Source organism: Myxocyprinus asiaticus, chromosome 9 (genome assembly GCF_019703515.2).
Source record: "Myxocyprinus asiaticus isolate MX2 ecotype Aquarium Trade chromosome 9, UBuf_Myxa_2, whole genome shotgun sequence".
Lineage (NCBI taxonomy): Eukaryota > Metazoa > Chordata > Actinopteri > Cypriniformes > Catostomidae > Myxocyprinus > Myxocyprinus asiaticus.
In genome coordinates this window covers 27,325,384-27,469,562 of record NC_059352.1, presented here as the reverse complement: position 1 = coordinate 27,469,562, position 144,179 = coordinate 27,325,384, and the positions used below count along the sequence as shown (strand labels likewise).

The following is a 144,179-nucleotide window of genomic DNA, read 5'->3' as shown; positions in this document are numbered from 1 at the left end:
AGGCTATCTGGCATATCCTGCCCCGGCGCAGCTCAAGATCCCACACCCTGTCACTCATCGCCAAGGGCATCCCCCTGCGGTGACTGCACCGGCTCCGCCACAGCCCGCCCCTTCAGCCCGGCCCCGGCGTGGAGCCCACCTCAGAAAGCAGACGCCACCCGTCTCGCGGCCACCAAGAACCCGTGAAAGGCTTCAAAGCGCCCTTGAGACGGGCAACACAGGGATGACGAAACCCGCTGCTCTGGAGCTGGTAAGCAGACTTCTCCATGCCCCGGTCGAAGGCCGGGAGGAGAATCTTTTTGTTACCTTTGCATTTAATTGCGCTGCATGCCCAAGTGGCTGCAGTACTCAAGAGTTCAGCAAGAGCGGTTTCCTTGTTCCCTGGGTCACGTATCCGGTGTGCATGGCCGTCATCACGACCACCGTCCACCACTCTATTTGGCAGGTTTGGTGCTCCAGCGGCAGTCTCCCACCCCTGAGCGCCCAGCTGTGGCACAAATCCGCCCCCGATGTGACAGTCTCCACGGGTCACGAGGACAGGCCTCTTCCTCCCCAGTCCCAGGCTTTTCCGGGGGTGGTCACAAGGAGCCAGGTAAGTGCTTCGATGTCCCTAGACTCAGCACGGCCACAACATGGTGTGGCACCTCGAGCTCCGCCCCGCCGCGAGGTCCCACCTGCCGGTATGTCCGACAACGTTGTCCCTTTGGTCCCCCTTGTGCGGAACTTGGACGCGAGGCTTGCACTTTCCAATCCGTCGCGATGGCTGGGCCGGACTGTCCGACTCGGCTATGCGATTCAGTTCGCCAGGTGTCCAGCCAGGTTCAGCGGTATCCACTTCACCTTGGTGAAGGATGAAAATGCTGCTACCTTGCGCGTGGAGATTTCTACCCTCCTACGGAAGGGCGCGATAGAACCTGTCCCTCTGGCCGAGATGAAGAAGGGGTTTTACAGCCCCTACTTCATCGTACCGAAAAAAGGCGGTGGGTTGCGGCCAATCTTGGACCTGCGAGTACTGAACCGGGCTTTACGCAGACTCCCGTTCAAGATGCTGATGCAAAAACGCATTCTGGTGATCGTCCGGCATCAAGATTGGTTCGCGGCGGTAGAACTGAAGAACGCGTACTTCCACGTCTCGATCCTTCCTCAACACAGACCCTTCCTGTGGTTTGCATTTGAGGGTCAGGCATATCAGTACAAGGTCCTCCCTTTCGGCCTGTCCCTGTCTCCTTGCATCTTCACGAAGGTCGCAGAGGCAGCCCTTGCCCCGTTAAGGGAGGTGGGCATTTGCATTCTCAACTATCTCGACAGCTGGCTAATCTTAGCTCACTCTCGGGACATGTTGTGTGCACACAGGGACTTGGTGCTCTCACACCTCAGTCTGCTTGTCCCCAAAGGGCCGTTCGACACTCAAAACTATGTTGGGGCAGGTTACGTGTCGACCTGGTGTGCTGGCTATGAGGCACACAGTGGTCTGCCCACCACACACCGCCAGTTCATGTAACACAGTTCAGCCAGTTGTGGCGTTTGTATAGGGACCCCTAGTGTCACTACATCGACACAACGTCGAGTGAGTGACAGATAGGGAACGTCATGGTTACTTGTGTAACCTCCGTTCCCTGATGGAGGGAATGAGACATTCCTGCCACAATGCTGAACTACCCGCTGAAATGGCCGGACCTTGTCTCGGCTCCTCAGCATAAAACCTGAATGAGTGGTTGCATACCAGCTCCTTTTATACCCGTATGTGCGGGGGAGTGGCATGCAAATACCACTCACCAATTTTCATTGGCCTTTTATCAAAGACCAGAGGTGTCTCAGGCTCCCAAGAGTGACCCCTAGTGTCACTACATCGACACAACGTCTCGTTCCCTCCATCAGGGAACAGAGGTTACACAAGTAACCATGACGTTATGCCAACCCATCAGGAGTTTGTTCAAAGATATTTTTTTTACCTGGGATTTTCATCAAAATCTTCTGAACCATGCCATCTTCCAGCCTTTCATATAGAAGACATTTATATATGCAAGATAGTCTTGTAAGATTGTTTCATGACCCTCTTCTGATTTTCTTCAGTTTGTGTGAGGGAGTTGCCTGTGGCTTTGTATATATAAATCAGCTGTGTTTTACAAAGGCTTCGCTCTTCAAAGTCTAGAGAGCATTGAGTTGCTTTTTCCCTCATTTTCCTCCTCTTTTCTGTAAGATGCAACCTTCAGATGCATGCATCAAAGTCTGTCTGTTCCACTGTTAATTTGCTATTCAATCCATGGTAGTGCTTGCTAGGGTTAGCACCCTTGTATACAGACAGGTCACTAAATACAGAGCCTTAGGTGATGCTTTCACAGAAATAAGCTTTTTATAGTATGACAATAATGTTACACACTTAAATCTTATGAAAAGCTAGCTTGGCTCTGGTTCGCTTCTAGAAGTCTCTTCTGGGATCTAGATTTGCGGATGATCTCATTTGCATATTGATGTTTCAGATTAATTAGTTTGATCTAGTTGTTTTCCTGCGATTTGTAAAGAATTACATTTTAACCTCCTTTCCTTGCAGGGCAGTCTCGTAAGGGAAATGTCATTGTAGCAACTTTGATCACACAGCATTCCTGCACAAGGATTTTGTTTGAATGATGCAAAACGCTGCAGTGGTTTGAACCACAATATGTTTTATAATATTTATATTATAAGTAGGACTGTCAATCAAAAAAAAATTATAATCAAATTAAAGACATGATATGTTGATTAATTAAAAGTGATGTGAGCGATTTTAGCCGTTTTACTTCCAAGAGACTAAGCCATTGGATTAGCCACGCCCCCTCTTTCCAAAACCCCACACTCCAATCCCAGCAATCCCCCGGTGGATAAAGGTGCTCGCGGTGCACCAATGCCCGCAGAGCGCCGCCACCTGGCGCGGGTGCCCAAAGCCCCCATCCAAGGCCTGTAGGTTTACGTGGTCTCTGACGGCCAAGGCCTACGGTACCGCTGGACAAGCCGCCTCCACCCTGCACGCCATGGCTCTCCTGCAAGTCCACCAAGGTGCTAAAGGAACTGCACGAGGGTAGTTCCACCCCAGGATTGGCAAATTAGCTTTATTGAGACCGACATCATGCAGAAACGGTTGTTAAAAACAACAGCAGCAAAATAGCTCCCTCAACTGACATCTGTTATGAACAACATGGCTTAAAAATGCCAATAAGTCTCAATAATTCACTGCAACTACAACACTATTGGCACTTTTCCACTGCACGTTACTGTTTGACTCGACTCTGCTCGCTTCACTTTTCTGAGCTTGCTTTACCACTGCAGCCTCAACGTGGGTGGGATTATAGGTTGATCGTCATTGTTACACTGCCTCTACTGCCATAGAGCTACTAACGTGAGGAACGTCTACACCTCGTTTATTGACCACAGCGTTGTTTTGCGCACAGCCATTTCTTTTTACAATTCCAAAGTCGCGTGAACAAATGATACTGCTATCGCTGTTGCTAACTTTAAAACTAGCGGGTTGATGTCCCGTGTCGCAAATCCAGTGACGCTGGTAGTGATGATTCTCTCTGACCAATCAGTGATCTGCAGGGTTTTGAAGTCATATTTAGTATCGGCTCGGCTCGCTTGGAACCTCAACCGAGGTGGTACTAAAAAAATTACCAGGTGCTATCCACAGTGGAAAACCCCCAAAAAGCGAGCAGAGTCGAGTCGAGTCGAGCCGTACCGTGCAGTGGAAAAGCCCCATATGAGAATGTGCAAAATGATTGACAGGTCGAAAGTGTCATAGTCCGGGGTTCACAGACACATTTTTGTTTGCTGTTTAAAGAGTCTAGAGTTATCACAGAGACTTATTTCAGTAATATCTCTCAGGGAGTATGACATTTTTTTTGCATACCTTTCCATGAAAAAAAGAAAATTAAAAAATGTAAATCGCATACAGTACCTTAAATAAATAAAATTAAAAGGATTAGTTCACCCAAAAATGAAAATTTGCTGATAATGTACTCACCCTCAGGCCATCCAAGATGTATCTGAGTTTCTTTCTTCATCAAAACAGAATTTAAGACTTTTAGGATTTCATTTCAGGCCTCCTCCTCTAAACAATGCAAGTGAATGTACTCCATTTTTTGACGGTCCAAAATGCATATTTAGGGTGCATCAAAATAATTCACACGACTCCAGTCGACAAATAAAGTTCTTCTGAATGCAAATGTTCGCTTCAGTACATCTACAATATAAATGTGTATCTATATTGTGTGTATTGTATACTGTACAGTGTATGTTATTATTTGTATATTGTTGTGTGTAATTATGTGTATATTAGACTTTAAATTGTGCTGTGTTAATTTGATGTTATTGTAATTTGGTATATGTCTCATCACTGTCACGACTGCTATGTTGATTGGAATTGCACCCAAGAATTTCACACACCATTGCACTTGTGTATATGGCTGTGTGACAATAAAAGTGATTTGATTTGATTTGATTTGATTTCTCTGTGAGGTGCGCTCATGAGAGGAATGATGTAAACTCGTTGGTAAGGTCAAGCGTCACATGGAGGAGGAGTCAGGAAGCATGTCATTGTTTACAAGAGATACTTGTGCCGTTCACAAACCAAAACAGTCCAAAACAGTTTCAAAACAATATAAAATAAAAAATAAAATAAAAATAATTTCCAAATAATAATAATAAAAACATTGTACACAATGACACGCTTCCTGACTCCCTGTGACCTTACCAACAAGTTTTTTTTTCATGTTTGTGTACTTGTTTGGATGTCTAATCCAATGTTATATCTTATACAGTTGTGCTCAAAAGTTTGCATACCCTTGGAGAATTGGTAATATATGTACCATTTTTAAAAACATGATTGAGCAGGCAAAACACATTTCTATTATTTCTTATGGGATTCATATTCAACTGTAGGTTGTAACAGAATGGCACAATCATACAAAAAGGAAATGACCCCTGTTCAAAAGTCTGCATACCCTTAGTTCTTAATACTGTGTATTGCCCCCTTTAGCATCAATGACATAATGCAGTCTTTTGTAATAGTTGTCTATGAGGCCCCAAATTCTTGCAGGTGGTATAGCTGCCCATTAGTCTTGGCAAAATGCCTCCAGGTCATGCAAAGTCTTTGGTCGTCTTGCATGAACCGCATGTTTGAGATCTCCCCAGAGTGGCTCGATATTAAGTAGAGGAGACTGTGATGACCACTCCAGAACCTTCACCTTTTTCTGCTGTAACCACTGGAGGGTCAACTTGGCCTTGGGCTTAGGGTCATTGTCGTGCTGGAATGTCCAAGAGCGTCCCGTGCGCAGCTTTCATGCAGAAGAATGCAAAACATCAGTGAGCCACCACCATGCTTCACAGTGGGGATGGTATTCTTTTCACTATAGGCCTTGTTGATCCCTCTCCAAACATAGTGCTTATGGTTGTGACCATAAAGCTCTATTTTGGTCTCGTCACTCCAAATTACAGTGTGCCAGAAGCTGTGAGGCGTGTCAAGGTGTTGTCGGGCATATTGTAACTGGGCTTTTTTGTGGCATTGGCGCAGTAAAGGCTTCTTTCTGGCAATTCGACCATGCAGCTCATTTTTGTTCATGTGTCGTCGTATTGTGCTCCTTGAAACAACCACACCGTCTTTTCCAGAGCAGCCTGTATTTCTCCTGAGGTTACCTGTGGGTTTTTCTTTGTATCCCAAACAATTCTTCTGGCAGTTGTGGCTGAAATCTTTCTTGGTCTACTTGACCTTGGCTTGGTATCAAGAGATCCCCAAATTTTCCACTTCTTAATAAGTGATTAAACAGAACTGACTGGCATTTTCAAGGCTTTGGATATCTTTTTATATCCTTTTCCATCTTTATAAAGTTCCATTACCTTGTTACGCAGGTCTTTTGACAGTCCTTTATGCTTCCCATGGCTCAGTATCTAGCCTGCTCAGTGCATCCACGTGAGAGCTAACAAACTCATTGACTATTTATACACAGACACCTTTAATTGCCATTTAAACCTGTGTGTGTCACCTTGTGTGTCTGTAACAAGGCCAAACATTCAAGGGTATGTAAACTTTTGATCAGGGCCATTTGGGTGATTTCTGTTATCATTACTATTTAAAAAGGAGCCAAACAATTATGTGATAATAAATGGCTTCATATGATCACTATCCTTAAATAAAAGACAGTTTTTTTGCACGATCAGTCATATTTTCAAAATCAATGCCAAAATATCACAATTTCTGCCAGGGTATGCAAACTTTTGAGCACAACTGTATGTCCAGAACAAAATATGCCATCCAGCAGAAAAAGCATGCTAAACAAATCATGGGACATATATGTTATGGACTATTGATGTTTTAAAATGTTTTATATCACCGCAATGGGGAGGATCTTAGCTTTCTAATGACACATAGTTTGAGCTTCTAGTCCACTCAGAGGCTAAGATATTCAATGAAACATCAAGGGTGGTGCATGAACTGAAAATTTAATTGAATGTCTATGGACGAGCACATTTGCGAGGACTAAAATGCATTAGACCGCCACTTGCATTTCAGATTGGCATTTTGTGACGTAAGGTGATAGAGGAGAAAATGTTTTGTACTTGCTGCCATTTAGGGGAATAAAATAAGACTATTTGAAGGGAGACGGGGTGAACAGAACAAGAATTGCATGTTTACAAATTTAGGACAACAACAACATCAACAAAAAATATTTAAAAAGTGTGTAAAACTTTATAATAACTACAGAGTTATAAAGTATTTGTAAAGCATTCGTTTATAGTTAATTGAACATCTGTAAATGAGTGTTCCTACAATATTAATACATTAATAAGCTACGTAGTTAATAAGAACTTGTTAATCATACCTTACTGATGTATTTTAGTTGATGCAAACCAGTAGTAAAGAAGTGTTTATGAGAACATTAAGAAAGCATAAATTCATAGTTAATAAATATATCAAATATGTAATGAATTAGATACATATTTCTGCTTAATGTGTTTTTAATGTATTTTTTATTTTAAATAATTTTTAAATAATTTATATCCCCTTTTCTCCCCAATTTGGAATGCCCAATTCCCACTACTTAGTAGGTCCTCATGGTGGCGTGGTTACTCACATCAATCCAGGTGGCGGAGGACAAGCCTCAGTTGCCTCTGCTTCTGAGACCGTCACTTTGCGTATCTTATCATGTGGCTCATTGTGCATGACACCGTGGAGACTCCCAGCATGTGGAGGCTCATGCTACTTTCCGCAATCCACGCACAACTTACCACGCACCCCCATTGAGAGCGAGAACCACTAATCGTGACCACGAGGAGGTTACCCCATGTGACTCTACCCTCCCTAGCAACCGGGCCAATTTATTTGCTTAGGAGACCTGGCTGGAGTCACTCAGCACACCCTGGATTCGAACTCGCGACTCCAGGGGTGGTAGTCAGCATCAATACTCACTGAACTACCCAGGCCCCAATTAATGTGTTTATTAACGTTTTAGGAACACTTACTATTAAATCAATTAACGCTTAATAAAGGTCATAATAAAGCACTGACTAATTGCTAGCTAAGCATTCTGCATGACCTAATCTAAAGTGAGAGCTATATGTGCCTAATTAAACATTTATTAACATGGTTCAACAGAAAGTATGGCCAGGTGGCCCGGGGCCAGTGTGAGAGTTTCAACCATTTGGGCCAGAACTACATTGTCCCCATGTGTTGTACATGTGTCCTAGTGTGATTATTTAATCACAACAGCCTGCGATTTCATTAAAGTAATAAATCATTTGCTGCAGTGAATATACTGCAAATGAATAACAAACTATCTGTTCATAGCTTATCATAGTATTAATAATGTAGGAACATTAATTTATAAATGATCAATTGACTATTAACTAATGCTTTACAAATACTTTATAAACGTGTACTTCTTATAAAGTGTTACCAAAAAGTGCTTTTTCTTGTGCTTGCTGCCATCTAGTGGAATGAAATTAGACTTTTCAAAGTGAGGTAGAGTGAACAGAACCAGAGGTTGTGCGCATACACACTTCGCAAGAAGCATTGCGAAGCATTTCTGAACTAACAGGTCGATTTCCCGAGTAAATATGTAGGGAAAAGAGCAGCTAGGAGATTCAGAAAAAAAAACAAATCCTTTTGTGTTCCACTACAGAAAATCATCCAGATTCTGAAAAATATGAGGGTAAGCAAATGATGACAGAATTTTTATTTTAACCTTAAAAAGTGTTGAATATGGCACCAAAGTGACATTTTGTTTACACAGGATAAAACTGTAGGTCGCTACAGTGATGTTTCCTAATGAGAGTAATGAGTGTTGTTCTTTGAGTCTCTCAAAATCATATGATAAAAAATAAAAAAATAAAATTCCTGTTAGCGTGTTCGATTGTGATCAATTCTGTCTGACATATTCACAGTCCTGTGACAGAGAATCTGCCCTCTCTAAATCACGTGTACCCCTCCACATCCAGGTTAAAAAAGAGCTGGTGGCCAAGAGATCACTGCTAGCAGCATGTCATGAGAAGCACCTGATGCTTACTGTGCTTTGTGACTGCTGTCTTGAATCCAGCATTGTGTCTGTCCTATCCAGGTGTTGTTGAGATCCACGAATAATATAAAAAGACCACCTGGCCTCTGCACCTCTGGACCTACTACCTTCCCTACACAACTCAACAGCAACTTGTCTGGCATGACAAGTACACCACGTCCATTTTTGTTTTCACTCCCCATTCACTTTCTCACCTTCACATACACTTTACCCCATTCACAATACCAAATGAAGGTATTTAGTTAAAAGCAGTTAGCTACACTGTTAACATTTCATAGAGCAGTGAAATACTGTCTTGGCCTCTTTTACATCCGAATCTATATCAAAGGGGTGACCAGACGTCTCCGTTTTCCGGGGACAGTCCCGGTTTTTGACAGTCTGTCCCCGACTGGAGCTGTCCCCGGAAATGTCCTCGTTTTTTACTGCTCGTTAAAAACAGTACACTAAGTGAAAATACATGGCAAGAAAGCCGCTATTGAAGCCTACTGGCAACAAGGTTTATTGTGTGCTGTTTATTTTTACCAACAGAGGGGGCTGCTCGCTATAGCAGCTTTAAGTCATTCATCTTCCTTTACTGATTTCTTGTTCGTGCCAGTTTTGCCATTAAGAACTGGACCAGTGAGCAGAATCATCATCATTGTTATCAGCTTCGAGGTGAGGCACATACTAGCTATGTTATAAAGAAGTTATATTGTTATGTATTATATAAAACTAATGCATTTAAAATAAGAATACAACATTAATAACATGGAAAAATAAATTAAATATATAATAAAGTATCTGCAAAGAACAACAATAAATGTAAGTCAGCACATTACAGCATAGATTACATTGCGTTTGCTGGGAAACAAGTGACCGAAAAGAAGCATCATAATGCATAACAGTTGATCAAAATAAAAGGTATAATTAAGAAAAACAGGTCCATAGGATATACCATATGTGATAATTGATAGAAACAGTTAGGTGAAATAATGTAATAATAATAATTATTATTATTATACAATACTGAATATCTTTGTGTCATGACTACAAAGTGGAAAAATCCCCAACAATATGAGGCATCTATGGGGGGGCAATTAGCCCTTCAGAAATGAATTTCAGGCCCAGATATAATACATAGTGCAAGTGTTTAATATGATTTCAGTTGTAATGCTGAGGGAAATGGTCATCAAGTAAGATAATTTCTTTTTAAATTCCTCTGCCAGTTTGCCAGCAAGCAAGTTAGCAGCCTACCAAAAGGTTAAGGAAAAGAGGAGAAGAGACAGAATTTTAGAAGAGAGTACAAAGAGTGATGTAAAGAGTGTGATCAAGGTCAGGCTTCCCTGTGCTGTGGAGTCAGCTGCAACAGTTCCAATATTCAAACATTTTATATATGTTTTTTTAGTTCACTTTTATGCCACAGTGTCATCTACTGTATATAGTGTAGAAAAGAATAAAGTCATATGTGACAGAAGACAATTAAAAATGATCAACTTTACATCTGTGTCAGAATTTCATTGAGACATATTCAACAGAGTATAATATACTATAGTTCATTCACCATGGACAAAATACATAACATCTGAATTGTCCCCTTTTTTTAATTAATAGATATGTAACGTGCGATTTCAATGACATATTTACTACTGAACTAGAAATGTGTCCCAATTTTTCATTTCAGAAATCTGGTCACCTTAATCAGACTGTGTCTACAACTCTGCACAGTAAGATCTCTAAAGAGCTGTTCTGTGTGCTTTTTCAGCACAAGCGACTAGACATAGACATACAAGACCACCTCATCACCGTTTTGGGTGATCCGATCACATGTGGTAAACCCTAAATACAGGTCTAAACCGGGTCTAAAATGTTTTGTGATTAGATCAAGTGATTTTTTTCCCCCAGACCACTTGAGCGCAAGTCACGCCCTTATTGAAAACTACCAGCAGGCTTATTTTACCGTTGGTCGGCATTGGATCCATTCACGATCTTTCTGGAGTCTGAACCATTCACAGGTGAATGCGTGATTGAGATGACCAATTAAAACGTTCCTGAGTGTTTTGTCAGGACTGCTGGGCGTGGTTTGCGCTAAAGTGGTTTGGGGGGAAAAATCACGCGATCGGATCACAGAAACGACATACGAATGTGGTCAGAAACACGTGTCCACATTGCATTTGAGGTGTAAACGCGTCCCGGCAACAGTGAAGCGCCACCCCTCACCTGTCAATCAGCTGCTGCGCTAAAACCAGAGTTTAAACTTTGCTGTTTAGGAGCGGCTTTAAAAGGAAATACCCATCCAATCGGAAAATGTAAAAAAGCAGATTCATACACAATCACGAGAGCTTCACGGATCTTCTTTAATGTGGCTGATACCAACACAGATGACAAGCACAAACTCCTTTAATACGGGTAATCATCTAAAATAACGGATAATTCTGCTTGACATGTTGCGTTTTTGCTTAGATTAAATTTAAACTGCATCTGGGAGAAACACATTGCCATTTTTATCTCACTTTCTTGATCTTTTCTGAATTTGCTGTGCTTTAATATCATGCAGTAACACACTGACATAGTGACTGATGTATGCCCTCATGAAACAGAGACTCTCCCCTCCAAATCCGAACACAAGTGGTCACAGGAGACACATTTAAATGACCTGGTGTAAACAGCCATGTGTCTCACCTGACCACATGTGATCAGATCACCCGCAATGCTTCTTAATACCAGGTGGAAACGGGGCCAATATGCTGAATGCAGGAGAAATGGGCAGGAGTAAAGTTTGACAAGGGCCAAATTGTTATGGCCGGACGACTGGGTCAGAGCATCTATGAAATGGCAAGGCTTGTGGGGTGCTCTCGTTCAGCAGTTGTGAGTACCTACCGACAGTGGTCCAAGGAGGGACAAACCACAAATTGGTGACAAAGTGTTGGGCTCCCAAGGCTCATTAATAAGCAAGGGCAACGAAGGCTATCCCATTTGGTCCAAACCGTCAGAAGGTCTATTATGGCACAAGTCAAAGAAAATTTTAATGATGGTTACGGGAGGAATGTGTCACAACACCTGCTTCGTATGGGGCTGCATAGCCGCAGACCAGTCAGAGTGCCTATGATGACCCCTGTCCACCGTCAAAAGCGCCTACAATGGGCACTCGAGCATCAGAACTAGACCTTGGAGCAGTGGAAGAAGGTCGCCTGGTTCAATAAGTCCTGTTTTCTTTTACATCATGGGGATGGCCATGTACATGTGTGCCGTTTACCTGGGGAAGAGATGGCACCAGGATGCACTGTGGGAAGCCAGTGGAGTGTGATGCTCTGGGCAATGTTCTGCATGGAAACCCTGGGTCTGGCCATTCATGTGGACATCAATTTGACATGTGCCACCTACCAAAACATTGTTGCAGACCAGGTACACCCCTTCATTCCCTGATGGCAGTGGCCTCTATCAGCAGGATAATGCTCCCTCCCACACTGCACACATTGTTTGGGAATGGTTTGAGGAACATGACAAAGAGTTCAAGGTTTTGACTTGGCCTCGAAATTCCCCAGATCACAATCTGATTGAGCATCTGTGGGATGTGCTTGACCAACAAGTCCGATCCACGGCGGTTCCACCTCGCAGCTTACAGAACTTGAAGGATGTGCTGCTAATGTCTTCGAGCCAGATACCACAGGACACCTTCAGGGGTCTTGTAGAGTCCAAGACTCAGTGGGTCGGTGGCACACAGGGGACCAACAACATATTAGGCAGGTGGTCATAATGTTTTGGCTCATCGGTGTATAACTTATGATTATTTATAATAATTTTATTATTTTTAAGTATGTTTGCAGGGCCAAGACAAATTAAAATTTTAGGCTATTCCATAGTGGACCATAGTGGGCACCCACTTATCATGGGGCATTCCAATTGACAACGCCCCTGAAATTTCTTATATATTTACAATGCTCCTTTCCCAAACAAATCTGTTTACTCCATACCATTTCTAGTGCTGTTGTTTTTCCTTTTAAATATTTTACACCTGATAAAGTGACTAAATCTCAAATACTTCTTGTTTGTATTGTTGAACAAAATGTTTTTTTTTTGTTGTTGTTTTTTTTTTTTACAGTTGTGACGAGGAGGAGGGCGGGGCCGAGCCGTGACTACGCACCCCCGGCCCCCAGTCATGCTAATCAGCCAAGGAGAGGGATAAATGCGGCCAAATGCAGCAGTTCGGGAGAGAGAGAGCCACACGCAGCTGCCGTGTGTGCATTTGTGTTTGTGTCTTTTTGTTTAAATTAAATATTATTTTGACTGTTCAGCCAGTTCCTGCCTCCTCCTTGCCCATTTTAAACCTTATTACACTGGTCCCGAAACCCTGGATAAGGAGGAAGGTACACTGCCATAAACAGAGAGATACTCAGGGTCCATTTTTCCCTGCAGGCTAGGCTAAACCCTGAGGTTTATTATTCATTTATTGTTAAGACCCTATGCACTAAATAACTTTTGGCGGGAAATGTTCATTTGTATATTTTATATACATTTATGCAGTACAGATATATTACTATGATTATTATTATTGTTATTATTATTATTATTAAAACAGCAACAGTAAGCAATTTTAAATTATACACAAATATCAATATTTCAACAACAACAAAAAAACTATTACAAAAAGTATATTTATTTGAAACAACAAATTAATAGCAAAGAGATTCCTGTTGTTAGAACAGCTGTGCTGCGTCGTCATGGTAACATTCAGGTGAAGATAAAGTGAAAGTGACGTATGTCTTTCATTACTCCCTTCATCAAGGGTGTTCCAAACAGCCATGCATGAGACGCAAGTGCCCTGCTCCCTTCAGAGTTCCCACTTCAGTGGCTCAGCCCTTTGGAGGGATCAGGGCATAGGGATGCACACTTCTGTTTGGAATTCGTTCATTATTCTAAGAATCTTTGTTTGTGTTCAGCAGAAGAAAGAAAATCATACACATCTGGAATGGCATGGGTAAGTAAATGATGAAAGAATTTTCATTTTTGGGTGAATTATCCCTTTAAATTTATAAAGAAGTTCACAGCAAGAAAAGTTACAGAGGTTAATTACATTTCTGGCTGTTTTTTTATTTTTTTATTTGTTACTAAAATAAATCAGTAAATTAACACAGAGCATTGAGATCATAATGGTCTTTTATCACACTTGTACATCATCATGAATGTTTCATAAAATAGTTCTCCATTTCAAAAAATAATATGGCATGATTAACCTCAGAACGTACACATTTTTATGTGAGATCAGTTAGTGAGCATAGACAGATGCAGAAGCCACTTTACAGAGTAATTGGTCTCAATTGTTTTTTTCCACAGATCCATTAATTTTCATTATAGCACTTTTAATTTGATAAATCCTTATGTAGCTGCACATAATGCTCAGTAACAATTAAAATAAACCCCAGCTCCAACCTCCTTCATGCTGAACAGCAGTCAGGTGTGCTGGTAGAATGTGAGTAAGCACAAGGAAACATGTTCCTACAAGAAATCTCATCTGGACACGAATTGCCTTGACCTTTCAGTTGAAAGGGTGCACTGTTAATTCTAATATGTAACTATGACAACCCCTGCCTCTGCTAGCAACTCTGACGCACTGGCCAAATCGATTGTGCGTTGTTTGTAAATGTGCCCTGGCTTAACCTCTGGGTTCGTCAATTTATTCTCAATCACACTGCCTTACACACACAGAGAGACAGGCAAGTCATCACTTAGCAGTGGTTTGCTTTTCTGCTCATCACAGACATTATCTCAGGGATGTTCACTGCAGCAATCAAAGACTCAACATGTGATTGGTTCTTTCTTATTATTCTGAGTTGTTTTAACTTACCAGCACAAGTGTATTACGTTTTGAAAAATGTTGGCAATCAATACTTTGAACAGGGGAAACCACTCTGGAGTAGAAACTTCAGTCACAAAACTCAATTGTGTTTCAAGCTGTTTTCACACTTGTTTCAACTGCTTGGTCCAACCCCAACCCCAATTTAACTATCAAATGTAGAAAAAAATTAGATTACTTAAAACAATCAATAAAGTAAACTTTTTTACCATTTAAGTCAGAGAAACTTAAACAGTGAGCACATAGAATGTCAAGTTTGATGGTAAAGGTAGAACTTACAGGATTTGAGCATGCTCAATTTGATCACTGATGCTCAGTCCTAAAGAGGCGCAAGGAGGTCCTTTTGAAAAACTGACTACACACCAAACAAACAAACTGAACTTTGACGCCAAATGGAGTCGAGTTATCACCAAAAGCTCTTGTGTGAAAGCACCCTTAATCTCATTTGACACTTTGAGACTTTTTTTCCTGAATCTGAATGCACACCAATGATAGTGAGTAACACGATAATATAATTAGAGTGTTTTATAGTGAAGTCTTGGCTGAGCCCCCTTCAGTGACACAGCTTTAAAGATCCAAATCGCTTCATGCCTTGAGGGTCACGCTGTCAACTTTTCAGAAGAGACATGCTTAAATACTCATGACACCTTTTATCTCCCAGACTAGAGTGCATCTCTATGTTCTAAAAGGCTAGCTTCAGATACATTACATCGGCTTCATAAAAACACATCAGATCTTGTCAAGTCTTGTTAATTATTTAGTTGATGAGTGAAATTACGTCATCTTGGATCACGTTTGGTCCTTATATCTATCCATCTTTTTCACTATTTTTTCTGTCACCTTGATCTCTGCATCATATGAGCAAAGATGTGTCACTTCTGTCATTTACAATCATGTTAGGAGTTGTATTTAGATTACACATTAAGGTGTTTCTCACATGTAGATGGTTCATCTGATGGGGTTTATTGGGTATCCACTGTTCAATAAACTTGTCAGCCATAAGCCCCCGAACCCTTCAACCTGTTCATGTTTAACAGTTTCTCTTGGGGTAATCCTGATTTCCGTGTTGTGCTGGTTACTCGTATATCATGCTGTCCAAGCGTGTTTGGCCTGCTTTTTGTCTTCAAGGTATATCATTCAGAAGATACGTGATCAAAGACATAGAAGATGTAGAGAGTGGTTACACCTTGAAAGTGGTTACACCTTGAAAGTATCTCTGTGAAAGTGTGTGGTAGTGGGGGCGTGGTTGAGCGCCGGTTTGCAAATGGAGAGCAAGATCAGGAGATGAGAATGTTAAGGATCATCACCTGTCAATGATTGTCTTTAACAGCTGTATGTCATTGCAGTAAGATATGGAGACAGATTTAAGGGCAAGTCAGTCAGCAGTGAGGGAGAGAGAGCTTCACACACCCCGAGACAATGCTGTTCGAATGAACGTTGTGTTTGAGTGTTTGCTGCTGAAAAGCATGTTTGAGTGTTTAACGCTGGAAAGCGTAGTTTTGAGTTTTGTAAAATAAATAACACCTTTAAGTTGGATTCATCATCTCCCGCTTCCTCATTTCCAAGAGAGTTAAGAACATTTCACACTAGTGCCAAAAACCGGGAGCAGGAGGTAAGATCACCACCATGGATGCCTCACCTCTGGGGGATGTATTCAAGACCCTCGCCAGCATCCACCAGTCACAGCATCAGGCCCTCCTCGATCTGCAAACTGAACAGGAGCAGAGGTTCATTGCGCTGCTCCAGGCCTAAGCGGAGGACCAGCAGGTGCTCTGGAGCTTGCTGCCCCAGGTTGGGCTGCCGCTACGACCCCGGACCCCACGACTGCCCCGCCCCATGTTCCACTCATCAAGATGGGCCCCCAAGATGATCCGGAGGCCTTCCTGGAGCTCTTTTAGCAGACGGTGGGGGCCTGTGGATGGCCGAGCACCCAGTGGCTTCCTCCGCCACTGCCGGACTCACCATGATTGAGGCGGGTCACTATGCCACCACGAGGACTTAGAGCACATTGGGAATTGGGCATTCCAAATTGTGGAGAAAAGGGGAGAAAATAAAAATAATAAAATTCTGGGGACAAAAATATAGTGTCAAGGCGGCGGTTAGTCCCCGCCTCACCCATCCGCTAATCTTGGGTATAAATTGGATGGCCTTTACCACTTTATTGAGGGAAATTTGTGTGGATGGGTCCTGTAACAAAGAGTCTCGGTGTGTGGTTTGTGATGCATTGGCTGGGAGGCGGAGCCAGGGCCATCTACGTCAACTCCATGGCAGGATGACTTAAGGGAGGGGGAAGCCGAGGCTTCCCCAGCCCTTAGAGGATTCCCTGCAGGGGATTTCCCTTTGGAGCAGATGCGAGATGAAACCCTTAGGCACACCTTCAACAAAGTGAAAGTAATTGATGGTCAATATCTTCAGCCAGACATTGCACTCGCATATCCGTACTTTTCTATTATAAATGATCGGTTGTATCGAGTGATGCAGGATGCTCAGACAAAATAAGATACAACCCAGTTGTTGATACCAAAGAGCTATCGGGAAATGCTATTCCAGATGGTTCTTCATAATCCGATGGCGGGTTACTTAGGGCAGAAAAAGACACTGAACCGCCTAATGGCCCGTTTCTATTGGCCGGGTATTCACGGGGATGTTCGCAGATGGTGTGCAGCATGCCATGAATGTCAGCTGGTAAATCCGCCGGCCACCCCAAGAGCACCTTTGTGCCCGCTTCCTTTGATCGAGGTCCCCTTCGAAAGAATTGGTATGGACCTCGTCAGGCCATTAGAGCAGACGGCATGTGGACATCACTTTGTGTTGGTTCTAGTGGACTACGCAATGCGATATCTGGAAGCAGTGTCTCTACGCAACATTTCAGCACGTAGTGTTGCGGGGGCACTCTTCAGAATCATCTCCGGAGTGGGGATTCCAAAAGAAATCCTCACTGATCAAGGCACAACTTTCATGTCACGTACACTACGCGAGCTGTATGAATTATTAGGTATTTAATCGATTCGGACAAGTGTGTACCACCCTCAAATGGACAGCTAGGTCGAATGGTTTAATCAAACCCTGAAAAACATGATTCGTAAGTTTGTGCACGAAGATGCCTGGAATTGGGATAAGTGGCTTTAACCCCTGTTATTCGCAGTTTGAGAGGTCCCGCAAGCCTCCACAGGATTCTCCCCATTTGAATTATTGTATGGATGTAAGCCTTGCGGTGTCTTAGACATCGTGAGGGAAAATTGGGAGGAGGGACCTTCAAACAGTAAAACCAAAATTCAACACGTTTTTGACCTGAGAGCAAAACTCCACACATTGGGGCAGCTATCACAGGAGAATTTGCTACAGGCTCAAGAACGTCAGTCCCAGCTGTATAACAGGGGAGCTTGGCTACTGGAATTTGCACAGGGATATAAAGTCCTTGTTTTACTACCCACATCAAGCTATAAATTACTTGCAAAGTGGCAAGGGCCCTTTGAGGTCACATGGTGAGTCGGGGAAGTCAATTATGAGGTTAAATGATTGGATAGGGGCAGAGCACTGCAAATTTACCACCTCAACCTCTTAAAACCATAGAGGGAGGCAGTCCCCGTGTCCTTGGTGATGATGGTTCCAGAGAGGGAGGAGCTCAGGCTGGAGTTGAACTTATAAGCCAATCGAGGCACCTCGTCACTTGCGATGACCACCTCCCACCGTCGCAAGTCATGGATGTGGCCTGGTTGCAAAGAGAATTCTCCGACATGTTTTCACCCCTTCCCAGTCATACGAACCTCATAGAACACCATATCAAAACAACCCCAGGGGTAGTGGTATGCAGTCGTCCCTAACGGTTACCCGAGCACAAAAATAAGTGGTTCTGGAAGAATTAAAGGCCATGCTCGATATGGGGGAAATAGAAGAATCCCACAGTGACCCTTCTGTTTGGTTTGTTTGGGACCCCAGCTATTTTTCAGCACCTTATGGACCGAGTCCTCAGAGCACACTCTGCATATGACACTGCCTATCTGGATGACATTATTATATACAGTAATGATTGGCAGCGGCATATGCAGCATCTGAGGACAGTTCTGAGGTCGCTGCGACGGGCAGGACTCACAGCAATCCCCAAGAAGTGTGCAATTGGATGGGTGGAGGTACGGTATCTGGGGTTCCACTTGGGTCATGGGCAGGTGCATCCTGAAATTAATAAGACAGCAGTGATTGCGACCTGTCTGAGACCCAAGACCAAAAAGGAGGTGAGACAGTTCCTGGGGCTGGCTGGCTATTATATTAGGTTTGTACCTAATATTTAGGTGTCTGTCAGACAAAGCGAGAGTGAGACAGAGACCCAAGAGCAGAGGAACAGTTCAAAGGATTTATTTACAGTAAATAATAAACTTCAGCAAAGTAATGGGGAATTCTCAGATGAGCGCTCCCTCAGGTGATCACACGCGCCATGACAGTAAGGAGCAGAGCAGCGAGGAAACCTCCGCTGAAGCGCAGCTGACGCGCAGCAAACTGGAAGGCAACCACACTCCCGACATGCGAGCAGATATGAGGAATCCTCCGTTGAAGATTTGTGAGCGCAGAGAACATGCACACTGCAAACTGGAAGGCAACCACACACCCGACATGCAGGCAGAGATGGGAAACCAAACAGATACACAAGACAGGACCAACTAGGCAGAGAATGAAGTAAGTTACTTCACACCAGACACACTTTAACACTAAACACATTCACTAAACCACATTCAACAATCCAGCCAAGAACATGACACACATGAGGTTATTAAAATAGGCAGGAACAGACAAGGGACAGGTGCTGCTCACCAGCTGAAAGTTGGCATGATCAGCGTTCCCAGGGTACCAATGGAAACGCTGATTCCGTGTGCCAGCAGCACCTAAAACACAAGGGAAAACGTAAACACGATTTGACCAAAACAAACAGAACATGGAGCATAAGTGTCCGGATCCTGACACAGATCGAAACCGAACCATACAGGAAGTCAGAATCCAGACACCATGCTCCAGACATGACACAAGACTGACCGAAGAGTGCATAGTGGTAACTCACAACCGCACCCGTGTGCTCACACAAAGTACGTACACAAAACACAAGACATGGGATGATGATGTCACGGTCCCATCAGACAAAAACCCAACCTGACAAGGTGACAGGACCATGACACCTAATTATTCGGATATCACCAGCCCACTGAATGATGAAAGGGAGCCCCGGACCTGGTCCAGTAGTCGGAGCCATGCCAACAGGCTTTTATGCAGGTGAAAGCTGCGCTTTGTAGCGGGCCGTTGTTTCATGCTCTGGATTTTGCTCTCCCTTTTGTTTTACAGGCCGATGCATTGGACAGGGTGTTGGGAGCTGTGTTGTCCCAGGTGTATCAGCTGTTGGTATCTGGCTGTCCAGCCGTAGAAGTTCGAGGTGGTCCACAGGCCGGGGGCGCAGATGGCTGTTGCAGACTTCCTCTCCATAAATGGGGGGGAGTACTGGGCAGGCCGGATGGCTCCCTGGCCTGAGTCGGGCAGTGGGGGTATGTGGTAGTGGGGGCGTGGTTGAGCGCCGGTGTGTAAATGAAGAGCAAGATCAGGAGATGAGAATGGTAAGGATTATCACCTGTCAATGATTGGTTCTAACAGCTGTTTGTCATTGCAGTGAGAGTTGGAGATGGATTTAAGGGCAAGTCAGAAGCCAGAGAGGGAGAGAGAGCTTCACACACCCTGAGACAGTGCTGTTCGTATTAACATTGTGTTTGATTGTTTGCCACTGAAAAGCGTGTTTGAATGTTTACCGCTGGAAAGCGTAGTTTTGAGTTTTGTAAAATAAATAACATCTTTGAGTTGGATTCATTGTCTCCCGCTTCCTCCTTTCCAAGAGAGCTAAGAACCTTTCACAAAGCGATTTTTTACATTGCATAAACCATTGAATCAAGAGCAAACAGAGGGAAGGTCCAGAAATCATTAACAATTAAAGGAATAGTTTACCCAAAAATTAAAACTCTGTCATAATTTATTCACCCTCATCACCTTCCAAACCTGTACTTTCTTATGCTGAACACAAAAGGAGATACTTTGAAAGGGTCATGAATGCTGTTTTTTTTTCACTGATAATGTAAGTAAAGTTTGTTTTGCATAATTTAGTAATATATGATAGTTTTCCACCCTGTCTCTGGCCCTCTGACTGAAACACTCCTTAAACTTCAACGTATATGCCCAATGTTATGATAACATTTTCAGCCCCTCAAATACAGCCATATTTGAAACTCAATTGGAAGAGAATGAACAAAGCTCCACAACATTATAAAACTAAATTTCAGGATTTAAACAATACAGCATCGGAGGGTGGGCTTCTGCTATCGGAAGAGGATGAATCTGCTGAGCTCCCGCCCACGGGCGGTAGAGCACAGAATGAGGCGGACGCTGAGATGGCAGCCGTGCTTGCCCGGGCAGCTGCGAACATCGGGCTGAAGTGTAACCCTCCACCCTGCCCTGAGCGTTCGTGGCTGGATGATTGGTTTCTGGGCTCGGAGCATGACTCACGGCCGTGCCCCACCCTGGTGCCTTTCTTCCCGGAAGTGCATGAGGAGTTAACGAAGTCGTGGAAGGCACCTTTTTCTGCCCGTACATGCTTTGCGGGCTCGTCCACTCTGACTACCCTCGACGGCGCAGCGGCTAAGGGATATGTCGAGCTCCCCCAGGTAGAGTGCTCCGTAGTGGGGCATTTATGCCCGCAGGGCACAACCACCTGGCGCGACCGACCATGGCTCCCTTCCAAGGCCTGTAAGTTATCTTCCTCATTAATGACGAAGGCTTACAAGGCCATGGGTCAAGCCACTTCCACCCTGCATGCCATGGCCATCCTGCAGGTCCACCAGGCCAAGGCGCTGAAAGATCTGCACGAGGGTAGAACCGACCCAGGGCTGATGTAGGAACTGCGTACTGCAACCGACCTCGCCTTACGGGCGACGAAAATCACGGCGCATGCCCAGGGCCAGACGATGTCCACTCTTGTGGTCCAAGAGTGGCACCTGTGGCTCAACCTTGTGGAGATGCGTGACACCGAGAAAGTCCGCTTTCTCGATGCACCCATCTCCCAAGGGGGGCTTTATGGCGACACCTTTGAGGATTTCGGCCATCAGTTCTCGATGGTGAGGAAGCTGGCTGAGGCGATTAAGCACATCTTGCCATGGCGCGACTCGGCCGCCTTCAGGTCTCCGAAGTCCCATGCCCTGTCTGCTTCTCGCCAGAGCCATGGCTGTGGCGGATGCATCGCAGGTGACCAAGGTGTTACAGGAGTTGCTGAAATGTGACAGTACTGGGGGGCGAGGTGAGTTGTGCCTTGAGAGTGCGCACAGCCTCTGTACATGCTTGAGTCCACACCCAGGGCTCGTCTTTCCGGAGCAGCTGTCGCAGAGGGGCCGTAGTGGCTGAAAACTGGGGTAGAAACTTTAAGTGGTAGCCTGTCATCCCTAAAAATGAAGCCACCTGAGCTGGTGAAGTTGGTTCGGGTACAGACTGAACAGCCGCCACGTTAGATTGGAGTGGAAAGTGCCCTTTGCCGACAACTTGAACCCCACGTATTCAATAACTGGCACAGTGAAAAGGCATTTGTTGCTGTTGTGGGTTAGTTTGTTTTTGGCTAGTGCATCGAAAACCTTGCTGAGGTGCTCATTATAGATTTGCATGGTTGCCCCATGCACTACAACATCATCGAGATAAATGACTATGCCTGGTATGCCTGCTAGCACCGATGTCTGCATGTGTGACACCCCTGGCCAAAACTAGTTGTTTTGAGTCTGCTAGTGTAGAGCCAGCTCAAGATATTTAAGAAGTAAGGCCAACCGGTTGTTTTGACAGTGAACTGAAGGAGCGCGTAGCAGTGATCTACCCCGGACAGCAGCAACTGCTTTTCATCAAGGACTAGCCGAAAGTCAGGTTTACTATCATTGGAGTAACAGGTAAGTTCTACCTATCTATCAATCAACCACTGTGCTAAAACAGAGTTTTAAACTTACATGCAACTTTAAAGAAAATAACCGATTGAAAAGTTTGAAAACATTCATATATATACATGCTCAAGAACTAGACGGAACTTCTTCAGTGTGTCTGATAACAACAATATATTATGATATGATATTAAAACAGGTACTCCACTAAATGAGAATTCTGCTCGAAATGTAACTTTTGTGAATTTTGAGCTTTCTTTTTGTTATTATACATTTTAGTGCTTTATTATCATGCACGGGGGTGGTAGAGAGAGAGAGAGAGAGAGAGAGAGAGAGAGAGAGAGAGAGAGAGAGCGAGAGCGAGAGAGTGAAGTCACATAGGTTTAAATAGGTTTAAATGTTTTTTGGGGGTTACTTAATCTGTCAAAGAGATGGACAGCATTCTGAGTTTTTTTAAATGAGTAAACGACAAATAATTTTTGGTTAATGCAACACCTGGATGAGTGGTTCCGTGGTTTTGATATTTTGTATCAATACATTGTTGTCTCAAGTCATCGGTCCTCAAGTCAAAGTCAAGTCATTTTCTGCATTGAATCAAGCAAGTCACAAATCCTAAAATTTGTGACTCTGGTGAGTTATGTAACTAAAGTTCCCCACCTCTGCTATGCACTGCCATTACACTGATAAGACGGGCTGTAATATTCATTAAAACATTTTATTTCGTGTTACAAATAAGAAAAAAAATAATGTGGGTTTGGAAAAACATGAGGGTAAATTATTACAGAATTTTAAAGTTCGGGTGAACTATTCCTTTAAGATGAACACTAAACCACAGTGAGGAAGCACGGAATTGTAGATTTTAACTAAACATATTGCAAGTGTATTGGTCTCTTATGTAATAAGAGCTCCAGGGAAAGTCAATGGTCCTATTCTCTTCATAAGTGAAATGCACCAATACTAGAATACTTTCAATAATCAAGAGCCAATACTCTGTCGTAGTCTTGAAGTGTTTTGGAGAAAATGAAGACCACAAGAAGACTTTGGTAAAATCAGTCAGACCATGACTCATTATGAGTTATGAGAGTTATAAAGTCAAAGTATGCAAGAAGCAGCCAATAGGAGCTATCCAAGGTTAAAAGCAGGAAAACAGAGAAGTGAAGCAATGGAATCTGGCATACCACATCTCTGTTATTTGTGAACTCTACACGCTCACAGACTGTTTATCCTGTGAATGTGGAGAGGATCCAGATAGAGGAATGACAATAATTTATGACTGTAGTCCTAAGCGGAACTTTTCATAGAGCATTTATAGACTAGTCTGTTATGCAGTATAATTTATCTGCCAGGAAGTTACGGTGAATGTATAATCACTAATCACTTTTATAGTGTTGTGTACAACCATTGCAGAGACTTTTATTCGAGTTTTTCCCATGCTGGTCTATTATTGTAATTGTAAAAACAAAACAAACTGTGATTGGTTATTTACTTGTCAGTCAGATTAGTTTTTCCTGTCTAAATGTGTGGTTCATTGCCAGAAGAAGCTGTAAACTGCACTTTAGTTAATGGCCCGGCTTTGCAAGTGTACTGCAATAACTCTGATTTTAATACAAAGTGAGGTCAAGGAACCTTTGAGTTCAACTGTAAAACTAGACATGCTTCCCATTTTTCCCTGTTTATTTGTCTAAGGACTGAGGACTGAGAGCACTGATTTTCTGTTGTGGATTAATCACTCACAAAACCTCTGAAAAGCCACCTGTTCTGAGAGTGTTTTTGATCATAACTGCTTTAATGTTAAACAACGTCCTGGTTACTTGCGTAACCTCCATTCCCTGATGGAGGGAACGAGACATTGTGTCGATGCAGTGACACTAGGGGTCACTCTTGGGAGCCCGAAACACCCCTGGTCTTTGATAAAAGGCCAATGAAAATTGGTGAGTGGTATTTGCATACCACTCCCCCATACATACGGGTATAAAAGGAGCTGGTATGCAACCACTCATTCAGGTTTTGTGCTGAGGAGCCGAGACAAGGTCCCGGCCATTTCAGCGGGTAGTTCAGCATTGTGGCAGAAGGGACACAACATCTCGTTCCCTCCATCAGGGAACGGAGGTTACGTAAGTAACCATGACGTTCCCTATCTGTCACTAACTCGACGTTAGTCGAGAGAGCAGGGGGGGGGCTGGGATTTTGAGTGGAAATACGTCACATGGTCTTGCCGAGCTTTGTCAGAAGTATGTCATGTGGAGAAGTCCTACCCTACAGGGGAGGAGTTTCTACGAGCATGGTGACTGGGGCAGAGGGCCTCTGCCCAAGGAAGATGCAGTTTACCAACAGGGAAATGAATTAGCAGAAGATATACGTCGCATGGGGTTACCTATGGGGAACCACCACATGCGGAGCACCTACCCCAATACAGGGCTTAGTTAGCACATGTACTGAGCCGGCAGCGAGTTTCTCCACAAACTTGTCTGCCACAGTGCTCTGAGGAAATCATCCAGGGAACAAAGTTTGTGAACACTACTGGGAGTCAACAGCGCACGTCTTCAGCTCAGGGGAGGTGAAAGGCGCTATGCGCAAGTGATACACCCAGCCAACTGTCCCGGACTTTGCTCCTTGTGCGTGCCACTACACGGGATGAAACGGATTGTAGAACCTTGCAAATGTGTTGGGTGTTGCCCAGCCTACTGCTCTGCAAATGTCTGTTAGAGAGGCGCCACTGGTCAAGGCCCAGGAGGCCGCTACACCTCTGGTAGAATGGGCTCGTAGCCCTACCGGGAGCGGCACGTCCTGGGCATGATATGCCATTGTTATGGCGTCAATGAGCCAGTGGGCGATCCTCTGCTTGGAGACAGCGCTTCCTTTCCGCTGTGCACCAAAGCAGACAAAGAGCTGCTCAGAGACTCTAAAGCTCTGCATGCGATCCAAATAGATGCTGGGTCTGCCTCCTCCTGGGGCAGCACTTGCAGGTTCACCACCTGGTCCCTAAAAGGAGTCGTAGGAACCTTGGGCACATAGCCCGGTCGGGGTCTCAGGATCATGTGAGAGAAGCCCGGACTGAACTCCAGGCACGTTTCGCTGACAGAGAACGCTTGCAGGTCTCCTACCCTCTTGATGGAAGTGAGCGCAGTCAGGAGGGCAGTCTTCAAAGAGAGTGCCTTAAGCTCAGCTGACTACAAGGGCTCAAAGGGGGCTCTCCATAGACCCTGAAGAACTACAGAGAGGTCCCATGAGGGAACGAGGCACGGTCTGAAGGGATTGGAACCTGATGATTAGGTCGTGCTTCCCTAAGGACTTACCGTCCACTGTGTCATGGTGTGCCGCTATAGCGGCTACATACACCTTCAAGGTGGAGGGGGACAGCCGCCCTTCCAACCTCTCCTGCAGGAAGGAAAGCACCGATCCAACTGCGCATCTCTTGGGGTCTTCGAGTCGGGAAGAACACCACTTAGCGAACAGACGCCACTTCAAGGCATACAGGTGCCTCGTAGAGGGGGCCCTAGCCTGAGTGATCGTGTCTACCACCGTGGGTGGTAGGCCGCTTAAGTCTTCCGCGTCCCGTCCAGGGGCCAGACATGGAGATTCCAGAGGTCTGGTCGCGGGTGCCAGATGGTGCCCCGTCCCTGGGAAAGAAGGTCCTTCCTCAGGGGAATTCGCCAAGGGGGGGGGGTGCTGTTGCAAGCAGCGTGAGGTCCGAGAACCATGTCTGGTTGGCCAGTAGGATGCTACCAGGACGACGTGCTCCTCATCCTCCCTGAACTTGCACAAGGTCTGTGCAAGTAGGCTCACTGGGGAAAACACATATTTGCGAAGTCCAGGGGGCCAGCAGTGTGCCAGCGCGTCTATACCGAAAGGTGCCTCGGTCAGGGTGTACCAGAGCGGGCAGTGGGAGGATTCTTGGGAGGCGAACAGGTCTACCTGTGCCTGCCCGAATTGACTCCAAATCAGCTGGACCACCTGAGGGTGGAGTCTCCACTCTCCCCAGAGGGTAACCTGCTGTGACAGCACATCCGCTGCAGTGTTGAGGTCGCCCGGGATGTGAGTGGCTCGCAGCGACTTGAGGTGCTGCTGACTCCAGAGGAGGAGACGGCGGGCGAGTTGTGACATACAAACGGGAGCACAGACCTCCTTGACGGTTGACATATGCTACCATTGCTGTTTTGTTGCCGGCGGACTCAACTGGAAGCCCGATCAGGGCAGACGAGTGTGCTGGGGAATGGGAGGTCCGTGGGGGATACCCGGCGGAGGTGGTCCCATTGGGGTCCCCAAACCGCCCCCAGTGCTAGCCGTGCTGGCCTCATACCCGTGGGTAGAAGGACCGAGGCGGGGAGCCTCTGGGGTGGCTTGCTTTCTTACAAAGGCAAGCCGCGACCGCATCGTTGCCATGGACATGTTCTCGCAATAAGTACATGACCCTTCCACGAATGCTGTCTCCGTGTGGGCAGCGCCCAGACATGAAAGACAGTGATCGTGGCCGTCAGAAGGCGAGAGATAACAACCGCAAACAGGAATAACACACAAATGGAAGGCATCTTTAAAAAGACGCGTCTTTAAAAAGAAGTTCCGTGTATGCTGCTCTTTTAGAGAAATATAGTCTTTTAGAGAAATATACTCTTTTATTTCTGCCGAAGCGCCCAGGGGCGTTCCCTGCAGTGCACCAGTGCAGAGGGGGAGAAGCCGCTGAAATGCACCATCAGATCCAGCAAAGGTGAATGAACAGCTGTGGGAATTCAGCTCAGTGAGCATTGACCGTTCAGCTCCGAAGAGAAAATCTGAATGAATTGTTGCATACCAGCTCCTTTAATAGCCGTATGTCCAGGGGAGTGGTATGCAATTACCACTCACCAATTTTCATTGGCCTTTTATCAAAGACCAGAGGTGTTTCGGGCTCCCAAGAGTGACCCCTAGTGTCACTACATCGACACAATGTCGAGTGAGTGACAGATAGGGAACCTTTGTTTTCTCTTTTCCCAACATTTCATGGAAGGGTGAACAGGCTAAGACAATAAAACCTAGAATTATATTTTCTAAATAAATCATTCTAAGTTCAGTCATGAAACTCTACATGGCACAAGCTGATGGTCTTTTGACATGTTATATGTTAAGCCAATCAGCTTGCTTACTCAATCTTTGTATAACATGTAAATTACCTAAGTAGTTTGCAGTGTGCTGCACAAGTTTCTCTCAAAAACCCTCCTCCTCTTCAGCACGTTTCTATGTTCTAGCAGCAGCAAGTCTTTGTACTTGCTCTGCAGCAGAGTAAGCAGGTTTAGTCCACCAAGACCAATCCCACCAACTTGCTATTAAATTGTTACACCTTAAAGGGTTCATGTCATGAGGAATCCAATTTTCCTTGATATTTTGACATATAAGAGGTCATTCTATTATAAAAACATACTGTAAATCAAAACTTAATCCCCAATGCAGAAGCATTTATTGAAAACAAGCTGCAAAAACGCCTCGTTCTCTACTTCCGCGACATCCCAACGTCACTAGGGGGCCCATTAATTCATGACAGCCTCTACAATAACAACATCAACACCTTCTTTACATCATCACACCCTTGGCCCTGCCCACTGGGGCTCAGTTCAGAAACAGAGAGAGCAGGACAGACAGGCCTGGTGTGGCCTACTGACTATTCCTGAACACCATAGGGGACCCATCTGGACTATTTTGATCATTTTTATTATTATTATAATATATATATATATATATATATATATATATATATATATATATATATATATATATATATATATACACACATAGTGCATCCGGAAAGTATTCACAGCGCTTCACTTTTTCCACATTTTCTTATGTTACAGCCTTATTCCAAAATGGATTAAATTTATTATTTTCCTCAAAATTCTACAAACAATACCCCATAATGACAACATGAAAGAAGTTTGTTTGAAATCTTTGCAAATTTATTAAAAAAAAATAAAAATAAAAAATCACATGTACATAAGTATTCACAGCCTTTGCTCAATACTCAAAAGCCTTTGAAGCACCTTTAGCACCAATTACAGCCTCAAGTCTCTTTGAGTATGATGCTACAAGCTTGGCACACCTATTTTTGGGCAGTTTCTCCCGTTCTTCTTTGCAGGACCTCTCAAGCTCCATCAGGTTGGATGGGGAGCGTCGGTGCACAGCCATTTTCAAATCTCTCCAGAGATGTTCAATTGGGTTCAAGTCTGGGCTCTGGCTGGGCCACTCAAGGACATTCACAGAGTTGTCCCGGAGCCACTCCTTTGTTATCTTGGCTGTGTGCTTAGGGTCGTTGTCCTGTTGGAAGATGAACCTTCACCCCAGTCTGAGGTCCAGAGTGCTCTGGAGCAGGTTTTCATCAAGGATGTCTCTGTACATTGCTGAATTCATCTTTCCCTCGATCCTGACTAGTCTCCCAGTTCCTGCCGCTGAAAAACATCCCCACAGCATGATGCTGCCACCACCATGCTTCACTGTAGGGATGGTATTGGCCAGGTGATGAGCGGTGCCTGGTTTTCTCCAGACTTGACACTTGCCATTCAGGCCAAAGAGTTCCATCTTTGTTTCTCATGGTCTGGGAGTCCTTCAGGTGCCTTTTGGCAAACTCCAGGCAGGCTGTCATGTGCCTTTTACTGAGGAGTGGCTTCCATCTGGCCACTCTACCATACAGGCCTGATTGGTGGAGTGCTACAGAGATGGTTGTTCTTCTGGAAGGTTCTCCTCTCTCCACAGAGAAATGCTGGAGCTCTGTCAGAGTGACCATCGGGTTCTTGGTCACCTCCCTGACTAAGGCCCTTCTCCCCCGATCGCTCAGTTTGGCCAGGCGGCCAGCTCTAGGAAGAGTCCTGGTGGTTCCAAACTTCTTCCATTTACGGATGATAGAGGCCACTGTGCTCATTGGGACCTTCAATGCTGCAGAAATTTTTCTGTACCCTTCCCCAGATCTGTGCCTCGATACAATCCTGTCTCAGAGGTCTACAGACAATTCCTTGGACTTCATGGCTTGGTTTGTGCTCTGACATGCACTGTTAACTGTGGGACCTTATATAGACAGGTGTGTGCCTTTCCAAATCATGTCCAATCAACTGAATTTACCACAGGTGGACTCCAATCAAGTTGTAGAAACATCTCAAGGTGATCAGTGGAAACAGGATGTACCTGAGCTCAAATATGAGTGTCATGGCAAAGGCTGTGAATACTTATGTACGTGATTTTTTTCGTTTTTTATTTTGAATAAATTTGCAAAGATTTCAAACAAACTTCTTTCACGTTGTCATTATGGGGTATTGTTTGTAGAATTTTGAGGAAAATAATTAATTTAATCCATTTTGGAATAAGGCTGTAACATAAAAAAATTTGGAAAAAGTGAAGCGCTGTGAATACTTTCCGGATGCACTGTATACATGCACTAGACAGACTTTTTTGACCATTGTCATTTATCTGGTACTGCTTTGAAAAGACACGGTGTCAAGTTACAGCTCTCAAAAGGAGAGCCATTCTCTTTCATTCCACTGCTCTGTGTCTTGCTGTTTCGTGCCAGTCTGCGAAACTTTTAATTGTCGGCGTATGTAAACATGCACTAGATGGATGTCTTTGACCTTTTTCATGCGTTTCCAGCAATTTGCACATAAGTGCACAATGATACTGTACAGTATGTGTGTGCGTTTCTTGTTCTTCTTGCTTTGGACTATGTATGTATTTTTTTTACAGCTCATATTAGTGTGGATTGCTTGTCATAACACGATTCAAGCTTTGCAAAGGAACTGTTACTGAAGGATAGTTAAAAGCATTATTGGACCCAATCGTAAAACCGTGAATAATAAAAAAAAAGTTTCATTCATGAATTTTTCATATGTCATGACTGTTTGAAAGTTAATGGCTGGGATGTGCTGTGCTTACAGTTAGTGAACAATTTAATATATTTGGATGCAATATGTTGGATGTGCGTTATGTTTAAACCCTGAAATTTTGTTTTATAATGTTGTGGAGCTGGTTCATTCTTTTCCGACTGAGTTTCATATATGGATGTATTTGTGGGACTGCACAATGTTAGCCAATCATAAAAGTGGGCGTTTATGTTGAAGTTTAAAGGAGGCACTTAGGACAGATCTGAGTGTTTCAGACACAGGACCAGAGACAGGGTGGAAAATTATCATGTATTTCTAAATTTTGACTGTTTTGGTGCAAAACTAAAAACTTAACTTACATTATCAGTGGACCTCAGGGAAAGTAATAAAATGATTAAAAAAAAAAAAAAAGAGTATGTCATAACCCCTTAAAATGTTTTCCAAGAGTTGTCATGACTGAACTATGTATGAGCAGTCAAGTGTTCACAGGGATGAGAGGCAAGACTAGATTGCTATGGCAATTAATTTGTCTGTTCCATGCATTCATCAATATATACAGTGGCCCCAAAAAGTATTTGGACACTTTAGCCACTTAAATGCATGTCTTTGCATTATATAACAAAATATAATTTGAAGGAAAGAAAGACAACTTTTTAAGCTATAACATTTTATCAAAAGTAGTTTGTTAGGTTTCAAATAAAAAAAATTATATATTGTTCAAACTTAAAGGTGCAATAGGTAACAATTTTCATGTAATATTCGCCCTTTTTTTGCCAATGTGTGAACGGCTTGTAACGCAACTTAAAAAATGAGCCCTTCCCGGACTTCCAAGGTTGCCTATTAAAGCCTGTAGACTGATTTTCATGCAAAGGGAGCAGGTCGCTTTTGCCGGGAAAATCCAAAGGATGTGACGTTTATGCGCACTCCCGAGAGCTTTGCCTCAGACAGTAATAGATTCTCTTCCGCTATTCAACAATGACAACAAACTGCAACACTACGTAACGTTATCTTAGAGATGGAATCCAGCAAACGTACAGCTCCCAGCACAACACCAACTCCTACACAAACTCGGAGTAAGCCAAAAAAAAAAAAAAAAACATGTATCTACTGAATCCAGTCTGGCTAAGTGGGAACGTGATCGCGGTCGAGCGAAAATTAGAGTGAACATCGGCAGGGCATTTGATTCCTGGAGGGACCTCTGACGCTGAATTTGCATTCTTCTTATTGGTCAGGTAAGCTTACATAACTGTAAAGCATGTGAAATATAGTGCCATAAGGATTGCACTGTGTAATTTTACCTAAACTACAATAACACATGAAACAAATGCTGGACAATGTTCAAGATAATGCAAAAAGACCATTCATTAGTGTAACGTAACTTGGTTATACAGAAAATATGTACATTCTATTATTATAAAACAATAGCGCATCGATATATCAAAATGACAGTTGTGATGGAATCACATCAATACTGAATTGTGTCAACATATTTATAATGTACAGCCTATTTATAAACAGCTACTGTCGGCATCCACCAAATTTAGCTAACAGCTATTGATAAAGCTGGCTAGCTAGCTAACACCGACATAGGCTATCGTATAAATGCAGTCAATGTATCATGCAAAGAAAAGTGATTACTTCAAACTACAGTCTTGCATAGTCAGACCTATATCCACACTTTGTTTTAGCCCTGTTCCAGCACTGCAGAGTCAAATATAATATACAATCTCAAAGTTTGTAGTGAAACAATCATAATTGTGTAATTTTAATTATGCTACCTCATCTGTCAGCATGATGTTGGTGAATCACATTATCTCTTTGTACGTTACGTCACTGTTTTGGTCAATGCTCGCTCGCTCGCGTCCCTATGGAATGTGTGCACAAGCACGAGCAACAGGTAGCTGGCTGCAGTTCACTTAATGGCCACAGGTGTCATTAATAACAAGGGTTTCTGAATCTTACATACTGCAGCTTTAAGACAGATAGGACATTTTTTGGAAGTCAAATTTAATGGAGCATGTCCATAGTTAATGTGTAAAATTACACCTGTAATTACTCTGCTAGGGTACTTATGTGCACTTGAGGGGACTGGACTTCATGCAACCACTAAAAATGATCTTAAGACCAGTTGGTTAAAAGAAATTGCCTAAAGAAAAGTTATTTCTTAGAAAAGCTTTAGCACGATTTGTATGCAGATGCCACTTAGTTTAATATTTTGTATATAATGCAATGAAATTCATACATTTTATATACTGTACCTGTTGCTATTGCAACGGTGCTCCTTACTTGCAGTTGTCCCTGTTTATATTCCTGATCTGAGTTCTGGCCCTGCTCCAGGGTACAACTTGTACTTGGCCTGAAACGATGGCCAAGCCATGACATCTATAAAACACTCACACCACCCAGCCAAAATAAGATGAGAACAGTAAGTTAATCCTCCCCCTCAACCCCCCCCAATGCCCCCTTTCCTGTTCATCTGTCTGTCTGTCACTCATATCTGTCTGTCTGTCACTCTCTCCTTCTTCTCATCTCTCTCACACATCTCTTTCTCTCTTGCTTCTTTGCATCTGGGCACTGAATGAAGTTGGGGACATTTCTGCGAAAGTTAAACATCCCATGCTTTGCTGCTGGATGTATTTAATGGCTAAAACTTCTCCACTGGAATCAGATTTGCATGCAGGGCTGTGACAGGTGCTGATTTAATGTCAAATAAACATCTTAAATAGTTTACATAATGTTTTTATCTGCATTTCTTAATACAGTAGCTTTTTAATTATTCTACAATTGCTAGAATTGTTTTAAACAGCTTTATGAGGATTTTTTTTCTTTTTCTTTTTTTTTTTTTTGTAAATGTCAAATACAGGAAGCCTGCTTGAATTCCTAGTCTATTTGCAGCAGACTTAATACAATTATCCCCCTGCCATGACCTATTTAAGCCAAGACTTCTGCCAGCCATTAGTGTTGTGAGAATTCACTAAGTTGCCACGTTGATGGGTTCTGAGAGGTTGTATTTTTCAAGCACACGCGTAGGTGGAGGTTCAGAGACATACTGTTTGTCATCATTTAAACAATATTTGTTTCTGTTGCTATGGTAACACGCTTCTTTTTTTTAACCTTTTATAAAATGGATTTTCTGCACCTAATAGCATCCTTGTTGCTGGATGAGAATACAGGTATGAATTAAGGCTTCAGACCACAGTCTCATAATCTAGATTTAATTAGCTTAAATGATTTGTTTTTATTGTCACTGTTGTAATTAAATGTTGAATATACCTTTGAATCCCATAGACTTTGAAATATGTCTTCTGTATTTGTGTTTGCAACCTGGTAATATTACAGGGGCATCACTCCTGGGACTCTCTGGAAGTTTAGAAATCCTGATTTATGCTTCAGGAAATTTCCAGTCCTTTATCTCCTCCCAAAGGGCAGATACTGGTCAGCAGATGGCTTCAAATATGACAACATGAGGAGATTCTTGGTGTATTCCTATCATACTTAAATTCAGAGCTTGCTTTGATATCATATGACTTATATCAACATAAAAGTAAAAATTCTGAATACAGATTGTGGGGACCTTCACTTATATAAAAAATCTTGCATGGATATATTCTGCATCAAAGCAGACTTGAAAATCTTTGACTACAATACGATAAGATCAACCTAGTCTCATAGAATGAATGTTACTATAACTTCATTTTTGCAAATGGAGTTTTACGTGCCGCTTTATACATTTTGTGGCAGTTTCCTGGTGAAATGAACACTAGAGGCGCTACAACAACTGTGCATTTTATTCACTTTCACACAAATCACGACTACAGCAGCTGATTATGACTTTATTAACACTCCAAGCTAGATGCCCTCCAAGCTAGATGAGAAACTCCGGGCTCTGGGCTTAAACAGCTCGCTGTGCAGCTGGATCCTGGACTTCCTGTCAAGCAGACGCCAGGTGGTTAGAATAGGCAGCAACATCTCCTCATCACTAACCCTCAACACTGGAGCCCCACAGGGCTGTGTTCTCAGCCCACTCTTGTATTCCTTGTACACACATGACTGTGTGGCAACACATAGCTCCAATGCCATCATTAAGTTTGCTGATGACACGACGGTGGTAGGCCTGATCACTGACAATGATGAAACAGCCTACAGAGAGGAGGTGCACACTCTGACACACTGGTGTCAGGAGCACAACCTCTCCCTCAACGTCAGTAAGACAAAGGAGCTTGTGGTGGACTTCAGAAGAAAAGACAGAGAACACAGTCCCATCGCCATCAATGGAGCACCGGTGGAGAGAGTCAGCAGCTTCAAGTTCCTGGGTGTCCACATCACTGAGGAACTCACATGGTCCATCCACACTGAAGACGTTGTGAAGAAGGCTCATCAGCACCTCTTCTTCCTGAGATGGCTGAGGAAGTTTGGAATGAACCGCCACATCCTCACACAGTTCTACACCTGCACTGTAGAGAGCATCCTGACTGGCTGCATCTCCGCCTTGTACGGCAATAGCACCGCCCACAACCGCAAAGCACTGCAAAGGGTGGTGCGAACTGCCAGACACATCATCGGAGGTGAGCTTCCCTCCCTCCAGGAAATATATACAAGGCGGTGTGTGAAAAAAGCTCGGAGGATCATCAGAGACTCCAGCCACCCGAGCCATGGGCTGTTCTCACTGCTACCATCAGGTAGGCGGTATCGCAGCATCAGGACCCGCACCAGCCGACTCCATGATAGCTTCTTCCCCCAAGCAATCAGACTTCTGAACTCTTGATCTCCCACGATCAAAATACATCAGCACTGCACTTTATTACCCTTACTCTTATATCTCACACCGGACTGTCATAAATTATATTATTATTATTATATTATGTTCTCTCTTAACAACTGACTATCAACCGACAGCCTGAATGTCAATACAGTACAATACTGTACATTCTATATATATATATATATATATATATATATATATATATATATATATATATATACTTTTTTTTATATATTTTTATTTTTAATTTTTATTGAATAATGTGTATCTATATAGTAAAAAAAAACAAAAAAAACAGCGTATTGTATACTGTATGTATGTTATTATTTGTATATTGTTGAGTGTAATTATGTGTATAACAGATGTTTAAATTGTGTTGTGTTAATTTGATGTTATTGTAAATTGGTATATGTCTCATCACTGTCATGACTGCTATGTTGATCAGAACTGCACCCAAGAATTTCACACACCATTGCACTTGTGTATATGGCTGTGTGACAATAAAGTGATTTGATTTGATTTGATTTTGTTTTGAACAACTGTGCATTTTATTCACTTTCACACAAATCACGACTACAGCAGCTGATTATGACTTTATTAACACTTATTTTTCGCTCTATTACTCACACCCTGCTATGTCATGATACTGAAAAACACTTATACTCTAATGCACCTTTGTATTATAGACCCACCTACATTTACACACTTATTCCAACATGATTAGCTTGCACGGTAGCTCAACACGGGAGTGTTGAACTTTGCACTAAGAGACCAATCCTCAAGCCCAGTTTAGGACGCTCTGAGTGAAAGTGAAGCAAAACTGCCATAGAAGCAACACAAAATGACATGGTTGCTTCAGTAAATGTCCTTTTCATGTCGAATTTGTATTTAAAACACTATTGGTTAGGTTTAGGCATTGGTTAAGGGTAAGGATATCTGATTTGTTCACCTCTCATTTATATTTTTGAACACTATTGGTTAGGTTTAGGCATTGGTTAAGGGTAAGGATGTCTGTGTTGTTAACCTCAGTTATATTTAAGGACACTATCAGTTAGGTTTATGTGTTGGTTAAGGGTAAGGATATCTATTTTCTTCACTTCTGATTTGTTGTAAGAACACTATTGGTTAAAGTTTTAGGTTAGAGAAACACGTTTTTCTAATTAAAACATCAATCTAATATTCACCTTAAAACCACTTCTGATTCCAACATCACTCGCTTTTGGCGCCCCCCACTGGACATTTCCCTGCGAAACTGCAGCAAAACGTGTAATGAGGCACATAATTATGGTTTGCAAAACTGTTGCCATTGTCACGTGCATTTCAAGAGATCAGGCTGGATAAGATTAGAAAATACTCCACTCCACTTTGATTTCTGATGAGAGGTTTCATCTAGTCCTCTCAGACTAGCAGATGTGAAACCTTCACAGTCACCCTGCATAGATAATTACTGCTGTGCTGTTGAATCATTCCAAATCATCAACCGGCATGGGAATCTTTCTTTGTTTTATGCCTTGTCTTGTGAAAATTGATTGAATAAATATTACATCAGTGCACACAGTTATCACAATGTACAGTATTTTCTGTATGTAAAAACCTCCCAATGGCAGTACCTGCAAGTCCCTACTGCTGTTGTGTTACTAGAGAATCCTGTTTCATTGGGGCTGTAGTATATACTCTGGGGGCTGTGTATAAACATGCATGTCAGAGAATCTAAGCTTGGAGAGGCAATGAGCCTCCCACTTTCCTGACCTGCCTGTTGAATTCACTCGTTCCACTATCAAATCACATGAGAGAAAGAGAGAGCGAGGGGCAAGGGAAACTACCACAGGAAACAGTCCATCTTTTTAGAGATTCATCAAATAAGAAGCTCATTTCATGCTCAAGTCATTTGAAATGCAGGGTTACGTTGCATAAGCCTACGACTGATTGCTAATTTCTTGAGGTTCTTTTTCATCTTGAGCTTCTGGACATTTCGGAGTAACTCAGGTTGACAGGTTGCATTTATTAACAACAGGACTAAGAAAGAGTGAGTGAGGAAGGAAGAGACCGCAGGAAGTGTCATTTTTCATCGCCTGTGGTAACCTCATTGGTCAGAACAGAATCCGACAAGCATGTCAGAGCAATCTCCTCAGTGCCGATATCTCTGACTTCCTTTTTACAGCTGCCCTGCTCTGCGTCTCTCCATGCATCTGGTCCCAGAGGGGATAAAGACTCGGAAACACAACAACAGTCAACAAACGCAACCCATGGCTGCTGATACCCTCCTTACACCTGTCACAAAACCATTCTGCTTCCTATGATTCTTCATCAGGAGAGAAAAAAAACATGGTTTAGGCTCCAAATCTGATTTCCTAAATAAATGCTCTGAACAATTTTAAAGCTTTTTATTCTTTTCTTTTCATTTCAAGCAAACAATACACACAAATCCTAAAGGGAAAAGTAGGTCATTGGAAGGTTATATTTAGAGCTTGACGCACACTATAATGGGCAACCGTAGATGCTGAGCTTCTGGATGAGACATCAGCTGAATGTATCAGGCAAACATACAGAGATTCGAGATTTTCAATTTGTCTGCTAGTCCCGTTAGATATTAATCTGGTCTCAAACCTTAATGCTGCCATGTCAGAGCATAGCGTGCGTGCAAGCGTGTGTAAGGGGAGAGCCGTGTGTATTGTCTTTGATGATTGAGGGACGTGTAAGGATTTGTTTTAAGTGGACCCCTGTTTCATCAGCCTCTCAGCTCTTTTTTGCTGAGGTGTTGTACTCACTTTTTAACTTTGCAAAATGTTTGCGATCTCCTCCAACTTTTTAACTGACTAATTATTGAGCATCGCACAAACAAGCCATTAAGGGATAGTTTACCCAAAATGGAAAATTCTGTCATCATTTACTTCACTTCTGTAGAACACAAAAGGAGACAACCTGGTCTCATAGAATCACATTACAATACCTAAATTTTACTTTACATTTGTTATACCTACAACAATAATTACTTTTATTCCCTTTCACACAAATCACAAGTAAAACAGCAGATTATCACTTCAAAAACATTTACCTTTTTGGCCTGTTCCTCACACAATGCTGTCTTGTTTCATCTAAACTTTTATATAATAATAGTGCATGACTCTTAAAGCTGGCGTCACACTAACCGACTATTTTTCCAGTGATTTTCAGGTGTCAGCTTTATTAACATAACGGCCAGCCAAGCAGAGGAAGGTGAAGCGCGCACTAACGTCTGCCAGTGGGAGGTCGTTAATCACTTAACCTTCGGGACTCTCTGTTGAGTTAATGGTTCCAGCAACGTAAAAAAGGATCCAACATGACAGAAAAAAAATGCTCTGTCACAGGGGCGGCTCTTGTGCTCACCTCAAGTGACCAGTGAGCTTCTTCTTTTGAAGAAGTGACCAATGAGCTTTTTCTAAAGTACTGACAAGACGTCAAGCTTATCTGAATGTCTTCATCGCACTCAGATGCATATCATCACAAATGCTGATTGTAATCCATAGTGATTCTGTCACGCATTTTTTTCCCTGCATTTTTACCTAAAAATGACTAATGAAATTAGAAAGCGGATGCACATATTCAGGGCAAGACAGTCATACCTTGAGTCAGGGGACAAAGCAGGGAAGCTGTTGGCTAGATATATAAAGCAGAGAGAATCTTTTTCTACCATTCCCTCAGTGAAATCTGCTGGTGGTGAAATATTTACCTCGGCCATTGATATTAATAATGCTTTTAAAGAATTCTATCTTGATCTTATAGTTCCATGTCTTCGTCTACTGATGATGATGTTAGAAATTTTGTGGAACCATTAGAACTCCCTAAACTGACGACTGAGCAAAAAAATTCTCCTGATTCTTAGATAACCTTGGAGGAGCTTGACGAGGTAATTAAGGCCCTGCCTACAGGCAAAGCTCTGGGGCCAGATTTTTTAGATCTTATGCTACAGAACTGGCTCCACTTTTGTTAGAAGTTTATACGGAATCATTATAGAATGGAAAGCTTCTGCCAACCATGACACAAGCCCAGATCAGTCTGATTCTTAAAAAGGACAAAGATCCAAGCGCGTGTAAAAGTTACCGTCCAATTTCCCTGATCCAGCTAGATCAGCCAAAAATTCTGGCTAACCGATTAAGTAAAGACATCTCTTATACATGTAGATCAGGTGGGGTTTATTAGGGGCCGCAGCTCTTCTGACAACATTAGGCATTTCATTTATTTCATGTGGTCAGTGGCGAATGATCAGACTCCGGTTGCTGCCATCTCACTTGATGCCGAAAAGGCGTTTGATATGGTAGAATGGGATTATCTTTTTAAGATTTTGGAAATATATGGGTTTGGAAATACTTTTATTGGATGGATTAAGTTACTTTATAGACACCATGTAGCGGCGGTACAAACAAATGGATTAATTTCAGATTATTTTACTCTGGATAGGGGCACTCGGCAGGGTTGCCCTCTTTCCCCATTATTGTTCTGTCTTGCCCTGGAACCTTTAGCAGCCGCGATAAGAAAGGAGGATGATTTTCCAGGGGTGGTGGCGGGAGGTGTGGCGCATAAGCTTTTACTTTACGCAGATGATATTTTGTTATTCTTTTCCAACCCCACTAGATCTATGCCTAGCCTCCACAGAATTATCAATTGCTTTTCTAAATTTTCAGGATACAGAGTTAATTGGTCTAAATCCGAAGCTTTAGCTCTGACTGCGTACTGCCCAGTAACGGCTTTTCAACCGGGTGCCTTTCAATGGCCCAAACAGGGCATTAAGTATTTGAGTATTTTATTCACATCAAATTTGTATGATTTAGTTTAGTTAATTTTGATCCTTTAATAAAAAGGTTTTCCAGCGATGTGGGTAGGTGGGCTTCATTACATTTATCGATGATTGGGAAGGTTAATGTTATTAAAATGAATTGTATCCAAAATTCAACTACCTACTACAATCTCTCCCTGTAGATGTCCCCCTCTCTTACTTCAAGCAATTTGATAGCATAGCGAAGTCCTTCATTTGGAATGGAAAGTGTCCCAGGTTACATTTCAACAAGTTACGCAGGCTGATTGACAAAGGTGGGCTAGGCCTCCCTAAGATTTTGTTTTATTATTATGCATTCGGTCTCAGACATCTGGCTCATTGGTCGCTTCCACCTGAGAGAGCCCCTCCCTGGTTTTGTATTGAAAAGGAAGTTCTTGACCCTATCTCACCACTGCAAAGCCCTTCTATCAAACTAATTGGAGAAGTTAAGTCACACCCCGTTATCTCACATTTACACTCGATATGGACAAAGGTGTCCAGAGTGTTTAACTCGGTTTATTTATTTAAACGTAGCCTCGAGCATATGGCTGAACCCTAAACTATGTATTAATAATTCCCCTTTCTGTTGGTCAGATTTTTGGAACTTGTGACGTCACAAGGACCAAATACATCTGCATAATGACTGCCTCCAGCAAGACATCAATGCCTATTTTTAGACATTACACCATTGACCCCGCCCACTGGTGTTCACAGTCAGTCACAGGTGAAGAGGAGAGAGGGCCAGTCATAGGAGATTAATCTACAGCAAAGTGGACTTACACAGGACACCTTCATGTGTTTATCTGGATTTAAATGTTTTTCTACACTAGATGAATGGCTTTGACTGTTATCATGCATCTTGCGCCGCTTTTAAAAGACGCAATATCAAGTTCAAACTCTATATAGGAGAGCTCCACTGTGTTTAATTCAGCTGCGCTGTTTTTGCACCCATCTGTGCTATTTCTTATTGTTGGTCTTTTGTAAACATGGTCTAGATGGACGTCTTTAATCGTTTCGATGCGTTTCTGGTGTTGTGCGCCGTGTTTTAAGAGCAGTTTAAGCGCAACTTTTAAAAATGCATCTCACTCAGCTGCAGCCACTGACTGGGAGAAACACATACCATTCTGTGTGTAAACAACAAGCACGGAAGATGTGAGATGTCGCAGACCAGCGTCTGTGCTTTGGCCTGTTGAAGCACCCAAGATCACCATGGATTGCATTACGTTTGCGTAGTTGCTGAGCTTTAGGGAACATTTTTATACATTAAGATGAAATGTGTTGGGTATACGTTAAGTGTTAACCCTGAAATGTAGTTTTATAAATTATAATGTAAAGTTTGTTCATTTTCTTTCGATTGAGTTTCAAATATGGCTGTATTTGAGGGACTGCACGAAGTTAGCCAATCAGAACAGTGGGCGTTTTCATTGAAGTCTTAAAGGGCCAGATAGATTTACACCGAGCTTTTAGACAGAGGGCCAGAGACAGGGTGGAAAATGATCATATATTATTAAATTATGACAAAAAATAAAATACTTTACTAACATTATAAGTCGACCTCAGGGAAAATAATAAAATTAGCCTTATTGGAACCATTTGGTGAAATTCTTATGCCACCAGAGTAAAGTATTTTCGTTGAGCATTCGCACATCTAATTTATTTTCAAGGTAAGAGTTCTTCCAAACATATTATTTCTATGCTGACTTCCTCATGTTTTAGGGGAAATGAATATTTGACTAAAATCAAAACATTTCACTGTTGTGCTATTGTTAACTGCACAGAATATACCTCAGCTCTTTAAACCTCAAATGATTTGAGAAACATGGTTATTTGCATGTTGTTCACTCACTCTGTAAAGAGTAGGTGCAGGTACGTTTGTAGTTTGCCACCACAGCCTAAAGCGTTGTGCATTGAGTGAATTTACCAGCAAGACAGTGTAGAGGTGTGTGGTACCATCTGGAGAAAAAAAAAGAGGGTCAGAACACTCAGATAACCTCAGGGTGAAAACACATCTCACAGCACGTCAACCGTGAATCAGGAGAAGCTATTTGATAGAAACTTCTCACAAAAATTCCTTCAAAAACATGGACTTTGACACTAATTACTCTGTGCCTCAATCTCACTGGTTTAAGTCACCTGATTACCAAGAGGGATCTTTTGGTTTGTTTGTTTGTTTGTTTGTTTTCTTCAGTCAAAAAAGAAAATTAGAGGAAGGATCACACAAATGTTAAAGGGAGAGTTCAGCCAAAAATGAAAAATTTTCATCATTGACTCACCCTCATGCCATCCCAGATGTGTATGACTTTCTTTCTTCTGCTGAGCACAAACAAAGATTTTTAGAAGAATATCTCAGCATTGTAGGTCCATAAAATGCAAGTGGATGGTGATCAACACTTTAAAGCTCCAAAAAGCACATAAAGGCAGCATAAAAGTAATGCACACGTCTCCAGTGGTTAAATCCATGTCTTCAGAAGTGATATGATAGGTTTGAGAAACAGATCAATATTTAAGTCCTTTTTTTTTTGCAATACATTCTCCTCCTCATCCAGTAGGTGGCGATATGCACAAAGAATGCAAATTGCCAAAAACAAAAGAAGAAGAATGGGAAAGTAAAAGTGGGGATTGATTGTAAACAATGACTTAAATATTGATATTTTTCTCACCCACACTTATCATAACACTTTTGAAGATATGGATTTAACCACTGGATCCTTATGGATTACTTTTACACTGCCTATATATGCTTTTTGGACCTTCAAAACTTTGGTACCCATTAATTTGCATTGTGAGGACCTACAGAGCTGAGACATTCTTTTAAAAATCTTTGTTTGTGTTCAGCAGAAGAAATAAAGTCATACACATCTGGAATGGCATGAGGGTAGGTAAATGATGAGAGAATTAAAATTTTTGGGTGAACTATCCCTTTAAGTTTGTTTTTCTACCTTCCAAAATGAAGTTCATGGACAAACAAACTGTCCAATCCTTTTTCTTCCTGCCCTCGGCTGAGAGATACTAAATGGGCCACTGCAATTAGGAGCCATCAGGAGTGAAATGAGGCAGAAATGCAAAACCTTAAGATGGATTAGAGCAGATCCAATCAAAGTTTCTGGACTTCTTGAAACGATCCAGCACTGACCTGAATAGGGACTGGATAGTCAGAGTGACAGCAAAGCCGTGGTTCAAACAAATCAGAAGCTTCATTTTTTGTTGTTGTAGCAGTTGATTTTTCAGACAAAAGCTTGCCAAAGAGCAGGCTGTTCAGCAAGGTACCCAGACTCTAAGGTCAAATCTGACCTTATATTGTATTATTTTCTGCATTCGTGACAGATGTGCCCCACAGATCAAAATAACATTGCTTACAAAGTTTAGCATTTTGGAGAATGGGATATACTGTACTTTGTAATTTTTCTGCCTCATCAGGCATTATTGTCATTATCTGATATTTTTAAGGGTAGGGATTAATAATCGTGAGGGATTTTCATTAGAAATGTAAAGATATGTGCTTCATGGATAGATTTGGTTGACCCGTGTCCACCACAGCCAGTCAATGCCAAACTTGAGTAATCAGACTGGACCATCTCAGCAGTGGCCTGATCCATTCAGGTCAATGAGAGTCAACAACAGTATATTAGTGGCAGCAGCACTTTATGTCTCACAGAGGCAGAACTCAAGCGCTAGCTACTCATTGTATGGTGTGTATGAAACAAACTTGTGAGCTGCCACTGCCACCCTGTGCCCAACGAAGGAACTTACTCAGATATTTTCCTTATTAATTCCACTAATGTGTGTCAGAATTGAGACCAGCTGCAGTCCTCTGACACTACTAGCTGTGTTTTGTCTTTAATTTTGAGCGCTGGGTTTTGGGCAGAGGTCAGTATAGAAATAAATAACAGTGGAAGTCTTTTTGTGAAGTCTGGATGTTATTCACCATTTATGCTTTCAGTCTCTATCTATGGAAACACAGAGAGAGGGAAAGTATGTCAGGGTTTTCTATTCTTTAGTGGCATAAATAGTAACAGATGGTTCTATTAATAACAGCATGATGTTTCCTCAAGAGGTTCAGTTCTGATGTGTAATATTGATATGAATTCATATTCTTCCTCTCTATTTAATTTCATGTAAGAAAACACAAAAACTAAATATTATTTCAATGCTGTGCTTTCATATGTTGATTGGTTAACTCACCATTCACTTTCATCGCATCTTTTTAACATACAATAAAAGCAAATGGTGACTGAGGCTGCCAGTTCCTAACATTCTGCTAAACATCATTTTTTGTGCTCCACGGAAGAAAAGAAAGTCCGGTTTGGAACAACATGAGGGTGAGTAAATGATGTCAGAATTTTAATTTTGGGTGAACTGTACCTTTATGAAGCTGTGGTTTGTTCGCAAACATTTTTCACATTCTGTCTCAATGCCATAGTGATTTCACATTGGCTTGTGCAACATTGTTTATCTACCTGGACAGACTGGCTGACTCGAGGTGTTGCTGTCAGGAGAGGTAGTTGTCAGCTGTCATTTGGAAGAGGTCTTTATGGACTCTGGAAAGAAATGGCACAGGTCAAATGTTCTGGCCCTCTGTATATGGGGATACTATACAGCTTTGCACAGTAGCTTGTCTGCCCCTATCTTGTCTTCTGCTCTAGTGTTGACGTGACACAGTCAAGTGGAATATAGATGGATGAGTGTGAAACCAGCCCCTCCAGACAGGGCAGGGCAAGGCCAAGGTGCTAAAGAGTCTGGTAACTGCATGGTCACCACCCTGAGAGCAGCGGGGACATGGCTGAGAGTATTATAAGCATGATTAAGCATGAAGTTAACCAGAATTTTTCAGAAATTTAATCCAGCTGTTCCCCTGCACTCAATTCCTTAGTGGGATAATCCACCCATAAATGAAAATTCTGTCATCATTTACTGACTTTCATTTTGTTCCAAAACCATATCAGATGTTAAAAAGATGCAATGAAAGTGAATTGTGACTGAGGTTAACATTCTGCCCAACATCTCCTTTTGTGCTCCACTGATGAATGAAAGTCTTGTGTTTGGAACAACATGAGGGTGACTTGATGACAGATTTTTTTTTTTTTTTTTAAAGACAATTATATCTTCATTCTCACCCTCATGCCATCCGAGATGTGTATGACTTTCTTTCTTCTGAAGAACACAAACAAAGATTTTTAGAAGAGTATTTCTGCTCTGTAGGTCCATACAATACAAGTGAATGGTGACCAGACCTTTCAAGCTCCAAAAATCACATTAAGGCAGCATAAAATAATCTACATGACTCCAGTGGCTTAATACATTAAATGTCTTCAGAAGTGATATGATAAGCTTGGGTAAGAAACAGATCAATATTTAGGTAATTTTTTACTATAAATCTCACATTCTGAAAGTGAAAGAGAAAGTGGAGATTTATAGTAAAAAGGATTGAAATATTGATCTGTTTCTCACCCAAAGTGATTGAATCGCTTCAGAAAACATATATTAAACTATTGGAGTCATATGGATTACTTTTATGTGGCCTTTATGCTATTTTTGGGGCTTGAAAGGTCGGGTCGCCATTCACTTTTTATGCACGTATTGTATGGACCTACAGAGCTGAGATATTCTTCTAAAAATCTTTGTTTGTGTTTAGCAGAAGAAAGTCATACATCTGGTATGTTTTGAAAGTGAGTAAATGATGAAAGATTGAATGATTTTCATTGGGTGAACTATCCCTTTAACGTCTGCTTGATGATGAAAGCACTTCCCCTTTGGCAAATGCCTACACACACCAACCTTACACAACCCTGTCTCTGTGGAGACAATGCTGAATCATGTTGAAATGCACTCTCACTTGTGAACTTGAAGGCCATCTGAAATAAAAAGGCACCTCCTAAATCATGAGCCAGCAATGCAGGGTGTATAGATTGAGCTGCATCAGAGAAATTTTTTTTACAACATTTACTGTTAAATAGGGACTGATTACTGCATTGCGTATGTTGTTATCGCTGGACATTATCCAGTTGAGTGATCAACTGCAAAGTAAATGAGCCTTCATAATCATGTCTTTACACCGTAGCACAACATAACCATTGGCAAGGGTCAATCATCATTTCAAACAATAAATACAGTCACTCTTACACACCATGCGCATTCTCACCACACTCATACATGCCTGTGAATAAACACTGAGTTCAAATACAGCTCATACTTGCTAAGTAAACACAGCTGTGGCCGCCCCAGGGCATTTAAGGTTGTGCAGCATCTGCTGATCAGGCACCCTGTCCTGAAGTTCAATTAAGCTTCACTGGCATTTGGCCCAATAAAGATAAGCATGCAGTCATATAATTGAATTACACGGCTCCGCCTGTACAGGCAAGGCAAAAGTTCATCCTGAACTTACGCTGTGCAACTAGGCATTTGGGCAGCCAGTGAGCACATGGCTTTCGCAGAGTTTTCCTGATGCCATAACGCAATACCAAAGGGAATTCACATACAGTATACAGTAAGTGATTTTGCAGGTAAAGAAGAATATGAGGAAGAGATAGTTTTCTGCTCTGAAAATGCACAGTGTAATTTACCACTGTAAAAATAAAAAGATATTACAGGCACCATTTGGGGTTCCTTGGATTGCCACAGTGATGGAACCCTCTCGAGAACCTTTAAATATCAAATATCCTATTGTTTACTTTTTATAATGTGGTTCCTGGAGGAACAATTGATGAGGGCCCTTCACACCATACACATTCTTGTGTCTGTCTGCACTCTATTTCCATTATTATCAATGTGCACATGCACTAGATGGACCACTTTCACCATTGTGCCACTTTCACAATTTTTCTGTTTTTGAGATGATGTATCAAGTTAAAAGAACAAGTTAAAAACATGTCTTGAGTCACCTGTGTTCTGTTATATTTGTTGAACTGTGTATTGCTTTTTTAGTGCAAAAATGCATCTGAACAGCCATTGCTAGACCATATTTAAGAGGGCTTCAGCCCCCCTAAAATTAATCTCAGCCTCCCTAAAAATCTATGACTGCAATCAGCACACAAATCTTTTAAATAGCGTCAGCCATAGCACTGCATTAGTTTGAAGAGCAAGACTGCTTTGGTGGCTTTTCCCCACCTGCAAAGACTATAGTATGAGCTAATAGCATTCGAGTGCGGGCTGTGAAGGAGCATATTATTGGTTTGAATACTCCCCTTTCCATTATTCGATTTGTGAACGAGCGAGGATCAGCATTGACTGACTGAAGGAGAGGAGGCATGTCTCCTAGTTCAGTAGTCAGGGCACTGATCAGTGAGTCAACCATTTCTAGGGCTGTCCCAATCGCATAATCGTTCTAGGGCACTGAAACTTTTGCTCCCTAAAAATTCCCAGAATGCACTGTAAAAATCAGGGAGCGTCATTGCTCACTATGTTCCCTTACCGGAATTGTTGTCATGTCTTCTGAAGTCTTTCAAGTCATTAGAAGACGAGCACAATTGTAAAACTATGAAGTCAAAGCCTTATTTTCTCTTTGAAGAGATACACACCTCTATATTTTTATTTCTTTCTTTTATTTATCTTTCAATATAACACTGTACGTTTGAATATCTACAACGAAAATGCAGTGTCATTTATACAGCGATGTTGATCAGCAGGTGATTGAGTCATGAGTTTCCCAACGTTCAGTGGATGAACACCTTTGCCAGTGCCCGTATTCGTGTTCACGATATATGATTCACAACTTCGGGAGCTGATTGAGATGCACCAAAATGAGAAAGGGGCTAGGTAAATGAAGTGTAAAAGTGACTAATGACATTACAAAGACATCAGTACCAAGGACGGATTAAGAACTGAGAGGCCCATGGGACGGTACACCATGGAGGCCTCCCATGCCCAATGACTATAATAATAATAATAATACTGATGATAATAATAATAATAATAATAATAATAATAATAATAATGCTTGGCACTAGTTAAGTGAATACATTCACCTTTATGTGCTCTACAGAATGTTTGGCAGATTTGGTTGGATTTTTCAAGACAATAGAAAAGTTTTGAAAAGAAAAGGAGGAATGAGTAGAAAAGTATATTTGTGATAATCAACATTATGCCACAAATGCTGTCGATTTAGCTTAACTTGTACTGAACCCGGAACATTCCTTTAAGCCTCAATAATTTGCTGCAAGTACAATGAGAATATGCAAAATGATTGACAGGCAGAAAGCGTCAGAGACCGCAGCCCACGGACACATTTATGTTTGCTGTTTACAGAGTCTAGAGCTGTCACAGAGGCAGGTGAGATATCTCGCGACACTTATTTCAGTAATATCTTTCAGGGAGTAGGAAAATGTTTTGCATTCCTGTCCATGAAAATATCGCTTACAGCAACTTTCAATGACATACAGTACAGAGAAACATCATCTGGATTTAATTCACTCCTCTAAATAATGACCAATCTAAATGTGACATTTATAGTAGTACCGGTAATAGGTTTTTGTGGTGTTTCATACAACTATAGAAGTGGAGAATAAAACAATTATTCTTTGAATGGCTCTTTATTTTTTATAACTTTATAAGTGTTTATTATAGAAAATTACAATACTCTAAATGAATATTAGCTGCCTATCTTGAATGATGTAAATACAGTTTAAAAAAAAAAAAACACCATCTATGCAACGAAGTTGAATAATGTGCACATCTTATAGTGTCACTGGGGGTTGAGCTCCCCCTAAGATTGAAGTCCTAAAATCACCCTTGCCCATAGTCCTTAAAGTTCTTGCAGGAAAATATAGGTTCATTTTGTAAACTCCTTTGAAAACTACCCTTTTTGAAAGGGTTTCTATAAAAGACTTCACAAGTGTGGCAATCAAATAGTGCCTCAAGTTTCTTTTACTTTATGTAGTGTATATGCAAACAACTTCAGTGCAACTAACGATGCTGTGATGGTGGTTATAGGAAAATTAACAACTGTACTGAGCAGATGGTAAAGCATGGTTCAGTGTTTTAGTTTGAGATTATCATTCAACTGCACTCTGCCTGTTCATTCCAATTGAGATAAATTTACAATGTTTGACAGTCCAGAATGAGAAGTCACATTTCCTCAAGTTCCCTGTTATGTGCTGTTTATGCTGCTGTCATTTATTTGATCAAATGAGTATAATTTCCAATGTTTGTCCATGGCTAATTAAGTTATTCTTAGCTCTGGGGAAATTTCATTACTTTATGGGTCACCAAATTTGTGTAGTTTATATCGCACATATGGAGAATGCACATTGTGGATACAATGTAGAAGTCGTAGGCTACATTTCCAAACATCAGGGTTTATATAACACAATATGACAAGGCAGCATGATATCAGTCTGCTGTATGTAATGTGAATATAGCCTTGTTCTCAGTGACCCATTAAATCTACGTTATGGGAACACAACAAAGACTGTACCAGATGCAGTTTGATCTGTGGACCAAAGGCAATATCTTGTCAGAAGAAGAGGGGAAAATCCTGTGTCAGTCTTCTTCCTAGAAAGCCATCTCCATCAGAGTCAGGGCCTATTATATCAGAGAAATAAGATAATTATTGACACAATATTTAGTTTTCAAGCTAATAAGAGTTTGTAACAAAGCAATTTAGACTTGAGCTGAATGCAAAATAACAAATAAAACGCTTTGTGATGGCTGCTGAGTGTATTTACTTAGATGATGCATCTGAAAATAGAATGTTATTGCGGAGGTGTGAAACAAAGGAACATTACAAAGTGTCTCTCTCAAACACGCACACAGTTATGCTTTTGAGAGAGCAATTGTTAGTGTGCAGATTTTTTTTTAATTATTATTATTATTTCCACCCAGCAGGTTGAATAGCTTTCTCTAACAGGCCAGTAACAGAACGGTGTGTGGCCATGAAGCGTGTCACGTCAAAAGCGATGAGCAGGAATGGAAAATGACACATTAAATGGTGAAGCCTTTTGATGCATTGTGGGAAGCCCTAATTCTCAAGAATCCCCTAACATCCCACTCAAATAATTGTTTGAATGATTATTTGAGGGATTTTGCTGCATGAATTTAGTATTTTTTGGGAAGACACGGCTGAGGTGGAACATAGGCATAAAACAGGAGTATCCTGCACAATGTATCCAATCTGTGGCCAGTATGTGTCTGTGAAAAGCATGCAGGACAAATTGTTCTTGTCTTCCTCACTGCCAAAAGATTAAGGATAAGTGTTTAATCTTAAAATGCTGTCGAGAAAAATACAGTTGCCAGTTATGTCTCATTGTATAGCTGGAGAAATGTGGGTGGCTTAGGCTAGTTGAATTATTGATGTAAAAAATGATCAAGTAAAAAAGGCTAAATGCGTTCCATAAGCCTGGTTATTCATGGTGTCCAGAATTAGATATTGAGATGAAGAGATTTATGGACTAATTTGTTATAATTAAAATACTGTTACTTCTAGTTGGGGGAAAATAAATGCACTTCACATAGCCTCTGGTGATGTAGTTGCAGTTACCTTGTGAATTACAGGCTCGTCAACTTCTTGCACATGCGCAGTCTGTTATGTATAGTCTAAGTATGTGTAATTACGTTCATCAGTTAACTATGTTTATCAAAAGAACGACATATAAAGTTAAAGATCAGATGGCTATCAAAATAACAACAGCATGCTCATAAACAACATAAGCGTTAATTATATAGTATTAAGAAGATGGCAACATATGTGCCGCAATGATGTACTTGAGGAATCGAGAATGGGCGGCGAGCACTCCTTGTTGCTGCGAGTTCCTCAGCTCACGCTCTTTTCCATTCGAATCCCATAGAAAAATGCAAACAAATATCCCCACTGAAGATATACAGTACATCCACTGAGATGTGGATTCAATCTTTGTTAATTAAAATATAAAGTTGCAAATTGGCAAATTAGAACCCCAAGCCTCTTATACACAGTGCAAATTATTTACCACTAGACCACCCAGTCAGACTCCTACTACCAGCGCTGATTGATGTACTTCTCCACTGACTTACAATATCACATGACCAACAATAGCACACATAGAGATGAAGTTATCAAATGTATTATGTGAAATATTTATTTTAGAGCTTGAATTGATCATCAAGAATGACTATTTATCAAAACGGACAGTTTAAAATAATCTTTTGCTAGCACTCATCGTTACTGTTCGACTTCAAATGCCATGTATAATCTGTAGAATTGGGGGAAAATCAAGATGGCAGAGTAAGTGGTATCATTTGTGCAGGCTCTGATAAAACTAGTTTGATAACATCCCAGAACGATACCCTTGACAAAGAAACCTACCAACAGTGTGGGGAATCGCACCAAACTTTCACCCAAGTTTGGCTTTGTTGCGCTATACCTCTAATATTACTCTCCGTTCCTACAAATGTGAACGTGATGGCTAATACTAACCAAGCAGATACCGGGCTAGCAGACCATGATTACAACATGATGGCTCTCAAGGAGGCATGTGATGAAGAAGAAATTGAAGCGATGATGGAAGAATCTGCTAAAGTACGATATGAGCACACACCATTGCCCAGCCCCCACCCCAATAAAGCAAAAACAAAGTCAAAGACAAAAGAAAGCAGTCAGGTGAAATTATTAATGAAGTGATTTTTGATGCAATTCAAACCCTGATTAGGTGATTTGATGAGCAAGATCAACTAGCTAACAAGCTAATACACAAGCAGTAAAAGAAAGTAAAGAAAAAATTAGCAAAATGAAAGAGGAAATAGTGTGCCTGAGAAAGGAGAATGTCCCATTGAGGCAGTTGTGTTTGGAGCAAGCCAGATACAAGAGAAGATGGGATCTCAGACTAATCGGCCTCCCAGAAAAAGAAAAAGAAGACATAAGAGAAACGATGATTGGAATCCTTACCCGGGTGATTCCACTCTCAGTGGAGATGCTTCGGGGGACAGTAGACACAGTCCATCATTTGGGCAAGAGGATATCCAACCCAAACAGTATTCAACACACATGGTTTAACCCTTTAGGAAACAGACAATGTTCGAGACTAGATTATTGGCTTATCTCTAGTGAATTATGTAATGATATCTCAGATTGTACAATTTTAGCTTCTCCATTTACGGATCATTGTATGGTTAGTCTGTCCTTATCAATATCTAAAGAACCTCAAATCTCTCCTAATATTTGGAAGTTCAACAATGACTTGTTACAGAATGTTAGATTTCGTCAACAGGTGATGACTCTCATTGAGGAGGTTGAAAAGCTAGATATGTCTATGAGGTGATGGGATCGTTGTTGTGTGTCTGTCTGTGGGAGAGAGAGAGCAGTAAGGCTCATCACCTGGGTTGTCGTTATCTCTAGCATCTGTTTCTTGTTGTAGTGATGGTGGAGGGAGACATACTGTGCCTACTGAGAGCCCTTTTTGTTTACGTTTTTGAGTGGCACTGAAGAGTAATAAAATACTCACATTGACAGTTCACTGCCTCCTGACTCCTCCATTGCTCAAATTACGAACCTGCTACAGTGGTGCCAAAACCTGTGACCAATTGGAGGAAATGTCGTCATGGAATCTTCACCGCTGGGTGAAGTCATCAAGTCCCTCGCCAGCATCCAGCAAAGTTAACATCAGGCCCTCATGGAGTTACGCCTGGAGCAGGAACAGCATTTCCAACTCCAGCTCCAGGCTCAAGCGGAGGACCGGAAGGTATTCTGGAGCCTGATCTACAGAGAGGGGGTTGCCGCTGTGACCCCGGAGACCTCAGCACCGGTGACCCTCATCAAAATCCTGAGGCCTACCTCGACCTGTTTGACCACTGAGGTGTGGAAGTGGCCACCCGACCACTGGGCGTCTCGCCTGTTCCCCTCTCCGGAGAAGCACAACTAGTTGCCCAACAACTTCCTGCCGCCAGCCTCCTCGATTATCAACATTTGAAAAAGGCCATCATGCAACGGGTTGTCCGTAGTCCTGAACAGAACCACCAGCGATTCAGGCCACTGAAGTTCAGGAAACACGGCAGCACGTTTCCTTTTGCACAACAGCTCCAGAATGCCTGCCAGAAATCGTTGCTGGCTGAGGGAACCTGTGGTGGTGTTGTGATTGTTGACCTGGTTACACTGAAGCAATTCATCTCCCAGCTTCCTCGGGGGATGGCAGAGTGGGTCCAGTGCCACTGCCCGGCGTCGCTGGATGAGGTGGTCCAGCTGGCCAAGGACTACATGGCGGCATTTCCAGGAGGCAGCGATCCAGAGAATCTTCCTTCTCTCTCTCCTCTCTCTCTCTGCCCTGCATCTCACCCCCCCACCCCCCCACCCCACCCGCCCCTCCACTTTCCATTCTGTTCTGGCTCCCGGGATGTGAGGATGAATCCCGCCCAAACCCCTAGGGGTCCTTCCCCAAGTCTGTGTCCCCCACTTTTCCTGTCTCTCTCTGCTCTCCTCCCCATGTTGACGGGACCGCCCCCACTAAAGTAGGGAAGCCTGGGCTGGTCTGTTGGGTCTGCGGGGAAGCCGGGCACTTCCAGGATCAGTGCTCGGTAATGGAGATCGGGACCACCCCTGGTTGGCTAGAGATGTATCGTATACCGGTGAGTCTAAAAGGGGATACATATCTAGCTTTGGTGGATTCAGGCTGTTCTCAAACCTCTATTCACCAATGCTTGGTGCAAGATGAGGCATTGGGCATGGATAAACGGGTGAGGGTGTGGTGTGCCACACATGGGCATCACTTTGTGTTAGTTCTGGTGGACTATGCAACGTGATATCCGGAAGCAGTGGCCCTCCGCAACATCTCAGCATGTAGTGTTGCGGAGACACTCTTCAGAATAATCTCCCGAGTGGGGATTCCAAAAGAAATCCTCACTGATCAAGGCACTACCTTTATGTCATGAACACTATGCGAACTATACAAATTGTTAGGTATTAAATCGATTCTCACCATTGTTTATCACCCACAAACAGATGGGTTGGTGGAAGGATTTAACAAAACCTTAAAAAATATGATTCGTAAATACATACACGATGACGCTAGGAATTGAGCCTCTGTTATTTGCAGTGTGAGAGATCCCGCAAGCCTCCACAGGGTTTTCCCCATTCGAGCTGCTGTATGGGTTTCGCCCGCATGGCGTGCTCAATGTCATACGGGAAGCTTGGGAGAAGGGACCTTTAAACAGTAAAAATGAAATTCAATACGGTCTTGATCTTAGAGTAAAACTCCACACTTTGGATCGATTAACACAGGAGAATTTGCTCCAAGCTCAGGAACGTCAAAGCCGGCTGTATGATAGGGGCACTCGGCTACGGGAATTCACATCGGGAGATAAAGTGCTTGTATTACTGCCCACTTCAAGCTCTAAATTACTAGCCAAGTGGCAAGGGCCCTTTGAGGTTACATGGCGAGTCGGAGATCTCGATTATGAGGTTAAGCAGACAGACAGGGGTGGAGCACGTCAAGTTTACCACCTCAACCTCCTAAAATCATGGAGGGAGGTGGTCCCTGTGGCCTTAGCAATAGTAGTCCCCAAGAGGGTGGAGCTCGGGCTGGAGGTGACTCTCAAACCAAATTCATTCACCCCGGTCCCATGGTGATGTGTGTATTCATGTGTGTATTCCTTGTACACACATGACTGTGTGGCAACAAATAGCTCCAATGCCATCATTAAGTTTGCTGATGATACGACGGTGGTAGGTCTGATCACTGACAATGATGAAACAGCCTACAGAGAGGAGGTGCACACTCTGACACACTGGTGTCAGGAGCACAACCTCCTTCAACGTCAGTAAGACAAAGGAGCTTGTGGTGGACTTCAGAAGAAAAGACAGAGAACACAGTCCCATCACCATCAATGGAGCACCGGTGGAGAGAGTCAGCAGCTTCAAGTTCCTGGATGTCCACATCACTGAGGAACTCACATGGTCCATCCACACTGAAGTCGTTGTGAAGAAGGCTCATCAGCGCCTCTTCTTCCTGAGATGGCTGAGGAAGTTTGGAATGAACCACCACATCCTCACACGGTTCTACACCTGCACTGTAGAGAGCATCCTGACTGGCTGCATCTCCACCTGGTACGGCAATAGCACCGCCCACAACCGCAAAGCACTGCAAAGGGTGGTGCGAACTGCCAGACACATCATCGGAGGTGAGCTTCCCTCCCTCCAGGAAATATATACAAGGCGGTGTGTGAAAAAAGCTCGGAGGATCATCAGAGACTCCAGCCACCCGAGTCATGGGCTGATCTCACTGCTACCATCAGGTAGGCGGTATCGCAGCATCAGGACCCACACCAGCCGACTCCATGATAGCTTCTTCCCCCAAGCAATCAGACTTCTGAACTCTTGATCTCCCACGATCAAAATACATCAGCACTGCACTTTATTACCCTTACTCTTATATCTCACACCAGACTGTCATAAATTATATTATTATTATATTATATTCTCTCTTAACAACTGACTATCAACCGACAGCCTGAATGTCAATACAGTACAATACTGTACATTCAATATATACTATATATACTTTTTATATATTTTTATTTTTTATTTTTATTGAATAATGTGTATCTATATAGTGCGTATTGTATACTGTACAGTGTATGATATTATTTGTATATTGTTGAGTGTAATTATGTGTATATCAGATGTTTAAATTGTGCTGTGTTAATTTGATGTTATTGTAAATTGGTACTGTCTCATCACTGTCACAACTGCTATGTTGATCGGAACTGCACCCAAGAATTTCACACACCATTGCACTTGTGTATATGGCTGTGTGACAACAAAGTGATTTGATTTGATTTGATTTTGGAGACCACCTCTCACCATCGCAGCTCACAGACGTGGCCAAGTTGCATTCAGAATTTGCGGATGTGTTCTTGCCTCTCCCTGGTCACACAAACCATAGAGCACCACATCTAGACCACCCTGGGGGTGGTGGTTTGTAGCCACACCTATTGCCTTCCTGAACACAAAAAAAGGTTGTTAAGGAAGAATTAGAGGCGATGCTTGATATGGGCTTAATAAAAGAGTCGCACAGCGATTGGGCCAGCCTGGTGGTTCTGGTACCTGAGTGATGGGATGGTCCGGTTCTGTGTAGACTATCACAAAGTGAACGTGGTGTCCAAATTTAATGCGTATCCAATGCCTCGGATTGACGAATTGCTCGATCAGTTGGGCGCGGCTCAATTTTATTCGACACTGGATTTAACAAAGGGTTATTGGCAGATCCCTTTAACTGCAATCTCTGGACAAAATTCTCAGACCACATACAGCATATGCCGCCGCTTATTTAGATGATATTTTTATCTATAGTAATGACTGGCAGTGGCACATTCAACAACTGAGAGCTGTCCTGAGGTCGCTGCGACGGGCGGGGCTCACAGCCAGTCCAAAGAAGTGTGTAATTGGGCAGGTGGAAGTTCGGTATCTGGGATTCTACTTGGGCCATGGGCAGGTGAACAAAACCGCAGTGATCGCGGCTTGTCCGAAGCCCAAGATCAAAAAGGATGTGAGATAGTTTCTGGGGCTGGCTACTACCGAAGGTTTGTGCCTAGTTACTCTGACGTTACCAGTCCGCTGACTGATCTTACTAGAAAGGGGGCCCCCGATCTGGTCCAGTGGACGGAGTCGTGTCAACAGGCTTTTCTGAAAATAAAATCTGCGCTTTGTGGGGGGCCGCTTTTACATACTCCTAATTTCTCTCTCCCCTTTATTTTGCAGACAAATGCATCTGACAGGGGGCTGGGGACAGTGATCTCACAGGAGGTGGAGGGGGAGGAGCGACCAGTGCTGTACATCAGTCGTAAGCTCTCGCTGAGAGAAACTAAGTACAGCAACTTGGAGAATGAATGTCTAGCGATCAAGTGAGCCGTCCTCACTCTCAACTACTACATGCTGGGATGGGCCTTCACCCTGTGTTCAGATCACACCCCGCTCCAGTGGCTCCACCACATGAAGGATACCAATGTGTGGATCACCCGTTGGTACCTGGCACTTCAGCCGTTCAAATTTGAGGTGATCCACAGACTAGGAGCTCAGATGGCTGTGGCTGACTTTCTCTCCAGAAATGGGGGGGGGGTAGTTGGCAGGCTGGATGTTGCCCTGGCCTGAGTCGGGCGGTGGGGATATGTGGTGATGGGGGTGTGGTCGTGTGTCTGTCTACGGGAGAGAGAGAGCGGTAAGGCTCATCACCTGGGTTGTCATTATCTCTAACACCTTTTTCTTGTTGTATTGATGGCAGAGGGAGGCGTCAGAGAGGGAAAGTGAGTGGAACCAGGGAGACTGTTCCTGCATCTGCAGCAATACGATGCGTTTGTGTGTATTATGAGAGCCCTTTTTGTTTACGTTTTTGAGTGCCGCTGAAGAGTAATAAAATACTCACATTGACAGTTCGCTGCCTCCTGACTCTTCCATTGCTCAAATTACAAACCTGCTACAGTCTAATATGAATAAATGGGAATGGTTTCAATTTAAGGTTAAACAAATAGCCATTGATACAGGTAAATATATATATCTCTGGTTAGAAAACTAACAAAAAAAGGAACTGATTTGAAAAATAAATTCATTGGCAATTAACACATAACTATCACCAGAAAACTCAAAATTACAATCCTTGCAGTCTAAATTGCATGAGATGTACATAAAAAAAGCAAATGGAGCATGGTGGATTGAAAAAGGTGAAAAAAGTTAATCTTTTTCAGCCTTGAAAAACAAAGACAGACAAAAAATAAATAAATAAATAAATAAGCTAAAGATTAATTATATTATAATAGAAGATCAGAAACTGGTCAGGACGAAATTTGGCATTTTTTTTATCATAACCTTTATAAATCCAAATATGAAAAAGCAGATTGTGACTCTCTATTTGTAAACATCAAAGATAACATCCAAAAACTGAATGAGGAAGATAAAGACTTACTTGAGGAGGAATTAACTATAACGGAAATTTATGTGGCATTAAAACAAATGGAAAACGGCAAATCACCAGGAACTGACGGTTTAACGGCGGAATTTTTACAATATTTTTGGAATGATATCAGAAAAATATTATGTAATGCATTTTTGGAATGTATTCATAAAGGGTGCTTATCCCCAACTATGAAAACAGGTTTAATAGCCTTGCTACCTAAACCCAAGAAACAATTGTTATCATTAGATAATTGGAGACCAATAACTCTATTATGTACTGACTATAAATGACTTGACTTTGTGTATGCTAATCATCTTAAACTTGTTCTTGAGAAACTTGTAGAGGAATATCAAGCAGCATTTATTAAGGGAAGATATATCCAAAATCATGTTAGACTAATTTTGGACATGGTTGACTAGCAATCTATGATTCAGTCAGATAGCCTTATTTTATTTATTTACTTTTTTAAAGCATTCGACACTGTGGAACACAAATTTATGTTTACAATGCTCAGAATGCTTGGTTTTGGAGAAGGGTTTTGCAAGATTATTATAATGTATAATAATAATATATCCATTAACCCTGGAATGACACTAAAAATTAAGGTTTTACGTGGGATCAGACAGGGATGTCCAATTTCACCAAAATTGTTTATATTATGCATTCAAATGCTAGCTTACTTAATTGTTGACCATCCTCAATTAAAATGAATTACCATTTTTGATTATGCATACATCATGATAGCACCGTGGTTGGCCACCTCGGTGTGGAGCTCTCTAATTCTTTTGTTGTTTTTCTTTGTTTATCCTGTGTTTAGTAATCTTTTTCCAATCAGTTTTACCAGGGACGAACTGCTGAACGTTCGGCAGCATATATCAGACAATCTTTTCCCGGTTTTTGAATATTCGGATGCTTTGATGGACATTTTAGTCAGAGGCGTAGCTTTGCGGTTCAAGAGATGCAGGTGAGGGAGATGAGCAGGTGCGCTGGTCAAGCTCCGTCGGCGCGGCTTTCAAACAGCGCTGCCGAGCATTCATCTAGCGAATCACCGCTCTCTTCCTAACAAAATGGATGAACTACATCTCCTCACCCATACAAACAAGGACTTTTCAACCTCTGCTGCCTTGTGCTTCACAGAAACCTGGTTGAGTGAAGCCATTCCGGACAGCGCATTACATCTGCCAGGCTTCCAGCTATTCAGAGCGGATCACGTTGTGGATTTAATGGGGAAAACGAGAGGCGGTAGAACATGCTTTTACATCAGTGAATGTTGGTGTACAGATGTAACAACATTAAAGAAGATGTGCTGTCCTAATTTGAAACTGCTCTTTATTAACTTTAAGCCTTTCTACTCGCCATGGGAATTTTCTTCGTTTATTCTGGTGAGTGTTTATATCACGCCAAACGCGTGTGAAAATGCAGCGTTGCAACAGCTGGCTGATCAGATCACAGATATGGAACAACAATACCCGGACTCAGTTATTATGAATCTTGGGGAATTTAACAAAGGAAACCTCACACGTGAACTGCCCAAATAGAAACAGCACATTACATGCCCAACCAGAGACAGAAATATACTGGATCATTGCTACACAACAATAAAGGATGCATATCGCTCTGTCCCTAGAGCAGCTTTGGGACTCTCTGATCACTGTCTGGTTCATCTTCTTCCAACCTACAGACAGAAACTAAAATCTGCTAAGCCTGTAGTAAGGACTGTAAAGAGACGGACCAATGAAGCAGAGCTGGAACTACAAGCCTGCTTTGACTGCATATGGATATGTGCATTCCTACTAGGACTTATTTAACGTTCAACAAAGACAAACCATTGTTTACAGCAGAACTCAGGCAGCTCTGTCAGGCCAAAGAGGATGCTTACAGAGGTGGGGATAAAGTCTTGTACAATCAGGCCAGGAACACACTGAATAAGGAAATCAGAGTGGCTAAAAGAAGATACTCTGAGAAGCTGAAAAACACGTTTTCAGCTAACGACCCTGCATCAGTGTGGAGTGGCATGAAACAACTTACGAATTACAGGACTCCTGCCCCCAACCCTGTGGTGGACCAACAACTGGCTGACAACCTGAATGTGTTCTACTGTAGATTTGAAAGGCCCAATCTCACACCCCACACCCACTCTGACCATCACTTCATACAAACACCAACACCTCCTGCAACCCCCCTCCTCCCCCCCCGCTACTCAACTTGCACTTAACCCTCTGGGGTCTGAGGGTGTTTTGGGCCCTGGAGAAGTTTTGACATGCCTTGACATTTGTGCTTTTTTCAGTTGCTTAAAAACCTATTAATGGCTAAAGTCTGATAACACTGTATTCAGCACAAACTGGGCTACAACAATATGTGAACAACATGTATGTACATGTTTGTATTTTTGAGAAAAGAACGTTTATGCGTGGTTTTTGAAAAAAAAATTGTAAGTCACTGAAATAAGGCCATATATCACATACTAAACATTTGTTCACAAGACTTTTGAGAACTGGATCTTGTAGCCTAGAGTTTTTGCTACAAAAATGATGTGAAACCATCCTGATCGCTCATTCATACAAAACAATATAGTCAATTAACTTTTGTAAGACACTTTTAGTGTTAGAAAAGCCATATGCGAGGAGGCGTGGATGATCATGAATATTGATGTAATTCACACCTGAGGAGACAAAGACCCCTCCCCTGAGAGAGAATGAATGTGAGGAGACTTAATGATTGAATGTATTATCTGACTATACATTTTCTTTACATAAAGACTTTACTTAAAAACTTTAGACCTACACTATCGTTTAAAAGTTGATAGATCTGTAAGATTTTGTAATGTTTTTAAAAGAAGTCTCTTCTGCTCACCAAGGTTGCATTTATTTGATCCAAGATACAGCAAAAACAGTGATATTGCGAAATATTTTTACAATTGAAAATAACTGTTTTCTATTTGAATATATTGTCAAATGCAATTTATTCCTGTGATCAAAGCTGAGTTTTCAGCATCATTACTGCAGTCTTCGGTGTCACATGATACTTCAGAAATCATTCTAAAATGCTGATTTTCAAATATGGGCATATTTACAGCACATTTTACACATTTACACCCGAACAGATATTTGCAAGCACAAGCTTCATTGATGATAATGAGGCAGCATAAACACTAGTTAAAATATAATCTAAACATTCATATTATTTTTATATCATATTACATATCATATTTATATAATACAGCATACAATTTGAATACCTGCTTTAGCCAAAACAACATTTAATGTAACTAAAACTTGCCTATTAGGACATATTTCAAATGTCAATACTCTGAATACTGGCTGGCAAGTCTGGAAATAGTAAACTAGTAAAATATGTACATGTTTATATAAAATAGCATGTCAACTAATGTAAGTAAAACTAAATGACTTACTCATTCAAAATTGTATCCTCGGCTGGATCAAAATGCTCTTCAAAATCCAATCGTTCCTCGTCGGATTCCCGCTCTTCTTCTGAGGAAAATGTGAACTCTTCGTCACTATCCAGGACCATCTGTAGAGCTTCCTCACCTGTGTAGCGTGCCATCTTCCAAACGCGCAGGAAAGTGAATGAATCTGATGATGAACTTGATGTTTTTTAAGGCATTGTTGGGGGCGTTTACCATTTGCATTGATATGAATAATGCGCTCTGCTGGTGGGTATGATCTCATTAGGGATAATTAGCTGAGCCAGGAGAAACTGTACATCACTTTGTTTCATACAGATTACATTGCAGGAGAATATTTGTTTTAAATTTGAATTGTTTTATTTAAAAGTAGACATTTTAAGCTTTCTTTTGACATATGTTTCATGTTTGTGTAATATGTACTCGTGGAGTTTCACTTCATTTTTGTGACGTGTTTCAGAATGATGCTCACGGAGACAGAGACGGCTGAAAGCGCACCCTGTTTATTTTCTTTATTTTACAAAAGCACACAGTTTTGTTGTTATTGTGAGTGTACACAAATAAAAGTAGACCCTTTATAGTTTCTAATGATGTCTTACATTTATCTGTATGCCCAAAAATGACAGAGTATTTTAAGTTGTTTCCGCTGTTATGCGGAAAAAATCCAGCAGGACATGCCGGCGCATCCGTCGACCCCAGAGGGATAAGACCTGTGAAGAAGAGGTATGCCATGTCTTCCAAAAACAAAAGATAAAGAAAGCACAGGGCCCAGATGGTATTTCACCCATGTGTCTTAGATTCTGTGCTAACCAGCTGGCCCCCAACTTCACACTGATTTTCAATAGATCACTGGAGCAGTGTGAAGTCCCATGCTGCTTCAAACACTCAATCATCATTCCTGTCCCAAAGAAACCAAAAATCACAGGAATTAATGACTACAGACTTGTCGCCCTGACGTCTGTGGTCATGAAATCATTTGAGAGACTGGTGTTGGCCCACCTGAAGGACATCATTGGACCCTTTCTAGATCCCCTTCAGTTTGCTTATTGAGCAAACAGGTCTGTGGAGGATGCAGTCAACATGGGATTGCATCATATCCTGCAACATCTGGACAGACCAGTAACATATGCAAGGATCCTTTTTGTGGACATCAGCTCGGCTTTCAACAACATCATCCCAGCTATATGCTCCAGACTAAACTACACCAGCTCTCTGTTCCCACGTCTAACTGTCAGTGGATTACCAGCTTTCTGACAGACAGGCAGCAGCTTGTGAGACAGGGGAAATTCACTTCCAGCACCTGTACAATCAACACTGGTGCCCCCCAGGGATGTGTTCTCTCCCCACTACTCTTCTCCCTCTACACCAATGACTGCATTGCCAAGGACCCCAATGTCAAGCTCCTGAAGTTTGCAGATGACACCACTGTCATCAGCCTCATCTGAGATGACGATGAGTCTGCATACAGAAGGGAGGTTAAACAGCTGGCTGTCTGGTGCAGTCAAAACAACCTGGAGCTGAACACACTCAAAACGGTGGAGATGATTGTGGACTTTAGGAGGAACACCCCAATACTGACCCCCCTCACCATTCTAAACAGCACTGTGGCAGCAGTGGAGTCATTCAGGTTCCTGGGCACTACCATCTCACAGGACCTTAAGTGGGAGACCCACATTGTGAAAAAGGCCAAGCAGAGGTTGTACTTCCTTCACCAGTTGAGGAAGTTCAACCTGCCACAGGAGCTGCTGATACAGTTCTACTCAGCAATCATTGAGTCTGTCCTCTGCACTTCAACAACTGTTTGTTTGGTTCAGCTATTTAGATTTGCACTACGTATGTGTATGTATATATATGTGTGTGTGTATATGGTCTTATTGTGTATATATGTATATATTCTATATATACACTTTATTTTCTATTCAATTTGTATTTTATTATTCGATTTATAATTATTTTTTATTATTATCTATGTCTTGTTGCTGTTTTGTATTGTTGTGCACTGGAAGCTCTTGTCACCCAGACAAATTCCTTGTATGTGTAAGTGTAGCGAAGATGCCAGGGCAGTAATGTTAAGATCCATATGCAGTTTAATAAAAGTATAAACAGTACAACAAAGTAGCAAATCAAGGGGTAAACAAAAAGCAGGCAAGTGTTCGGTACACAGGAAGACAGTCCAAAAAAGCCAAACCAAGTAAATCTGAGAGACAGAGGGGTAATCCAGTAAACAGGCAATAGGTCCAAACACACACAAACAGGCTGGGAAATATGATGAACATGCAGGAGTCAAAACACAGGGAAAACAGTAATGGTAAATAACGCTCAAAATTGCAGACTAGGAAGAACAAGACCTCGCACTGAATGCGTGTAAACAGGGAACTTAAATAGACAGAGATAATGTGAAACAGGTGGGCGAGTAATCAGTCTGAGTGAAGAGTTATGGGAAATGTAGTTCATGAAGGAAGGGTTAGTACTCTGGAGATGGCGACCTCTGGAGGCATTCAGGAGAGATAGTAGGCACTGCCGGTGTAACAGAGCCCCCCCCACCCCGAGCGGCTCCTAACACGAGGAGGTTGTCTGCGTCGGGGTCTACCACAACTCTGGGAGCAGGACGATTAGGGAAATCGTGGTGGAATTCAGAGATGAGAGCAGGGTCCAGAATGTCCTCTGAGTTCATCCAGGAATGCTCCTCTGGACCATAGCCCTCCCAGTCAACCAGGTATTGGAGAGTCCAACCCCGGCCTCGAGAGTCCAGGAGCTTGTGTACCCGAAAGGCCTCCTCCATCAATGAGGAATGGAAGGGGTCTCTGGGGTCTTGAGAGCCCTCCTCTCTCAGAGGTGTCATGGGTTTGAGCAAGGAAACATGAATGGTGGGGGAAACAGTAATTAGCAGGGAGCTGAAGCTTGAAGGATACAGGATTGATTTGATGAAGAATTTTGAAAGAACTATCATACCTGGGACTTAATTTCTTGCACGGGAGCTGAAGATGAAGATCTCGGGTGGATAGCCAAACCCACTGCCCTGGAGCATAGTTGGGGCCAGGCCACCAATGGAGATTGGCCTGCTCCCTCTGTTGATGAATAGCATGTTGTAAGTGGATGTGAGCTTGATCCCAGATAGCCTCACTGCGCTGCATCCAGTCATCGACTGCAGGTACATCGGACAGCTCCCCGGACCAAGGAAAGAGTGGGGGTTGAAAACCTTGGATGCACTTGAAATGAGTGGTTCCATTGGCTAGTTTGAACAGGGAGTTTTGAGCATATTCAGCCCAGGGAAGGAAACAGCTCCAGTCATGCTGGTTCACTTGTCAGTAAGCCCGGAGGAATTTACCTAGGTCCTGATTTAGGCGTTCAGCTTTGGATTGAGGCTGATATCCAGAGGTTAGACTCACGTTGACGTTGAGCAATTTGAAGAATGCAGACCAGACTTGGGAGGTGAATTGTGGACCACGGTTGGAGACAATGTCTTCTAGTAGGCCATAGAAATGGAAGACATACTGGAAAAGGTTCTCAGCACATTCCATAGATGAGGGGAGCTTGGGCAGAGGGATGAATCTACAGGCCTTAGAGAAGCGGCCCACCACGGTTAAGATGGTAGTGAAACCCTGAGAGTTGGGTAGATCCGTGACAAAATCCACAGCGATATGGGTCCAAGGACAACGAGGGGCAGGCAGTGGTTGAAGGAGACCAGATGGGAGCTGTCAAACAGACTTAGAGAAGGCACACACATTGCAATTCTTAACACAGTCAGAGAATTCAGTCGCTAGGTTCTCCCACCAAAACCGGTTTTGAACTAACCTGCAAGTAGCTTGTGTGCCGGGATGTCCGGAGCAGGCCAAGTCATGTACCCACTGAAGAACTCTGTTGCGTAAGGATCTAGGAACAAAGACCTTATCAGGTGGGCAGTCAGTGGGAGTGGGTTCTTGGTTCTGAGCTTGGGTGATGTCTGCCATAATGTCCCATCATACGGGAGCAACAATGAGGGTTGGTGGGATTATCAAAGTCACAGGGTTGTTGCAAGTAGTGGACCCATAAATGCGGGACAGGGCATCGGCTTTGGTATTCTTGGAGCCAGGTCGAAAGGTTATGGTAAAAGCAAACCTGAAGAATAGAGACCATCGTGCTTGACGAGGATTTAGATGCTTAGCAGACTGGAGGTATTCCAGGTTGTGATGATCCGTGATCACCAGGAAAGGATGACAAGCTCCCTCTAACCAGTGCCTCCACTCCTCGAAAGCCACTTTCATGGCCAACAGTTCACAGTTGCTGATGTCGTAATTTATTTCAGCAGCTGATAACTTGCATGAGTAGAAGGTTTGGCAGGAGATCCTTGTCATTGAGAGAGTATTGCACCAACTCCTGAATCAAAGGTGTCCACTTCCTGCAGGAAGGGTTGAGTGGCGTCTGAATAATGGAGAATGGGTGCAGTCATAAAGCATCACTTGAGATTATCGAAGGCTTGACGAGCAGAAGGTGTCCATATTAGTTTCAGAGCTTTTCCTCGGAGCAATGAGGTGATTGGAGCAGCCATCGAGCTGAAACATCAGATGAAATATCTGTAGAAATTGGCAAAACCAAGGAAGCCGCTGTAGTTCCTTGACAGACACAGGTAGTGGCCATTGCAGCACGGCTTGCACCTTAGAGTCCATGGTGACCCCCTCGGGGGAGATGACATACCCCAGGAAAGAGATGGTAGATTGGTGAAACTCACATTTCTCCATTTTGGCATACAGTTGATCACCACTCTGATGTGTTGAACATGTTCATCAAGGGAAGAAGAATATATCAGAATGTCATCGATATAGACAATAACCCATTTGCCAATTAGATCATGAAAAATGTCATTTACATAGGCTTGAAAGACAGATGGTCTGTTGGAAAGTCCGAAAGGCATCACCTGGTATTCGTAGTGGCCAGTGTGTGTAGAAAAGACAGTCTTGCATTCATCCCCCTCCCGAATGCAGATTAAATTGTAGGGGTTACGAAGATCCAGTTTGGAGATGATTTTGGCACATCGTAACTGCTCTAATGCTGCTGGTACCAGAGGGAGAGGATAGCGATATTTTATGGTGACTGTGTTCAGGCCTCGGTAGTCAATGCATGGACGAAGGCCCCCATCCTTCTTTCCTACAAAGAAACCAGCAGAAGCAGGAGAAGTGGATGGTCGAATAAACCCTCTTTCTAGGGACTCTGATATGTACTCCTCCATAGCTTTAGGTGCAGATAAGGGGTATATTCGTCCACGTGGAGGAGAGGTGCCTGGCAGAAGGTCAATGGCATAGTCACAGGAACGGTGAGGAGGAAGTTGCGTAGCCTTAGATTTGCTGAATGCCTCCTGGAGATCCAAATAGTAAAGAGGCAGGATCGACATCTCCTTCTCAGTAAGGATAGTCGTGGTGCTTACAGGAGGGAGAGAGATGGGTTCAGGAAGGTTGAGGCAAGACTGGAAACAGGAAGCACTCCAACAAGTGATTTCCCCATCTCTCCACGAGATCTCAGGATTGTGAAGTCTCAGCCATGGCAGGCCAAGAACTATCGGGTTCTTAAGAGAGTGAGTGACTAGGAATTGAATCTCCTCATGATGAAGGAGACCAACTTGAAGAGGAATGGTTCAGGTGATTTGTTGAATCTTGCCAGAGCCCAGAAGTCGTCCGTCTAGAGCTGACACATGTAAAGGAGGGATACAGGGGACAAAAGACAGATTTAGATTTGTGGTGAGACCCAGGTCAATAAAGTTACCTGCAGCCCCAGAATCTAAAATGGCAGATACATGATGTTCATTATTTAACACATGCAAAGTAACAGAAACTTCAAACAAATATGAATTCGGTTTGAAAGTTCCAAACTCACCGCCGTATCCCCCTTCCTAAGGGGATGAATAGGGCAGGCAGCAAGTAAATGTCCCGACTGTCCGCAGTAGATACATAATCTCTCCCGGAGACTGCGTCTTCATTCTTTGGAGGAGGGAGAAGAAAGAACCACTTGCATGGGCTCGTGATAAATGGTTGCAGCGATGTCAAAGTGAAGTGTCTGTAGAGGGCTTACTGGATGACGGGCTTTGATCAGGTTATCCAGACGAATGGCTAATTTGATGAATTCAAGTGATCTCCCCTTATCACGATATGCTAGTTCAACTTGAAGATCAGGATTTAACCCCTGATGGAACAACAGTTTCAAAGTGTCCTCTACCCACACATTTTGCGCTGCTAGTGTGCGAAAGGATAAAGAGAATTCAGCAGCAAACCTCTTCCCCTGTTTTAAACACAATAGAAGTTCACCCGGGTCCTTACCACCCTCAGAGTGTTCAAAAACCTCCCGTAAATGAGCTAGGAAGTGAGACAAAGAGCATTTTAAAATGTTCTCACGACTCCATACTGCAGTAGTCCAGTCTAGTGACTTTCCTGACAGCAGTGATACAATAAAGGAAACACGAGCTTCATCATTGGGATACATTTGAGGTAGTTGAGAGAGAAAAAGCTCACATTGCAAGAGAAATCCTCGACACTTACTGGGTGATCCGTCAAACATCTCAGGAAGCGAGAGTCGAGGATTAACAACAGCTGTAGAGTGTGATGTGCTGCTGGCAGAGTTGCTTGTGGAAACCCGCAATGGAGATACTTGCAGTTTTGGCTGCACAGATTTAAAGAGTTCTTCTGTGATAGAGGTGAGCTTGCACAGCTGCTGATGGTGACTGGTAAGCATTGCTGCTTGCGCTTTAACAAGCTTGTGTAACTGTTGGAAGGCTGCTGGATCTAGGTTTGGCAAAGTCTTCAGTAGCGAAGACCCGGGGCAGTAATATTAAGATCTATATGCAGTTTAATATACGGTAAGTATATACAGTACAACAAAGTAGCAAATCAAAGGGTAAACAAAAAGCAGGCACGGGTTCGGTACACATGAAGACAGTCCAAGAAAGGCAAACCAAGTAAATCCGAGAGACGGGGTAATCCAGTAAAAAGGCAATAGGTCAAAAAACACAAAAGCAGGCTGGGAAATACGATGAACAGGCAGGAGTCAAAACACAGGGAAAACAGTAATGGTAAATAACGCTCAGAATTGCAGACTAGGCAGAACAAGACTTTGCAATGAATGCGTGTAAACAGGGAACTTAAATAGACAGTGATAATGTGAAACATGTGGGTGAGTAATCAGTCTGAGCGGAAGGTTGTGGAAAATGTCGTTCATGAAGGAAGGGTTAGTACTCTGGAGATGGTGACCTCTGGCTGCATTCAGGAGAGATAGCAGGTGCTGCCGGTGTAACACGAAGCATACTTGGCAATAAAGCTGATTCTGATTCTGAGAATTAGTCAATTTGCAGATGACACAGTAATTTTCTTAAAAGAGAGAGAGCATCTGGCCTATGCTTAAATTTGAAAAAATTTGAATTGTTACCTCTTTACTCATGTAAGGAGACAATTATAGAATCCATTCCTGTAAAAACTGATGTAAAATACCTAGGTATAATAATGTTTAAATATATAAATACAAGAGAACAAATAAACATAAAAGAGAAAATAGATAGTATGAAAAAATCTCTTAATCATTGGCTTATAAGAGATCTTTCTATTCTGGGCAGAATTTTTTGACCAAAGCAGAAGGCATATCTAAACTAATTTATCCATGTTACTCTATTTATGTTTCTCCTCAACTGATAAAAAAGGTTAACTCTGTAACTTTTAATTTTATATGGAAAAATAAATCCCAGTGTCTAAAAAAATCCCATATGATTCAAGAATATAACAATGGAGGTCTGAAAGCCACTGAATTTGAAACCATGATTGGCAGTGCTCAAGCTGAATTGGATAAAAACTTGTTTGGCATAGCCTAATTCAGTATGGTTCCACATACCAAAATGTTTATTCAAGAAAGTTGGAGGGTTGGAATTTTTATTGAAATGTTATTTTGAGATTTCTAAATTGCCTATTAAGCTGTCAGATTTCCATAAACAAATATTGCATAACTGGAAAATGATATTTACCCATAATTACTCAGCACATGTTTCCATAATAGAACCATTACAATAAATAGGAAGACATAATTTAACCTGTTGATGTGCATGCCAACCCCCCCCCCCCCAGAACTGATGTCACTTTACTTAAATTAGTTCACATATACTATCTAGACAAAAAAGAGTTAATAATGTTAACATATTATAAAGATGTATAATTTGTCAACATTATGAACAATTTTGAACAGCACACTATATGGTAAATGTGAACTAATTTAAGCAAAGTAAAGTCAAACCCATGGGTGGGGTCAATGAGCATCAACAGGTTTTAAACAAGAGATATGTTGTTGATTTGATGGATGAAGTTGGTCAATTTATACAGTACAATTCATTTATTGAGAAATTTGAGATAAAATACTCCTTTAGAGAATTTAATAGTGTGTGTAAAGCCATTCCACTTCCTCTAAAACAACTAATACAAAATACTCTTACATATTCAAATGTTTCTGTTATATTGCCTGAGTTGAAGATAGTGTACATTGGTGATAAAAATTTTTTTTTTTTTTAATAATAACAACAAAGTAATGGGAAATGTAAATCAAATACATACAAAGTTATGCATACAACATACAGTATACACACAAATACAACATTTCTTTTTATTATTATTATTTAAAAATACCATCAAAAATAACAAAATTTGATAATGCAATGATGTTAATAAATAATAAGTATAATAATAAGTAATTATCTTAAATGGCCAATTTCACCTAAAATGAAGGAAATACAGTTTAAAATCATGAACAATGTTTATCCAGCTGCTGAAATTTTATGGAAAAGTTTCCATTTTTAAGTAGATCTTTGTGGATTCTGTTTGAAAGAGCCTGAAACTATTGAGCATTTATTTTTTTTCTTGCTCAGTCTCATTGCCATTCTGGCAGGATCTTTACAGCTGGTTAAACACTGGGACTGGCAATCTTTCATTTGATTTATTCCAGGTTTTGATTTATATGGATGATCTGTCAAGATGTCAAAGATGGCAAACATAATCATTATAATGGGTAAATAACATATACATAAAAGCAAATGGAAAAACAGTAAACCTTCCTTAAATTATTTTTAAAATGAATGTAAAAATTATCTATCATCCATAAAAAAAAAATGTATCTAAGGATAATCAATCTCTTAACGAATTATATGAAGTCATGTCTTAAATGTTTACGAATTTAAATGTTTGAATGTTGTTTTATATATATATATATATATATATATATATATATATATATATATATATATATATATATATATATATATATATATATATATATATATATATTATTGTTTCTTTTATACTGATTTTGCTACTTGGAGCATATGAGTCTGAGTAAGCATATTTACACTAACTATAGATATATGATTGGAGATATATTTATCTCTATATATGTATATTTTCTAGCTTATATGTTTTCATATGCAAATTACTGTTCCCTAATTGAGTTTGTAAATTGAAATTTTTCAATAAAGTTTATAATAATAATAATAATCATAATCATAATCTGAAGAATTGTAGAATCTCGCGAGATTGACGAAAGAGGGATACCTTCTAGACGCGGCCACAAGCCCATCTCTGCTCGAGCATCTCGGAAGCAGGAAGTAGTTTCTAATGCACCTGACGCGGAGTCAAGCAAACATACAACAGGTTGATTTAAACGTAATTGTTGCCACTATCGGTAAGCTACCATATTTTATCCCCGTATTGTACAATAAAGTCACTATAGAAACCATTATTGTAGCGGAAAAATAATTTTCTGAGATACATATTTTTTCCTACGCAGAAGGTATTCAAATTTACATTAGTCATGCTTTGTAGTCATCGCGCGACGGGTTAATAATGATTCATTAAACTAAATGATGGTTATACTGCAATAATGAGAGAGTTGTTTGTTTAGAACAGTTAATTACCTACTTATTAATATTATTATTAATATTTGTAGTTGTCGTAGTAGTAGCTTATTTATGATTACTTGTTTGTAATAGGTGTTTTTAATTAGAGCAAAATCTCAATAATGTTTTCTAACAATCTAATCTTTGCAGACCACCATGTCGGAGGGAGATGAAGAGTCATTCAAGGCTGTAGACTTGGAGCAACAGGCTCAGAAGTCTCCCAAACCAGAGTCAGACATCCAGCCTCCGCAATCTCCTAGTGAAACAGATAAACCCAGCACACCTTCTACAGAGGCCAGGGAGGATACCTCTACACGCAATTCAGTGGCCAAAGCTAAATGGATGTCAACTGTGGAACAGTTTAAAATGAAGAGATTTTTTGTCCTCAGGGTAATGTCTGTTCTTTTTGATGCCTAGTCCTAATTACAGTTTTCTCCATTGACCACACATGGATGTTCTATTGTGTTAGTAATCGTCTTGAAACATAATCTATACTTCTTTTGCATTTTAAGCACTTTGGTGCAAACAATCCATGGTTGCTCAGCAGTACAATTGAAAACTGCCAACAACACCTTTTGTAAATATGAATAAGCTCAATCTGCCGTTTAGCAATCAATGGTAGTTATAATACTCTGCTTTATCAGTCCAGTGCTGCCCATTGACGTGAGCCGATATTCAATCAAAAATATACTGTATTCTACACATGCAGAGATCACTGATGGCTGTCTTCCTGTATTCTACTTAGTCTACCTGAGGCCATTTGATTTGCAAATTTGAGTCTGCTGGCCAGCTCAGAGACCAAATTCTGTTTTGTGTAAATGTTAAGGTGAATGTGGTAAAATGATATTACATCCCCACCCTCAAAGCCAGTGTTGCCAGTTTCTCTGAAATACAATTCCATTTAGAGGACTGTGCACACTATATTGTATTGTTATATGACTTGATGAATATGAATTGTTGTGCTGTGCCACATTTTAGCCTGGAACTTTGGACCAAGCCATTGAGGAACTTAAAGCACTGGCGGATCCCTCAGAAGATGGTGCTGTCCAGAGTGTTTGGCTCATGGCTGAGTAAGTTTGCTTTTTATTTAAAAAAGAATAAAATAATAATAATTATGCCTGTCTAATAGAAAATATGATAGTTAAAGGGATAGTTCAGCCAACAATTTTGTCTTTATTTACTCACCCTCATGTTGTTCCAAACCCATATGACCTTTCTTTTGTGGAACACAAAAGGAGATCACTATTTACTTTCATTGAATAGAAAAAAATAGACATTGAAAGTAAACGGTCACTGAGGCTAATGTTCTGCTTAACATTTCCTTTTGTGTTTCACCAAAGAAAGAGGAAGAATGAGGGTGAGTGAATGATGGCAGAATTTACATTTTTGGTTGAACTGTCTCTTCAAGTGCACATTTGGGGTAACCACACATAAACCAACAGTAAACAAACAACACAAATTAATCAATCAAGACATCCAAAGAATAAGTAGAACAACCCCATTAGCCCTGAGAAACATGGAAAATGCTGTGTGCTTACTTAATCCTTAACCGAAATTGATATATGGAGTAATCCATTGTTTCCTGCAGCTACAGCTAAGACTAAAGCTTCATTTTAATTTGCATATTTTCAGAGGATCTACTGCATTTGATAAAGAACTTACTGTCTTCTCAGATGTTAATAAAGTATGTTCTTTAGGTATGCATGTGAGTAGTATAAAAACATTCCTAGACATACTTTATCCATGAAAGTGGGCATTGTCCTGTGATCCGAATTTATGACTTAGTAACAACAACTTTGAAAATATTTTTTTGTGGGGTGGCACATTGCTCCAAAAACTGTTCTGCAAATGTGCAACATTCACATGGAGAAGTAATAAGAGCATCTCACTCAGGTCTTTCGTCACATGGTGCTTACTGCAAGCCACAATCTATTATCACACACTGTGTTCTGTAAATAAGTAAAATGTGCTGGAAATAATTAAAGTGAAATAAACAGGGAGGAGAATCAGGCTGCTAGAAGAAATTTTTGGCAGATGGCAGATGTCAACTTCTATCTGTCTGGGAGCAGGTTTTTAGGAAACAATTTAAAGGCGTTGCTATTAGGGCTGCCCCCTGATAGTCGACCAAAGTTTAGTCGATGAGAAGAGTCTTTATTGACCAAGTTTTGATTGGTCGGTTGGTCGCAGAAAGAACGGCACATAAAAAGGACGAAAACCTAAATGTATTAGCGCTGGTTGGATGCTAGGTGGTACTATGGGGTAATTTTTGTTAAGCAGGGTTAGGGTTAAGCCTACACAATAAAGCAAGACACGTTGATTTCAAACTTTTAACTTTATTTTTTATTTATTTTAACTAAACATTCAAAAACATTTGTCAACATCTCTGTGCATTCTCTACCGGACGGGTATTTTGTTAATAAAACCGGACGGGTGTGTGAATAAATTCGTTTTGTTCCCTACTTCACAATATACGTGTATATATATATATATATATATATATATATATATATATATATATATATATATATATATATATATATATATATATAATATATTGCAATATCCAATTACATAGGCAACCCCTGGGCTGAGGGATAAGTGAATATTCTTGCTTTAGTGATTTTGCATTGAAAATTAATTTAATTTATTTAAAAAACGAAAAACTTAAAATACATTTCTAAATTCAAATTGCACTCCAAACGAAACAAAAAAGCAATTAAAATAATGAAGTGATAAAAGAATAATATATATAAATATATATATATATATATATATATATACATACATACATACACCTTTCCATTTACCATCAGGCAAGAATCCATCTAAACTTGCAGGCGGACAATCACTTACACAAATTAAGACATAAAAACAATTATAAATGTAAAAATAATAATTATAATGATGATAATAATCACTGAAATATAAATCATGTTTCGAGGTGTTTTTGTATTATTTTATGTTTTAATCACAGATATACAAGCTGCAGAGTTGGTCACAATAAACTGCTCTGTGGAAATAAAGTGAACTGAACTCAAAGCGCCTTCTGAGCTGAGATGTCTGAGGTCATTTGCAGCACTCATAGACGATACTGTTAAAAAAAAAAAGAAAAATTAAGAAGACAGAATCTAATTTAATACATGGGAAAACGAGCCAAATATCGTCTTGACATGGCCAAAGGCATCAGCTATTGGCGATCACTCTGACCATCGTCGATCCCCGAGATCATCGTCTCTCGGCGCAACCCTAATGTGCATTTCTCTCTATTAATTAACAAAATGTTCAGACAGTTTCTTTGCTGGTTTTTGTGACACATTCAGAATCATTACTGCTTTTGCCTGTGTCACTGCGGCTCGCAGTGAAAAATATAATTTTACCATTTCAACATTGCTGTAGTATTAAATGCAACATTTAAATTGTAAACTTTAGACAATGATGATTTTTATTAATTGGTGGTAGCGTTGTTTTTACACCTTGATGTAAATTCATTAAATTCATAATTCAACAATCAGAGATCGCTTATATCGCGGTTACCACATGTAGGGCCCTATGATATCCGTGATGCGGAAAACAAAGACGAAATCACTAAATCCAGTCATAAAAATTGCATTAGCTATAAAATGCAGAATGTCACAGAAATTGAAATATTTGGAATGAATATTAATGTTTGGATGCACACTGATTAAATTAAAATTGTGATATGTCCTAGTGTGATTATTAAAACCCAAAAGGCAGTGATTTAATTAAATAAATATATAATCTGCATGTGCTGCACGCTTCAAAATGAATCATGCATTGAAAACACACATCATGATTAGGGCTGCACGATAATGGTTAAAATGATAGTCACAGTTATTTTGCTCTGATTTTTAATTACAATTATTCTGTCATTTGAGGGGGGCTTTTTCTTTTTTTATTGCAGGGCTGCATGCTTTGGACTAAAAAATCAGTGTTGGAACTGCTTAGAAAAAACCCCCCCAATAAATTACATTAAACAGCAGCTCTCATTTTGAACAAGATGTTAAAACTACAAACAAGTAAATTATTCCTTTTGACCAAAATTAAGTAATGTTTTGCCAATGCTTTACTGCCAATAGAAAGAGTTCCCTTTCTGTCACTCACTCGAAGTTGTGTCGATGTAGTGACACTAGGGGTCGCCCTTGGGAGCCCCAAACACCTCAGATCTTTGAGAAAAGGCCAATGAGAATTGGCGAGTGGAATTTGCATGCCACTCCCCCGGACATACGGGTATAAAAGGAGCTGGCTCGCAACCACTCATTCAGATTTTTTCTTCGGAGCCGAGCGGTTGTGTGTCAACAAGCTGTCTTCCACTACTGGTCCATTCACCTCTTCCACTACCGTCCATTCACGGTTCAGCGGCGTCCGCTTAACTTTGGTGAAGGGCGAGAACGCTGCCACCTTGCGTGCGGAGATCGTGACCCTTCTGTGCAAGGGCGCGATAGAGCCTGTTCCTCCAGCCAAGATGAAGAAAGGGTTTTACAGCCCTTACTTCATCGTACCGAAGAAAGGCGGTGGGTTGCGGCCAATCTTGGACCTGCGAGTTCTGAACCAAGCCTTGCACAGACTCCCGTTCAAGATGCTGACGCCAAAGCACATTTTGGCGTGTGTCCGGCATCAAGCTTGTTTCGCGGCGGTAGACCCGAAGGACGCGTACTTTCACGTCTCGGTTCTACCTCGACACAGACCCTTCCTATGGTTTGCTTTCGACGGCCGGGCGTATCAGTACAAGGCCCTCCCCTTCGGCTTCGGCCTGTCCCTGTCCCCTTGTGTCTTCACGAAAGTCGCAGAGGCAGCTCTTGCCCCGTTAAGGGAAGTGGGCATCCGCATACTCAACTACCGCGATGAATGGCTGATTCTAGCTCACTCTTGAGAGTTGCTGTGCGCACACAGGGACCTCGTGCTGAGGCACCTCGGCCGGCTAGGGCTTCGGGTCAACTGGGAAAAAGCAAGCCCTCCCCGCAATCTCTTTACTCGGCATGGAGTTAGACTCGGTCTCGATGATAGCACGCCTCACGAGCGAGCGCGCGCGGTCGATGCTGAACTGCCTGAAGTTGTTCAAGCAGAGAACAGCAGTTCCACTGAAACACTTTCAGAGCCTCTCGGGGCATATGGCATCCTCTGCACCGGGAACGCTTCAGCACTGGCTTCAGACTCGAGTCCCGAGATGGGCATGGCGCCACGGCACACATCGCATGGCTATCACGCCGATCTGCTGCCACTTGTTCAGCCCTTGGACAGACCTTGCATTTCTAAGGGCAGGAGTTCCCCTACAGCAAGTGTCCAGGCGCGTCATCATTATGACAGACGTCTCCAAGCGAGGCTGGGACGCCGTGTGCAACGGGCACGCAGCTGCTGGCTCCTGGACAGGACCGCGACTGTGTTGGCACATCAACTGCCTTGAGTTGCTGGCAGTATTGCTCGCCCTGCTTAGGCTTTTGCCATTGGTCCGGGGCAAGCATGTGTTGGTCCGGACGGACAACACAGCGAAAGTAGCGTATATAAATTGCCAAGGCGGCTTACGCTCACGTCGCATGTCGCAACTTGCCCGCCGTCTCCTCCTATGGAGTCAGCAGCGACTGAGGTCGACTGGAGTCACTCAGCACTCCCTGGATTCAAACTTGCGACTCCAGGTGTGGTAGTCAGCGTCTTTATTTGCTGAGCTACCCAGGCCCCCAGAGCACATCTGTTCTGCATATAGCACCTAATCAGGTGTATATATCACAGAACCACTCTGAGACCACTGAAACACCGGTGGTCACAGAGCATCATGTGTTCTGAGTATGTGTAATTTCTGCAATTTCTGCTTGCTTACTAATATTGCAGACTGTTATGCTTAACCATGAGAAGAACAAAAACGTGATCACAATTAAACTACGATTAATTGTGCAGCTAATCATGATCATAACGTGTGCTCTGTGTGTAGTAGATGAGAGAGAGAAGAGTGCTCTGAAGCGTGTAACACATACGGACTATATATAAATTTAATGAAATCCCAGCTTTTTGGGGTTTAAAAATCACACTGGGCCATGTACAGTAGCGAACTGCTTATCCGGAGGTGAGAAACTACAGAAATGCCAAAATAAAAGCTTGATTTAAAAGGACTAGTGAAATGGGGGAAAAAAGACAACAATATATAACTTCTGTGTACTGTAGTAATGTAATGTTTACTGTAATTTAATAATAATAATAATAATAATGTATTAAAGTACTATTTCACATCTATGATGTTCTGTTGTGCAGCATTTCATTTGACAAAATCTGATGTTTTCAGATTGTGCTGTGAGGGATTTTGTGTAAAAGAACTTGATTTGATAATTAATGCATTATGTTGAAAAATTTATTGAATTAAAATAATTATATTTTCATTAGGTTGAGATTTTAATGAATTAATTTTTTTAGACACCATTTTGATTATGAAATTGAATTAATTGTCGAATACAGAATTCAGAAAAAATAACCATCCAATAACCACAATATCATGACCTGTCACGTGTTTTTGCTTAAATATTCCACCCATGGGCACATAAGATGCCCTGGAAAAGTCCTGGGCCTCATTTCCCAAAAGCATCGTAACTGAAGTAGTACTTGAAAATGCTCGTAGATTAATGAGTGCTCTGGAGTAATAGTACAGCGCTAAGAACATAGTAAGGACACAGACTTATGCAGACGCCTGCAGGACAATCTCGAAATTACACCTAATACAATTTAAATACCTACAGTGTAGCTACACTTTATGCTCATTTAATATCAGTATACATTCGTTTTATTTTATGATTATTTTTAACTGACAAATCTAATAATAATAATAAAAACAACAGTAATAATTGCAGAAAATGGTTAGTCAATATCGGATGAACAGATAAAATAATAAGTAAACTAGGGCTGCACCCGACCAAAGATTTTCCTAGTCGACTAGTAGGCGTTAATTTAAGCCGTTAGTCGACTAGTCGCACATTTTTGATATTAATTTAATTACTTGAATATATTTGGGGGGGGGGGGGGGCATCAGAAAATGGTTTGAGTTCCAGGGTTGAGAAAGAATGTTATAAGTAACATTGCTAACACTGTTCTACATTACAGAGAAATACTAAACTGTAATAATGAGCCTTTAAAATATAAATTTTACAAGCGCACTCATGAAGCGAGCCGCAGTGACACCAGCAAAAGCGGTAATGATTCGAATGTGTCACAAAAGCCAGCAAGGAGATTGTCTGAACATTTTGTTAATTAATGGAGAGAAATGCACATTAGGATTGTGCCAACAGACGATGATCTCGGGGATCGACGATGGTCAGAGTGATCGCCAATAGCTGATGCCTTTGACCATGTCAAGACAATATTTGGCTCGTTTTCCCATGTATTAAATTATTATTATTATTATTAGGCTATTATTATTAGGCTATTATTATCAAATTAATACACAAATAATTTGCCCATAGACACACAGACACGTGCTTGAAGAAACACACTTATTATTATATTATTAAGAACAGATGACAGAAAGCCGTCTATGCACATGCATGGCACGCTGATACGGAGGCGTGCATCTCGTGGAACACGCGCATCTAAAAGGTTCTCACTCTTTCTTTGATTCTGTCTTCTGGATTTTTTATTTTTTTTTGCAAGGACAGTATGGTCTATGAGTGCTGCAAATGACCTCAGACATCTCATCTCAGGAGGTGTTTTGAGTTCAGTTCATTTTATTTCCACAGAGCAGTTTATTGTGACCAACTCTGCAGCCTGTATATCTGTGATTAAAACATAAAATAATACAAAAACACCTCAAACCATGATTTATATTTCAGTGATTATTATCATCATTATAATTATTATTTTTATATTTATAATTGTTTTTATGTCTTCATTTGTGTAAGTAATTTTCTGCCATGATGTTAAGATGGATTCTTGCCTGACGGTAAATGAAAAGGTGTATATATTTATTATTCTTTTAATCACTTCATTATTTGAATTGCTTTTTCATTTCGTTTGGAGTGCAATTTGAATTTAGAATGTATTTGATTTAAGTTTTTGATTAATGTAATTTTCAATGCAAAATCACTAAAGGGAAGAATATTCACTGATCCCTCAGCCCAGGGGTTGCCGATGTAATTGAATATTGCAATATATATATATATTATATATATATATATATAATCGTGAAGATAGAATCAGCTCATTCTATCATAAAATAGCAAACATTCTCACCAAGCATTGTCAACAAGCACAGTTTGTCGTTCATAACACAATGACCTTAAAAAAACTAAATATTAGTTACTTATGAAATATAACATTTTTATTTTTTTATCAAGAATCTCAGATTTTTATAATATATACAGTAGATGGTCAACATCGATTAAGCAAAACAGCTGAGTAGGTCATGAGCTACGTAAAAGAGAAATCTGGGTTTATAAGGTTTTACTGATTTGTTTTAAATTTTATTTTTTATATCTTGAGTATTCTTCCAAATGAAATTATAGTAGAAATAAAGCATATTGCTGTCTAATTCAGTTTATTTGACTGTTATGGACATACATTTAACAGTTTTGAAAACAGTATGTTAAAGTGTGCAATTTGGCTGTAGATACACCCAAATTTTCAAATGGTTGAGTTTGAGTGAGATAAGTTTTCATGCGGGAACCCTGAATAGTGTTGTTTAACATGCTTTTATTGTCAAGGCATTGATATAACATGAAATGCATTATCATGCCCCCATTGTGCGCATAATTTAAAAGAAATGCTTTTTAAACATGCTCTTAGCCAAAACTGCCATACAGAAGTATTAAATAAATTGCAGATTTTTATAATTGGTTACATGCTTTTCTCAATACTGAGTACCCTTTTTGCAAACACTTTACACATATATCTTTTGTAACATGCAGCTTAGCACATCAGTTCATTTATCTTGCAAAATTAACTGACACCAACAAAACACTTCATACATGTCTCAGAATCAGCGCATTCTATCATAAAATAGCAAACATTCTCACCGAGGATTGTCAACAAGCACAGTTTGTCATTCATAACATGCACAGGATGTACAGGATGAACTGAAGTGCAAGTTATATGAACAAAACACAAATGTGATGCTTCAATGTGGCTTTTCAATATTTGGTCTTTTCTGAATAGAGTAGGCCAGTAATGTCAACACACACACAAAAAAACGAAATACTCAATTCAAAAGTGTAGCTACTGGTATTGCAAGTCAATGCGGTCCTCTGCAAGTTGTCATCTACATCACATTGAATGTGTTCTCTAAAGATACACCTTGGGAAGAACTTTAACCTTGGGTCTTCCTCTCAATTGTCTTGCACCTCGCATATGTACTCCTTTTCTCCGCCTGGTCCTACCAGTCTACCCGCTCTGTAAGCCATTTTTGCATAACACAATCATTACAAAGTTGGCCCCTTTTACAGTACATACAGTAGATGGTCAACATCGATTAAGCAAAACAGCTAAGTAGGTCATGAGCTACATAAAAGAGAATCTGGGTTTATCAGGTTTTACTGATTGTTTTAAATTTTATTTTTATATCTTGAGTATTCTTCCAAATGAAATTATGGTAGAAATAAAGCATATTGCTGTCTAATTCAGTTTATTTATTACTGTTATGGACATAAATTTAACAGTTTTGAAAACAGTATGTTAAAGTGTGCAATTTGGCTGTAGATACACCGAAATTTTCAAATGGTTGAGTTTGAGTGAGAAGTTTTTATGTGGTCATTGAATGCATTTTGTATCAAAGCATTGACAAGATAATCCACAGTTCAGTCCACAGACACTGATGTTGTGTTGATATTATGAAGAGTTTTTAAAATGTGTACTAGGTATTGAAAAATTGATGTAACCAATTGTAAAAAAAAAAAAAAAAAAAAAAAAAAAAACTGTAAAACACTTTTTATGAAAAACTCATAATGAAGCAATAGAGTTTGCAGTGCATTTTTTTTTTTTATTATTTCAAAAGAAGCAAAATCATGTTCCTTTAAGGTTAGTCTCTACATTAGTAGGATTGTATAGATGAGAGTTAACAGGTTGGTCTGTTGATGCCAAGGGCAAGGGCTCTGTTTACTGTATCACATCCAAAGGCCCTGGAGCCCCACAGGGCCTATTAGTGTGTGTGTGTGTGTGTGTGTGTGTGTGTGTGGACGAGTTTGGGTGGTTTGAGGAATTTTTTTTAGGTTACAAACTGGTAATTACAAGTGTATTATGCTATAAATGTGGTTTATGAGGTCATTTCTAGTGTCCCTATAATTCAAATCACTTAAAAAAACATACTAAACGATGTTCTTTTGAAAATGTAAAAATGCAGAAAGTTTTTTGTGAGGGTTAGGTTTAGGGGTAGGGTTAGGGGATAGAATCTATAGTTCGTACAGTATAAAAATCATTTTGTCTATGGCAAGTCCTCATAAGGATAGCTGCACCAACGTGTGCGTGTGCATGTGCTTGCGCGTGCGCGTGCATGCCTGTGTGTGGTCTTTTACTCCTAAGTCCCCAGACCCACATACCCAGTCATGGTGAAATCATTCCAGTTGCCTAGTCAGAAGTACCTAAACCTGGCACAGTCTCTTGTTCTGTAGTCTAAAGGTTGCTAAGCAAATTGTCCTTTATAAGTCACTAGGAGCTTGAAGCCATTGTGTTTAACTAAGAGACTTACATTTCTGCTCTGTTTCTGTCACTGCCCACTGGGTCAAAGTTGTAGCTGTGAGTAACAGAAAATACATACACATACAAGTACACAGATCTGAATAATAGTCTTGTGTGTTTCCCCCTTGTCATCAGTGGGTACTGCAAGTCTCACAATTCCCTGCTGAAAGACTGTGGAAGGAATTTTAAGACATGTACAGCATCTCTCTCTGTCTCTCTCTCTCTCTCTCTCTCTCTCTCTCTCTCTCTCTCTCTCTCTCTCTCTCTCTCTCTCTCTCTCTCTCTCACACACACACACACACACACTTTCTCATGCCCTGGAGCTCTCCCTATTTGTTTTTCCCTGCAACAGTGGCCAGTTGGGGATTTTGATATTTTTAATTGTATGTGTCTTCAGTTTTCATTTAAACAAAAAAATCAATTAATAAAAAATGTGGCTTATAGTAATGCATTTTCTGAATGCATCTCTCTTTTTTTAAAATAACATTTGGCATATTTTAAGAAGCATGCCAAAGGCAATTGCTAAAATTCAGGAGCTGTTAAATATCTAGGCCTAAATAATTGTTTTGTGAAGTCTCAAAATAATTCAACACAGAATTCATTGCCATTCTGCAGTAACATGCCCACAAGTCTGAATTAATCTGTATCCGTGTAAACTGAAGTAAATGCATCTGAGACCTAAAATTCAAAATACAATGAAACAATGAAAAAATGTCAAAACAGAGCTACTTACTGCAATAGCTTGAAATATATTTAGCTGTCTGAAAAAATGCTCTAAGCAGCTAACTTTTGTCACTTAAAAATGTATAAAAATAATACTGTGACAAGTTGTAGTCACCTACATACTTTCATAACAATTTTAAACATAATCTGTCAAACTCTAAATTCATGTCTGTTCCAAGAAATCCTTTCCATGTTTATTGAAAGCTGTTGGAAGGATTGTGAGAGACAGATTTGTGGGAATATAGGCCAGTGTTGTCAAACTTATGTACTTTATCCAACACAGCAGAGGTCTGCAGTCAGGCCCAGTATGGGACATTTTTCCAAGAATTAAACTCTGATCAGAAGAAGTTTCATAAGTCTCCATGATGCTTATTCAGCATATTAACTTTTTATCCTTCAGTTAAATATTTAAGAATTTTTGGTACTTCACAAAATAATGGTTAAATAGCATTTGTAATTACAATAATACTCAATTAAATCATTTCAGGGATCAACACGAATGGCTATCTGCTTGTCCAGGACAACTAGACATACACACATAAAAAAAAGAATTGGACAACTGACAATTTAAATGAGGTTTTCCAATCGGACGACTGAATCTGTCTTTTCACTGTAAATGCGGCACAGAAAAGGTTTTTGAGACACAGAGACAGCATTAATGTATTTAAACAGGAATCAGAATCATGGGAATCCTTATGTATCACACCCTCAAATGTTTAATCTTGTGCCAAGAATCAACAGATGTGTGCTAATGGTTATGACATTTTCTGTGGTTTTTGACACCGCAAATATGCCTCTGATCCCATTTGCTTGTAGTCCATGGTCCAGTTTGATCGTTATGTGCTCCATTTTCACTTATTTACATATTTGTCTAATGACAAGATGAGAACGGGGACAATGTGAATGCAAAGAGGTCTTGTAATGTAAATCGAGCATTATTTTTGGATCACATTAGGTTGACTTTATATCGTCCCATTTTTCTCATATTAATTATTATTACTTTTTTGCGAGAAAAATACTTTGTGGAAAAGGGATTTAAGCTTTCAGGCAAGTACTATAAATACTGTAGTTTTACTCCTCCGAAAGAGGCTTGTCAAAGCCTGACTATATTTGTTTATTCCCTCTTTTTCATGTGCAGGATAGATCATTGGAACAATGAGAAAGAGCGTCTGGTGCTCATCACAGAGAATACCCTCCTTATCTGCAAGTATGATTTTGTCATGCTCAACTGTGAACAGATACAGAGGATTCCACTCAACTTCATCGACCGCATCTGCCACGGCACCTTCTGCTTTCCACAACGCTCCCTCCTGACGTGAGTAAAACCCTCTTTAAAAAAAAAAAAGTTAACAATTCATTCACTTCTAAAAAGCAGTCATTTCACTAATGTAACAAAATAGCTTTATTTGCCAGCAGTTCCTCATCACATGCACATCTGTTTTTCATAGTTTCTGCTCAACTGTGGACTTCAAAAACAAAAAATACATGCACATAAAAATTGCCATGCTTCACTGATTTTTATTTCACCACCTGTTGCCATGGGTATCACAGTCTTTAAATGTCAAGGTCTATTCCTAAGAAACAGCTCATCAGTTGCAGATTCCTCTTCACCTTTTGCATGTCATGCTAAATTTCCCGTCTAGCGGAAGGTCTGGGGTAATATACAGTGTGTGGAGAGGTGTTCTACAGATGACAACCTAATGGGAAACAGGGCTTGTCGAGAGTGAGAGATGGGCTCATGTTCTGCTTCAGTAAGTGCATTGTGGTAGATGACTTCAGGATAATTATGGTGACAGCCATAAGTAAACACAGGGAGAAGCCAGTGGTACCTTAAAGGGTTAGTTTATCCAAAAATGAAAATTTACTCACCCTCATGCCATCCCAGATGTGTATGACTTTCTTTCTTCTGCTGAACACACACTAAGATTTTTAGATGAATATCTCAGCTCTGTAGGTCTATACAATGCAATGAATGGTGTCCAGACCTTTCAAGCTCCAAAAAGGAGATAAAGTCAGCATAAAAGTAATCCATAAGACTCCAGTGGTTTAATTAATGTCTTCTGAAGCTATCCAGTTAGTTTTGGGTGAGAACAGACCAAAATATAACTCCTTTTTCATCTTGTTATTGCAGTCTCTAGTAAGGGTGTAACGGTTCACTCATCTCACAATTCAGTTTGGTTCACGATACTGAACTCACGGTTCGGTTTGTTTCACAATTCTTTAAATTAAGCCTGAATCAAGAAAAGTTAAGTTTGAAAGTTTTCCTTTTATTATTATTATTACCATACTTTATAGTCATATGCAAAACAGTTTGTTTCCTTAAAAATGTAGCTAAAAGTACTGTTCTTAAAAGTGCTAAATGATCCATCAGAGATGTACTGAGACTAAAAAATCAGCCCAGAACAGGGCAATGGTGCCACCAAATGGAAATATTAGCTAATAATTCTTTTTACTGAAAATACGGAATTATGTTAGATACATATGCTGCTTACACACTGTCAATGATTACAAACATTTAAAATATTTTAAATTACAATTTTATTTTTCTAAAATAGTATTGTCTCTGAATCTGATCTAAATATTCTTTTAAAAAATACATAGGCTATTTAATGGAAGTGCATGCTTATCCAGTTAAATAATAATAATTTACTGATGAAATCAAATTAGACATTACTGTGAAAGATTTATGTTCGTGGGCAATGGAGGAGTCAGGAGGCAGCGAACTATCCACGTGAGTATTTTTATTTACTCCTCAGGGTCACACAAAACTTTAACATAAATGGGCTCTTAGTGGCCAAACATAAACAAAAGAGTCTTGCCATTTCTCGCTACAATATGACATGCAGACAACACTATCCACTGTCACTTTCTCCCTCTCTGATGCTCTGGCAAGCCTTATCAGGTCTCCCTCCGCCATCACTATAAATGAGAGTCAGGTGTTAGAGTAATTACAGCCCAGGTGACGAGCCTTAACGCTCTCCCTCTCCTGCAGACAGACGCATGACCACACCCCCCCATGCCACAATGACATTTGACATTAGGATTATATTCCCCCATAGCATTATTATACATAATATTTAGCACTATATATAGTAGATTGATAGGGCACTCTCATTAAACCTCTGTAAACTTTAATTTTCTCTCACGCTGTCAGAGCGATCACTCTTGAACTTCAAACAGACATTCGATCCCTTGCACTGAAAAGGCGCGTCTCACTCCTGCTCCTGGTTTCACTTTCAGCCGAACTCATGGTACAAGTACAACACCTGTGGCTGCTAGTGTGCAATCGTATTTTAGAGCTTCTTGTGTCTAATGAAGCAATTTCCATGTGTATACCCACGCTACATAGGCATAGGACGTTGCGCGTATTGGAAAGAACAGACGCTAAAATAATTTTTTTTTTGGGAAAAAACATTCCCATCTCCACGATGCACATCGTCACATTTTTTAACCGTGATGCATCGTGCCACGATAAACCATTACACCCCTAGTCTCTAGGCATGATCATGATTTCAAGCTCGACTTTCTAGCGCTTGACGCATGCACAGAGCGCTAAATGGCGCTATAAGAAGTGTAATCGAGCTTGAAATCAGGATCACCAAGGAGACTGCTATCAAGATGTACAGTGAAAAAGGAGCGATTTTGGTCTGTTCTCACCCAAAACCAACTGGATCGCTTCAGAAGACATTGATTAAATCAATGGAGTCTTATGGATTACTTTTATGCTCTCTTTGTATCCTTTTTGGAGTTTTGGTCACCATTCACTTGCATTGTATGGTTCTACAAAGCTGAGATATTCTTCTAAAAATAGTTTGTATTTAGCAGAAGAAAGAAAGTCATACACATCTGGGATGGCATGAGGGTCAGTAAATGATGAGAGAGTTTTTATTTTTGGGTTAACTATCCGTTTAACTGCTTACTGTAAAATATTTCTGAATAATGGGTGGACACTTGGATGAAAAATAGTTGTTTATTGAAAGTCATTTGATGTATGTTTATTTTTTTAAGTTCTGTCTTAAAACTCTACATGGTGCAAGCTGATAGGTCCTTTGACATGTATCTGTCAGCCAATCAGCTCACGTACCCTCTCAGCCTAGTATTTAAATTGTTTTGCCTCAGTCATTTGCAGGTAAGCCTGTATCACTGCAACGCGCTAGGAGAGTTTTTGCACCGACCCTCTTCCTCCCCAGCTCCACTGTCTAGATCTACTTCAGTGGGATCACATGTATGTGTAATTGTGCAGCAGTATGTCTTACAAGCTTGATGCAGCATGCTTGTAAGACATTAGCCAATCTAGTCTGCCAAGACCAATGCAGATAACTTTTCACTGTCATGATAATATTTTAAAATTTATTCTGAAAGTTGTCATGACTGAAATATATATATTTATCAGAGCTATTGTACAGCACACTATCCTAAATTACTTATTGGACTGATGTATTGGCTGAAGTGCCCAGGTGTTCCAACTTGGATCCATAATCTTTAATATTCTCACTTTCCAACATTTTGAATCTTTGTGAATATTTTAGCCAATGGATTTTGCCTCCAATTCATTGCTGTACTTTTCTCCATCCTCAGTATGGCTCTTCAAGCCTTAAACAGACAAATGAGGAAAAGCAGAGACTATGAGTCATTTTTCTTAACTGTATTAGAGGTTTTTACAGGGTGATAATGCCCACAATGCAGCTCAGGATTTAACAAATGGCAGCAAAGGGGAAGGAGGCCAGAGCCTCTTTTCTTCTCTTAATTTTCGTGTGGAAGGATTATGTGAATGGAAATGGGATGTAAGGATGACTTTATAACACAGGGAGGGGAGAGCTGTCAGTGCGGCTCTTGTGTAACCGATTAGTGGTAGAAATGAATGTAGTCCTCTCATCCAAACCTTTTAAAGCTGGCTCAGAGTACACCAACCCAAGTAAAACTTGTAATTTGATTAATAAAATATAATGTGGCATGAAGTGCTTAAGAGAGGCAGGCCGTATTGGGCTGACTTTATCTCCCCACATTACATTCAATTGTAAATAAAACGCCACTGAAAACCACCCTAGAGTGCAGGATGAAAAAAGGCAAGCTTAAACCAAAGCCGCTCTTTCCTCCCTGTTTCCTCTTTTGCTTAATAATTTCTTTCTATCTCACATTTCATCACTCTTATTACTCAAGCTGTCTGTATTTCTCTCTTTTAAGCAAATTTCCACACAGTTTCTTATTTAAATTCATCATCTCACAAATCACAAACTCACTCAAGCTGTCTTGTACAATCGATTCCTTTGTCTTACTCCAATTGATGAGCCCTTCATTCTACTATGATCTTTTGTCACCTTAGTTGACTTTTGTTTTTCCCCGTACTAAGTGGCAGAGCTGAATACTTAAATTCTCACAAAGGCAAACCTTAGTAATTACTTAATATCAGGGGCCAGCATCACTCTGATGAATTATTGAGTCAGTGGAATGCCTCTGGTCTCCAAGTGAAGTACGATCCTCATGTCAGCATGTATTGTATAAATTGCAATGTCTCATTGTTATAGTGGCTTTCATTACTGCATTCTAAGGAAACTTTAAGTGTTACATGTTTGTGTGATTCACTATTACTTGTTGTCTTGAGGCATAAGAGGTTGACATTTAGGAATTATTTAGTGTCACTGTTTTATCAAGTGTAGGTATGACTTATATGTGCTCAGCAGTAGAGTAAGAGACAGCCTTTATTCATCAGTAGGCCTGCACAGAATCTGTAACCACGAAGTTCTACAGAGAGCTCGAGAGATTTCAGCAGAATTGGAACAGCCGTCATTCACAAGGTTCTGCTTATGTCATACCCCTTGTGTGTTTATAAAATACTTTGGATTTATAAGGATGTCCCGATACCGATACTGGTAGCTGAGTCGGGTCTGATACCGTGTTCAAAATATGTAGTGATGAGGGGCCTCCAGGACAGGTTTGAGAACCACTGCTTTAACACACTGGGCCACTCAGTTGATATGACCATTGAGTGGCAAAGAGACTTCCTGAGGTTAGAGTCAGCACACAAGTGTGGGTTATCTTTTGAACTATAGGTGGTGCTGTCTCCAAACTGCTATAGCATCAGGACATGATGTCTATGAGGCATACCAATTTTCTTTGAAATCCGACAATGTAGTAAAAAGATATATCATTTTTTAATATATTTCAGTATGGTGGAGAGTCAGTATGGCAGATATGGGGAAAACTGATATAGTAGAAATTTGCATGACCCAAGGAATCCACAGACACCAACCCCATGATTTTTGGACATGGGGTTAAAAAGTTATGAAAAAACAGCTATTTTTTCTATTTCTTGACCCATAGGTGGCGCTGCAACCAAATTTTGCATGTGCCCTCAGATCATGGTCCTCATGAAGTATACCAAGTTTTGTTTCGATATGACAAACCATTGCCGAGATACAGCTTTATATCCGGTTTTACATCAACCTCATTAACTTTGCGATCCCGTAACTTTAAATAAAGGCAAAAATCTAAATGCTTATGTATTCAATCTGTGTGGCTCAGTCTGGAGATTATTTTGAGACCTTGCTTGGCAGAATTGGGTGATGTTTGAAGGAATAGTAGTGAAAAACAAACATCATAATCCAATATGGCGGCTACTGTAATGGGAGGAGTTTTAATGTGTAGGGGTTCATTTGAATCATCAGGAGTAGAGTAATCAGATGCAAAAATAATTTTGTTTCTTGACCAAACGGTTCAAAAGATACGCACAAATGAAAAGTGAATTTTTGACATGGTGGTGCTGCTATAGAGTATGTCTGAGAGACCCCAAATTGGCATGGGGGCTATCCATGACCACCACTATAAGTGTGCCAGTTTTCATAATTTTCCTATGTACGATTCATAGGGCTGCCATAGACTCCAATCATGATGAAAATTAATTGTTATACTTTCATTTGATTAAAGGTGTTTAAATAAATACATTCATTAAACCATTTTGATGATACAATTTAAATAAACTGTTGATATGCAGTTCAGAAAAAAAAACTGGTATCAGACTTGGTATCGGCTAGTACCAAACAAATTTATCGGTACTCGTACTCTGTTTCAAAAAAATGGTATCGTGACGTCCCTACTTTGGAATATTTGATATTGCTCTTATAGTAGCTACCAATAAGAGTGTAGAAAGGATTAACATATTTTACCATATTTACATCCATTTCACTGAATTCCAAACATATTGCTAGTTATACTGCTTTTCATAAGTCATCAGCAGGCCCACCAACTTTGTAGAAATCTCCACATATTTCCACAGAATTGGAATGTCCTTCAATGACAAAGATCTGCATAACCCCCGCCCCTTTTGTGTTCAGTTATGAACTATTATGGCTAATTCGATTATGCTGTCAGCTATCAATAAGAGTGCAGTGTTCCTTGCTCTGTTTAACACATTTTAGCATATTTACGTTCATTCACGGAATTCTGTAGATTTTGCTCAGAAATCGGCACAGAAAATCTGAAGATTAAAGTTTACAATAGTGTATGCAGATTATATGTGGACTTTGTCATCTGTCACCACAGTGCTTAGTGATGATACTGCATTCTGTGAATATATTACTAAGAACTAGAGCTGTCAAAATTAACACGTTAACACGTGATTAATTAAAAGTGTTTAATGCATTCATATTTCTTAATCTCAACTAATGCATAATGAACCAGCAAAACACTGGTTGGAAGGGCGGAACCTTTGTAATGTGTCCGCCCGGAGTCATTACACTGACGGACTCACCACAAAAACACGCAGCAGTGATTCAGTGTCAGTGATAAAGTGACAGGGAAAGGAGCTCTTAATGCTATTTGATGTACAAAACAAGCCTTTATGGAATCTGTGACAGAAATCAAGAATTTTTCAGCCTAAGTGAGGCGCATATTAATTACCACAGAAGCACACCAAGTCTTAACTATAACCAAAATGCAGAATGAGACATTTTGCAAGCGCTTTTCATGTGGAGTGGAAAGCAGCGGTTGACGCTGACACCCTGATGCAAACCATGAACGTGACTTCAAAATTGCTATAACAAAGCAGATAGCCACAGTCTGCCAGCCGATTAATATTGTGGAGGATGAGAGTTTAAGAGATTTAATGCCCTTTGCAATGAATATGCAACCTATGTGGGGACTAGTTCTTTCAGTTAGTCAACTTCCACTTAGACATTGTGAAACATTTAATGTTACTTGAATTGGTGCTATTTTAGTGCATTTCTATCTTTATACTGTGGAAGGCTTTGTTTGGAAAATGTTAATAAAGCATTATATAAGGGCTGGGCGATATGGCCAAAAATATCATCACAATATTCTTTTTCATATTGTTCAATATCAATATTTATCACAATATACATTCACATTTGCATTTTTTTTTTTTTTATTGTTTAATTAAGAAAAAACAAATAGTATGAAAAAAATCGTAAACATTCAAAATAGTCTATACAAAGCTGCATTGGGGGGCCCAGAGACAGCCAAAGCAGTAGTGTCTGAGGGATCTTCTACCAAAATATAAAAACGTTTTATAAAGTTTATCAATCAAGTGCAGTTGGATATGAATGTTAACAGATCATCTGTTCATTTTGAATCATAATGACAGCATATAATTTTTACATTCAAATTATTTTTATTTTTCGTTACATTCAGATAGCAAGTAGGGGGGCATAGAAGCCCTTCTGACTGAGGAATGATACTGTATGGGGGTTCAGGGGTATCCCCTGAGAGAAAATTTAGACAATGTTAAAGTCTGAATGGGCCATTTTTATATTTTCATTAAAGTGAGAAAGTAGTACAAACTAGTAATTTTATTGTCTTTCCTTGTGTTGCCAGAGATGATGACATCTGATTAATTTCACAAAATTAGAACAGAAATCCATTTATTTATTATTAAAAGCTTGCAACTGTCATCATGATGTCTTGCGGTCCGTATGGAATCAATCCAGAGTCTGGACCCAGACTGCAGTGACTGGCGTAGCCTAATCATTAGCAAGGCAGCCAACGTTAGCAACTTCGTACTGTCAGAGAAAGCCAAAATGCTTGCGTTTTTTAGCGACACGCACCTGATCATCTAAATGTAGAACACATGCTTTATATGAAAACTACTCAAAAGCTTATCATTGATATTGTGGATTTTAAATATCGAGATCGTTTTATCGCCCAGCCCTACATTGTATTGTTACATATTTTTGGGGTTTCTTTTCTAAGAAGGAAATAAATGCATTTTGACTGAAAAAGTATATTTTGAGTAAAATTTTTCCGCTTTAAAAATCTGCGATTAATCGTAATTAAATACAAAAAAAATTATGTGATTAATCACGATTTAAAAAAATATTTATTGACTGACAGCACTACAAAGAACAAGAGAGATAAATAATAAGGGGAGATTTTCCCTTTTCTGTTTCTAATTTACAAGCTTGGGCAGCATTGTGTTCAAATTTGGAAAAAAAGATGTGGCAATATAACTGCTGCTTCTCCTCCTGGGGCATTGGATGATTTCTCATATTATCCAGGGAAACAAATAATTTTAATAATAATCAAATGTATTTACAGCCATACAATGCAATGGTTACCCATGACCAAGCTATTTCATGGGTTATATTAAGGGTTAATGGTGCTTTAGACCTAGTGTGGTGCAAAAAGAGTTTGCTGTGGCTGTATAAAGGAGTATGCAGTGTTTTCAAAAAGTACTTCTCTCCCAGACTGTCTAGACAAGGTAATTACCCATCTACCCTGCACATCACTCATGTGTACTCAGTAACTGGTGCTGACGAGCATTTTTTTATGGAATGTTTCTATAAAAATATATTCAGTAAATTGAGTGTAAAGAGGATGTTTATGTAACATCAAAATGTGTCAGGCTTGGAGGCAGTGTTTTCAGCATTTGCCAAATCTAAACACTGAGATTGGAATAAGCAATTTAGCAAGAACATTTTTAAAGAACATTAGATGAAAGGCAAAGTGATGACAATATATTTCCATAGAGACCTAGAAGAGATATGTTTATATTTATATCAGTTTTTTTTTTATAAATATATACAATTTATAGTTAAATTGTTACTTTTTACTGTACTTATTTGACAGCTGTGTCACTGCCTGCTTTCTCATAAAGACCAGCATTAATTATTGTGAAGTTGGTGAATTGTGGTGAATTACAGTATCAAAAATGACATTAAATTAGGAAATACACTAAAGGAGGTGAGAAAATGCTGTCATATGAATTGTAAAGTGTTTTTGTTCTATCTCTGAACTCATCCACCACATAACATAATTGAGTACTTGATTTGACAAGTGTGTTTTAACAAGGTTCAAATCATGCAAACCTGCATGCACGTTTATTTCACAAAAAGCATTTCCACATTTGGCCAACAGAGGGCATAATTTCACACATTTACACCATCAATGCACCGCATCCACTTACATGCCCACCTATAGCTGCACTGTAACCAAAAAACACCTTGAACACATTAGACCAACCTGATTAAGAGCGACACTGTTGATAGTTCCTGGATTGTATTGAGCTTTTTTCAGATTCTGTAGACCATGCAATCGATCTGTACTGTTTCTATCAAATGGTGTGGGTGGGGTAGAGAGTGCACAAAACCAACTAGAACAGTTTTGCGGCATTCAGTGTGGTTGACTTCCTGGGAGGGATTAGCTAAAGTTTACAATGGGATTTGTTAACCATTTCTTAACTATGTGTCAACATGCTTGTGCTTGTCAGGTCTTTCACTGTATTGACTGTGTCCACTGTGCTCATGTAGATTGATGTGTCAGCATTGTTTGGACTTCAGAGATTTCATGCTTGTTTGTTATTGTCAAAAACGTAGCACTTTCAATCTCTAAATCTTGTGAGAGGTTTATATTGAGCGATCCAATTTATGCTCATTGAAATAAAATAGATTTTTATTTTCTATTTCATTGCCTATATTGCACAGGATCATGATGGCGTACGTATTAATTCCTTGGTATTTACTGTATTTTCATGAATCTTTACCTCCTAAAGTGAATTAGTCTCTGGAATAGGACCCCACCTTGAATTTTTTCCTCTCACTCTCCTCTCTAACTCCCTCTCAATCTCTCTCTCACTTTTACTTAGGGCTGGGCGATACAGATAATAAAATTATATCTCAAGATTTTTAATTATATATAGATCAATATATATTATACTGTATATGGATCAATTAATTATTTGGTCTGAAATGTCAGAGTAACCATAATTTCAACCAAACAGCCATTGTGGCAAGTAGATTCTGAATGTTTAATACACAAAATAAAACACAGTAAAAACCTATTTAAATGTAATAAAATCATGTTTTAATAGTGTTTTTCACTAAATGAGCACCAGGAAAATTTATATTTAAACATTTATAATACATTTATAAGCACAATTATAACTATGTATAGTAATAAACAGCAATATTTACTTATGTACAGTTTACTAAAACATTGTAATATATGAAAAAAAAAGACACACAGACCTCCATGAACATTTTTTGAGTGATTATGTGAATGAATCATTGAATCAGAGTTTTGAATCGGTTCACCTAAATCCGTTTGACTTTGCACTGATTCACATAAAAGAATGGAACCTACCAACTTGCTGTTTTTTCCACTGAATCAATTAAAACAAATCACAGTTAGGCCATTAAAACATCTCTTTCTTGACACTCTCATACTAGCAAATCGCAAGACAAGGAAGGATAGCAAAACCAGTCTAATGATACCCTGTTTAGGAAACTTAATGTCCAATTAAAAAGCACATTAAAATCATGATATTTAGCATTTAATTTAAATTATAATTCTATATTATATTATTTATTTTTAAATCATAACTGAATATATTGTCATTATTCAATATATTGGCCAGCCCTACTCTTACAGTGACTTTTTTTTTCCTTTTTTTTTTTTTTTTGAGTGAGGTTTCCATAAAAAAGGAAACATTTCCCATGCAGACATTGCTAGTAAATTTAACATACCATAATTTCAAGTAAAGGCTATACACAATTCTTGGTGGCTTTAATTAGAATTTCTCAAGTAGAGTTTACTTTGCAATACTATCAAGTAAATTGTACGCACTTTTTGTTTGTACATTTTATTCAAGCAATGAATTAAGCCATGCTTTTAAAAGTGTACTGGCATTTCAATGTTTTTTTTAACATACTTAATCATGTACAACATGACACATGGAAGCCTTCCACAGGGAAGCTTAATGAATGATTTGTTGTCTAATAAACAACATCACCTTTCTATAATGATATTAGAAACAAGATTCAGAGCTGCACACACAGACCTGAACACTTGGTGCGTAAAACACGAAGACGGTAACAACTGATGAATTTTTTGATCATGAACAGGTAATTTTGAAAACGAACTTCAGACATCACAAAACAAGAAGTTACCAACCATAACAACAAAATCAACAATGAAATTGGTGTAAATCAACTTGCAAACAGTGAAACTATGCAAGCTCATTAATTATTCAAGCCCAGTGCATGCTAGGAACACCAGCTTTGGAAGTTAACTCAAATTTACTTATTTTATTTACCTGTGAAATTTACTCAAAGTAGCAAATATGACAATGTTTTCTCCTTTAGGATTCATACATAATGACGCATTGTAAAGATAAACTAATATTTACTTATAAGCTAGAGCATTAATTTTTACATGTTTGAATTGTAGGATTTACTTAATATTTTCAAGTTCACACTTAACATAACTTATTCAATGCAGAAAGTACTTAATCTTTTCTTCTATATTTACTTCACCACAAAAGATTTTCAGTGTACTCCGAAAATTTGTGTATGACTTGGATGTATTTAATTTTCCCTGTCCATCAGTTATTCAGTTCTACTCAGTGAAAGACTGGCTCGTGGATGACCCGCCACAGAGAGGTGTAAAAATTGCAGAGCTGCTCAATCGTACAACCTAATGAGCAATCTGGGGATTCGTTTGTTAGTTCTGGCACTTTGCGAACCACTTGCCCTGTCAGCTGTAGCAGGCCTCTGATATTCATCTAGTGTGTTGACTTACCAGTCCTCAGCCATACAAAGTGCAGCAGACCGCTACAGGAATTTCAAGACACTGCACCAAAGCTTAGCTAAGAATACCCAACTGAAATGACCAGCATTGCTGGAGCATGGGATATTAAGTTAAGCACAATTTACAGCATTTGTGGCATAATTTTGATTTATCACAAAAATGTATTTTGACCTGTCCCTCCTTTTCTCAAAAAAAACAAATCTGGGTAACAGATTTTAGGAACCCCTATTCACTTCTATTGTAAGTTCCCAATTTATAACCTTGTTTTTTTTTTGTTTTTTTTTTAAGTTGTGGTAATCAACATTATGCCACAAATGCTGTTGATGAGCTTAACTTGTATTAAACCCGGAAAATTCCATTAATAAAGTAAACCAGCAAGTCTTCCTTTGGCAACCAGCATCACCAGAAAAATCGTACTGGGGTGCGTTTCTCAAAAGCGTTGTTAGCCAACCATGGTCGCAAGTTCCATCGTTACCAACATACTTAAACGATTTGGTGTTTCCTGAAAGCATAGTTCCAACAAACATTCGCAAACAGCATCGAAATTTGTGTGGTTGGAATTACAGCTCTTTTACCTGTGGTTAGAAGCATGGTTCCTTGTTAGTTTGCTGTGTGGACATCATTTCACTTTCAGGATTCTATATATTTTATACCATATAAATCTTTAATTCTGTCAACACTTTGACCACGTTTACATGTATTTAAGAAAATGGCTCATTTAGGCGTTTTGCAGAAAGCGTTGTTCTGAAACATCATGTAAACACTAATGCAGCAATTAAAGGAATTAAAAGCTTTTAAGAGAAAGCGCTTTAACACATACGGTTTCAGTCGAAGAACACAGCTTTTATGTGTTATGTTAACAAATAAGTGCCTTGTGCGTATGTGCTCAAGTGCGTTGGGGGAACCCCGAAGTTTGATGTAGAGGGAAACCCATCGATTGCAGCATATGTATCTACACAGTGCATGCAGCTTTCCTATCTTCATTAGCTTTCTCACATTAAACGGCTTTCTGGTGTACGTGTAAATGAGCTTATATTATTTAATGTTCAAGTTATTACTCCACCCCCTGCGTAACGTCATCAATGACGGCTCTGTTGTTGAACTAATGTGGTTTGAACAATGGATGTGCAATGTAGTTTCAACGGTTTTGGGGAAACAGTCGTCACTTGATAGTTGATTTTTCCAGTGTTCGTACTATCTGGTTAAGCAGTGAGTTACATCGTTGTGTGGGAAACGCACCCTTGGTCAACCTGCTTCACCAGTTAAAAAGAACAGTTCAGAAACAATTTAAATTTCTGTCACCATTTATTCACCCTCATGTTATATGACTTTCTTTGATCCATGGAAGACAAATGGAGATGTTAGGCAGAATGACAGCTTCAGTCACCATTCACTTCACTATGTGAAAAAATTATTGACTGAGGCTAACATTCTGCCCAACATCTCCTTTTGGAACAACATGAGGGTGAATCAGTGATGACAGAAGTTTCAGTTTTATATGAACTACTTTTTTGCTAGTCCACCTGCTTGAGCTGCACTAGGATACATTGGAGTGTGTTTGTTCCTGTTTGTGTTCATTTGTGCATCTTTGTGCTTGAGAAACATTCCTACAAGTGTCATGCCAGTTATATGGCCAGCAGGAAACATAACATTTACTGTGACTGTATTTCTAGGAATGCACCCCTGTGTGTAACCAGTGTTGGGTGGATTACTTGTGAATTGTAATCAGGTACTGATTACAAGTTACATGACAAAGAAAATGCAGTCTGTAACGTAATCTTATAGGTTACATTTTTGGGGTAATATAATCTGATTACTTTTGATCACTTTCAAACTAATTCTGTTTTTGACAGCTGTGAAAAAGAGCTCCTTTTGACATTTTTAAAAAGTGCATTAAACATTACATGAATGAAATAAACATTAAATCTAACGGTAATGACAGTGCATGTCCAAAGTTTATAATTCAAAACACTGAGACATCAAGTTTGTTTTAAATGCATAAAACAATAGCAGCATTACAAACATTAATGACCATAAAATCAACATAAAACGATCATAAAATGAACAGACAAGAATGACCATAATATCAACAGCAATGACGTTGCCTAAGTCAAAGCGTTCATCTAAAAAAACTGAAACACTTTTAACCCTTACTGCTTACTGATAGTCCATTGCCTATTCCAAAGCTGAGGTGCAATATATTATCATTTGAACAGCAAGAATATTCTAAAAGAGCAGAATATATTTTAAAACAGCAGAGTTCCACTGAGTCACACAAGGAACAGTTGTGTTAAGTTTTATGTCAAGTTTCATGCAGTGGACTCCACTGCAGCAGCAGTAGAGCGATGGGCTTTGTCCCATATTGCTGCACATTTTGCAGTTGAAGTATTGTGTACCCTGCAGGCAGGACCCTTAGAGATGGCATCCACTAGATCCTTTGAAGTAATTAAGTTCAATATGTGAGCTGCACACCATTGGTGAGGTAGTAACAAATAAAATAAAAAAGATGAAACCATAGTTCATTTTAGGTGCATAAAACAGTAGAAACATTACATGAACAAACAGTAATGAACATGAAATCAACAGCAATGACAATGCTAGGTCAAAGCTAACAGCTCAAAACTCTGACACACTTACTTTTAACACTTACTAAGTTATAGTCCATCATCTATTCCTTAGCTGAGGTGCATATCTTACTGTTGTAAAGTAAAAGGAGCACATGCTCAAAATGTTCATCCGTGAGACTATTGCGCTTCGGGGTTAAGAATATGATGATGATAATATGAAAATGATCAATAAATTATTAGCAATTTACTGCTGTTGCCTTGCTAATATGTAATCATGTAATCTATAAAAAAAAAACTAGTCTGATTATGAGTATTTTAAAAATGTAATTGAATCCAATTACAAGTACTTGATTTTTGTAATCTGGTTATGTAATCTGGATTACTTGTAATCCATTACTACTTTGCACTGTGTGTAACGTATCTCAGGAAATCTTGTGCGTCATGCATGACAGATCCTAGCATCCATTTTTCACTGTTTTCACCTTCTATCTTTCACCTATTCTTTTCATCCCTCCCTCTCCCTCCCCTCTCAATCTTTCTCAATCATGTCGAGTGATGGAATGAAACCATGTGTGTGTATATGAGTGTGTGAGAGAGGGAGAGGGAGAGAGAGAGAGACTCGTGGCAGTGATCAGTGAAAGCTCAAGCCTGTACCATAAACAGTAAATGTCTCAGCCCCGCTGGCTGCTGCAGCCCAGCCCTCTACCTGTCTCAACTGGCCCTCGTGTGCTGATAGTTTACCTCTGGAATCACCTGGAGATCTGGAGTGAACTCGCACACACGCACACACACTAAAATATACAACTGCTTTTACACAAACAATGCGGGCATGTGCACATGCTCATCTACACACAAAGGACATTGTACGCTTTTTACCATATATACACAAACCCTATATACTCTACACAAACAGTCAGGTTTTCGGTCCTTTCTCTGAGCCGGGCTTTGTGCCTCACCATAATCACCTTTTCCCTCTTTTTCTCTCAACACAAGAGTTTATTCAGCAGGGTGTAGCCACCAAGACCTCGGCAGCCATTGTCAAGGTCTGAGAGTGTTAGTGTAAACACAGGCAGCACCGGGTGAGCAGGAGACACAGCCTTGCCCTGTAGTTATGTTTTTTCTCTGTTTGAGTCCCTGTTTTTCTGTACCCTTAAGGTATGTGTGTTTGGCAGCCACTGGTCCTGCATAAGGTGTGTTCAGGAGTCTGTTGATTTTGCCAAAGTACAACACACTTGGACATGCAACACGCACAATTTAAGCAGCTCCTCTCTCAGTGTACACAGCATGGTCAAATCAACTGTGTTGGAGGTGGAAATCTGTCTCCATTTATTAGTGTAATGATTCCAAGCACTGTCACCCTTGTGTGTACTGAAAACAAAAGAGCTTATCTGCAGCATTCATTGAAATGAATTAGTTGCAAATGAAACACCTTTAACATCCCAAACAATAAATTAAGTTAAAGATTTAAACATAAAAAGATGCAAGTACATACGAGATGTATAAGGTTTTCAGAAGGTTTCATTTAGAATAGAACAACTTAAAGGGATAGTGTACCCTAAAATGAAAATTCTTTCATCATTTACTCACCCTCATGCCATCCCAGATGTGTATGACTTTCTTTCTTCTGCAGAACACAAATTAAGATTTTTCAAAGAATATCACAGCTCTGTACTGTAGGTCCATACTATGTAAGTGAATGGATGCCAACATTTTTAGGTTTTAAAAAGCACATATAGCCATCATAAAAGTAATCCATTTAGTAAAAAAAAGTTTTAAAAATTGATTATTTCTTACACACCTAGCATTTCGTTTCGGAACACATTAATTAATCCACTGGAGTCATATCGATTACTTAAATGATGTCTATAAAGTATGTGCTTTTCGGAGCTTAAAAATTTTGGCAAAAAAGATAGAAAGTCATAAACATTTGGGATGGCATGAGGGTGAGTAAATTATGAGAGAATTTAAATTTTTGGGTGAACTATTTCTTTAAGGTTACAATTTTGGGAAATCAGCAAAATGAAAAAAAAACAATGTTAGAGTTTAACCCTCTGGGGTCTGAGGGTGTTTTGGGCCCTGGAGAAGTTTTGACATGTCTTGACATTGTGATTTTTTTTTTCATTTGCTTAAAAACATATTAATGGCTAAAATTACTGCAGTCTTCAGTGTCACATGATCCTTCAGAAATGATTCTAATATGCTGATTTTCTAATATGGGCATATTTACAGCACATTTTACACATTTACACCCGAACAGATATTTGCAAGCACAAGCATCATTGATGATAATGAGGCAGCATAAAAACTAGTTAAAATATAATCTAAACATTCATATTATTTTCATTTCATATTACATATCATATTTATATCATACAGCATACAATTTAAATACTTGCTTTTGCCAAAACATTTAAATGTAACTAAAACTTGCCTATTAGGACATATTTCAAATTTCAATACTCTGAATACTGGCTAGCAAGTCTGGAAATAGTCCAACTAGTAAAATATGTCCATGTTTATATAAAATAGCATGTCAACTAATATGTAAGTAAAACTAAATTACTTACTTATCCGAAATTGTATCTTCGGCTCAGTCCTTGGGGGTGTTTACCATTTGCATTGATCGCCTCAGCATATTACCGTATGAATAGCGCGCTCTGCTGGTGGGTGTGATCTCATTAGGGATAATTAGCTGAGCCAGGAGAAACTGTACATCTCTTTGTTTCATACAGATTACATTGCAGGAGAATATTTGTTTGAAATTTTAACATTTTAAGCTTTCTTTAGACATATGTTTCATGTTTGTGCGATAAATATTCACAGAGTTTCTGTTCATTTTTGTGACGTGTTTCAGAACGATGCTCGTGGAGACAGAGACGGCTGAAAGCGCACCCTGTTTATTTTTTTTATTTTACAAAAGCACAAGGTTTTGTTGTTATTGTGAGCGTACACAAAAAAAAGTAGACCCTTTATAGTCTCTAATGATGTCTTACACTTATCTGTATGCCCACAAATGACTGAGTATTTTAAGTTGATTCCGCTGATATGAGGAAAAAATCCAGCAGGATGCACCGGCGGGTCCGTCGCCCCCGAGGGTTAAAATAAATATTTTAGAGTGAGTCTCTATAAATATAATAATGCACAACTTCTGTGTTCTACTTATTAGCTCCAGCATTCCCAACATTCGGCCCACCTACGTGGAAAAAAGTTATTATTGGGAAGGCAGATTATTTGTACATTTTAGGCCTGTCAGTTGAGAAGAAAATGTAATCATGTATTTTTGGCATTAATTTGATCTCAGATTTTGAGTATGCAGAATTTGCTTAAATTGCATGTTTTAATTTCCAAATGTAGGCTATTCAGTTCCTGAATAATAAATAAAATATAGATTTGCCACTAGCCTGCTGCAGTCTCTGATGGCCATTTCATTATCTGTATGTGTCACTGGTAATATTTCATATTTGTTGAGCTTTGATGATAATTAAATTGAAAATTCCACCATACAACTACTGCAAATGACTTTCATTTTATTACAAGTCCAATATGGATGTGTGTGTGTGTGTGTGTGTGCGTGTGTGTATATAGGTTTGGGTGGTTTATGAGGACATTTTTTTAGGTTACAAACTGGTAATTACAAGGGTATTATGCTATAAATATGGTTTATGAGGACATTTCTAGTGTCCCCATAATTCAAAACAATTAAAAATCATACTAAACAATGTTTTTTTTAAATGTAAAAATGCAGAAAGTTTTTTGTGAGGGTAAGGTTTAGAGGATAGAATCTGTAGTTCGTACAGTATAAAAATCATTATGTCTATGGAGAGTTCTCATAAGGATAGCCGCACCAACGTGTGTGTGTGTGTGTGTGTGTGTGTGTGTGTGTGTGTGTGTGTGTGTGTGTATTTTGGTTTATTCAGATTTTTAATAAGTTGTAGTTATAATTTTTTAATGTATTTTGGCTAATATTTTTATTTATTCTAATATTTCATTTCATAACTGTCCATGGTCAACATAATCACACGGTAAATCGGCATGTTGTTTCCGAGACTTCCAGTACCCTACGATTGGCCTCTTTATGCTGACTCACTGTAAAACGGCATCTCCCATCAGCCATTTTTGCAGTGGCTCAAATGTGTTTACCTTACCATGTGGCATCACCGAAAGTGTGTTGCATCAGCAGCGTGGGAGACCTGGGTTCGCATCCCATATTGAAACCAGGAAGTAATCGCATTTGCATTATCTATAATACCTTATAACATCCTGTAGAGCTGAAAACAACTCGCTTTGGCACCCCTCGTTGGACATTTCAACTAGAAAATGGAAAAAACTTGCCCATACGACCAACAGCACTTACCGCTTTGGCTATTCGGGGCAGTGTTTTGAAGTTCGCTAAGCACAGACCGATTTTAGCGTTTTTCTTGTGGTTACTACTGCATTACATTAAATACCACTATGGTGTTAAATAATGTTTACTACAAAAGAACTATAGTAAATTTTCATAGGGCAGTATTTTTATTATTATTTAGAAGAACCTAGTGAGATCAAATAGAAAAGCGAACCGGAACAGAGTTTTGGGGAAAACTGAGAACAGGGGAGAGTGAATGCGAGTGAAAAGGAATTTGATGTTTGAACTCTCAGGCTGAATGTATCCATCGATCAGATCAACTCAGAAAAACACAAAAGCACTGTTGAGACCTCCTGTGGCTACACAGTGAATGCTTTGTAGTGACTACAGTACACGCTTGAGTTATGGGGCCCAGTCTGTCTGTACAAGAGTAAAGGAGTACCGATAGGTCACTGGTTACATATGCTTAGGTGCCAAGGCACATCAGTCTCAGCAAGGCACAGGAGAAGTTTTTTTCTCAAAAGACCTATCATTCATCAAATGTCAGCAGTGAAGCGTAACTTCTTTCACTTGCATTTCAATTTAGAATCAAGTTCCTGAATTTAGAAATTAAGGAAATGGCTATTAAATTCCTCAAATTTCCCAGATTTTCTGGTTATTAATAGTTCCAAAGAGAAGTAAAAAATAAAAGCATGTTTTCTAATTCTCCCTCATATCAGTATCCATGTAATTGAAAATACTAACAAATGCATTGTTATAAAAGGAAAGAGAGTTTATATTCTTGTATTGTGTACTGTATTGACAGTTACAGGAATCACAACCTTTCATACCATAACTGATAAAGAAAGGGTATATAGTCTATTGTGAAAGATGCTTGTAAAATATGGAAGGGTGCCAGCACAGTTTCAAAGAGTGAATATTTGGAGGTTTAAAAGCCCTGTGTTAGCTGCCAGGCTCTCTCTTGTCTTCTGAGGTTTTATCAGCCAGGAAAATACTAAAGACATCCCCTCTAGGCTTTTCATTAAAATGTATTTACTTAAAATGGCAAAAGAGAAAGACGGGGAATGAAAGAAACTCTGATGAGTAGAGGGAATTGCCTCTAAGCTCAGCAAACATTACATTAGCTTGTGCATAAAGAAGGCGACCTGACAGTTTTGGCATGGAGAGAGCGCTGGGAGAGGAAAGCTGGGGGGCCTAGGGTCAAGCTGACCTAATTGCAAGCACAAGTGTATGAATCATTGAGCACATAATGCAGTTCTTTTTAAGGGTTTGCAGATGTAGCAACAAAAGATGTGTGCCACCTGTTGATATTTATGTACTGTACACTCAAGTGACTGTTGTGCATGCTTCAGCAAACCCATGCAACAAGCACAGTAGTTTTATTTCACTGAGTTTGAAATACATTCTTATTGTTTTTGCTGCACGTCTGCATTGTCCCAGTGTTTTGCTATGCTCTCATCTTGTTCTCCTACTAAACATTACTCAGTACATCACAGTTTATTGGCAATGTGTTACAATGCACAGTGACATCCAAAAGTCCACTTGTGAAAATGCTTCTATTTTGCATCAAATTTTGCATACATATATTCTGTTACAAATAATGGCAACACATTACAATAAGGTTCTTTTTGTTAACATTAATAAATGCACAATATTTTTACTACATTTATTAATCTTTGTTAATGTTGATTTATGAAAATACTACTGTTCATTGTTAGTTTGTGTTAGTTCATAATGCATTGACAAATGTTAAAGGGATAGTTCACCCAAAAATTAAAATTCTCTCATCATTTACTCACCCTCATGCCATCCCAAATGTGTATGACTTTCTTCCTTCTGCTGAACACAAATAAAGATTTTTAGAAAAATATTTAACTTCTGTAGGTTCTTACAATTCAAGTGAATGGTGGCCAGACCTTTAAAGCTCCAAAAATCACATAAAGGAAACATAGAAGTAATCCATATGACTCCAGTAGTTAAAACCATGTCTTAACAAGCGATAGATGATAGGTGTGGGTGAGAAACAGAACCTTTTTTACTGGTTTACTCTAAGAGTTTAGAGCTAATCCAGGGTTTGTTGATCTAAGTTTTATTTTAATTTGAGTTGTGTTGCACCACTTAATTTTATAAACGGTTTAACAAATTAGAGATTAAACCTTTAACCCATAATTAAAACCTTCACCTGCGATTAATTTAATTTTGTCTGCCATGATAGATTCTGAACTTAGCTGCAGATCGTTAGTACACAGGGCCAATCAAGGAGGTTAAGAAAATTTTGCAGCAGCGTGTACAATGTCACAAGCTTTAAAATATTGCATCATAATTTAAGAAAAAAGGACTGCACAGGTCTCAGATCTGTCACAGAACAGTTCAAAGGAGTTATTTACAATTCAGAATAATAGTTTCAGCAGAATTAAGAGGAATCCTCCGATGAGCGCTCCCACAGGCTCATGACATGGCACGTGCCATGACGGCGAGGAGCAGAGCCGCGAGGAAACCTCAGCTGAAGCGCAGCTGACACACAGCAAGCTGGAAAGCAACCACACTCCCAATACGTGGGCAGAGACAAGGAATCCTCCGTTGAAGATTAGTGAGTGCAGAGAACACAGGCACAGCAAACTGGAAGGCAACCACACACCCGACACATGGGCAGAGACGGGCAACCAAACTGATACACGAGACGGGACCAAATAGGCTGAGAGAGTGAGATAAGTTACTTCACATCAAACAGCTTTCTCTAAAGATAACACACAATAAACTACATTCAACAATCCAGCCACGACAATGACACAATGAAGGCATTAAATGGACAGGGAATCAGCGGGGAGACTGGTGCTGCTAGTACGTTAATTCCAATCAGTGTTCCCATGGAAACACTGATCACGCACGCCGGCAGCGTGAGAGACATATGAGGGAGAGAAAGAACAAACAAACAGAACATGGAGCATGAGTTTCCGGATCCCAACACTGGCCAAAACCGAACCAGACAGGAAGTCAGGATCCAGACACCATGCTCCAGACACGAACAAGGCCGACCGAAGAGCACATGGCAGTAACTCACAACCGGACCCGTGCGCTCACACAAAGAATGTACACGAAACACCAGACAGACAGGAAGCGATGATGTCCCATCAGACAAAAATCCAACCTGACAGAGGGACAGGACCGTGACTTTACCGGAGAGTGCACAGCGGTAACTCACACCCAGACCCGTACGTTCAACTCAAAGACAGGACACGAAACACAAGACAGAACATGGGGCGATGATGTCACAGTCCCGTCAGACATAAACCCAACCTGACAAGGTAACAGGACTGTAACACTACCCCCTCCCCCAAAGGGATGCCTCCTGGCATCCCAAACGGGAACATCAAACAAAAAACAAGACAAACAAAATGAGCACTAACAAAGAACAGAAAACATAGCATAAAGGGAGGGAAACCAGGGAGGGAGTTGAAGTAAAGGGGCATGGTCCGGAGGCCTGGGAGGAGGCCTCAGGGCAGAGGCGGGTTCTGGCGGCCTCAGGGCAGAGGGGACAGAGTACTGGGCGGCGGCCGCTGGACAGTGGTCAGAGGACTGGGCGGCGGCCACTGGACAGCGGTCGGAGGACTGGGCGGCAGCAGCTGGACAGGGGTCGGAGGACTGGGCGGTAGCCACTGGACAGGGGGCAGTGAACTGGGTGGCAGCCGCTGGACAGGGTTCATGAGGGAGTGGCTCAGGGGGCGGAGCTATGGAAGGGTCAGGGTGCGGAGTCGTGGAAAGGTCAGGGGGTGGAGCCATGGTAAGCTCATGTGTGGGTGCTGGTCACAGCAGGGGAACAACCACTGTGACCGTGGACGCTGGATGTGACGGGAATGGCCTCCACAGCTGTGAGCATTGGCAGCTGCAACTGTGGAGCAGCCTATGTGTTCGTGGGTACCAACAGAGACTGGGGAATGGCCCCCGTGGCCATGAGCACTGGCAGCTGCAAGTGGGGAGCAGCCTCCATGGCCGTGGGCACCAACAGAAACTGGGGAACGGCCTCCGTAGCCGTGAGCACCGACCGAGACTGGGGAACAGACTCCGTGGCTGTCAGTACTGGCAGTGACAAGGGAACAGCCTCCGTACTGTGAAGACCGACATGGATTGGGGAACAGCTTCCGTTGCTGTGAGGACCGACATGGACTGGGGAACAGTCTCCGTGGCCAGATCGACAGGGCCAGATCAACACTCAGCAGAGCTCCATGGCGAATGCTAGGAACGACATGCAATAGGGAAGTCCGTTGTCCCACATGGCCCTTCTGGTGAGGAGCGTGATGACGTATGCCACCACCATTGACTCCGACAGGAAAGCAGAGGGCTGCAACGAGAAGTACAAGTAACATTGTGCAAGGAAGGTGTAACAAGAGTCTGCCTCACCTGAGAACAGGGCTGGAGGATTAGGGCAGGGCTTGGAGTGTCCAGCAACGTGGGGAATCACCGGAGCCAGTGAGGACGTTTTCTGTGTGAGGCCGGCATCGGGAGACTGGTGGAGTTGTTGTATGACAGAGGTGAGCTCAGCGAGCTACAACGCCTTCATCTCCAGAGCCCGGTTATTAGCAGAGATTTGATCCTGCTGATATCCCAGTAAAGCTCCCTGCTGAGACAGGGCAGAGCAAAGAGTAGATTCCTCCGCTGGGTCCATCATGGCTGGATTGTTCTGTCACAGATCGAGAGCAAGATAAAGAGACCCAAAGAGCAGAGGAACAGTTCAAAAGATTTATTAACAATTCAAAATAATAACTTCAGCAAAGTTATGAGGAATCCTCCGATGAGTGCTCCCGCAGGCGATCGCATGAGTCATGATGGCGAGGAGCAGAGCCGCAAGGAAACCTCTGCTGAAGCGCTGCTGACATGCCGCAAACTGGAAGGCAACCACACTCCCGACACACGGGAAGAGACGAGGAATCCTCTGTTGAAGATTAGTGAGCACAGAGAACACGCGCACAGCAAATTGGAAGGCATCCACACACCCGACATGTGGGCAGAGACGGGCAACCAAACAGATACACAAGACAGGACCAACTAGGCAGAGAGACTGAGGTAAGTTACTTCACATCAAACAGCTTTCTGTAATGATAACAGACAATACACTATAACAAACTACATTCAAACTACATTCAACAATCCAGCCACGACAATGACACAACAAAGGCTTTAAATGGACAGGGAATCAGCGGGAAGACAGGTGCTGTTAGTACGTTAATTAGCGGCATGATCGGTGTTCCCATAGGAACAATCAGTGAGAGAGACGCATGAGGGAGAGAAAGAACAAACAAACAGAACATGGAGCATGAGTGTCAGGATCCCGACATAGACTGAAACCGAACCAGACAGGAAGTCAGGATCCAGACACCATGCTCCAGACACAAACAAGACCAACCGAAGAGCACACGGCAGTAACTAATAACCGGACTTGTGCGCTCACACAAAGAATGTACACAAAACACAAGACAGACAGTGAATGATGATGTTACGGTCTCGTCAAACAAATACCCAACCTGACAGAGTGACAGGACCATGACATTACCAGAGAGCACATGGTGGTAACTTACACCCGGACCCATGCACTCAACTCAAAGACAGGACATGAAACACAAGACAGAGCATGGGGCAATGATGTCACAGTCCATCAACTTTGACAAAATCAACAACCTTCCTTCGTCAGTGTCACTATTGAGCGCAACAGTGACTGCCCACTTTTTCAGCTGTCTAGGTTTCGGAAGTATTTTCCCCATTCAATCCTTCATAAAAGAGTTGTAAGCCATGAACCAAACCAACCAGCTACTAGTTGAATCACAACATCACAAACTTTGTTTTGAGGCAAAAAAGTATTTGAAAATCAGACATAATGGCAAGGGTACAAGGCTGTGTACTTTAACGTCTTTAATGAGGGCATGAACTACAGTCCCATGAAGCGTTGCAAATGATGTCATTGAACAAAAAACTATGCAAATATACAAAACGTCATGGTTACTTGTGTAACCTTCGTTCCCTGATGGAGGGAACGAGACGTTGTGTCGATGTAGTGACAATAGGGGTCACTCTTGGGAGCCCGAGACACCTCTGGTCTTTGATAAAAGGCCAATGAAAATTGGCGAGTGGTATTTGCATGCCACTCCCCTGGACATACGGGTATAAAAGGTGCTGGTATGCAACCACTCATTCAGGTTTTATGCTGAGGAGCCAATATAAGGTCCGGCCATTTCAGCGGGTAGTTCAGCGTTGTGGCAGGAGGGACACAACGTCTCGTCCCCTCCATCAAGGAATGGAGGTTACACAAGTAACCATGACGTTCCCTATCTGTCACTCACTCGACCACACCTCATGCCCCAGCCTGTTTTGGAGGCATCTGTCGTGACCACGACGCGCCTGGAGACGAGTTCTAAAGGAACACCTGCTCATAGAAATGAGAGGTCGGTCCAAGGGCTGAAAAGACGGTGACGGGGGGATATTTAAGTGGAAAAATACGTCACATGGTCTTTCCAACCATGTGGAGAGTCTTCAAGGTAGATCCTGCCCAATGGGGGAGGAGTTACTACAAACATGGAGACTGGGGCAGAGGGGCTCTGCCCAAGGAAGACGCAGTTTGCCAACAGGGAAACGAACTAGCGGAAGATATATATTGCATGGGGTTAGCCTTACAGGGAACCACCACATGCGGAGCACCTACCCCAGAACAGGACTCTTAGTTGGCATGTGTACTGGGCCGGTAGCGAGTCTCTCCGAAAACTCGACTGCCACAGGGCTCGGAGGAAGTCAACCAGGGAACGAAGTTTGTGAACACTACTGGGAATTAATGGCTCATGTCTTCAGCTCCAAGGGAGATGGAAGACGCTATGCACAAGCGATACACCCGGCCAGCTATCCCGGGCTTATCCGCTTGTGTTGCGTGCCACTACCTGGGACGAAACCGGTTCCACCCGGAGGTTGTAGAACCTTGCAAAGGTGTTGGGTGTTGCCCAGCCCGCTGCTCTGCAAATGTCTGTTAGAGAGGCACCTCTGGCCAGGGCCCAGGAAGCCGCTACACCTCTGGTACAATGGGCTCGTAGCCCTACCGGGGACGGCATGTCCTGGGCGAGATATGCCATAGTTATGGTGTCATTGAGCCAGTGGGCGATCCTCTGCTTGGAGACAGCGTTTCATTTCCGCTGTGCACCAAAGCAGACAAAGAGCTGCTCAGAGATTCTAAAGCTCTGCGTGCGATCCAAATAGATGTGTAAAGCGCGCACCGGACACAGCAATGACAGGGCTGGGTCTGCCTCCTCCTGGGGCAGCGCTTGCAGGTTCACCACCTGGTCCCTAAAAGGGGTGGTGGGATCTTTGGGCACATAGCCCGGTCGGGGTCTCAGGATCACGTGAGAGTATCCCGGACCGAACTCCAGGCATGTTTCGCTGATAGAGAACGCTTGCAGGGCACCTACCCTCTTGATGGAAGTGACCAGAGTCAGGAGGGCAGTCTTCAAAGAGAGTGCCTTATGCTCGGCTGACTGCAAAGGCTCAAAGGGGGCTCTCTGTAGACCCTGAAGAACTACAGAAAGGTCCCATGAGGGAACGAGGCACGGTCTGGAGGGATTCAGCCCCGAGAGACCGCGCCGTGACCTTCGTCGCTCGGAGAGCGAGGTCGGTCGCCGAGCGCAGTTCCTGCATCAAATCTGGGGCGGAACTACCCTCGTGCAGTTCTTTCAGTGCCTTGGCTTGGTGGACCTGCAGGAGAGCCATGGCGTGCAGGGCAGAGGCGGCTTGTCCAGCAGCACTGTAGGCTTTAGCTGTCAGGGACGACGTGAGCCTACAGGGCTTGGATGGGAGCTTAAGGCATCCGTGCCAGGTGGTGGCATTCTGCGGGCATAGGTGCACTGCGAGCGCCTTATCCACCGGGGGAATCACCGTATAGCCCCTAGGAGGGAAGTGAGAGCAGGGGAATTGCGGAATCGGGGCCGGGCAGTAAAAGGTGCCTCCCATGACTTCATCAGCTCCTCATGCACTTCTGGGAAGAATGGCACTGGAGTGGGGCGTGGCTGTTTTGCCATGAGCCCAGAAACCAATCATCAAGCAGCGAGGGTTCAGGGGAGAGCGGAGTGTTCCACTCTAACCCGACGCTCGTGGCCGCCCGGGAAAGCATGTCCATCATTTCGGCATCGGCCTGTGACTGGGCAATCGTCCCCGAAGGGGGAAGCCCAGCTGAGGCTTCTGCGTCCGACTGGACAAGCCCGCTCTCCGATGCTGCGCTCGAGAGCTCATCATCTTCGCGGGCCCCGAACAAGAAGCCAGACTTGCCGTGAGACGAGCCGGCGTACTCATCCAGAAGCCCGATTGGGGCAGACGAGCATGCTGGGGAATGGGAGGTTCTTACGAAAGCAAGCCGTGACCGCAACGTTGCCATGGTCATGTTCTCGCAGTGAGAACATGAACCATTCACAAATGCTGCCTCCGTGTGGGTCACGCCCAGACACGAAAGACAGCGATCATGACCATCCGAAGTTGAGAGATAACGACCTCAACCAGGAATAACACACAATCGGAAAGGCATCTTTAAAAAGACATTCCGTGTGTGCGCTCTTTTAGAGAAATATATATACACTTTTAGAGGGGAAAAGGCTCTTTCAGAAAATATACTGTCTAGTTTTTCTGCCGAAGCACCCAGGGGTGTTCTCTGCAGTGCACCAGTGCAGAGGAGGGAGAAGCCACTGAAATGCGCCGTCAGATCCAGCAGAGGTGAATGAACAGTAGTATTCAGCTCAGTGAGCATGACCGTTCGGCTCCGAAGAGAAAATCTGAATGAGTGGTTGCATTCCAGCTCCTTTTATACCCGTATGTCCGGGGGAGTGGCATGCAAATACCACTCACCAATTTTCATTGGCCTTTTATCAAAGACCAGAGGTGTCTCAGGCTCCCAAGAGTGACCCCTAGTGTCACTACATCGACACAACGTCGAGTGAGTGACAGATAGGGAACTATTGATTTTAGGTTGTTGATTATAAGTATAGAAACAATATATTTTATGTTTATTGCAAAATATTCCGATATGTACAAATATATAAGTAGTTTAAGGGTGAAGGGAGATCGACTCAATCACAGTGCGTAAACAGTGTCATTCACAGTGCGTAATGGGAGCGCGCGTTTGCTCAGTCACGTTTCGCAGGTTTTGTTGCCCGCGGTTCTCTTGATTGGTGGATCTTTCCCTGTTGTACCATGGGTAATGTAGTTGTTTACCATGTATTCCGCTATCAAACAAGATTTTTAAACAATGTAGTACAGATGGCTTCAACGAAAGCATATACTATTGGTGAACAACCTCGTAGCTATCATTAAAAATCAATAAGTCTATGGGATAAATGAGTGGGAATTTTACTTCCAGAACCAGACTTTTGTGCTCTATTGTAGCCAGAAATTAACAGCCCAGGCTGCCGACTGAAACAAGTACAAGAGGGGAGTGGAGCAATAACGATCACCTGTCACTTGTAAACGCTCTCGTTAAATGCCAAAATTACGCTCTACTCTCGCTTCTCCTCGAGAAACCCGTTTCTGTCCCGTGTCACCACGTGTAAAGAATGGGGAAGCGTGTAACCGTTCCTCCACTGAGACAAGCCGCCGTACTCGCACACCGGATTTGAAAGCAAGCATCATGGCCAATGGCCCAACATTTCAGACCATAATAAACATAAATAATATGATACAATTCTCTCAGAAGGCTGACGGCACATACACTGTTCATTTACCTAGTCTCTATCTACACTTTCACTTTCAACTGTGAAAGTGAAACTAAACAGGTGCCATGTGACTTTCAGATGTGAAAGTGAAAGTAGAGATTTAAGGTGTGTCTCAATCAGCAAATCAGGGCACTGGCATGGGTGTTCATCCACTGAACATTGGGACACTTATGACTCAATTGATTGTGACACGATAACGAGCTCGCGTACTAAAGCACAGCTGTTATTAATCAACACAATCGCTGCAAAATTATACTATTGTTCACTTTCTTGGAGATATTCAAATGTACAGTGTTATGAAAGATAAATTACATTAAATAAAGAAATACAAATACAAAGGAGTGTATTTTAAACCTACTTTTAAAAACTCTAATATTTAAAAGAATGTTTCTCTTTCATGGTCATTATGGATGAAAGACATTACAAACAACATATCTTTTAAAGAGAAAATAAGGCTTTGACATCATACAAGTGTATATTTACACTTGTACTCATCTTCTAACGACTTGAAAGACGTTTCCGGTAAGGGAACATAGTGAGCAACGATGCTCCCTGGTTTTCACGGTGCTCTGTGGGATTTTTTTAGGGAGAGAACGTTTCAGTTCACTGGAACGATTTTGCGGTTGAGCCAGCCCTTAAAATGACCGACTCCCTGATCAGTGCCCTGAATACTGAACCAGGGAGCTGATTGAGACATACACTTAGAGTAAAAAAAGGACTTAAATTTGGATCTGTTTTTCACCCACACCTATCATATCGCTTCTGAAGACATGGATTTAAACACTGGCTTCATATGGATTACTTTTATGCTGCCTTTATGTGATTTGTGTAGCTTCAAATGTCTGGCCACCATTAACTTGCATTGTAAGGACTTACAGAGCTGAGATATATTGAGATAAAAATCTTTGTGTTCAGCAGAAGATGGAAAGTCATACACATCTGGGATGGCATGGGCATGAGTAAATGATGACAGAACTTTAATTTTTGGGTGAACTATCCCTTTAAGATATACAACTTTTTTTTTTTTAAATATATTAGTATATGTTGAAATTAACACTAACAAAGATTAATAAATGCTACTAAAGTATTGTGTATTGTTAGTTAATGTTAACTATCAATGTAAATTAATGTTAATGAATACAACCTTAGGTTACCCAAATTATATTTTCAGCATAACATTTTCAGTGAAATCAATTTGAGAATTTATTTGGATTTGGTACATCCCCCTTTTGCTTTAATGACACCATGCACTCAAGCTGACATTAACTTCATACGTTTAAGGCCAAACCTGATGATCCATTTTATCCAGCATGAATTAAGAATGTTCCAAATAGCATATTGTGAGCTTCAATGGAAGCAAGAAAATCTAACCTTTTGTACAAATGAGTTACTGTAGCATGGTTGTTGCAAATTTACATAGTGACCTAGAAAAAGGGCAGAATCTTAAATATTTCTTCACTAATGTTTCTTTCTTTGAATTATTTTTAAATGTCATGTGACTTTAAATTAGATTTTAAATCCCAGTGTGAACTCAGACTTATGAATCTCACTTCTCTATCAGTGCTATTGTTGTGTGTTTCTTTTTCAGGAGAGAGGGCAAGGGGGTGCGGGTGTTTTGGGACAAGCTCAGAGAGCCATCATTTACTTCCCGTTGGAATCCTTTTTCTGTTGACTATCCTTTCACTACATTTGCCTATCACCCTGTCAGGAGTGCAAACGAGCAGCTGGGCCATCTGTGTGAGGTGAGAGTACTATAACCTGTAATGCATCACTCAAAATACATTTATCACTTCAGCTCTGATGCCTCACCTCTGGCATATTTCTATAAGATCTTCTCCTTTTTTAGTCAAACTATTAGACTTAACAACCCAACCATTATATGAGCTCACCTAACCAATTTCAAATGCCATTACTCATAAATATTACACAGACTGCCAGAGGACTTACAGTGGTGGTGTAAGAATCCACAAAGTCAGTTTTGGAACAAATGACGTGTTCAGATAATATGCTAGGTGCAACATTCAAATTTCATGATAAAGATTTCATAGGAAGAGCACTTGAAGGGGCAGAGGCAAGGTTACCTAAGGTAGTACAATTTGCTGTACAGTTCAGTCAATCCAAAATAAATAAAGTCCAAGTAATAGTTTTGAGGATCTGTATGGACAGATCTCTTTCAAAAGACTCTACTTCAAAAATTTGTTTGGTAACTATAGTATAGCACAGGACAGTCTACTCCCATTTACAGGTGCATCTCAATAAATTAGAATGTCATGCAAAAGTTCATTTATTTCAGTAATTCAACTCAAATTGTGAAACTCGTGTATTAAATAAATTCAATGCACACAGACTGAAGTAGTTTAAGTCTTTGGTTCTTTTAATTGTGATGATTTTGGCTCACATTTAACAAAAACCCACCAATTCACTATCTCAAAAAATCAGAATACGTCATAAGACCAATAAAAAAAAAACATTTTTAGTGAATTGTTGGCCTTCTGGAAAGTATGTTCATTTACTGTATATGTACTCAATACTTGGTAGGGGCTCCTTTTGCTTTAATTACTGCCTCAATTCGGCGTGGCATGGAGGTGATCAGTTTGTGGCACTGCTGAGGTGGTATGGAAGCCCAGGTTTCTTTGACAGTGGCCTTCAGCTCATCTGCATTTTTTGGTCTCTTGTTTCTCATTTTCCTCTTGACAATACCCCATAGATTCTCTATGGGGTTCAGGTCTGGTGAGTTTGCTGGCCAGTCAAGCACACCAACACCATGGTCATTTACCCAACTTTTGGTGCTTTGGCAGTTTGGGCAGGTGCCAAATCCTGCTGGAAAATGAAATCAGCATCTTTAAAAAGCTGGTCAGCAGAAGGAAGCATGAAGTGCTCCAAAATTTCTTGGTAAACGGGTGCAGTGACTTTGGTTTTCAAAAAACACAATGGACCAACACCAGCAGATGACATTGCACCCCAAATCATCACAGACTGTGGAAACTTAACACTGGACTTCAAGCAACTTGGGCTATGAGCTTCTCCACCCTTCCTCCAGACTCTAGGACCTTGGTTTCCAAATGAAATACAAAACTTGCTCTCATCTGAAAAGAGGACTTTGGACCACTGGGCAACAGTCCAGTTCTTCTTCTCCTTAGCCCAGGTAAGACGCCGCTGACGTTGTCTGTGGTTCAGGAGTGGCTTAACAAGAGGAATACGACAACTGTAGCCAAATTCCTTGACACGTCTGTGTGTGCTGGCTCTTGATGCCTTGACCCCAGCCTCAGTCCATTCCTTGTGAAGTTCACCCAAATTCTTGAATCGATTTTGCTTGACAATCCTCATAAGGCTGCGGTTCTCTCGGTTGGTTGTGCATCTTTTTCTTCCACACTTTTTCCTTCCACTCAACTTTCTGTTAACATGCTTGGATACAGCACTCTGTGAACAGCCAGCTTCTTTGGCAATGAATGTTTGTGGCTTACCCTCCTTGTGAAGGGTGTCAATGAATGTCTTCTGGACAACTGTCAGATCAGCAGTCTTCCCCATGATTGTGTAGCCTAGTGAACCAAACTGAGAGACCATTTTGAAGGCTCAGGAAATCTTTGCAGGTGTTTTGAGTTGATTAGCTGATTGGCATGTCACCATATTCTAATTTTTTGAGAGAGTGAATTGGTGGGTTTTTGTTAAATGTGAGCCAAAATCATCAAAATTAAAAGAACCAAAGACTTAAACTACTTCAGTCTGTGTGCATTGAATTTATTTAATACAAGAGTTTCACAATTTGAGTTGAATTACTGAAATAAATTAACTTTTCCACGACATTCTAATTTATTGAGATGCACCTGTAAGTATGTACAGTCTTCAAAAGTCACTTCAAGAGTCCATTTGTGAAAATGCTTTTATTTAGATTTTTTTTTTTTTTTTTTTAATAGTCTCTTTTTTCATTAAATATTATATTATCAGCAAAATATGAGTGAAAAGTTTTGTTGTTGTTTCTTTTTTATTGAGCTGGCATGGACCCAACAAGTTTGTGTAAAACCTGATGATCCTTGTTATCCCTGCATGATTTCCATAAGAGCATGATGTTCCACTTTACTTCAATAGAAGCAAGGAAATCTGACCTTTTGTACAAAGAAGTTAACATGGCCAATGTCACAAATTTGCTTATTTGAATAGTGACCTAAAAAAAAGTGCAGAATCAAAAAACATTTCTTATTCATTTTACGTCAAAATGTTTCTTTGTTTGACAAAATCTTGAAATGTTCTGTTTATTTCCAGGTTTTAATTAGATTTTGAATCCCAAATGTTTTATGTATTTTTGGGGAACTTGATGTAGTTCAAGGTGTGATTGAAAGGTCTTATGCAGGTGACCTCATAGATCGTATAACCAATCATTTGTACTCGGGGGCATCTAATTTCACAGCCACATTCCCATTCCTCACATTCTACCCCGCCTGTTGAGGTGAACAGCAGGTTCAACAAAGACGAAGAACGGTAGACAAAAAGAAAAAAAACAACAAAAACAAGAATGTTTTGACAGGCAGAAACTACCAATTTGACAAATGGAGGTTCATCCAAAGGAGTATTTTTTTAAAAGAAAAAGTTCAACCAGAAATAAAAATTCATACCAAACCAATATTACTTTCTTTCTTATGGTACACAAAACAGAGATGTTTTAATAAAGATAGCCCTCTTTCTTTTCACTACAATGACAGAGGATAGTGCCTCACTTTAAATCTTAAAAAAAAAAACAAAAGCATCATAAAAGTAGTCCATGCGTCTCGTGCGTCATATTCCAAGCCTTCTGAAGGCATGCAATAGGTTTAGATGATAAGAAACCTAAGTCATTTAGCTCACATGTTAACGAGAGAACTTGTTTTGTTTAGCGCTAGAAACAAGGAAAGTTCTCGCCTGAACTAGGGCTGAGAATTTCCACATACCTCCCAATATGGTATTTATTTACAGATTCAAAATTTACAGCAATTTTTTAAAGTATTGCGATTCTGTAAATATTGCGATTTGATGTTACAATATATTTAAATGTGTTCACCCCTTTTTCTTAGGGTGCTTTTACACTAGCACTTTTTGTGCACACTCGGGTTCAAATGACGTCAAAGTTCGGTTTGTTTGGATGATGTGAACGCTGATTGTGGTTGAAAAAGTGGTCTGGGGTATTGTTCATGTGAACTCTGGCACAGTTCGCTGCTGAAATGAACGCAATCGTACCCAGTCGCAGAAGTGAACCACTAGTGATGACGTATAATTCACGTCTTTGCAAGCTCCCGATCGCAATTATTATGGTATAATTTATTTCTCGTACCTGCTTGTCTCCAAATAAATTACCATCAGAGAGCAGCTCCTATTCTTCACATCTCTTGCAATGCATCCGCAGGCTCGCAGCAGACAGACGCTAACATTCATCACATCATTGCACATTTAATGCATTCATGGCAGACAAACACAAGCATCTTTCTGTGCATGTAAAGTTTTGGTGGTACATCCAAAGAGACTAATACAGCTGATGTCCTTTTGAGTTGTTACCAAGTTAAAGGGGTTGTGTAACCTAGTAGCAGTGGTTACAATGGTTCGGACTCAAATAATATGATGTGAACAGAGACCAGAGATTAATATAATAAATACTGTTAAAGCATTTATTTTCCTAATTTGGCAAAACTGTTTCATTATGTTTTTTCCATGACGTTGATGCACTTTTGAGGAGTATATTATCCGTCTTTTTTTTTATGCGAGTGAGATGAGTAAAGAGCACTGTTTCATATTTATTTGCACATGTATTTTGCTACAAGTAGGTCTATATTCCAGACTCCCAAATTCAACTTCTCTTTTGATAATGCCTAGATTAATGCCTGGATAATATAACACAAGGTGCAGTGATATAAATACACGTGGAATAATGTACATTGAGAAAAACAGTATAGTAAAAAATATGATGCATATATTAAAAATAATATAAATGAAAACACTGCTCACAGTCTTTTATTTAAATTATTGCAATACTTTGTTATATTGTCCTTGCAATAAAAATAGTGTAGTTCTGCAGTTTGTTTGTCTAAAACATTACATGTAACAAATCTTTTTATGGGATTGTTTACTATGAGTTTAGTGCAAACGAATTGCCGAACCTCCCTGCTATTTTTAATGCCATGAGAATATACAGAGACATTGATATACATATTAAATAATGTACATTAAGACAAAAAACATAAGCAAACTTTCAAAAACAGACCGGGTTTATGTTTGCAGTACAAAGGGTTCATGAACTGCAACTATTTATTTTTAAGTATATAATTTTTGGCGGTGTGTATCAGCTGTATGTCCTATGCCAGTGTTTGCCAGTTGATTAGAGCCACCAACACGCTGGATTAAGCAGCTGCAGCGACTCTGGAAAAATTACAAAAAGCTCTTTTCTCATTGGTCAGTCAGTTTTCATCTCAGTCTGAAAAAAAAAGAAAATTTGACCACTTTGGATTATTGCCAGATGATTTGTCGGACCCGCTGTGAATAGCACCATCGGAATCCATTGTTACCGTTCGGGCCTTAACTCCTACTAGTTGTTGCTTTGTCTGGCACAGCCCTTTTAACAGAGTAACTAACGGATACTAAACAAATAAAAAGGCTAAATAACTATAACCTCTTATCGCACAAAACATTAGAAGTAAAAAAAGTTAGAAACAAGAAAGGCTCCAACACAGAGCGGCACAAAATAATATCCCAAAGTGCAGAATGAAGCGCTTCAATGTAACTGGAGCACTTGGAGTCGCAGGGCAATCCTCGCTCTCCGTTCAAAAGGGCAGAAATATTATATATTGCAGGGAACATGCAGTTCATGTTATCCAACAATTTGATGACCCTTTTAAACTGCAACTATTTATTAAGGCAGTTACAGACTGCTAAATGACTCATGAAAAATAGTCTACACAACACCTCCCAAATAAGTGACTGTCTTGAAATGTATTATTGAATGCGTTGAGTTTGTACACAACAGCGGCCCTTTGCTAGCTTTAGCAGCAGTGGATTAAAGGACTAAACGTAAACAATTTGAGAGACAAAACTCCTTGGAGAGAAAACCTGTTCATGTGGAATTTGGCACAGATATGGCTTCCTATATCTATCTTTCATTGTATTAGCATATTGATCTAAACATTTTATTTTTCAATTAAATTAAAAATCTATTTATTTGAAACATCAAACAAGTTTCTCTCATACTCTCATAAATTCTCAACAGACATCAAGATTTTTGCTGAAAAATGACTTAAATTCTGTGTTGTTTCTTACCAAAACATTTTTGAATATTTTCAGAAGACTTGAAATATGGCACACAAGTCGCGTGGACTTTTATGATACTTCTGGGTCGTTTTTTAGTTTTAAAGTGAGGTACTATTCACTGACATTGTATTGAAAAGACAGAGGGCTATATTCATCAAAACATCTCTTTTTGTGTTCCACATAAGTAAGCAAGCCATACAGGTTTGGAACGACATGAGGGTAAGTAAATTATAATAGAATTTTGTTTTTTGGGTGAACTATTTCTTTAACAAATGGCTGTTTTTGTGTAAATGTATATTATTGTATATTAAATAAATTAAATATTTTCTGTATTGCCTCTATTATTTAGATCAACAACTTCAGGGAGCAGCTGACTTTGGCAGCCCAGAAAGCCCACAGCAAGAAGCCTGTACCTGGAAAAGCTAATGGGGTTCTTGAGCTGAATCAACCCATCCTTATTGAGGCATATGTGGGACTAATGTCCGTCATAGGCAACCAAAATAAGCTGGGGTATTGCTTAGCACGAGGCAGTGTTGGTTTCTGAGGTTGCCTTGAGTCTTCTAATGAATGTTTACACTAAGTAATTCTCTTGTACCAGCTAAGCATGAATAGTTTATACTTATGTAAGATAACTTAAGATATTTTAAAACAAAAGCAGTTTATCATTGCTGTTCTTAAAAAAAATGTATCTGTACCTTTCAATGTCCAACAAAACTTGCAGTTAAATCTTGTTACATTGCTTCTAAACGAATTAGCGTTCTTCAGTGTATTTCTTTGCTTTCGTTTTAGCTGTTTTTAGGTAAGATTGTTCATTCATTTCATTTGATCATCATTTCACAATTTAACTTCAGATTTGCCACAAATCTTAATAGTATAAATGATTCATAATAAATCTGTAGATGGCTTCATAATGTAAAAAAAAAAAAAAAAAACTTTTTAAATTACAATGTTATACAGTCATTTCCTTTGGGTGTGTCATAACATTCAAAATAATTTAGTCACTCCTCCTACGACTTCCTGAGTAGAAATATATTGTTTTTGTATGTTATTTGTACTTATGCCCCTGCAGAATGTGCCTTTTATTGTGCCATCTAACTGTTGAAATGCAAGAATTACCATAAAAACTCTCTGGTGGTAATTTGTATTTATGCCTTTTCTTTATATCTGTACCTGTGCTGATATCCTGCCCCATCAAGAGGCTTCTTACAGGCCACTTGGTGCACACATAAAGATATGGCACAAGTCATATTTGCTTGATGGTTTAAGGTTTATTATTACAGCAGAACATAGTGCTGGAATTTCCCAGATTCTCAGTAATTGCTACATTCACACAGCCTTCTTGATTTTTTTTTTCTACAGCAGAGTGTCAAACAATTTGTTAAGCCTTTATATACAAAAATAATAATAATAATAATAAAGTGCCTTTATGAAAACTCACTGTCATTAGCACTGACTGCAATATTTTCCTCCACTGTAAGTGAGAAGAATTTGTTCTGGATGCTTTACATTTGTGTTATTAAAATGGTGACATATATGTTGTGTCTTTTGAGCAATGCAATTTAAATATTATGAACTTTCTCCATTATAGATACTATTGTGCACAAAAGTTGCCATCTGTCCTTATACTGTAGCATACAATTTCTTAAAATTTACACTGTAGCTTCTTATTTTTTTATTTTTTTATCCATGTTATCACAGTAGAACCACATTATTATTTTTTTTTTATTAAATGCAGTGTAGTAGTCTGTGATATCAGTAAATATAAAGTCTTTGTGATGAGATATGAAATGTCAAAAAGCGAGACACTTTCTGATAATTTGTCATCGACATTTTTTTACAATTATTATCCAAATGGCTAACTCAGTGTCATCCCTTACTTAGTGCTGATTTTTAGTAATGAAAGAATATACACATAATGACAGATAATTAAGCTCTAAGTGTCCCACTTTACCTGTATTCACCCTAATAGGTATGGATTTGGAATGTTGACAATTTTAGCAGATTATTTGATTGTTTGTTTTTTGTTGTTTACAACCTGATGCAGCACCCTCTCTGTAAAGAGGGATTTGTCCCCATGTGCAGAGAATGCAGACCTAAAGAATGAACACCATAAATCTGGTCTGGCGGGTGTTATGTGTTAATCTCTTGTTCATCCGAGTACATTTCTGTATGCTGCACAATAGCCCAGTGTTTGTGTATGCTGCTACTAGATTTCAAACCAGAAGCTCAGTGAATGTGTGTGTAATTTCCATTCATCAATGTCCCATAATATCAATTTACAGCAGGGCATGCTAATGGCATTGCAACCTGTTATTTACACTCCAAAGGTGAATATTTTGTTTTTAGTATATACATGTTGCCAACCTTTTCTAATGTAATTATGTGAGGTTCTCACCATGTACTGTAGGGTTTATCAAAATAGCAAATTAATTTCCTTTGTCTACATGCCAAAATAGATACATAGTCACATGAGAAATCTGCATGTTAGTTCTGAATGTGCCACAATGCTGCAAATTTTCATGCACCACAAATTGTTTGTGCTGTGTATCACATCCCTTCTGATCTCTGGCTAGCAAGATAGTTTTGTCTCAGTTCTGTATGGGTTAGGTTTTGGATTTGGGTTAGGGTTAGGAAGAATATTTATGTAATTACTACAATGTGGCAGAAAGTTGGACGTGCTGTGTGTGTTTCAGGTCACATCCATTTCAAATAAGTAAGTTTTTGTGCAGTAGCTCATGTGAAGGTACACATGCACACAATTGTAGTTCCAGCTTCAGCCACTGGGGGCAGTTCGGAAATTCTGAAGCATAGAGCTATTTTAGCAGACATAACTAGCCGCTATTATGTATTTTTAAATTATCAGCATTGACCGATAAATTTAGGCCAATTGGTTTCTTAAGCCGCAAAGGCACAGAGAATTGTTTGCTTGGACGTGAACGGGAAGTATGAGACATAAATGACAAATCACCAATAATCAATGTCCTTTTGACTCATAAATGTTGCGCAATGATCAGTCCGTGACACTCCAAGAAGGCGATCCGTGGTGAGTAAACTAGAAGCAGTCAGTAGATTGCTGCTCTCACTGGATCCGCATGAGAGCGATAGAGCAATGTGTGCTATAAGTAATTATACAGCAGTTAGTTCAGGTACTCTAATCTGATTGGACGAGAGGTGTTCCAAGAGTGCTGACAGCTCAGACCATCAGCACTGGGACACTTTTCTGTTTGTAGCACTATGCTTGTGGCGTTCCAAACTAATGTGTACGAGCAATGCAGATGTGTAAGAGCACCGAGAAGTGTGAATTTTCATTCATCCCTGTGACATTAAAGACCGTCTTTTGTGTGCTATGAGCCAGTTGAGCTGATGTTGACAAACTGTGTTGTTGGTTCGCAAGTTTCTTTTAAATGATCCGGAATTGTCTCTCTCTCAATGATCGCATGGGTTACTAATACACTACAGCTGAGAAATAGAGTTAAACTAACTGCTTCAGCATTACTGCCTATCACAGCTGAGAGTCGCGACAGACTGAGTAATCAAACATGCTGAGGGCACCTGCCTGATTCAAGTTTCCAAGTTGTGAGGAGAGGTAAAACTTACAGCTGCAGCATTACTGTTCATCACAGAAACAGATGCAGGTAATCACATGCACAGTCAATCTCTCTTATACACACACACATCCTTGTTTCTCCGATAACTTGTTAGAAACAGCCCAAGCTGTTGTTACTAATGCTGAAGTGTGGTTTTTAATTCGTAACACAGGCTTGGGCGCATCTTTCGAACTAGCAACGGCAGATCTTGAAACTGTGGCGTAAGTAGTTTCACACACAAGAGCGTTTTTTGGCACAGTCCTTAGTTTTCTCTACTCATTTATTACTTGTTCATTGAAATGCTGTATGTTCATCTATCAGCATGGCTGTAATTCAGCCACAGGCTGAGTGTCAAGATAATCACAGCCGTGCTGATAGATCGAATATACAGCATGATTGCGAGTGCTTTAATGTCATATTCACTGTGCACCGTATGTATTGATTCTGTCTTTTTGAGAGAAAATGTGATTGCTAATGCGCCCATACCGTCCTTGTTTGCTGGACTACTGTGTGCACTGTTATTTCCTTTTCCCTAATGTATTACAATTTCTTTATGTGCAAGCAATTACTAAAGTGGGAAGACTAAACAGAAACCAGGATTATCTGGTTTATATTAACTTTACAAAGTTAAAGTTTTAGTAAATATACTGAAATGCTAAATAAGTGAATTTTTAGACAAGTAATGTATATATTAGTTACTATTATATTATATATTGTGTGATATATCTAAATAATATCGGCCTGTCGGCCACCCTGCACTCTGGATATCGGCATCGGCCATTAAAAAAACCCAGATCGGTCGACCTCTAGACATAGCATTCAACCACCAGTTGAGGGTTTTTTTAAGATCAGTCTGATAAAAAAAAAAAAACTATGAAAACACCCTAAAGCAAACTGTTTTTACATGGTTGCAATGATTATGCTTAAAATATATTAAAAGATGTTTCCTCACGATTCTCAGAGTTTCAATAGTACTATAAACAATTTGGATGTTAAAAATCGTGGATGTATGAATTGTATGTTGTATTTTTCTCTTTAAGGACTCTAAGGGTTAACATTTTCTAACAAAAGTGGGGACGTGTCTCATAATCCAGGATCATGCACTGCTGCGCCCTCAGGCCAAAGCTTCTCATCCATGCATCTCCACCTCTGCTCATAAAAGATCTACAAAGTAAACCTTGGATCACCTGCCAAATAAACTTACAGTGTTTAAAAAGAGGCAGAATAAAACAGTGATAATACTGTTGTGCGTACGTGAGCTGGATTTCACAAGAGGATAAGTGAAAAAATAATATTGCTCTTTTTAATGTGTTCATATTAACAATGTACCTTGTAGGGCAGTGGTGGCTCAGCAGTTAAGGCATTGGGTTACTGACCAGAACGTTGGAGGTTCAAGCCCCAGCACTGCTAAGATGCCACTGCTGGGCCCTTGGGCAGTGCCCTTGACCCTGTCTGCTCCAGAGGCACCATATCATGGCTGACCCTGTGCTCTGACCCCAGCTTAGCTGGGATATGTGGAAAAAAAGATTTTCATTGTATATGTGAAAATTTATAATGTGTGACAAAATAAAAGGATCCTATTATTGGTGTCATAGTTGCAATACACATCTCCTTAACTTCACTGAAGTGTGAAAGAATCATGATTCCACTAGGGAAATGACAAGACAAAGCAGACACCAGTATTGTATCATACCACTCAAAGGACATTTCCACAAGTGCCTTGTGATAGATGTTTGATTCTGCTGACTCATAAACTTGCAGCATAGGATTGACTTCAGTTAATTAAGCCATTACTGGTCTGCTTTTCTGTTTCTACCCATCGGTTTTGTAAGCACATTTATGTCATCCCTAAAATTGCGGTCTTGTTTGTTGTAGAGTATTGTATCCATGGAGGCAGTACAATAATTATTCTCTTTCAGTCATCTTTGGTAGTCATGGTTTAGTATCTTAAAAATTTCCAGAAGAACTAGAGGGGATGTCATGAACCATTCACAACATTCAGATGTCTAACACAGTGGGTCATGTCTGAAATAATAGAGCATTTTCTAAAATCTTGGCTGATTTTGGAATAAAAAGTATTTTACAACAGTTAGTTCCAGTTCTCGAATCTGAGCGGATGAGCAGTGGTACAAGAGTGCAGATAAATAGTGCTTGGACGCTTCACTATTTGTATCACTCCACTTGTCTGTGTTCGAGGCTTTACAAATAGTGATGGGAATTTAAATTTATCATTCATTTTAAATTAATTTACTGATTTGTTCAGTGAACATCACTTGTATATGTACATTTACTCCAGAAGGTGGCGACAAATTAGTGTATTTTATGTAATGTAATGTAAACCAAAACACTGAAGTGAGCAAGAACAATCCGTTCCCTTAAAAAATTAGTTCAAAAACACAGATATATTTTATAAACGAAACACCACTATTGTGAGATCTGTGCGGAGAGTGGAGTTGTGTTGGATGCTTTTGCTTCTATTGGAAATATTTTTAGATGACGGAGGAGAAATGTACAAACTAACTGGCCATTTTTTTCTAAAAGATAAGTTATTCAATATAAAAAAATGTTTTTCTTGAATTGTTATATAAAAGCAACATTACACTCGCAATTGTGCTTTTGGTCTGAATATTAGCATGGCTGTGTGCGGCTCTTTACAGAACAACAATACTCTTGCTCATGTGATATTGCTTAAATGTGCATAAAATAGTATGATATTTGAACGTTTGAAAGACATCCTGATTTAAAGCTGATTTAAGTCATTTCTGCGACACTAGCACCACTGAATGGAATTGCAAAAATAAACAATGTTTTCAAAACAGATTTCTAAATACGCCCCTCGTCCGCTGTTGTTCAAACAGTCAGATAGTCCTGTCCTCGATTCACGCCATTTGTTGAGGAAAGTTTTTGGGGCGGGTCTAAGGGGGTCACACAAAACAAACAGAGGAATTTTTATAGTGCCACAGAGACACAGTGTTTACAGTTTTCGAGAAAATAAATCTATGAATGGCTTACTTAAAGTTGTCTCTGCATATTAAACTGGGATAGAAGAAAGTATTTTAACACTAAAAAAGTTACATACTTCAGCTTTAAGCGGAAGAGCATTTAAAAATCAGATAAAGGTTCTTAAGTTTATCTTGGATTGGTGCTCTAAACTAAGGTGTAAATCCTATGAGTTTATTCTGTCTTTGAAATTTTATGTCTCTAAAAGACATTTGACAAAGAAAATTACTACATTTTGGAGATATAATATACTAGCTTGAGGCTTTTAGTATAGCCCTTAACTGGCCTTATATAACAACAGCTTATACCTTTTCAAGGAGTGATATAGTAGGCTACATATACAGAAGGCATATGTATTTTAATAAAGTACAGATTAACAGTTTTGGAGAAGTGGGTATTTCACAGGCAACATGTAGCACACAGAGTTCTTCAGTAAATCATCTTGAGGTTTCACAATGAGAGAAAGTTCTAGCTGCATTCTTCTGTTTAAAGGTAAGACATAGCCCAAGGCTACAGAATACGGCTCCTGCTTCCCATCATTATTTTTTAAACTGAAGCGCAACCTCAGATGAACTGACATCCTTTTGTTTTTTTCCACGTTTTGGAAATGGGTAAGAGTTAAAGGAATATTCCAGGTACAAGTTAGAATAGGGCCAATCCGTAAACGTTATTTTAACGTAAACTCACTATTTCAAAATTATAGCCACAAGATGTGGCTTATGTGTTAATGTGATTTAATAATGTGATTAAATCGCTTACTAACCTTTTCTGTGTAAAGTTATAGCCAATTTTACAACTTTGTTGCCATGATAATGTAATGTCAATAAACCTGAAAATGACTGTAAAAAATGACGATTTAAACAACTTTACAGGTCAAATAATACACAAGTTTTAACAGAAGAATTAATGTAAGTGCTTTTATAAAATTATAAGCTTCATATTTCTGCCTTTAAACCCTCCAAAAATTGGCCCCATTCACTTCCTCAGTGTAACATTGATTTTTTCTTTTTTTTTTTTCTTTTTTTTTAAGAAAAGGAGGGATGAGTCGAAATTATTTTTTATGGTAATCAACATTATGCCACAAATGCTGTCGAGATTAACATGTATTGAACCCAGAATATTCCTTTAACATAAAAAGGGGGACTGTGAGCAATTTATTCCAGTGATTTGTGTTTGTATGATAGAACATACAGATTTCAAAATTTTTAGCATTTCAAATGAATGTTACAGTGATGTGTTTGATAGGCACATGTATTGCCTTGGAGGGCTTTGTGTCTTCTCATAGGTCAAACTTCAGCAGAAATGTAAATCGTGTCCTCATCCGCTTTGCTGGTTTTGTTGTGATCTGAAAAGAGAGTCCCCATTGCCCTTGAGTGGAATTTGACTGGTAAAGAAGCCGAGGGTGGAGAAGGGTTGAAAAACATTCAAGGCACCCATGACCCCGAATGACCCACACAACATAGCATGCCTGGGGAAAGTAATACTATACAAACAAAGTCAATCGCCAACCTGACGTGGCACAAAGCCTGTGGCTTCCCAGTCTCCAAGAAGCACTTACCAAAGCCAAAGTTATACCTCTGAAGGTGCATTTTATCTAAAGTTGTGTTTATTTCCAGAAAACCAGGAACAACCACTAATTTCTGAAAAATGTTTAGGATAGTTTGGATTGTAGCCCGCATAATAATAATAAAAAAATTAAAAATTTAAAAAAGGTGACAGAAAACTATTCTTTCTGGGCATTTAGGCTTTTTTAGTACTGATATTTTTGTTACACTAGGTGTTTGTTTGGTGATACATCCCTAAAATTCTTGACCTAGGAGAACACGCTAGATTCACGCATCGATCCTTGGTTAAAGCTAATCGTGAGGGTGTTTTGAATGTGACAGCCTTTATTTATTTATTTTCCTCTATGAATACATTTTTAATTGGCGCCACTCGTAGTATAAACTTTGTTGAGGACAAAAAAGTTTGGCTTCTTCCATTGAATAAATTAAGATTTGGTGTAAAATTGGTACAACGGAATGACAGCACTGACAGCACTAAAATGGTCATAATTAGCCCACTGTGGGGTAATGTGGTTTATCCACTGTTTACATGTGCCAAGTCCTCTGACATGCACCAGAAGTGGGTGGGGGGTAGCCATAAGGGTGGACCTGTAGCGGCCCTCAGGTCAAACTAGTGCCACTCCATCTCAGTCTCTCTCACCATTGCTTGTTTGTTCAATAAACATGAGGCACCTGTTTGCGGAATGTGGGTTGCCAACTAGACCAGTCCAATGGCATTTATTATACTTAATGACCTCAGCCACATTTTTCCTTTTCGCTTTCTACCCTTTCCATCTGTCAGCCATACAGCTGTGTGTTAGCTGGAGCATGTAAGCATGCAGGGGCACATGCGATGCAGATAGGGATACTTTATTTCTATTTATCTTGCCGCCAACCCCCCCACCACACACACACACACACACACACACTTTGCTGCTCCTGCCTCAGCTGTCAGTGTTGTGTCTGGAGTGTGGTGTCAAACGTACAGGGGAATGGGACACTTGGAAAGGACTCAACTTTGCTAGACCTCTCAGCTATGCAGAGTGTGGAGGGTAGAGATGAGCACGCCCTGGATTCAGATCATGGAAAACAATAGCTATGGCAAAAATGTGAGGACGCCATTGCTGAGTTGCTGGTTTGGCGTCATCGCTACAAAACAATAGCCCCTGTAATTTTGTTTACAGCTGCTAATTATTTGAACACGAAATCTTTCCATGAAAGATGATTTATGATTACATTTATTTTATGTAATTTGTTTTTTTTATTATTATTATTATTATTTTTATTGGATAATTGCAAGGTTAATACTTTGCATTTTCAGTATTATAATGTTTTTTATTTTTTGGAGGTGGGGTTCAAGATCTACACATTAAGTTACCCAAAAAGCTGCACATTATATTAGTATTATATTAGTACAGCAAAAGAAAAAATAAATATAATTTATGCAAAAAAAATGTTTTGCCATTTAATCAATTAAATTAATGAAAAAATAACTGCAATTTACACATTAGTAAAACTGACAACTAATACAATTTATTTTAATAAATAAAAGACAATTTGCATCAATGTTGTAAATAATAGTGTCTAAACCTTTCAGCCCACTTACTCTTTTCAACAACAGAATAAATCACAAAGAAATAATTATTTGCTTGTTCATTTGCTTTGCTTTGAAGGGGAAGGAATCAATTTTCTATAATTTAATTGTAATAGGGATTGCGCTGTGATTGCGTAATAAATTTCCCATGGCACTTCACTACACAGAAATCATCTTGAAATCAATACCCAAGAGGAAAGAACCCATCACATGAATAATGGCCCCTTGTGCAACCAAGAAGAGGAAAAGAGGAAAGAAAAACATCACACCATGATAAGATAAAGAAAATGTGTTAATCATTGCATTTACAGGAAGATGACAAACATCAATACTAAAAGGGTATTCTTGTGTGATTTTTCTCATGAAAAAAATGCACATGTATTGATGTCACCTTAAGCTCCAGCAGTAAATTAGCATTTTTATCTTGATTCATTATCTCAGGGACATAGGGGTTCTTTTTTCCTCTAAAGTGCTCTTAGAGTAGCAAGGAAAGTTTTCAATAATAGAGACAACCTAGTTCAGCTAAAAATGAAAATTCATGTTGTTCCAAACCCATATAACTTTCTTTCCTCTGCGGAGCAGTAATACATTTTAACGATTTAACGGTCTCTATGTTCAATATAATGGCAGTGGACAGTAACTCCAAAAAATTATGCAAAAGTCTCATTAAAGTATCCACTCGTGCGTTATATTCCATGTCTTCTTAAGGCAAAATTTTTAAGTAAAAAAAGCCAAATTTAAGTCATTATTCAATGAAAATCTTAATGTCTGTTGCACATTCTTGAGAGTACATGCAAGAACCTTGTTTGCCTGTTATGCAAAAGAAAGTCATGCAGTTGTGGAACAACATGAGGGTGAGTAAATAATGACAGAATTGATTCCTTTAAGTGAAAGTAAAACCTCTATACAGTATGTTTATCTCAACTATATGCATTTTCGGGATACTTTTGAATTAAGATCCTAGATTTGCCTGTTTGCAAATTGTATGCATTGCTTATTAATCTATGTAACTTCAAAACAACAGCCTTGAAGTTGACATTGCCAATTAGATGTGAAGCATAGTGTTAAGAGAGTTTGATATGTGTGCTGTATCAGAGCTGTTTCCAGGCCGCGCAGCTACAGAGGCTGCAGGGGGCCGGCATGAGACCTGCTGACAGACGCTTTAAGGGAGCAGATCAGAAAGAGAAAGAGCAGAGGTTTCTCTGGGGCCCATCCTAAGCCCTGAAGGTGCTTTAGTGCACACTCCATACCCCCCCCAGTGTAACCAAAGCTCCAAAAATGCACCCACAAAAACCCACCTACATGCCTTGCTGGTTCAAGCATTTGAGATACCAGAACTAACAAGCAGGCTGCAATGCAAACACATTCCACCACAATCTCGAACATTTTTGCAGAAGTTCTGTGTGGTAAATATAGAGTGCTAGAATTATACAGTGGAACATAAGCTATATAATTTACTGTTTTTCTGTTATGCTTTGCATCTGCATGTTTGTTTGACATCACTCCAATAAATCGTCTGTTTTTATCATGAAGTCAGCATACCACATATTTCAATTTCATACATGTGATTGTTTGCCAACAGGGGGCAATGCATGCCTTTACCCAATGCAATGTTACACAATCCACTGCAATGCAATATGGAAAGATTGTCAGCAAGAAACTGACAACTAAACAAGCAGTTATTCTCTTTAGTTTGTGGCATTTGAAGTAGCCGCTGTAGCCCTTTAGCAGCCTTAAATACTGCCTTGAAAACACCTTTTCAAGCAGTCTTGAAGAGAAGCATACAATGGCCTAAAATAAGTGTTTGGATGCTTTTGGACAAGTCACACTTAAAAATTCACTGCATTGATAAGAAAGTAAATAAGCAAGTGTCTTTGCAAGCAATTAATACTAGAACTTTCATCAGAACTAACTTATTTTTTATGAATCACTTTTATAAAACTGATAGTTATTAATGGATGTATGAAGTCACTATTATCTATCTATCTATCTATCTATCTATCTATCTATCTATCTATCTATCTGTCTATCTGTCTGTCTGTCTGTCTGTCTGTCTATCTATCTATCTTCAACTTGGAGGCCACTGTATTGTTCAGTTATATTGTGTGTTTACCCTCTCTGTAATGATGGAGTGATCAGCATTTACTTCGGTAATGTCAGGCATTTTCTCCATCAGTCACTTGCAGTACATGCCTCACAGTCTGAGTACGCTCAATTAAAAAAAATAGAAATGAATTTAACTCATAAATATTGGTTGTAAAACCTGAGACAGCTAAAGCTCAGGTATTTACATTTGGGCTTTTGGTGTCTTAGTGACCTGAGTTGGAGCAATGGTTATCCTCTCACCCCTCAGGCCCTGTGGCCCTTAAGCCTCAAACCCCTCTTGACAAGTGGGAGAGTTTATGAGCTGGGTTTAAGATGTCAGCGGGTGCACGAGTTCAAGGAATGCTTACGCCCAAAGTGCACGCCATTATATCCCACACCCAGTTCTGGCCTCCCTCCCACCTTGTTTCCCTGGAGCTTCCCCCTTATTGACCTTTTAGAGCAGAGCAACAATGTGATGGGTGTGATTCTCCATAAATGAGAATCACAACACTTCAGATTCAGATTCAAGTAGCTTGATTGTCAGGGTAAAAGAAGCTTTACACTGCCAAAGTATGTGCATTATATATACAGTTCATACATACACATGCACATACTGTATATATACAAAATTCTCTCTGTAGCTTGAATCTAATATTTCTTGTTTCATTCTTTCTTAAAAATAACATTATTGGTTTTTGTGAAATAATGTGTGTTAATGGTATGTATTTATTAACTGTTAAACCTCTTTCTACTTTTTCACTCTTGCACTTCTCTCTTGCATTATTACTGTTTCTCCACCTCTGTATCCCCAACAACCCCTTGCAACTCATACAGATATGTCCTCCTTGAAATGGTTGGCATGCCACTCGCAGATGTCTGTGTGGTGGGAGATACATTCGTGTGAGTAGATGAGAGCGACAGCTGGGGGGTTACAGTTTCACCAGATGTCCACTGGGTGATAACCCTCAGTCAGACATGAGCTGCTCTGGCCCCTCCTGGCTCTTGCACACTGTATGTATTTGGGGTACACGGTAAATATTTTTTCTGCGCATAATGACGGGGGAGGAACGGATGGGAGGAGGAGAGAGCTGAATTCTCTCGGGCGAGACTCGCATGGCTTGACACATTGCAGACAGAAATGATGGACAGTAGTCTCATTATTGACATGAATAACCTGGGTGGTGCCGAGAGACTGAGGTGCCTTGTTTAAGTAGAATCACATCTGTAGCATTGATATGGGGTGGGGGCATCATTGTAAGTCTATTATTGGATGTATCTAACTCTTTGCCTTCCCACTTATATTAATAGCAGGACCATAAGGTATTAATCAAAAATCGTTCAATTACTGTAGGAGTATATTATTCTGAAGACTTTTTATATGTTTCATGTGTATTATAACCTTAATTGTTTTGTTTTTTTGTTGTTGTTTTTTTATATTTTATTTCTACATTTGTATCACAGTCACTCGATTGGTTCTGTAAGTATTTTAGCAATTTTATAAAAATTATTTTAAAAGAGTTCCAAGCCATGATTGAAATCAATCAGCTCCCAAGTCAATCATAACATTACACATTTTGATTTAAAAAAATTTAAAAATTAAAAAAAAAAAAAAAAAAAAAAAATTTGAAAATCGAAAAAAAAGATAAAGGTACACGACTGTGTACTTTACATATTTCTTGAGGGAATTAACTACAATGCCATCATGAAGCATTGCAAATAATGACATCAAATATTAAAACGTTATAATATAATAATATAAAACTATTGAAAGTTATTAATTAAATTTAATGATTATACAATCAAATTGTTTCAATACAATTAAATTTAAGTGGAAAATATTCAGACATATGCACATATATAAGTAGTTTGCTTACTTCGCAGTGCGTCATGAAAGTGGGCGGTCACTGCTGAGCTTGTTTAGCGTTTTGCAGCTATTATCTGATTGGTAGATAGTTGCCTTTCAGGATCATGGGTAGTGTAGTTCTTCACCAGAAAGACCACTGTTAAAACGATAAAAAAAAAAAAAAAAAAAAAAAAAAAAAACATTGATATAACACAGACTAATGGCTTTAAAAAAGCTTACACCATTAACAACCTCCAAGCTCACCTGATGTGGACACCTGATCAATGACTGAAAAACTTGTTTATTCCTTGTTTGATATGGAAATTACCACATATAAAGCATATAATTAAATCAAACAAACACTCTTTTGCCTATTTTTAAGATACACATTTCAATTTCTTAACAAAATTCCATCAAAATGAATTGTGTCATTTTAAACTAAATTTAATAAAACTTAAATTATTATTATTATTATTATTATTATTATTATTATTATTATTTTCTTTTTAAATATTAGTCAGATCAATTAGATGGAATTTTGTTATGAAACTGGAACTATTAAACTATTAAATGTATAAATATGTATGTATAAAGTATATAGTTATGTCTAAAGTTAAAAAAAGAAAATAAAAAAAAAACATTTGTACATTTAAACCAAAGGAAATCAATACATATGTACATAAACATTTAATCGTTAAATATATATTCAAGATTTGCAGTACGAATTTCAAGATTTACGTCTTTCAATTTCATAAACTGAATTGAGTAACCTTTAACTAAAGTAAAAAAAAAATAAAAAAAAGAATGAAAAACTTAGATATTTAAAATTTTACTAATTTAATTTAGTTAAAGATCACAATATTAAATTTGATGGAAATTTGTTATGAAACTGAAATGCATGAATCTTAAAAATAGGCTTAATTTATTTTTATTTTATTTTTTTGAGTTGTCTTAATTAAGTTTAAGTTCATTCACTAAAAATATTTGTAGTTTCTGATGATTCAGATGAGAATGCGTTTGATTCTCGTCCTTGCATATGTGTGCTTATAAACAAGGGTTCATAAGTGGGAATGCATCTGAAAAATATTGAAATTCCGGGACATTTTGCGTCATGGAATGGAATAAAAAAAAAATTCAGTACAGATGTGAAAAAAAAAAACGGGATGATCCTGGAAAACCCTGGACAGGTGTCAACCCTAGGTAGGTCTGTTTTTAAAGGTTTTAAGTTAGCGTTAAAAATCTTTTCCCCTATGGAGCAAATGAATGGGATTTTTACTTCCGGAAACAGACTGTTGCGCTCTGTTCGGCCCTAACTTTGTGTAAATTCATGTTTACTTCGTTACCTGATCTGCATCATTCCTTGATGACACAGACAGCTATGCCAAGTTAACAGCATTATTAGCAGGAGCAATTCATTCTTTGCGAATGCCCAATATAGAGAATCATTGCACAATAAATTTTGCAATGGAAAGACCACTAAAATGAAAAACACATTTAAACTGCCAGAGACACACCTAAATATGTTGTTTTCTATTATCAAGGCCAGGAAGAATAATCCTGTGCAGCACGTGCTGACATCCAACTTCTGGTGTCATGTGACTTGTTGAGATTCTAAGTGTGTTGATTGATGGCTTGCATTTAATCTATTGTACATGATACAATACAAGCAAACTGCACACACGCCATGACTAAGACTGCAACTGAGTTGGTGGAATGACACTTAACTAACTGATTCTCAGAATCATATGACTCCTAGCTGACACAGTTTCTGAGGAAAAACGCTACACAGAGCAAATTATATGACAATACATGCTCATTCCTAAGCTTCTAATCATATATCTATATATGATAGGTCTGTTGGTCTTTCTTATCATGTATGTTCCTTGTTAAGATTATGGCGTGGGATTCTCCAATATGCTGTGTGGATTTGTTTTCAGTATGCAAAACAGGAGTCTGTTCTACTCCAAAATCAAGCAAAGATTTGAGTTGCACTCATTACATTTATTTCAGTTAAAGGACAAATGTGAGTCTCAGTATAACTTTCTTTCAATTTAAGCAATTGAAACATTTTGAACATTTGGAGAACTAATTTTACATTTTAAATACAGTAGAATGTATTTATTGTTTGTTTGTTTTTATATATGTGACCATTGCACTGTCCTCCCACACTAAACTTTTTCAATGGCCACTTGGCTGACTCAGTGTACACTTAAGAAGAAGCTACAGAGTTTGAGTGTGGAGATTCTCTGACTAATGTAGTAGGTTAGTCTACAACCAACTGAATTTGCCCTGAGGGTGCACAGCTAGAGGACCTGGCTGGGAAGAGCCACAAGCCAGAGAAACCTGTCTTGCTGCTCATCTTAACACTTACATGAATGCACACATACACACATCAAACCAAAGGAATATAGCCACAAGTCGCTCCCACTGATTCCACGGTGGAACCAACAGTAATTTCACATTTATAAATGAGTTGTAGTATTCCACTTCACCCACTTGACTTTATCCTGACTTCAAGTTGGCATAGAACTGGGACATTGAATGAATCAGCATTTGTGTGTTATATCTGGCTTTTTGATCCTCCACTCCAGTAGTGTAATTACTAAGATACTATTTCCATTTGTGAATGCAAATAGGTACCCTTTAGCATGACACATTAGCTCATGGCACATTAGTTCTTGATTTAGCCAGGATAAACATCTTGAAGATACACAGTGACCCATACCATAATATAGAGCTGTAGTTTAAATCCAGCTGCTGATGTGTTCATTACCCTGAGCTCTGAATCTATCATATCCCATTAACCCTTGTGTTGTGTTCATTTGTGCTAACACCTTTTGTGTTCCTGGTCAAAAATGACCGGCCTACTAAGATTGTTAATAAATCTCTCATATTGCATATAATATCCAAAGATATTGCATTAGATCTTTTGTCAACTTCTTTTTTGGTAATTATGACAGGTTTTGAACATACTTTAAAACTATATATTTTTCATCGATAGAATTTAACTGAGCTAAGTTAGTAAAAGCATAAAAAGATGAGATAGCTATCTGTTATATATCGTTGAAAAGGTCTCAATTAGTAAATTCATTGATAAATAAATAAAATACACACAAATACACTAATTTGTTTCACTCAGTGTATATTAGTTTATAAAATATCCACTGACAAACATAAATATAATAAATAGTAGTGTCTTTTTGTCATGTTTTTCCTTATTACTTTCTGAAACATACATTTAACATAGACAATGACATATCATAACTTACAGCACACTATCCAGAATCAAACAAGCCCAAACACAACATAATATGATAAATAGATCTTAAAATATTTCTCAAAGAGTGTACATGGAAAGACGATGCACAAAAAGGCATTCAACACACATTTGTGTGTGTGTGTGTGTGTGTGTGTTTGCATGTCTGAGGACTTTGTGTGTTATGTGCTCATCTAAAGCAGTGTTTGTTTAAATTGGGGTACACATACCCCTGGGGGTACGTGAGGTGACAATGGGGGTACGTGAATAAAATTCTGAGATTTACTGTTCTTTTAATTTCATCACAGTCTAAAATAACATTCAAACTCAATTCATGTATTTCTCAATGGCAAAAATAATTTTGTGCGCCATCTAGTGTAGAAACACCAAAACGGTTGTTTCATAAAGGTCAGATAAATATTTAATGAAATAACCCTATCTTTTGCAGTTAAAAAAAAAATACATATACTCATACGTCGTGCGTCACACAAGTATCTTTATTCGCCAGCCCAGCACACTGCTAGGTGACATAGCTTAGTGATAGCAAGTAAAATTGACACTTCACTGTTTTACCAGACTCGCACATATCAGTTGTCCACGATTTTATTTTGTCTGTTGTTGTTTTTTTTCGCAATTTAAAATGTAATTTGTATTTAAGTTTAGATGCCTAGGGTGTTTTGATTCTGATGGTATAAGTTCATAAGCTTTGATGACAGGTGTCAGACATACGTTGTGGCCAAATAATTTTCCACATTCACGCGCAGTAATTTTCACTCACATTTGCTCACATGCTAGAGACCTGTTTTTATATTGTTGCATGATGTTATTTTCAGTAGATGAGCTCAACCTTACTAACAGTGTCAAATGTGACAAAAAAGCATCTTGAGCTGACCGCGCAATTGCACAGATACTTACCCTCAATGCTCAAAGTCGGCCGGCAATGCCGTACCTGCAATGATGCACAATTCCAGGCACAGAACCGAATGCTATTCTTGCGTACCGCAACATGATGACGGGGTAGTTTTCAAGTTATGTGGTTATATCATATCTAGCATACACATCTCAATTGGTAAGCCATTTATTCAATGTGTATATGATTAATATAACATGTACAAAACATGTACAAATATAACATGTTTAATATAAGGGAGTTGTTTTACAAATATAATTGTGTTAAATATACATCTTTTCAAAATAGCTTGTGTGAATGTTATCTATGTGTTAGAGAGGGGGTACGAGAAAGGATATTGAATGTTTGGAGGGGTACACCACTGTAAAAAGTTTGGGAACCACTGGGATTGGGATGCTCCTGAACACTTAATATATCTGTATTCTAATCAATTCATTTCCAGTGGCTGGTCACTTTAGACCAGGAACACCACAGGTGTAACAAAGTGAAACAAAACCAATACAATTTTATTAAAATGATTAAAAAAAGTGTGTTTTCAGATGCCCTGTATGAACAAAGTCATGAAATTTTATTCCAACTGGATGAAATAAACTAGTTTTTAAGAAAGAAAAAAAAAAAAACACTTCTGCGTTCAAGAAGTGGAAGTCGTCATAGTTGGGTAAACTATGGCGGCGATTGGAAAGAACAGTAATAACCAGTGCCACTACAGTGTTCCTATTTGCACAAATTCTAAAAGAAAACCTCTGGATTTGTGTTTCCATGAATTTCCAAATGATGCGAACTTTGTACTAGCTCGATGAGTTCAGGCAATTAAATGCGAATAAGATAACTTCGTTAGTAAATGAGAAAGCACTTTCTTCTGTTGACAGTATTTTCAAGATGAGGACTTACAGCAGTCGCTCACAGGTGGAATTGTGAAATGCTTTGAAATCTGAGCTGTACCGTCATGGTTTCAATGGAATGATTGCACATCACAACCGAAACAAGAATGTGTGTTTTACTGGGTAAGAATAAGATATGGGTCTCTCCACTCCTTCACATCCTGCGGTATTAGTTTAACCAAGTACTACTCACAGATTTGTTAACTGTGCCCTCTTTTTTGCATTTTTGCAATTTATGGCAACAGATTTGTAGATCGTTCCTTTAATACATAAATATGTGCCTGCTGATTTAACGCACAAACTTTTTAGGACTATGAAAACAACGCAGCAGCGGCCATAGTTGTGTTTACCCAATTATGACGACTTCCGCTTCGCGAATACGAACAAGTGAAAAGGCTCCATATAAGGGCTAAAGAGTTAGCCTCAACTCCCAATCAACTACTGAACCTTCCCTAGAGTTTAGCCATCTGAAAACCAGTCTATTGTAGCCTGAAACACAGCACTGTTTGCACACGATTGAAGCTTAAATTATTTATAGTTTTTTGTGAAGGAAAGGTCATTTGGAGGAGATGGAAGGGCAGAGAAGAATTGATGGCCTTTATCCTCTCCATGTTCCGTGGAAACATACACATGTGCACACACACAAATATAAACACAATCTCTAAACCAGCAGCTGGTTGTCCTGATTGGCAGGTGACATTATCTCATAGGAACCTGGCCCACCTTACATGCACACACACTTAAACACCACTATTACCTTCCTCTCACCCAAATCAACTTTCCAAATCTTCCATGGCAATGTAAAATCCTTAAGCTAAACCAATTAGAAAAAAAAAACAGATTACATGGCCTTCGTATCTAAAGTCCATGACTCTCCATTGCATGTAAGAACAGATTGCTTCCATTGGGAACCAATGGAAAAAAAACTCAATTTTTGTTAAACACTTTAACATGCTGTCTTAGAGATGATTCATGATGGAAATTTAACCATGTGAAATTAGTGCCTTTTACTGTAAAATAGCCATTGTGCATCAATCACACCAACAGCATACAGTATGTATTAATGTGGACATGGGCCAACACAACTGCCCTAAGTAGCAGCTAGAACTAATATTTGGGTATTGTTTATCTAGAATCAATGAAGTCTGTTGCCATAACAACTGGAAAAAAAGTGTGGATTACGCCTTAATGGTCATCTATGGCCGATGACTTAATGGAATAACCTATTTCAATGAATCTTTGAAGTATTATGACATCATACTTCTACACTCAGTTTGAAATACATTGTTCATGAAGTATGACTTTTTAGTCAACCACACCTTCAGCTAACTCTTCTGCTCAGTAAAATCTGTTTGCCTGCATTAAAGCATCTCTCTACATAATCTCATCCCGTTTTATTTTTAAAGCCTATCCAGTGACAAAAGACACCGTAGAGCCTCTCTCAAATTATGCATGGATGTGTGCTAGCTCATGGACCCGGGATAAGGTGTCATTGAGATGCCACATTATGTACTACGCATACATACATTTTAATAGGTTGAGGGGGGAACCAATCACACTTGTCATTCAGTTGCCTGGATACCAGTCTCCTGGTTGCTAAACACAACGCCATGAGTTTTACATCATGAGCTATTTTTCTAAAAGTTAGAATATCAAAGATAAGGTTACCTCACAGAAGTGCTGAGCTGGAGACACCTGCTCAGATTTGTACAAGGGTTGTTAAAATAGGACTCTTTACACAACCCCTTCCTGCACCAGGCCATAGGGCACATATTAACTCTGTCTGCAGTCCGAGGCAGTAGCTTGTTTTCTACTATACAAAAGATGGCTACTAGTGCTGAAACATGACTCATTCAAATTTTTGCTCATATGTTGGCAACCAAAATCTCAGACTTGATAATACTGAATAGGCCAGTTATAAAATTCAGGTTGATCTCTTTAGCACTAATAGATATTTATTTGTAACGTTTAGACGTACATTTTTGGTATATTTGGATAGACACTGAAACGTACAATATCAACATATTAACAGCATCTAAAACCGATTCTTTTTTTTTCTTTTCTCCACTTTTCTCCCCAATTTGGAATGCCCAAATCCCAATGTGCTCTAGGTCCTTGTGGTGGTGTATTGACTCGCCTCAATCTGGGTGGTGGAGGATGAATCTCAGTTGCCTCTGCATCTGAGAACGTCAATCCATGCATCTTATCACATGGCTTGTTGAGCGCATTACTACGGAGACATAGCATGTGTGGAGGCTTCATGCTATTCCCTGCGGCATCCATGCACAACTCACCAGCGAGAACCACATAATGGCGACCATGAGGAGGTTACCCCATGTGACTCTACCCTTCCTAGCAACTGGGCCAGTTTGGTTGCTTAGGAGACCTGGCTGGAGTCACTCAGCATGCCCTGGACTCCAGGGCTGGTAGTCAGCATCTTTACTCGCTGAGCTACCCAGGCCCCCCTCTAAAACCGATTCATTTTTTTTATTATTTTTTTTTTTTATTATTTTTTTTTTATTTTTCTCCCAATTTGGAATGCCCAATTCCCAATGCACTCTAAGTCCTCGTGGTCGCGTAATGATTCACCTCAGTCCGGGTGGCGGAGGACGAATCCCAGTTGCCTCCGCGTCTGAGACAGTCAACCCACGCATCTTATCACGTGGCTTTTTGAGCGCGTTGCCACGGAGACATAGCGCGTGTGGAGGCTTCACGCCATCCACTGCGGCAACCACGCTCAACTCACCACGCGCCCCACCGAGAACGAACCACATTATAGCAACCACGAGGAGGTTACCCCATGAGACTCTACCCTCCCTCTCTAAAGTTGTTTAAACATAACAGGGTTTATGTTTCAGATGTTGGCAATACACTGTCACCGTATGTTTTAAAGGTCTATACAAACACACAAAAATGGACTGTACGTATGATAGAACGACACTTTACATAATAATATCTACAAATACTAATGAGATCACATTGGATAATGTTAAAAAGTAAAATGCAAGACCAAGTTCAGTTAATAATAGGCAGACAAGAAATTTAGCACTACCAAAATGTAGGTGGATCAAAGACAACGCAAAGTCGATTTTAGTGATTGATTCAGTGAAATCGGAAAGAGTAGCTCGACTTTTCTTTCATCAAAATCAGTATACTTTGAAATTTCAAACACTGCACCCAGTGGCCAAAGCGGTAAGTGTTGTAGGGCATATGGGCACGTGTGAGCTCCATTTATGTCCAGGAGAGGTTGCCAAAAGCTAGTAGTGAAGCAAGTTATTTTCAGCTTTACAAGATGTTAAACAATGAAGAGAAAAGCATATATTTATAGATTCTATCCCCAAACCCAAACCTTACCTTAACCATTAGTGGAGTAAAAAGTAATGTTAGAGGGAAAAGTGAAACCTCTGAATCATGCTCATCATTGATTATTCAAATGTGGTTACTGCCTGGCTTTGAACCTTAGTCTTCCATGCAGCTCATGCAACACGGTGCCAATCACACCAGGTGGAAAGGTAAACACATTGAAACCACTACAGACATGACTGATAAGAATGCTGCATGTCAGCGCATAAGCATACAGTCGCCGATCCTAGGGTAACGAAACTATCGGAAACATCATGCCGACTTCACTTGTGATCATGTTGAATTGATTACTTGTGTGTTGTTTGTGTTTTGACATTTTAAGCCTGATATCTGAGGCCTGACATGACTATTGTTTTTTTCCTTTTTCTTTGTGTGTGTGGTTATGCTGGCATGAACTTTGTGTAATGCTTACAAAGTATTTTCCCTCTATGAATTACTGTAAAGGATACTGGAGAGATTGATGAAAAAAAGTCCAGAAAAACCTGTTTAAACAAGAATGGTGGCTTCCCCATGTGTCATAGTGCATGCTCTAGTTTTTCAAACAATCAGTGGAAATGTGTTTTTGTTTGTTACTTTCAACAAAGAGCCTTTTTAATTATTGATAATTAACCATAATGATCTTATGATGATTATTTATAGTAATGCACTGTAATTAGTGAATACTGTCTATCACACATGCACATGATCCTTTTTAATTTGGCAGATGCTATTTGCACCCTATTTGCACCCTGTCAAATATTATTTGAACCTCAACCCTGATGCAAATAATGGTAAATCCTGTTTTCACCCATGCAAACAGTGGCAGATACTATTTGCACCCCTAATTATATACTAATAGTATAGGGGCATCACTGCAGCATGTTTATTGTGTTTATTTAGAGTCCCACAGACACACTACACCAACCCCTACCCCTAAACCCAACCCTAACTTTCTCTTACAATAATTAACCATGGTTTAACTGCAGTAACCATAGTATCACCATGGTATTTTGCAGTAAAATCATAGTAGCCACAAAATTAAAAAGGGTTACTATATAAACACCATATTAATGTAGTAGCACCATTGTTAAAAAGACCCGGGTCACAGTCTCACCAGCAATACACCCTACGTCACTGAAGTGACACTCAGAAATTTCTATGTATCCAAAAGACTATTGGGGTGCAAATAGCCATGCTGTGTGGCATGTGTTATTTACACCTGGGTGCAAATAGTCGCTTTGTTTTAATTTTCACTTACGCTTAACTTTTGCAAACTCTGCAGCCTTCACTGAACTGAATTATTGTTATTAAATTGGCATACACAAAAGAAAGAACAAATGGAGAGGTGAAGAAAGGAAAAGAAGTGTGTCTGCCACATGGCTTTAGCACCTGTTTAGGTTAAAACTAGACTAATCTTTTTTGTCAGTTAAAATATTGTCAGCTATAATTTTGTCAGCTAAAATCATTCACTTCTTTCAGAATTTCTTAAATTCCCCCAGTGGCTGAAGCTGGAACTACAGTTGAATGCATGCACTCATCTTCACACGGCTCACTGCGCTAGCGCAAGTCATGAGCCAACATCAAAATAAAACATTTGAGTAATAATTACATTAATATACTCCTAACCCTATACCAAACCTTAACCGTACTGATAGCAAAATTGTGTTCTTTCACTTCTTTGAATGGATGTGATGTGAAAGGCACAATATGTACTACTTTTGGAAAGATTTGATTACAAATGTCAATATTATACTCCTAAACCTAACCCTAACACTGAGACCAAAAAAAGCATTATTTCACTTACTGTACTTCTTTGTAAATTTAGTATTTTGCTAACCGGAGATCATAAGGTATGTGATGTGATTTTCAGGGCATTCACATTTGCCGCATGGTTCCACTTGTCTGGAATTTGGCTCATTGGGTCCAAATTTGGGAGTAAAAATGTTTTGGAACTAACATATTAATTTCCTGAAAGATAATGTTGTATAAAATCAGCATTTTAATGCAGTTCAGTTTTGTAGCTGCTGCAAGATCTGTTTTTTTATTTTAATTTTATTTTTTTATGCTTTCACAGGGATAAACAAACAATTTGTTTTGGTTGTGGACCAACAGCTTGTATGTGACTAATATTATTCAGCAATAATCCCAAATATTAAGGCAACAGAAGATATTAAATGAAAAAAAGAAAACAAATCTGGTTCCCACCAAAAGTTGTCCTACTGGATTATTCAGATTTGGCATTTCGCCTTTTACTGATAGCCACCAGCAACATGAGTTTTCCCATGAATGGTGACAACTGATTTTAGGGGGAGAAGTCACTGTGACAAAAGTGAACTTAGGGTAGTGTAATTCACAACGTGGGAAAGTATTCTTCTTTGTCTGAATTTTTATACCTGCACCTAAAACAAGGTGCAGGAACCAGTATTAGGCTATTTCTTTAATGACAGTATGCCAGAAGTGGATTTTTTTTAATGATGTTTTGTTATTCATTCAGAAGCCTGTTTCTCTGGCACAAAAATATTAAACAATTTGGGTGACAACATTAAATTGTACATTTCTGTAAAAAATATAAAAATAAAAATACAACTTATACCAAACTGAACACTGAATATAAATGAATTCATACTAAAACTAGAAAACACCATTTTTATATAACTTCATTAGAAAACATGGAAATAAACAGCAGAAATAACTAAGCTTATAAAAAAAAGACTTGCAGGGGGGCTCAAGTGATTCAGTGATTCGATTATTTGAACTGTTTCATTTACATGAACCCTCCAAACAAACTGATTCATAAAATGAGTTGGTCTTCTAAGTGCTACATATACTGTAAGTGAATTGGTGAATAGTATCTTTTAAGCTGTTTAAACATGAAACATTCAAACAAACCGATTTAGTTAGATGTGTTGTACTGCACCCAGTGCCAAAAAGGACAGTTTTGGTGTTTTGATTGTTT

At 40.0% G+C, this 144,179-nt stretch overlaps 1 protein-coding gene across 1 annotated transcript; it reads left to right on the top strand.

Moving 5' to 3' along the window:
• Window positions 1–70,512: 70,512 nt before the first annotated feature.
• LOC127446367 (tumor protein p63-regulated gene 1-like protein) lies at window positions 70,513–120,619 on the top strand. The gene is made up of 6 exons (XM_051707260.1): window positions 70,513–70,638; window positions 71,003–71,242; window positions 71,831–71,922; window positions 83,376–83,552; window positions 113,504–113,657; window positions 119,531–120,619. The coding sequence occupies exons 2-6, from the start codon at window positions 71,009–71,011 to the stop codon at window positions 119,723–119,725; spliced, it is 852 nt and encodes a 283-aa protein (XP_051563220.1). The 5' UTR covers window positions 70,513–70,638; window positions 71,003–71,008; the 3' UTR covers window positions 119,726–120,619.
• Window positions 120,620–144,179: the final 23,560 nt, after the last annotated feature.

What these genes read in the sequence shown, in the direction of transcription:
- LOC127446367 (XM_051707260.1), top strand. Translation starts at nt 71,009, where the DNA reads ATGTCGGAGGGAGATGAAGAGTCATTCAAGGCTGTAGACTTGGAGCAA. An exon ending in AGTGTTTGGCTCATGGCTGA is followed by an intron (nt 71,923 to 83,375) that starts GTAAGTTTGCTT and finishes TTTCATGTGCAG; the next exon opens with GATAGATCATTGGAACAATG. An exon ending in AGCTGGGCCATCTGTGTGAG is followed by an intron (nt 113,658 to 119,530) that starts GTGAGAGTACTA and finishes TCTATTATTTAG; the next exon opens with ATCAACAACTTCAGGGAGCA.